This window comes from Rhinolophus sinicus, chromosome 13, assembly GCF_057876585.1.
Source record: "Rhinolophus sinicus isolate RSI-liver-muscle chromosome 13, RSI-T2T, whole genome shotgun sequence".
In the NCBI taxonomy this organism is placed as follows: domain Eukaryota; kingdom Metazoa; phylum Chordata; class Mammalia; order Chiroptera; family Rhinolophidae; genus Rhinolophus; species Rhinolophus sinicus.
This window is the reverse complement of record NC_142513.1, coordinates 26,366,248-26,510,129: the sequence shown is the minus strand read 5'-3', so window position 1 is coordinate 26,510,129 and position 143,882 is coordinate 26,366,248. Positions and strand designations below refer to the sequence as shown.

The 143,882-nt window shown below is 43.8% G+C and overlaps 4 protein-coding genes and 1 pseudogene across 8 annotated transcripts; 2 read left to right on the top strand and 3 right to left on the bottom strand.

Moving 5' to 3' along the window:
• Positions 1-7,394: 7,394 nt before the first annotated feature.
• LOC141568069 (protein S100-A11 pseudogene) lies at positions 7,395-7,953 on the bottom strand (annotated as a pseudogene).
• A 15,838-nt stretch (positions 7,954-23,791) lies between these two features.
• Positions 23,792-59,874, top strand: RASSF2 (Ras association domain family member 2). 2 transcript variants are annotated; one of them, XM_019733778.3, is made up of 11 exons: positions 23,792-23,990; positions 42,729-42,819; positions 44,582-44,657; positions 46,681-46,832; positions 49,145-49,233; positions 50,305-50,465; positions 51,298-51,399; positions 52,592-52,643; positions 53,148-53,269; positions 54,514-54,611; positions 55,849-59,874. In XM_019733778.3, the coding sequence occupies exons 2-11, from the start codon at positions 42,761-42,763 to the stop codon at positions 55,916-55,918; spliced, it is 981 nt and encodes a 326-aa protein (XP_019589337.1). In that variant the 5' UTR covers positions 23,792-23,990; positions 42,729-42,760; the 3' UTR covers positions 55,919-59,874. The 2 variants fall into 2 exon arrangements, with proteins under 2 accessions (XP_019589337.1, XP_019589338.1); XM_019733779.3 differs by lacking the exon at positions 23,792-23,990 and adding an exon at positions 24,617-24,962.
• A 139-nt stretch (positions 59,875-60,013) lies between these two features.
• LOC141568320 (large ribosomal subunit protein eL37-like) lies at positions 60,014-69,881 on the top strand. Its single transcript, XM_088789251.1, has one exon. It carries the CDS (start codon positions 68,425-68,427, stop codon positions 68,713-68,715), a length of 291 nt encoding a protein of 96 aa, XP_088645377.1. The 5' UTR covers positions 60,014-68,424; the 3' UTR covers positions 68,716-69,881.
• A 15,898-nt stretch (positions 69,882-85,779) lies between these two features.
• Positions 85,780-103,432, bottom strand: PRND (prion like protein doppel). Of its 2 annotated transcripts, XM_074317169.2 has the most exons (3): positions 101,231-103,432; positions 98,012-98,175; positions 85,780-89,273 (listed from the first exon to the last, which is right to left on the bottom strand). In XM_074317169.2, exons 2-3 carry the CDS (start codon positions 98,034-98,036, stop codon positions 88,729-88,731), a joined length of 570 nt encoding a protein of 189 aa, XP_074173270.2. In that variant the 5' UTR covers positions 98,037-98,175; positions 101,231-103,432; the 3' UTR covers positions 85,780-88,728. The 2 variants fall into 2 exon arrangements, with proteins under 2 accessions (XP_074173270.2, XP_088645376.1); XM_088789250.1 differs by lacking the exons at positions 98,012-98,175; positions 101,231-103,432 and adding an exon at positions 91,408-91,507.
• A 145-nt stretch (positions 103,433-103,577) lies between these two features.
• Positions 103,578-118,949, bottom strand: PRNP (prion protein (Kanno blood group)). Of its 3 annotated transcripts, none has more exons than XM_019733786.3 (3): positions 118,639-118,899; positions 115,813-115,894; positions 103,578-105,998 (listed from the first exon to the last, which is right to left on the bottom strand). In XM_019733786.3, exon 3 carries the CDS (start codon positions 105,986-105,988, stop codon positions 105,218-105,220), a length of 771 nt encoding a protein of 256 aa, XP_019589345.2. In that variant the 5' UTR covers positions 105,989-105,998; positions 115,813-115,894; positions 118,639-118,899; the 3' UTR covers positions 103,578-105,217. The 3 variants fall into 3 exon arrangements, with proteins under 3 accessions (XP_019589345.2, XP_074173269.1, XP_019589346.2); XM_074317168.2 differs by having other exon boundaries at positions 118,643-118,899; XM_019733787.3 differs by lacking the exon at positions 115,813-115,894 and having other exon boundaries at positions 118,639-118,949.
• Positions 118,950-143,882: the final 24,933 nt, after the last annotated feature.

Genomic DNA, 143,882 nt, shown 5'->3' with positions numbered 1-143,882 from the left:
ACAGCACTGCTTGTGCAGTTACATGTTTAAGAACTGAAGGAAAAGAACTTGGAACTTAGGATTTTACGTCTAACCACTCAAAGGCCCCCATTTACGTATTTTGGATGAAGTACTTAAATATGAGAAAAAATAAAACTTAGGAAGTGCCATAGGAGGTAAACTGAGGGAAAGGTGAGCGAGAAATACCTTGGTAAACCTGGTTTCTTTGTCCGTTCTGTCTGTTATCACAGAAAACCGTAGGCTGGGTGGCTCAGAAACAAATATTTCTCATCATTTTGGAGACTGGAAGCCAAGGCACTGACAGATTCGGTGTCTGGTGAGGACCTGCTTCCTGGTTCATAGATAGGCATTTTCTGCAGGTGTCTTTACCTGGTGGAAGGGGTAAAGGATCCATCCTTTGGGGCCTCTTTTATGAGGACATGCCACTGATGAGGGCTCCAACCTCATGACCAAATCACCTCCCGGAGTCTCCACGTCTAGATACCATCACATTGGGGATTAGATTTCAACATGGGAATTCTGGGGGACACAAACTGTCATTATAAAGCGAGGGCCAAAGGAAAGAAAAAGTACCCATAATCTCAAATTATAATTCAAGACCACATCAACTTGGTGATGGGGGAAGAGGAGACTACGAGGTCCGACAAATTCGCGAATTTGTTGCAACAATGTTGCTAACCTTTTTTGATATCAGAGGGATTATTCATTATGAATTTGTACCAAATGGACAAACAGTTAGCCAAGTTTACTATTTGGAAGTGCTGAAAAGGCCGCGTGAAAAAGTTAGACGACCTGAGCTTTTCGCCAACAATTCATGGCTCTTGCATCACGACAATACACCAGCTCACATGACACTGTCTGTGAGGGAGTTTTTAGCAAGTAAACAAATAACTGTATTGGAACACCCTCCCTACTCACCTGATCTGGACCCCAATGACTTCTTTCTTTACCCAAAGATAAATATTGAAAGGAAGACATTTCAATGACATTCAGGACATCAAGGGTAATACGACACAGCTCTGATGGCCATTCCAGAAAAAGCGTTCTGAAATTGCTTTGCAGGGTGGACTAGGCACTGGCATCGGTGCATAGCTTCCCTAGGGGAGTACTTCGCAGGTGACCGCAGTGATATTCAGCAATGAAGTATGTAGAACATTTTCTAGGATGAGTTTGTGAACTTAATTGTCAGACCTCATACAGAGGTGAGCGAAAACAGACCCAAGTGTACCAATAACCATCAATAGACCAAACGTGCCAATTAAAAGGCAGACTGTTAGACCAGATAGCAGAACAAAATCCTGATATGTGCTGTTTACAACACTGATGTTCAAAAGTGTGGCTATGATTGTTGAAGGCTGCAACAGATATGTTCAGAAGATGATAGTGTCTTAGAAACTTTTTAAAAGTTTATAAAATTTTCTAAGAAATTTGTCATTTTATGTGTGTGAAATCTAATACTAAAATATCTGGCTTGTATTTTAATTTTTGTAAAATAAATTTCCAGAATTTTATTAATTTATTATTTTAAAAAATATTTTACAAAAGTCTTAGAGCCTATAATGGATTGGGAAAAACAAAAAAACAATTGATTCTTCACCACAGATATCTTTAGAAGCACTGGTTTACATAAGGACAGGCAAAATTGGAAGTAAAAAGATGGGGGAAAAATCACACGGGGCAAATATTAACCATCTATATTACATTATTTTCAGACAAAATAAATCCTAAGGCAAAAAGCGTAAGGATTGGGAGGTTTATGATGTAATGATAGAAAGGTTCAATTTACAAAGAGGAATCAAATTTAAATACATGCACCTAATAAGACAGCCTCAAAATTCAAGCTGTATAAATAGATAGAACTATAGGAAGAAATGGATAAATCCACCTGCCAGTGGGAGATTCCAACACTTCCCTTTTGGTAGGTTAGGCGGACAAAAACTAAGCAAAGTAACCAAAGGGCATGTTTAGAACTCAGCATCCAGCAATTAAAAATACACACTCTTCACAAGCACTCGGTAGTTTCTATAGCTGTTCTTGTTCTAGGCATTCAAACTATTTTCAGAAATAGTATCAGACGGAACTTGTTCACTATACAAAATTAAGCCGTAAGTTAATAAAAAATTAAATTTAAAAAATCTGTATATATAAAAAACGTTGCTAAATAACTCATTGGTTAAAGAAGAAACCAGTAATGGAAACTTTTTTTAAATAAAGGTTCTTGCTTGTCCTCTGTTGTTTCTGTTCACACCTCCTTCTGGAATTCTGATTTTACTTTCACACTGCATCTCCTAAGGTCTGGCCTCTCATTTTCATATAGTTTCACTCATACTGTCTTTTTCCACTTCCTCTAAGTTATGGGAGAATTTCCTGAGCAATGATCTAAGTCACTGACGGGGTTTTCTAGAATCTCTTGCTAATGTCTTCAGATAGTGCAATTTTTAAACAATTTGTTTTGGTCATTTTCAAACATACGCAAAAGTAGAACAGTGTAATAACCCCCCACATGCTCATCACCCAACCTAACAGGTATCGACTTCTGGCCAATCTTGTTTCACCTACACCCCTCAACTTTCCCTCCCCCATAGTTTTTGATAAAATCACAGACATTTTACTTCATCTACAAATATTTCAGTAGTTACCACTAAAAGATAGCTTAAAAACCCACAAACAATTATATTGTTAAAGAATTAACAGCATTTATTTAATATGATCAAATATCTAGTCAGTGTTCAAATTTCCAATTGTCTCATAAACATTTGAAATAGGATCCAAATAATTGTCCACTCTTCATTGTTGGTATTAGTTGATAAGTCTCTCTCTCTTCCTTGAAGTTTATTTGTTGAGCAATTCATTTGTTCTGTAATTTGCTACAGGAGATGCTGAGTGCATCCCGGTAAATATGTTCCTTTGCCTGAATCTGGAGTGGGGAAGCTCTACTTTTTAAGTGGCTGTGTGTTCTTCTATCGGGCAGCAAGAGGGCTCTCCTTTCATGACTTCCAGCCATGCATCTCAATTCCCAGCAGTTTATTAGGGGACATTGCATTTTTAAATTGGGCTTTGTAACTGTGTTTCAAATTAAAACATAATCTCCCACAATGAAATCTTTTCATAAATGCAATAACTTCTCAAGTCTCACTAAAAATATATCTTCAGGACTTTGCTTAAAAGTTTTCTCCCATTTCATGTTTGATTCGTTAGGGAATGTTTCTTCCAATTCCTCAGAATAAATCCTTCTGGTGGACTATTGAACTATTGAATCTTTTCACATACATGGTGATTTTTTTTCTCTGACTGCTTATACTGAAGAAGGAAGTCTGTCTTTGTTTAACAATAGGATTTACGGTGGATTTGGTTGAGTACTTTCCCCCAAAAGCTCATGAGTTAAAATTAAAATCCTTTAGGCCTTTTGAGTTGGCCTCTCCTTGGACTTTCTTCAGTTTGGTTCCATCTGCATCCACTTACCAGACTTGTTTATTCAGCAATAACTCATCATAGATATTCTTCTAACGTTTCTATTGTATTACAAATACTTTCATATTTATGTAAATGTGTGCTTAAAATAAAGTAATGAAAATGTTCTCCAAAGTTTTGGTTATTGTCTTTGGGGAGTAGAGTTATTTATTCCTTTTTTTCCTTTTTCTGTATTTTCTAACACTTTAAATAAAAATTACTTATGTAAATGTTTTTTCAAAGAAGATGAAAACTGTACTATAAATATTCAGTAATATTACAGTTTAAGAAATAGGAAAGTCCCTTCTAATAGGAAAGTTCTCTTCTAATACTAACATAAAACATTGCACTTCCTCAAATTATTCTTGACATTAAAATAACAGTTGTAGCCAAATATATCTCCGTAAAAATAGGAAAGCGCTGAAGCTACCATATATGTGTTGGCCACCTTTTGTCCTGTATAGGAAGATTTTGCATACTAAATGACAGCTTGATGGATGAAATCTTCCAGAACATTCTATCATTGGGGGGGTAGAACACAGTGGGGAATGACTCAGATGGTGGGATTTAGGCATTTGCCCCTGAGCTGTGCCCAGAGTCTATAGTGACCACACCCCCCCCCCCCCAGACCCCACCCCACACCACACACACCAAGGCAGCCCTCCAGACACATACCTGGACAAAGGGATAAGGAAATGTCTTTGTTAGAGCCCTAATCTTACAAACACTACAGAGACGCTGAACCTCAAAATCCCAATTTATATCACTTATGAAGCAACTGTCTTTGGAGACTCAAAGATGCCAGAGGGCCGTGTGTGTGTGTGTGTGTGTGTGTGTATACACATATGAACACGTACCATTTATCTTGTTATCTTTTACCTCTTGGGCAGCAAGTGATCTATTTTGGCCTTGGAAAAATTGTGGGAATGAGTTTGAAGCTGGAAGAATAACCCTCAGAGAACTCCTAAGAATGATCTTCTTGCCCAACAGAAGACTGTTAGAAAAATAAAAAATTCACCTCAAGTAGCATCCTAACCATTTTTATTGTGGTTCAGTGGTCAGATAATGAGCTTTGCAGGTAGTCAAATCCACGCACAGACCTCAGAAAGCCCTCTTTCCACTGTAGCAGACACACCAAGTGTCCCCCAGGATATATACTCCCATTCTTCCATGGTCATAGAATTTCAGAAGGGCACAAGACTACATTTCCCAGACTTGCTTGCAGCTGAGTGTGATCATTGACCAGCCTCTGGCCAATGAGCGGTGAACAGGATAAAAGTGTAACTTCTGGGTTGTGTTCTTAAAAGGTAGATGTTTACCCTCATTCTTGCCCTTTCCTCTCTCTCCCTTCCCCATTGCTGTAAAGCGGAGGTCGGGACCAACTGACTTGCTCCATTTAGACTACAGGCAACACTTGGGAGGGCAGGAAAATACGAAAGAAGCAGCCTGAAGTCCTAGTAATGACAGAGAGCAGTTCAAACTTTGATAAGGGAGAGAAATACACTTGTTTAAACCATTATTACTTGGGTCTCTGTTGTAGCAGCCAAAACTATGTCCTAACTATTAGAGATTTTGTAGATCAAAAACAATCTAAAGTTAGACTAGCAATTCATATGCTTCAACCTGACAATTGACCAGCTATATAGGCTTCAGCATGCTAATTAAACTCTGGTGCTCTGTCTTCCTCTTTATAAAATGAAGGTGATACTCATCTAGAGTGTTAGAAAGGATTATAGGGCGTAAGGTAATGAGCCTCAACAAGCTAGGGTCCATTTCTCCTCGGTTCCTCTCCAGGCCTTGTAGGCACACACTGTTATTTTTATAGAGCCACAATCAGTGTATGTGCTTTAACGGGAAGAATTGGCCAGGCCAGAGCTGAGACTTGGGTGTGTCAATCTGTAGAGTTGTGGGCCCCATCGCGGTTTCCTCTGAGTTCTCTGGATTAGCCAAATCCTTAAGTGGCCCAGATTTTCCAAAGAGTCTCACAGACACCCAGACACATCCCCTGATATTTGACCACCACCCAGGACTTTTGTGGAAAGTTAACCTCAACTCTCTCTACAAAGGGGACTCAGGCGTCTACACCGTGTGAGGTAGACCAGGACAGGGTGGCAGGTGGAGTGTGGGGCACTGGGCCACATTCAAAGCCACATATTCAGGGAGGAACTTAGATGGAGAGAGAAAGAAACCCATTATTACTTTAGGGGTTTTTTTTTCTCTGTATTGATGTTTGAAAGTATCAACGTAATATGTGCTTATTGTGACAAGTGAAATAAACGATCAATACAAAGATGTGAAAAGTGAAAACTATCATCCCTAGCCCCGCCCCACCATGCAATAACCATTGTTAATTACCCACCTGGTGTATCCTTTCACAGTGTTCTCCTTGCTCAACAAACTTACACAATTATAAATATACATAGACAAGGGCTGGACTTGTCTCTCAGTTTTTATTGAAATAGAATAGTAGCGTGCTACACTCTGCAACTTGCTTTTTTCACTTAACAAGATAGCATCAGCATTATTACGAAGAGGAAGACACAGACCTATCTTTTCTTTTCCTGACATTTTAAGCATTGAGATACAGACTCAACATAGATAAGATCTTATACACACCGATTTCTTTTTTAGTGCAGCCCTTCTTCCATCTTTTCTGTTTGCTTGCTTCTCACTTCCATTCCTTTCATCCTTTTGCATTGTTCTAATCATGTTAGCTACCTGTTTTGTGTCATTCATACATTTCTCCAAATTCATATAACCATCTGTCATCATCTGTCCACCTGTACACACACATATGCATCAACATCACAAGTATGTATTCATTCATATTTTGTCATTCTTTGCTGTATAAACAAATGGATCAGGTTATACACATTCTTCTGCATTTTGCATTGTTCTCTCAGCAATATCTTGTGGAAATCCCTACAAGTTAGCTGGCATCAGTCTAATTCATTTTTTCATAATGTTTTTTTGCTGAGGATTTGCCATAGCTTATTCAAAGTTGAGGGATACTGGTAATTTTGACTTTTAGCCATCACATAAGCTACAGTAAAACATTTTTGTACATAGGTTTTAACAAATGATAAAATACATTGCTAGGAGTGGGATTGCTGGGCTAAAGAGTATGTGGAGTTTAAATTTTAAGAGATATTACCAGATTGCTTTCCAAAAGCTAAAATAGTTCTATTTTCAACAGCAAAGTATGAACATATCTTAACCCTTGCCTCATCCCTATATTTCTGCCAGCAATGATATTATCTTCCTTTTAATCTTTATCAGTCTGGTAAATATAACATGATATCTCTTGTACTTTAACTTACCTTTTCTCGACCACTAAAGTGTTTGAGCAGCTTTTTTATGTTTCTCAACCATTTTGATTTGCCCTTCTATGAATTGTCTGCTCATATTCTTTGCTCATTTTTTCTTTTAGGTTGTTTATTTTTTTATTTTATTTTTGAGAGTTCTTTGTATATTATAGATATTTAACTCTTCATCTGTATTGCAAATTTCTTTTCCATATTTATTTGTCTTACTATTTCTTGGCAAGAAATACCAGAAAAAAGTGAATAGACAAATAAATTTGAGGAAAAGAATTTGCAATACAGATAGAGAGTTAAATATTTATAGCACATAAAGAGGTCTTAGTAGTGTTTATATAGTTAACTAAGTGTATCTGTGCCTGCAGAGAAGTGTGTTTCCTGTTTTGGTTACGATTATCTCCCCACCCCAAGTCTGTACATGTAGTCCAAGATTTCACACTTGATTTTTATTTAATTTTTCACATCTAAATGTTTAATGCTTCTGGAATTTATTTTTATGATTGGTTGTTCTATACTTATTACAGTGATAAGGCAAATCCATGCCTACTGTTCTTTTTCTTACACTTACTGGGTTTTCTCAGGCTTTTAGTTTTTATTTTTAAAAACTATATTGTTTTATTATTACTACCAGCAGAAGTAGCCTGCATGGGGTGGTGGCTGTGCTGGGCTTGGGGTATATGTGGGCCATGAGGAGATGATGACTGGGGAGCTGGAAAGAAAGAGGGTGGGTTTGGAGGCCAGGCCCAAGGGCTCCTCGCATTTGCTTCTGGGAATGGGTAGCCATGATAAAATAGTCATGGCAAGCCACAGGCATGCTGCCAAGAAGACTAAGAAATTCTTAGAAATCTGGCTGCCAATCACTGTTGAGGTCCTGTTTCTGCATGATGTGGTTCTCTGGCTCGTCGTGAAGACAGCAGTTCTGTATTCATGAAGCTTAGGAATTCGCTCTTGGAGAGTCTGCAGTTATTACCATCTTCCCCCGTGTCCCCTGGAACACAGCAGTCAGGGACTTGATGCATAACTTAGTCTCTGTCGGACTGGAGACTTTTGCCTTGTTGGAGCTGGACCAGAGGCTATGACTGGGGAGCAGCACAGAGAGCTCTGAGTGGGCCTCAGGCATTTATTCTTTGTTACCATTGCTTTAATCATAGTTTAGCCAATCCCTAAGAAGCCCTGTTAAGATTCTAACTAGACTTACATTATGTTTATACAGTAATTTCCAATAAAGTATGTGATATACCTTTTCATTTGTTCAGAATCTTGTTTTCAACACCTCCAAAAATATTTTATAGGTCTTTTATAGGTCTCTAGATCATATAGGTCTTATGCCTCATTATATTTATTCATAAGAATTTAATAGTTTTGTTGCCATTATAATGGAATCTTTATCCATTATCTATTTCTTTCCATATATTGTACAGATCAGATGTTAATTTTTATATATTTACCTTATATCTAGCTAGCTCACTAAATTCTTTTATTAATCCTTTTCGTTTTCTTTTCTTTGTCAATTGGATTTTCAATTCAAACAATCATGTTGGAAAATAAAAGATAGTTTTTGCTTTTCTTGCCCCATGTTCCAATTCTTTTCTTTTTTTTCCTGGTCATATTAGAGCTCCAAGGCAATGCTGAATAATAATGATGATGTTGGGCATCCTTGTGTAGTTGCTGATTTAGGTTGAGTGTCCATTGGGAATATTTGCTATTGGATCTTGGTAAATAGTCTTTTTTATATATTTAAGCAGTTTGCAACTTTATTTAGCGTTTTAATTAAGAGTGGCTGATGAGGGGCCGGCCCGGTGGCTCAGGTGGTTAGAGCTCCGTGCTCCTAACTCCTAAGGCTGCCGATTCAATTCCCACATGGGCCAGTGGGCTCTCAACCACAAGGTTGCCAGTTCAATTCCTCGAGTCCCGCAAGGGATGGTGGGCTCTGCCCCCTGCAACTAAGATTGAACACGGCACCTTGAGCTGAGCTGCCTCCCGGATGGCTCAGTTGTTGGTTGGAGCACGGGCTCTCAACCACAAGGTTGCCGGTTCGACTCCCGCAAGGATGGTGGGCTGTGCCCCCTGCAACTAGCAACGGCAACTGGACCTGGAGCTGAGCTGCGCCCTCCACAACTAAGACTGAAAAAGCAACAACTTGAAGCTGAACAGAACCCTCCACAACTAAGATTGAAAGGACAACAACTTGACTTGGAGAAAAAGTCCTGGAAATGCACACTGTTCCCCAATAAAGTCCTGTTCCCCTTCCCCAATAAAAAAATCTAAAAAAAAAGAGTGGCTGATGACTTTATAAAATAATTTTCAGCATTTAATTATTATATGACTTTATCCTTTAAGCTATTATAATGAATAACATTGCCAGAGTTATTGATGTTGAACCAGATTTGTGTTCCTGGAATACATAACGCGTGGTCACAGTGTCACACTTTTGGTACATGGCTGGGTTCTATTTGCTAATAATAATTATTAAGGTTTTCTACAGCTGTATTCATAAGAGCAATTGATTATAGTTTTCTGGCTTTGTACTGCTATATCAGAATTGAGTGTTCAAGTTATTGTGTCTTCATAAAATAAATTTGGAAGCTTTAAATTGCTTGTCCATGATCTAAAATAATTTAAATAACATTGAAATTATTCGGGCTTTAGAGGTAAATAGAACATGGTTGTGAACCCATCTAATTCTGGAAACTTTTTCTCAGTGGTAGATCTTTAATTAACATTCTCTTTTATTATAATCAATTGGTCTATTCAAATTTCCACTTTTGAAGTCAATTTTGCTAGAAAATTATCTGTTTTCTCTAAGTTTCTATATAGAGAGTTAGGTAAGTATTCTTCGATAATTTTTATTTTACACTTTTCTGTATCTCCTTTCTTCATTTATCAATTTTTAAATTAATTTCCTCTTCCTATTTTCTTTTGCTTTAGTTTTTTGCTCTTTTTCTAATTTCTAAAAATCAATCACTCTATGTCTTTATCTTTCTTATTTAATAATGAAATTTTAAGGCTATACGTTTATATTTTCCTTTGAATACAATTTTTGCTGCTAAAAGGTTTTGATAGGAATTGTTCTTGTCATTGTTTTCTAGATACTTTCTAATTGCTCTTTTGATTTCCTTGGATATCTAGAAATTGGTTCCTTAATTTCTAAGTAGTAAAATTTTGGTAACTTAATTATTTATTGCTAATTTTATTGAATTATAAGTAGAAAATGTAGCTAAGTACATGATTAGTTTTTACAAATGAATCATGGGTATATAAAAATATATATTCTCTACTGAAAGGATTTAAGTATGTTGATTGTATTATACAATTACTCTGTTGCCTTTATTTTATATTTATTAGACATTTCAAAATAAAAGATTTGCATTTAAATCTCTAACAATAATTTTTTAAATGGGTTTCTTCTTACATTTCTAATAATTTCTACTTTGTATATTTAATTGCATGTTGTTTGGTGCTTACATGTTTATACCTTCTGTATAAACTGTGACTTTTACCATGATGGCCTTCCTTATTCTATTTAGTGCTTTTAAGTTTAAATTTTATATTGTTTAATATAAAAATTATCACACTTACTCTATTATTATTTTTTAAAAATAAATTTTATTGGGGAACAGTGTGTTTCTCCAGGGCCCATCAGCTCCAAGTTGTTGTCCTTCAATCTAGTTGTGGAGGGCGCAGCTCAGCTCTAAGTCCAGTCTCCGTTTTTCAATCTTAGTTGCAGGGGACGCAGCCCACCATCCCATGCGGGAATTGAACCAGCAACCTTGTTGTTGAGAGCTCGTGCCTATTGTCTACAGTTTAGTTGTGGAGGGCGCAGCTCACTGGCCCATGTGGGAATCGAACCTGCAACCCTGTTGTTCAGAGCTCGCGCTCTAACCAACTGAATCATCTGGCCGCCCCACACTTACTCTATTATTAGTATTAGTAGTAATAGCAGTAGTAGTAGTAGTAGTAGTAGTAGCAGTAGTAGTAGTAGTAGTATTTGTATGAACTTGGTACCCATCCCTTTATTGTCAGTTATTCTTTAACATTATATTTCAACTCTGTTTCTTGTATACAGTATATAGCTAGATTTTACATTTCAACTCTAACATTTTTGTTTTTTATTGGGATAATTCATTCTGTTTGAACTTATAGTATTAACTGATATTTTTCATTTTATTCCTATTTCATTTTACTTTTTACTTGTTTTACTTTGTTAGGTCTATTTTACCTTTTAAAATTTTTGTTAACTTGATGAAATTGTGTTTCATTTTCTTCATCTTCTTCTCCCTTCTCTGCCAGTTAGGTAGGGGATATCACCAACCTTTTCCCAGATTTCGCAATTAAACAAATAGAATTCTATCATGAAAACAAGACATAAACCATTCCTCTCACTACCCCATTCTCCCCTCAGTAAGTTGAGACAAACATAATACTTTCACTTCCCCATCTTCCCAGGTGAGACATTTAGAAAGCTTTCATCTCTGAACCCCCACCTGTCACCCTATTACTCCTAAGTTTTACAGAGATAGTTTAATGCTCTTCGTTCCAGATGATTATTTGAATTTCTCTTGCAGCATGTCTCTTCTATTTATAAATATTTAATGAGTATTTATACTACACAATTTCACACCGATTTTTTTATTCTGTTAGACTTAGCAGTGTGCATTTGGAAAGGTCCATTGTTCACCACTGTTTCCTCTTTTCTTCACCTTCTCTCAACTTAAAATCTCCACTCTGTCCCAGACTCCCCAGCAGGATTGAGCCCCAGGTGCCCACTGTGGTAACCTGCTCTATGTGCCCTGTGTTGGCGTCCTTAGCTTGCTCACTCCCTACCCCCCAGCTAAGTAACATGCACTGGAATCTGTGTCTGGGGTGCGGGAGGTCTTCATTTGAAGGAACCCAAACTCTGACACCCACGCACACAGTTATCACTGAACTTCACAGGTGCTCCCTTCTAGGGGTGTGAAAATGGGGAAGTTACACAGTAGTCTGAAACTTCTACAAATGAGTTTCCACAAATAAACAAAGAATAGCAAAAATCTCTTTCCCAGCCAAATGCGGAGTTTAACTCTTCCTTTCAGCCTCTCTGAACCTGAGTGAGAATTGTCCTCTCATGTGGCGTGTGGTGCCATCTGAACTTAGTCACATGGGGTCTGATGTTTTTAGGGGCTTGTGTCAGAGTGTGGGGTTGGGGAAAAGAGTACAGATCTCCCATGGCATCACAGGTTATCACCACAAGCAAATACTTCACAAAACCTTTGATAAGCTAATGACTGGCCATTCTAAACCTTGACCCAGACCTTGTCTCCAAGTTCTAGACCCTAGAGCCAACTGCTTACTTGACATCACCACAGAATGCCTCTCAAATGAAGGCATCACCTTCCGTCTCTATGAAATATACCTCTCTTCCAGCCTCAATGCACTCACTCGTGATTCCTCCCACTCTGTCATCTCCCATATCCAGTTTATTAGCCAACCGTGTGTGTCTTGCCTTGCATCCATCTCTCTGCACAGTGGATATCGGCTCTAGGGTCTAGAACTTGGAGACAAGGTCTGGGTCAAGGTTTAGAATGGCCAGTCATCAGCTTATCAAAGGCTTTGTGAACTATTTGCTTGTGGTGATAACCTGTGACACCATGGCAGATCCATCTGCTTTTCCCCAACCCCACTGGTAACACTGAAAAGTGATTGTATCACTTTGCTCAATTCTTTTTTTTTCAAACTTTTATTTATTTAAGAGTGTTTATCCAGGACGCATCAGCTCCAAGTCAAGTAGTTGTTTCAATTTAGTGGTGGAGGGCGCAGCTCACAGTGGCCCACGTGGGGTTGGAACCGGCAACCTTGTTGTTAAGAGCACTGCGCTCTAACCAACTGAGCTAACTGGCTGCCCCATTTTGCTTAATTCTTCACCCGCTCAGAGTCCACACCCTTCGACACAGGACTCTAGCTCTTCTCACTAGAGGTGGGGTGTACTTCCCCACGCCTTGACTTTGGGCTCAGTCATGTGACTTACTTTGGCCAATGGGATGCTTCACAGACTTGAAATGTGCTGGTGCGCTGAGGCTTGCTCTCTTGTGCCTCAACCATCACTATGAGAAGAACATGCCCTGGCTCACCCATTGGTCTCTGGAAGATGAGAGAATGTAGAGCAGAGCTTCTGTCCTGCAGCGTGAAGCAGAGCTGTCCCAACTGTCCCCACAAACGATGTGTTTCAGCCCTGAGTTTGAGGGCTGTTTGTTGCACAGTACTATTGTGGCAATAGCTAACTGATACACCTCTGTAGTCCAAGAGATCACAGTTTTGTTCCTTAACTTCCATAATAACCTCTGAGCTGGTTTACATGTTTTAATCTTAGCCCTTGCTAATCCGTTCTCTAAACAGTATCCACTGTGATATTTTACATTGTAAATCAGTTTAAAAGCCTTCAGTGGCATCCTAATGGCAATTTTTTAAAGAGCAAATAAAGCACTTTTAATGACATCGTCAGTGAAGGGTTTAAGTGTGTAGATCTCCAAATGATAAACAAAAGGCAGACGCACTTATCAAGTCAAGAAGGAATTCAATAAAAAACTGAGACCAAAGAAATCCTAAGCCATTACTGCTACAAACACAGTTTTTCAAAACAGCATTCAGAAACAATGCTAAGTATATATGAGTGCATTTAGAATATTAAACAAAACCGGAATTTAAGAAAGTCTCTGAATTTATACTACACCCAGGTCTCTATTTGGGACTGTAGTACCTTGTACTACGTCAGCCAAGCTAAGCAGGAGTTATATTTCCCAGAATTCCCTTCACTGTACAGGCCCAGATCTGAGTTGCCTGCAAGAGAAACTTGTGCAAGATTTGGAAACAGATGAAGCAGCAGCAGCAGATGTCACTTTTGGAAGCTAAGTGCAGGGCCCAGGTGCCACTGCAGCTGCGCACATCCCATCCCTGATCTGCCAGATGGCTTCATCTGCATGGGGCCCGTCGGGCCACCAGCTTCTCCTCCTCATGCTGGATTGCCTACCCATGCAGCTCTGAGGTTAGTGCGCCAGCTTCTGTGAAATACAGATGCAGCTTCCTGTTTGTCCTCCTGGGTTCTGGTGTATCTTTGTAGGTTTCCCTTCGCCCTTGCTGTCCCCCACTTTGCATCCAGCTTTTCTTGTCAGCCTGACCCAGGTTTACCACTGAACACAGAAGCAGTAGCCTTTTGTAGATTTCTCCATCGTTTCCCCTGCTTTGTGACTTTTGTCTTATTTCCAATCGTCTTCATCCAGATGTTACCTCACTAGCTTCTCCTACAGGAGCGTAAGGTCTAATCGCTATAATAAATCCATGATCTAGGGGCATCCCATTGCAATATGAATGAAACCCCAAATCCTCACCATGGCCTACAAAATGAGGCAGAACCTGGCCTCTCCCACTTCGTTCTGTGCCCATCTCCCACGTCCTCCTCCCTACTTGCCTGGGTGCTATTTTTACCAGAACAAGAGCCAATTAATTGGTTGGATGTTAGAAGTCATGTTTTCTGTCCAGTCACTTAGCTACTTTAAGCCACTCTTCCCCACTTCTTCCTTGCTGGCTTGGGTCTGGGGAGGAAGAGGTTAAGGTTGTTGGAAGGCCTGGGCCGCCCAGGCCTGTTCTCAATCAGGACACAGCGGGAAGGGAAGGCGTGGAGCTGCTTGCTGGGTTGGGGAAGTCTCCATAGCAAAGTGATTAGGTAGAGTGTAGGAGAGAACATGCTGACCTTCCATCTCTGTGCACAGAAGGCTGGGGTGGGCCAGGGCCAGGAAGGAGGGGTGGTCAAGGTCTCAAAGTAGTGACAACGCTGAACATTTGTTGGCTTTACAGCTGCGGAGATTTGGCCTGCTCTGAGCAGAGGGTCAGCGACTCACGTTACCTGGAAGACGCCAATGGACTGGTCCTGCTGGCAGGGCTGTCCTGCCCCCCCCTCCTTGGCTCCTTCCAGAGGCTTCTTGGCCCAGGAAGCATGTCTGTTCTCCAAGAAACTCCCCCCAGCTGGCTCCTCTCAGCTGGGCTGCATCTCCATGAGAGAGGAGGCTCCTTGGCTCTCCCTCCGGCCTGCAGTTTGGAGAATGTCCACATGTAGGGAGGGGCAGGACAGCTGTGTCCCTGAAACACCGCAGGGACCCGGGACCTGGACTCATCTGGAGTTTTGTGTTTTGGCTACAAAAGTGGAACATAAAACACCTCTCACCTCTCACCTTCTGTTCCAGCCACAGTGGACCACACGCTGTTCTCTGGTGGGGCCAGGCTTTTCATGTCTTTGAACTTGCTGTAGCTGTGCCTGGAATGTCCTTCCCATCTAAGAAACTCCTGAGAACACTTTAAGATTTAACCCAGATTTTACCTCCTTCCTCAGGGCTCTTCCCTGATACACCTGGTCCTGTCTTCCATGTTCTTGGCTGAATTTTCACAAACGTTTTGCTGCTTCATTATGGCCTTCATTTCTGTGATGGTTTTATTTTTATCTTTCCCTTCTTTCCAGAGCTTCGGTGGAGTACATAGTTCTTCTTTCCCTTGTCTTGGAATTTTTTTCTTGTGTACTTTTAACTTTTCCTTGAGTTATTGTTTATAGGTTCATTTTTTGAAAATTAAGTTATTAAATTCATAAGAAAATCTTTAGTTCCAATTTTTATTTATCCAAGACAAAGTCTTTCTCAAGTGTTAGCAAGAAGTCTCTCTCTGTCTCATTGGAAGCTGTGAACAAAGCCCAAGTGTGTGTGTGTGTGTGTGTGTGTGTGTGTGTGTGTGTTTGTCTGTGTGTGATCTGTTAATACTTAAGCATATTAACTCACCAATTTAATTCTTTCATTACACCCTAATGACGTGACAGGGCTTTGTCTCGTGAGTGCTAAGCACCCTTCTGGCATGGTTCCTATTCATTAAATGTTTGTTGAATGAATCAGTGAGTGACAGAGTCTTGTCTGTCATAATGAGAGAGAAGATGGAGGTGTGGAGTGGGAGAGGAACACCAGGGAATGAAAGCAGGGCACAGGCCAACTCCTGCTGACCTCCAGCTTTGCCCAGAGCACATGAGCATTGTACTCTCAGCCCAGGGATTCTCACCCAATGCCGCCAGTGCCCAGCCCTGTAAAGATTGCAAAGAAGAAATAACCCTCTCCCTGCCTCCAGCCCAGGACATATGCACCTCAGGTTCCCTGTTTGGTTTCAGGCTTTAATTGAGGCTACCTTTCTGGGTGAGGATCAGTGAGTGTCATCTCCCATCTGGACCGGCGACTGAGGAGACAGAAAACACAAGGGACTTGAGATGGACTTCCTGGTTTCATCTCCCAGCTCTGACTCCTGCTGGCTCTGATCTTGGGCACGCCGCCTGGACACTCTGTGCCACTTTGTTTCCTCATCTGTAAAGTCAAGCTGAAAACTGTAGCTCCTCCTAGGGCATGAGAATTAAATGAGTTAATGCTGGTAACCTGGCAAATCATGTGATAAGATTAATTTTTTCATTTCCTTCATTCGCCAGATATGTGTTGAATATTCACAGTGTGACAGACAGAGAAGGAGATGAATGGATAAATGGGACACCATCCTGGCCCTTGGTTGACCAGAGGATGTGCTCATTGTAGATGTATTTTGAAACAGTGCTGGGAGAGCACTGAGAAGGTGATGCAGTGGGTGGGGAAAGGCTTTTCAGGGAGGGCTCCCCAGGAGAGGTGGCACTTGAGACAAGTTTTGGGGAATGAGCAAGCATCAAGAACAGCTCCAGAATATAGGAAGGGCTTTATTTAGGTACAGTTCTGTTTGAGCCAGGGAACTTAAGCGATGCACCTGATGCTGTATTTCAATGGATTTTTCATTTAGATTGCTTGTTTAAATTGGGAGACTGAAGGGTAGAGGGCACTGATGAAGTTTAGATCAGTGGGTAAAGACCTTCCGTGCCATCCTTGTACTGCCATGGGAAAAATAGTCCAGCAGAGACAGGAGATAAGGGCACCCCAGGAGAGGGGAACTGCCTGGGCATACATAGAGGTGTGACAAAGCATGCACATTTAGGGAACCCATCTGGGATGTCCCCAGAATTCCCAGGGGCCAGGATCCCATGGAGAGGGGCTTTCACACTTGGCCACGAACCTGGGCTGCCAGAGGTTTAAAGGCCAACAGGTAGAGGATGAATAGACCATAAGACTACCCAGTAGAAACTCCAAACACTTTTCCCCAGCCCACACCTCCCCTTTCTGAGATACTGACTCATCTCACATCCTGGCCCCACTTACTGCTGGCCACAGCTGATGGTATCCAGAGGTTGAGTGCGTTGATGGTGGATGCAGGATCTGTAAGTGCATTTAAACTTTGGGATCAAGGCTGCTCTCTGGGCAAAAGTTGGAGTAAAGGAGAGAGAGAAGAGAAGACGAGACGAGAGGAGAGGAGAGGAGAGGAGAGGAGAGGAGAGGAGAGGAGAGGAGAGGAGAGGAGAGAGAATCCTATAGGTCATAGTATAGCCCATCTTGGATCTTGGACCTGGCTTATTTTCTTCCCTTTACTTAGGTTGGCTCAAATGACTTCTCTTTCTTGCAACCAAATGGGGTAGTGAGTTCATTTCTCTAAGTCTCAATTTTTGAGCCCATCAAATGCCACTGTTGGACGACACGCTGCCTAATACTTTTTTTGGCTCCAAGATTTTTATTTTTCTTATCTTTTACCATGCCTATCATGGCACCTTGCATACCATAGATGTCTAGTAAATATCAATATAATTTTGAATGCACACTCAATTGTATTGTGACAGGGTAACATTTTCACACCAAGTAATTAGTATTTCAATACATCCAAAAATGGAAGGGAAGCTTGGATGGAATGTAACGTTGGGTTAAGGAAACTTGAATGGATTCCTAGAAAAACTAAATAAAATCTCTCATCTAATTTGAAACACAGTTTAGTTACCCAAGTCTGTTTATAAACACTTTGTTTAGAGGGATAGCCGCCCAGAAAGTTTAGCCTTAAGGCTCTCTACCAAATACTTTTTGTGAAGAGACATATTTGCTGGAAATGAACGAGTCAAGGCCATGTTACTTTGGATTCTTTGTTCTTTTTCCCCCCTTTTACCGGCCCCTGTCTATGCGTTAACTGAAGGAGGAAAAATCTAGTAAAATAGATCTCTTATCTGGGGCCCGAGGCTCATACACCTGAGCCTACTCATGAGTAGGCACCAACTGTACGAGAGCTTTAATCCACTCTCCCATCTCCAAGGATGAATCCAGACACTGTCCCACATAAATATTTTAGATGCTATGGAAACTCAGCGGTAGAAAGAATGGACTCTTTTAATTAAGATAGTCCTTCCCCATGAAAGATAAACTGGTAGAGTTCAGTGACAAAATGTTTGGCACTCAAATTTTCTTAGGTCTCTCCATTTTATGAGGACAAACGGGGTCACATTAAGAGCCATGGATATAAATGTCACCAGCTCACTGAGACTTCAGCCACCTGAAGACACCTCTGCATTGTTTTGGGAAGTGGGTTTTATGTGTGTGTGTGGGGGGGGCGGGTGGCAAGATTCCTAGAGGCATTTCTCAGAATCTCATGAACAAATCCAGGAGACCGTAGACTTGTGTCAGCCAAGACCCTGGTTGTATCAGCCATGGCCCCTTTATCCTGTTCGGTTTCTTCTCTCCCCTTTGTATTAAAGGCTTTTATTTTTTGTGTTTCTTTTTATTCCAGCTGGATGGAGATATAATTGACATATAACATTATGTAATTTTAAGGTGTACAGTGTGATGATTTGATACACTTATATATTGTGAAACGACGACCCCAGTAAGATTAGTTAACACATCCATCACCTCACATACCGTGTTTCCCCGAAAATAAGACCTAGCTGGATCATCAGCTCTAATGCGTCTTTTGGAGCAAAAATTAATATAAGACTTGGTCTTATTTTGCTATAATATAAGAACCGGTCTAATTAATATAATAACATAATATATAATATAATACAATATAATATAATATACTGGGGCTTATATTAATTTTTGCTCTGAAAGACACATTAGCTTGTACTTTCGTTGGTTGGCTATTTGGGCTACACTCAGCTGGGCTCCCTCATGCATCGGTGATCAGCTCTGGGTTGGGGAGGGGGGCGCTACTGATCTTGGTCGGATCTCTCACATGTCTGGGACCTGGCTCTGGATCTCTCATCCTCCTGGAGGCTGATTCAGGCTTATTCATGTGGCAGAGCCACGTTCCAGTAGGAAGTAGAAGAGTGGAAAGTTTCTTGAGGCCCAGGCTCTGAAAAGGTGTAATATGACTTCTGCCACATTCTACTGACCAAAGCAAGTTATAATGTCAACCCAGATTCAAGGTGGGGAAATAGATGCCATCTCTTTGTGGGAGGAACTGCAAAGTGTATGCAGGTAAGAGACTAACGGTGACCATTTTTGGCGATCCATCTACCAGGTTCTGGGTAATGTTGTCAATATACCAAGCCTTTGAACCAGAGAAGCTGAGTGTTGGCGTGTGGGTCCCTTCAGTGTTACTTAGCAGCAGGTCCCCGAAGCATGGCTGCTTGGGCCCCAGAGTATCCCTGAGGCTTATGAAACAGTCCTTTGAATTGTAACTTAGAACTTCTTCCATCTTCCCAGAAAGCTCCCACCTTCCACAATGTGCCCAGGGGGCAGAGTTGAGTGACAATCTCACCTCCCTTCTGTCAACTAAACTTGGTTTCTTGTTTCCTTAGACTGAAAATTGTCTCCCAGGAGGGCCGTTTCTCACCTCTCAAACAAGTATATTTCTAGCCAGCCCACCACACTAGGTGTCAGACATGTCCAGATGTTTTCGGGTCCCAGTGGCAGAACTTAAGCTTCCTTTTTTCTCCATAACTCACTAGATCTGCCTTGTAGATTCTTACCTCCTGTATAGAAGAGAGAAAAAAAGGAGTGTGATGCAATAATATAATCAGTTCCAGGGATCTCCTTAGGTGACAATTCTCAGAGTTCCTCCTTCCCTCCCCAGCTCGCTCCAAGGTAGATCTTCCGGGTAGGTTCTGTCTTTTGTTCTCTTGTGGTGACATGTGAGGATGGTGTCTCTGAGTCCTCCTGGACCCCTCTGCACAGGGCCTGCTCTGGACCATCCCTTGAAAGCTGAGTGCTGATGGGTGATGGCACCATTCCTGAGGGTCTGCCTGGCATCTACTGCTGATGCCCACAGCTCGTGTACCCTGCGGTCTGGGTGCTCCATGTTCCTTCAGCTCTCTGCAGTGCTCCCTGCCCCCCTTGATCTTAATTCGGCCCACACCAGTGCTCCCTCTGAGTCCCTGTTACGTCTTTCCATCAGTCCCGACTTAGCCTTCAGGGGCAATGTGCCTCTCTCCATGCTAGCTCTTAGAGCCAATGATTTGTGTGTTCTGTGTCACATCCCCTTAGCCCATTTCTCATCTCTGCATAACCATGGTGGGCAGCTCCATGCACAATGACTTGTCCCACCTCAAGTGCCAATGGCAGTGGCTCCTGTTTTTCTGTCTCAGATGTTTCCTTAAGGCCAAAGATGTCCACAGAGTCAGAAAGTAAGAAGAGGTAAGCTCTCCCGGAAGTAATCCTCAACAAGTAGGGGATGAGAGTCAGCAGATAAATGCCCCAGCCCCCTGACCTTCAGAGAGGACAATTCTGAGGTACATTTTACACAGTTCTTCAGAAGGTCCCCAGAGGAATGGAGTCCCAATTTACACATCCTTTGTTAGCATCTCCTCTTTGCCTGTCTCACTCCTCTGCTTTCTGGAATCAACTCTTAAGTAAAGGACCTGCACCCAAGTCCTTGTCTCAGGTTCTGCTTTTGAGGAAACCCAAACTAAGACGGGCCCTACGGAAGGCCTATAGCTCACAATCTAGCTTCCTTCTGAGGCTCCTGGTCCTTGAGAGCAGGTAGGAATTTCTGCATCATGTCTGTGTTATGCAGGAATTTGGGGGTGACCCTAGAAAGCTGTGTAACCATGGTGATCTACTAAGTTGGCTTTGATGCGGCTGCCCTCTCCCCTAGGTCAGTGCCTGAGAACAGAAGAGGACAACCAGTGTGTCAACGTCCTCTCCTCTATCCGGCAGAACTCCCCTTAACCCTTCAACATTCCTCGGCACTCTGGTGGAAATCACAATCAGGGGAGATGCAGCATTTCCGACTGTCTGTGTCCCCTCCTTCTCCCTTCTCCAAGAATCCACTGGAAACAGAAGAGTGGGCTTTGGGCCTCTCACTTCTCTGAATATCCTGCTTCTCCTCAGGCATAAAGTAGAACTCCACTGATAAAACCTACCTCTCGAGATATTAGAGGGGGACATAAAGGAATTCGGAAAATCATTTTCTCTGGACATGCTTGACATTCCTGCCACTGTTCTGCTAAAGAGATAAGGAAAATCAGCTTTGAAACTTGTGCTCCTCAGTGATGTCTTTGCTCCCTAAACTTGTGCTGTCCCAATTTGGCAGCCACTAGCCACGTGTGGCAATTGAGCACTTGACATGTGACTAGTGGAGCTGAATTTTAAGTGTATGAAATCTTAGTTAAAACTTAAATTAAAAAAACTAATACTCATTTCAGTTATTGGGAAACTTTTAAGCAAGTTGTTTGAAACAACTTGGGTAAGTGAATCTACATTCTCAAGTAGAAATTATATAAAATCTAAATACAGATCAAATATTTTTGATGAAAATTTAATGTCTGAATTGCAATGTGCTGAAGTATAAATACATACCTGATTTTAGCCTTAGTAAAAAAAATAGAATGTAAAAAATAATTTCTTTATATTGTTTACCTGTTGAAAAGGTAATATTTTGGATATTTTGGTTTAAATTCAATATATTATTAAAGTTAATTTCACTTGTTTTTTACCATTATTTTTTTAAATTGGGGAATACTGGGGAACAGTGTGTTTCTCCAGGGCCCATCAGCTCCAAGTTGTTATCCTTCAATTTAGTTGTGGAGGGTGCAGTTCACCGGCCCATGTGGAAATTGAACCGGCAACCCTGTTGTTCAGAGCTTGCGCTCTACCCGAGTCATCCGGCCACCCCCCCCCCCCTTTTTTTTTTTTTTTTACCATTTTTAATGTGGCTTGAAAGTTTTAAACTATACCTGTGGTTTGCATTGTATTTCTTTCAGAGCACTGGCTCTGGGTAATGCTCATCCGTGACCTTCCTGGTCCAGCTGGGGGTGGGTGAGCAGGGAAGGGAGTTGCTGGGGCTGCAGAGTAACAGGGTTTAAGGGGAGGAGTTTTAATGTATCAGTTTAATATTTGCACAATATTATCCCTGTTACAGATAGATGTGTTGTCCCTATACTGCATTGAAGGATAAGGGCCTATTCCTTTCTCTTGTGGTTTCTATATGGGGAAATTGATGAGGAGAAAGAGGTTTTCTGGTGTTTTAAACCAATCAATCTATTCACCAAGATGGAGAATATACTCTGAGATGAATAGATTTTGCTTTAAGCAGGGCATAGGGTCAGGGTTCTTGGCAGCCTAATTTGGACAATGTAAGCCCACCCCTGGCCCCAGTTGATTGGTCATAGGATAGTCACCTGACCCAAGCTGGGCCAATGGGCTGCTCTCCTGGGAGATTGCAATAGAGACTCAGGGATTCTAGTTCCACTTGGCTTCTTTCTTAAACAGGGGAGCTCCAAGCTCCAGTGATATAAGTGATGGCCACCTTTTGTCATGTGTCTGGGGTGCAGGGAAGGCCAGTCTATGATGAAATGGAAGAGCTGGCCCCTCACAGAAGTCTTCCTGGGTTACTGGAAGCCCTCCAGGCTCTGGATTTGCTTCTTACTGAGCTTTCCCTGCAGTTCTGACCCTGAGGCTATAGGCCATGTCCTCAGAATACATTCCCCTGAGGGTGTTCGTGTTACCTGCGAAGAAGCTTAACTAATACAGTGTAGTGGCTCCAGGGGGAAATTACTAGAACTTTTTGTTTTATAGCTCAAGGGACAAGGACCAGAAGATTTTTTTTTCCTGTAGAAAAAGCTGGTTAGTGGCCTCCTTGTTCCTGGGTAGCTGACAGTTTTCAGCACCACCCTACAGCTGCGTTTTGGGTTCAAAAGACTTTTGTGGCTGGCCTGGGAAGCAGATCATCATTTATAACATTGTTTCTAAGGGAGACACATTCCAAGATCCAAACAATGAATTTAGTAAAAGAATGTTTGGCTTCCAGGAGGGATGAGCTGATTCTGCTGTATCCTAGGGGTTGGCTACTCTTTAACGGTTAGGTCCCCTTATTTTTTAGCATGATGACTGACTGCAGAGCTGGAGTTTGTATGTGGGGAGAGAATTCTGATAAGAGGGAGGGATCAGATAAGTGCTTCCCCCCCCCCCCCCCCCCCGCAGCTGGGTGCCTTAGGGCTTCTTGTGCTCTGAGAGCCCCTGGAGGTCCATGCTGCATAAGAGGGGGAGGTGAGAGGTGGACAAAGACACTTGGCCTCCTTCACATTACTGTCACGTCTGCCAGCCCGCGAAGTCGAAGGGGCCTGGCTTAGCCTCCCCTGCTCAACTCAAACCCTTTTTGGAATAAGCCTGATGTTAGGGGTAAAAAAAAAAAATCCTACATCCTCTGCCTGGGAAATCCGGAGCGCTCGAGGTGGGCTCCGCGGGGCAGCGTTACTGTTCTAAGGGAGTGGCTGTCACAGCGCGGGGCGAGGCGAGGGGCTTGGGCCAAGATTCCATCCCTCTTGGAGATGGCAGACAGAATGGGGCGAGGGGAGCCAGCTCATCCTCCCCACCCTCGCACTCTTACCCCCTCTGCACCCCTCATCCCCACTCCCAGCCCAGAAGAGGAGCTAGCAGCCCGAGCCCCGTCTCACGGAGGGGAAGGATGGGACGCAAATCCACAGCATTGTCTGGGAGGGAGGGGAGAAGCTCCGCCCCCCCCAGGGGGGAGGGGGAAGGGGGGAGGGAGGGCGGGAGAGGAGGGGAGGAAGAAAGGCGAGGGAAGAGGGGTGTGGGGAGAGACGAAGAGCTCGAGAAAGAGGGGGAGGGAGGACGATCAGACTGGATAAGGGTACATAAAGGCATTGGGGCGGCCAAGAGGGCGAGGGGGGCGGAGGGGGAGGGAGAAGGGCGGGGCGCCCGAACCCCAATCGCAAGGCCGCCGCCTGCCCAGCCCCGCTGGATTTGAGCCCGACCCGCCGACCGCTGACCCACGAGCGTGCTGGAGCAGTCCACCGGTCGTGGCATCTCACTTTCCAATTCCACAGTCTCCACGGCGCGTGCTAGATGCAGCCGGCTTGGCATACAGGCAAGACTCGGGGTGCTGGGCGTGGGGCGCGAGGCTGCAGGCGCTGGGTGCGGGACGCAAGGTGCGGGGTACCGGGCAGTCCTCTCTCCTCTGACCCCCCTCCCGCCTGGCCGAAAGTTTTCCCGCAGAGTCCCCTGCCTGGTGTAGGTCAGGCCCTCAGTTCTCGCTTACCCCTGGTCTCCTTCTAGGTCCCCCAGCCGCGGGGGTTCCCGAGGGTACGGACTCCACAGGGGCCGCGTAGGCACGGAGCCCCAGCCCGCCCCCCTTCCTGCCGGAGAAAGTTGTGGCTCTAAGCTCGTCCTCCCGATCCGACCCCTGGGATCATTTCCTTCACTCCCGCTCCATTCCCGGGGTCCCCGGGACTCCCTGGAGCGGTGGGGCCGGGCGGCAGGTGCAGGGGTGGCAGGCCGCGACAGCCCTGGGGAGTGCCCGACGCCAGTTCGGTCCCCTTCTTCCTTGCCCAAAGGACGGTTCCCCAGAAGCGGGTTCCAGACCCCCTCACGAGCTCCTTCTGCATTCATTCAGAAGGTCGCAGGGTGAGCCGGCCCCCCTGTTCCTCCGGGCACTTCCCGTTTTCAGTCTCTCCGCCCACCTCCGGAGCTGGTGCCTGAGGTCGTTGGGGCCCTCGCCTTTGCGTCCTCTGCGCCCAAGAGAGGCAGGTGCCTGGGTGGACCCCGGCCGCTTCTGTATTGCGAGCGCCTGCTTTGCATTCAGCTGCAAACCCGGGAGAGCCCTGGGGACAGCAGAGAGGCGCGGTGCCCTGACAGTGAGTCTGAGGGTTCCGCGGTTGCGTCTTACCCATGGGCACTCTGTGGGCCCGGGATTGTTCACAGCACCCCTGCGCCTCCGTGACAGGAGGAGCTAAGCACGAGGCTTCTCAACGCTACCATGCACTTTACACCCAGGAATTCGCATCCCTAGAAGGTATTCTGCCAGAGCACAGAGGGGTGTCTAGAGCCGAACAGGTTTATAGTAAGTACCTTACATGTGATGAATGAATGTTTGAACCAATGAGCTGACAAATAATAATTTGTCCTGGAATGGGACTGGGTTCCTGCCACCATTGATCTTGGTACAATGGGAGGAAAGAATTAGAAACAATGATTCTTTTAAACAGCTGCCTGTGAGCTAGAGCCAGAGGCCTTCTTTCCAGAGAATCTGAATGAAGAATCTGAGGCTGGAATTAATTACTTATCCACCACATTTACTTACTGGGAACTTTTTCAGCAGGTGGTCTGAAGAATTAAAGAAACTTCTCATGACTAAGATATATTGGGTTGTTTAAGGAGAGTTCATTATTTTTAGCGTGTGTCCCAGTGCGGTGTCCCAGGGACTAAGTGTGGAGTTGGCTTGGAAGGTGCCCATTTGGGATCAAAGACCCTGGACGAGGGCCATGAATCTGGGCACCAGCTGTGCTTTCTCCTCTGGAAAGGTCTGCTGATGCCTGGGAGCTGCAGCGTCCAGAGGGCCCCTGCGGGATAAGCGAGGGCCTCAAATGCTGGCTGAGCTCAGAGAGGTGGAGTAGTTTTGGAAAGAGGGTAGTTCTTCCCCTGGGAGGAGATGGTGGCATAGTGTGCAGCCTGCCTGTCTGGGCACCTGGGAGTCTGGGCTGGTACAGTTCAGGATTCCCTGTGTTGGGGAGTGAGGTGAGTCCCTCTCCTCCTTCAGGGATGGGGGGCAATGGTGGAGTACTGGGGACACTGGATAACCTTCGGAGTGCAACCTAGACGTATCCCGTACTCCCCTACTCATTTTTATGCTGGTGAGGAGCACCTTTGGGGAGCCTGGCTGAAAGGAGGCCAGGGGCTCTGAGGTCTCTAGTCATGTCCTCTTCCAGGGGAAGGTGGGGGTGTGCCTTTTGCACCTGGCTGAGTAGGCAAGGCCTCTGCTGAACCTCCAGCTGGCAGTGTCCCTACCTTCCCGAGGGTGGTCTCACTCTGCCCCTGGGGCTCCAGAGCCCACCTCTCTGCATTTCTACATGGCATCTGTTTGGGGGTTCAGGCTGTCTCTTCAGTTTGTGTTATTTTAGGAGTCGGTTGGGAGTGGTAGACAACCTTACACTTTATTTTCAATTCCTCAGTCCTCCTCAGTCTTGGATGCGTTTGCCTACCTGGGACCCTTCAGTCATCTGTTGGTTTTGCTTTGATTTCCTGGTGTCCCAGAGCCAAGCTTTGTGTCTGCCTTCTGTGTGCGAACTGCTTAGGAATGGCCAAGAGGCTTGGCTGGAGAGATGCCCAGGACCGCACATCCTGGCATCTCTGCTGGAGTGTCAAGGGCTGGATTGTGGAGCTTTCCAGAAAGGGGTCCTGGCACAAAAGACAAGAAGACATTGGCCTGATTATTGCTTTCAGTCTTCTCTAGGATATTTTGGCAGGAAGTGTGCTCACTGGGAGGTGGGGTGTAGAGGTGGGACCAGATTGCCAGAGAATCCCATGGAGAGGTGGGAATGCCCACTGGGTGGTCCAAGAGCAGTCCTGGGACTTCCTCACGTCTCCTCCTCTCCCTGAGAGTGAGAAACTGGGAAGGTCTCCTCCATGCACTTGGAATAGAACAAGACATCTGGTCTCTGTCTTCAAGTCATAGTTGCTGCGAACTGTTACAGCTGGGTTTATAAAACCAGGGCAGTGGTCCCCTCCCACCACTCTTCACAGTGTGGTCCAGTGATTTATTCCAATGACACACCACCCTATTTAAACACCTCCTTGCCTTTCCAGAAGAATTTTAAATAAATCTTCAAGGTGGGGTAAGCTCCCACAGGCCTGTGATTGTGGTTTCATTTATTTGGCCTACTGGTAGGTTCCCAAGGAGGACGTCAAGGGGGAGGGGACAGGGCAGGAGGCACAGGGAAAGCAGGGCACAGCAAACATGGACAGCTTTCAGGCTCGGCTGGCTGGGTGACCAAGGGGTCATTTTTGGTCTTGCCTGCAATGGCAGACTCTGAAGCCTGTAATCACAGGTTGATGCAGCTGCTTGGAATGAGAGCTTGAGGCTGGAGGACTCCTGCCCAAGGCAGCTGCGGGTGAACCAGAGAGGGCAGCCTCTCACAGGAGTAGGGGGCAGGGAAGATCATTTGGCTAATTCCCATGGGATGAAGAAAGGGCCTTAGAAGGGCTTTTTCTATTACTTGTATTGATAAAAATTGGCAAAATGATACCTTGTGCTTTCTTTGGACATGTCAACCCAAAGTGATTTGGCAAAGTAGATTTATTTCACCACCAGCATGGCACTTTACCCATAGTTGGCACTCAGTTAAGTGTTTGTTTGATGAACTGCTCATTTCTTTAAAAGTCATGAAAACAGTATTGAATTGCATTCTACCATTTTCTAGCTGCGTGGGATCGGGCAATGCCAGCATCCTTCCCATGTTCTTTTGGCTTCAATCAATGCCTGCTGGGAGAAGGTACATAAGCACGCCAGCTCCCTCACCTCTCTTGGGGTAGCTTTGGGGCATGTTCTCTGCTATCTGTGAGTTGCCTAGCAGGAGCGAATCCCAGTTGCTCACAGTAGTAACTGGCTCCCTTCATTGGCTGCCTTCCCTTCCATGTTCACTTTCCCATTCCCTTCCACTGGCACTTGAATTCTTATCTTAGGGTCAACTTCTGGGGGACACCAACCTAAGACAGGCTTTAGTCCGTAGTTTCAAAGTCATTTGAAGTCTCTGAGTCTCAGTTTCCCCAACTGTGAAATGGAAATCATAACTGTCTCACAGGGATATGGTATTATGTGCTCATCCAGGGGCCTGGTAAACAGCCAGCATTCAGGCAAACATGTGCTGGCTCATTGATTACTATAAAAGGGGCTGTGATGGATTTGGGAGTGAGTATTATGATGGACCATGGAGAATTATAACGCTGTCCTTAGATTAGGTGAGGATACTGAGGTCATCTGCTCACAGTTTTCACACCTAGGCTGTGACCAGTGATGTGCTGATAAATGTTTGACAACTGGCTCTGCAGGGAGGGGAAAAAACCCTGTTTTGTGGTGTTTGGTGGTTTTTGCGGTGTAAATATACCCACCATGGCAGATGTAAAGCCACTAACATGGCATCAATCAACACTGAGTTGGGACAGATGTACTTGGTCAGCCCTTGAGAGCCGGTAGGAGCCAGCTTCACACACCTGACCGTGTCTGAGCTGAGATGTGACCTCAACGATTTTGATTTCCAATTTTGTCCTTAGGGAGAGGAGGATAAGAATTGTACTAGGGATCAAAATGGGTGTATATTCAACTCTGAACTGGCTGATTCACTGTGTGTGAGATACTTCTGAGGTTCATTTAAAGATGATTGAAATGTTTATGCTGAGTCTTTTGGGGCCTCAGTTTCCCTATCTCCAGGGCAAGGGGTTAGATGATTCCACAAGTCTCTTCCAGCCTTTGTTCTCTTTAGGAAGAGTCCATTGCATTCTCCTCCTGTCCACACTAGAGCAAAAACTTTTAACAAAAGAAAACCTTCCATGTGTTCACACTTATAAGTACGTTGCTTACCACGGGCACCCAGCACTGGGCCTTCCTAGAGTTTTGCTATTGTCTTTGCTATTCCCACGTGCTATATATGCTGGCACATGGGAATCCAGTAGACATTAACCCAGTAAAATTCTGCCTTCCTTGTGTACCAGTTTCACTTCATGACACAGGCATGGTGTGTTCCCAGAGGAAGCCTAGGAGGGGATGGTTTCTTATGGAACAGTCCCTATGTTCCTGAACCACTATGCAATGCCACAGACACCCAAGTGGAATCAGAGGAAAGTCCACATAGATAAAAAGACTTTTATATGACGAATTCAACATCCCTAATGTGGTTATACTCATAACGCTCTGTTGACAAAACCCCTACGGGAGTCTCTGACTCAGCAACTCTACCCGTAGGAATTCTTATGCGAAGAATACAATTGGGTAAGTGCAGAAAAATGTGTGCATGTGGATGTCCTTTGCAGCATTATTTATAATAATAACCGCCACCACAACAAAAAAATGGAGACTAAATGTCTAACGATAGTAAACCCATTTGGTATATGGTATATTATATACATTGGAATACCACATGGCTACAAAAAAATATAGGACATAGATGTATATCTATTAACATGGAAAAATATATATCTTTCTAAAGAGCAGGTTAGCAAATAATGTGCTATATTTAGAAAATATATCATCCATTTATATTTGCTTATGGAAGGATATATGACAAAATGTTCATAGTGATTATCTCTGAGTGATGGAATTTGGGGAGATTTTGATCTTAATCTTTTTTTCATATTAAATATTTTTTATTTTTAATGATGGTAAAATATACATAACATAAAATTTACTCTTTTAACCATTTTAAAGTATATAATTCAGTGGCTCTCTTAGTCCGTTGAGGGTGCTATAACAAAATACCATAGACTGAGTGACTTATAAACAACAGAAATTAATTTTTCACAATTCTGCAGGCTGGAGGTCTGAGATCAGGGTGTCAGCAGGGTCAAATGAAGGCCATCTTCCAGATCGCCAGAATTTGTATTACATCCTCACCTAGTGGAAGGGGCTAAGGAGCTCTGTGGAGTCTCTTATAAGGGCACTAATCCCATTCATAAGGGCTCCACCCTTATGACTTATCACCTCCCAACATATTTGGCCCCTTGTATCTGTGAGTTCCGCATCTGCTGATTCAATAATTGTGGATGGAAAGTATTGGGGGGCGGAAGTTACATTGTTGCTGACGTGTACTATGTAGTTAGACCTAGGATGGCTGCATCTGTCCTGAACATGCACACTTTTTTTCTTGTCATTACTCCCTAAACAATACAGTCTAAGAACTATTTACATTGCATTTATATTGTATTAGATATTATACGTAATCTAGAGATGACTTAAAGATATGGGAGAATGTGTGTGGGTTATATGCAAATACTACGCCATTTTATGTAGAGGATTGGAGCGTCTGAGGATTTTCATATCCACAAGAGTCTTAGAACCGATCCTCTGCTGACACTGAGGGAGGACCGTACCATCACATTGTGGTTTAGGACTTCAACATATGAGTATTGGGAGCACATTCAAAATTCAGATCATAGTTATGTCGTTAAGAGCATTCACAGTGTTGTATGACCATCACCACTATCCATTTTCCAGAATTTTTCTATCCCAAACAAAAACTCTGTATGCATTAATCACTAACTCTCCATTCCCCTCACTCCAGCCCCTGTTAACCTCTGTTCTGATTCTTTTTGTGAATTTGCCTGTTCTAGGTACCTCATAGAAGTGGAATCATTCAATTATGTTCCTTTTGTGGACCACAATCTTTTTGCTTATCTATATTTTTAAAATTAAAAAAAATGTTTTACTTGTATAATAAAAAGGGAGGGAAAACAAGCCTGGGAGAGAGTGGTGGTGTTTGGTCTCTGCTGGTTTCACTTTAGGCAGGGCCACAAGGTCTTGGCCACACTTCCTGCCCCTGCCCCGTCACCTGGAGTGGGGCTCAAAGGCAGGCAAGCCAAGGGTTGACAAGTGCAGCCCTGCTGGCCTAGAGCTGCCCTCAATTGTGGCTTGTTGGTCGCTGGCAGCTGGGCCTCAAGCCCCAGGCCTACTGCTGCCGAATTATTTCAACCCAGGGTTTTTTGTGTGTGGTGGTGGGATTGAGAGGGTGTGGCTTGGGGTTTACTCTGCCTCGAACTTCACAACTGCCCTGCAATGAGTGAGGTTTAAAGGAGGTGAAGTCGGTGATTGAGATCATCTTCCTTAAAGACTGACAATGACAGCCTCAGCCTTTCTACTTCACGCATCTTTTGTGTGTTCCAAACTGTTAAGTACCCACATGAAGGCTGTGGGTAAGGCTGCTGAATGCTTTGTCCACAGTCAGGGTCAGCCTGACTGAGGTACAGGGAGGACCTCAGCTGGTGGGACCCATGAGGCCCCAAGTACTCCCGGGACATGGGTGGTAGCCTTCTTCCTAAAGCTCCACATAGGATCTTCGAGTTGATCATATGGACATTTGGGACAAGGACTGCTCTCTTGTGTGTACGATGGGTTGTGTCGTGTGATGGGATAACCAGGAACATGGTGCCGTGGGGTGGGGGATGGGGGCAGGGGAGGTGATGGTTATGCCTCAGGTCGAGTCTGAGGTGAAGGGAGGTTGGGAAGCTTGGGGACCCAGAATGGGGAAACCAGATTGTGTGGCCTCATTCAGGGGTCACAGGAGTGGGCCAAGTGGCTTTGCTCTGGGATGCCTAGTTCTGTGGAAAATGCTTAAAGTTCCTCAGTAAGTGAGCTCTCAGAAGGGCCTCCCGGGGCCTCCAGCCAGTGAGTGAGAGGATGTAGGTCTGAGGGACACAGTACTCCCTGGGCTCTCCAGAACTTTCTTTACCTGGCTCTGTCTGTTTTCTGTCTGCCCAGCCGGAGGCTGCTCTTTTACTCCCAGAAAGTTAGGGAAATGTAAAGATTGTATAGAGATGGTCTCTGAAGGGCATTTTGAGGAGAAGTTCTGTTTTTCGTGGTGCTGGTATTGTTAGGTTTAGTCAGCTGGGTGCAGGGCAGACATGGGAGGGTGTGAACATGGTTTTGTGGAAAACTTCCCCTCAGCCTCCTGGAAATACTGTGGAAACCCCCAGATGTGCCATTTCGCCTGTTACTAAGATGGATTTGAGAGCTGCTGTGTGAGGGGGAATTTCCCCATGTAGCTGTAGGGTGTCAATGAGGTTAAAAGGAGGTGGATGTAAGATGCCCCACAATGGCTGCCCCGGAGGAGGGCTCAGCACACGGGGACCTTCCTTCACTCTTCCCTCCTTACTGCTCCTTGAATGCGAGGAAACTTCACTCTGGGGGTGGAGGAAGCCAGCAATCCTGGCTCTTGCATTTCCAATCCTGGCCCCAGGTAGCAAGGAAAGGAAACCCCAAGATCTCTACACACAAAGTCAGTCTCAGCCTACAGCACCAAAAAAGGAAGAACTGCTGGGGTTCCCTGAGGAAGGGGATGTGACCTCAGAGATGAGTCTCAGAGAAACCACTCAGTAAACAGGAAGTGTGGCCAGAAAGAAACCTGTGCTTATAGGAAATGGGGAAGTGGAGGTGGCCCCTCCTCACCTGCCCAGATAAGTCAGCACATCCCTGCAGAGACACCAATCCACAGATGGCAAGTACCCGCGCTCCACCCCCCAGCACATGGGCAGATAGTAATTACTGGGCTGGAGGAAAGCTTAATTTGCCCTTCCCCAGTAAGGGCATAAAACTCCCCTATAAAATAGCCTTCAGTTTTGAGAAATGTAGGTCAAGGAATGCTTAGTTGTATTTGCCTTATTGGGAACAGTGATGCCTCCACCAACTTCACTCTCTTTTCTCAGGCCAACTCAGTCACACAGAATTTCACATTTTGTTGACTTTTAGTTCATGAGGGTTACATCTCGGCAGGGTCCCTCCCTCTGGTTGAATGTGATGTAGGTGCTGCTTTAGGGAGGCAGATATGACCGCACCCTTCCCTGGGGGACTGTAGATATTGGTGGGCTAGCTTTCTAGGTCCTTGGTTTCTCTGAGCCAGAGTCTAAATTGTACACACACACACACACACACACACACACACACACACACACCTCTGTCTGGAGTTTTCACTTCCTTTATGCCTTTTTTTGTCCCACTCCAACACCCTGATTCTCTGATAGAAGGCTAAGAGCCTCTGAGTTTCCTTCTAAAAATGCATTCAGAAGGTCAAAGCCTGTGGACGCTGTTGGGACTTCCCTATAAACAAGCAGTTGCTCATCTGAGCCTATGAGGTGATTGTTTGGGTAGGTCCCAGTGGTGACTTTCCAGGTCACTCACTTAGCCACACCACCTGCTGGTATGGGAATGGGAGGTAGGCCTTTATGGCAGGAATCCCAGGACCATTTCCTCAGATCTTCCCCAGTCCCACTGGGAATTCAGACCTGTGTGCGGAAGCGCTGAGCCCCAGGAAGGGCTGAGGCCCCAGGAAACAGCCAGGGCTTTGCAGACCAAGCTGTTTGGGGGATCCCAGCTTGGCCACCTGTTGAATCTCAGTTCGCATCTGCAAGTGGGCTAGGCGAGGCCTGCGTTTTGCAAGGGACTCGAGGTTGCCTGTCAGCAGGAGCCTTGTACCTGTGTCAGTCAGGCCCCAGGGCTTTTTCCAGGATAGGGGGACAGGTGGTTTGTGGGGCTCATGAGTGTGAGGGGTAGCTTGTTCTTTAGACAGAGGGTAAGATGTGACTGAGGTTCATGGCTCTGTGACATTGCAAGTGCCCTGGTCCCCGAACAGGGTGTCCGTCCCTGGCCTACAGCTTGTCCCTTGGGCCAGTCACTCACTCACCTCCTATCCCCAGGGACCCCCAGGCCTTCTGTGGCTGGCAGCTGAAGCTGGCCTGCGCCTGCCTGCTGTATGGAGCCCGTATATCCAGCGCTTAGCTGAGGCACCATAGAAGGAGCACGGTTCACGTCAGCTCTGTGACCTGGGACAAGTCTCCTGACCCTCTGGGACCTTCTGTTTCCTCATCTGTAAAGTGGTGAAAATAAAGCCTTCCCCGTGTGTTCCTGTAAGGAATAAGATAAAACTTTTGGAGTCCTGTCACCTATAGCACCAGCATCACTTAGGAGCTTGTTAGAAATACACGTTCTCAGACCCCCTCCAGAAGTACACAGAAACTGGGGAAGGAGGTGCAGGAATCTGTATTTTAATGAGCCCTTCCAGGGGATTCTGATACTCACTCAAGTGTGAAACCTCTCCTCTAGAATATGGCCAGATCAGGTGATTTTTAGCTGAAATCTCTTCCCCTTCACCTCAAGAAAAGCTGTTGTAAGTAGGGGTTCTGCTTTGCATCCGACAACCCTGATTTTGAAGCCCAGCTCTGCCCCTGCCTGGCTGTATGGTTTTGGACAAGTCACTTCGATTCTTTTTGCCTTAATCGTATCATCTGCAGAATGGGGACGTTGAGGTTTCTTTCTTCAGGGGGTTGTTGTGGGGATTAAATGAGTCGAAGCAGGTAATAGCCCATAGTAAGTTCGCATTTAGGGTCAGTGTTACTCATATTTGTTGCCTTATCAGCACAATAATAATAATAATACTGTGATTATTCTCCTGATTTATGGGGAAACAGGTGACTGGGGCCTCCTGTGACTAGTCTTCTGCTAGTTCTCTTGAGCTAAGTCCTTTTTTACCTGCTTCCAGGTAAGTGCCATCTCTTTTCAAGCAGGGCAAGCCAAGCTTTTCCCAGCTTCTTCCCTTCCCTCTTCTGCAATGCTTAACATTCTTTTGGGGTGGGGAGGGGCAAAGCCTTTTATTTACAGTCACAGTAAAGCTGAGAAAGTGCAGTGCATACAACTAGCACACTCGACCTTAACTTTCCCTCTGGTGGTGTTTGATGCTTAGATCCTTTCCTGAGCAGAGTGATTAGGAAAGTTGTGTGGATGGGTCACTAGGGGCCTGGACACCCCGAAGGAAACCAGGTAGAAGCACAGTTAGGGAAGGGAGGATTGGTGAGATGAACAGGTCGACCCCACAGTAGAGAGGACACGGGCCTGGCCAGTAAGTGGGCCTTTAATTAAATAAAGCAGGCAGGGCAGAAGACAAAGTGTGTGTGCCCTGTAGCCTTCCGAGGCAGTCCAAATTTTGCCCATGTCCAGGATAGGCTAGATTTGGGACCCATGAGGTGCAATCTCTCATCATCTCGAGACCTTGGCAGGGCCCCAGGCCGCAGCTCAAGTCTCCTTCCTTGTGTGGAGCAATAGGGCTGGGGCTTCCTGTTTGCCATAGCTACTTCTTCCTGCCCCCATGCCAGAGGGCTGAAGTGCAGAGGGGACAGCAATAGCTCCTCTGTCAAAGCTACTTGGTTACACAAAGCAGAGTCCTGCAGGAGACCTGATGGGGCAGTCTTTAACACTATAGTATGAAGCACTGTGTCAGATAACTCTTCAACCCGGGAGCTCTAGATTGTCCCCATGGGGCAAGATGGGGTTGAGAGAAGAGGTGGGGACAGGCCCAAAAAGGGGAAGCTCAGGGCCTCCAGCCAGCATTTCCTTTGCATCTGGGGCCTGGGGCCAACTTCCTGGCTTCCTGGCTTCTGTGGTGTGCTGTTCTGCTTTGCATGATGGGGCCCTTTGGATTGGCTCTGTGCCTGCATACACTGGCCCTCTGGGATGCTCTACGTTGTCCCCTTACCCCTTTAAACTATTAATAAGGGGGATGGGAACACTAAAGACCAAACTCAGTTTGCTTTTAGAAAAATTCTAGTTTCTCCGTTCTTGAAAACTGCTTTGAGAGGAATTTGGTAGTGTCCTCAATCTACACAGCTCTATCCCTATCAGATTTCAGACCGATTCTCAGTCCTGTTTGTACATTAGCATGGCCCAGGGAGGCTTTAAAAATACTCATGCCTGGGCCCTGGCCATTGGGGCTGATGAAATTGGTCCAAGATACAGCATGGATGTCAGGACTTTAAATCAACTTCTCTCACTGCCTTCCCCCCATCCCCTGCCTCGTCCCCAATGTGGGAGAGTCTCCAGAATTAGAACCTCTGAGATATCTTGTCATGCCTCAAGGCCAGCTGTTCCTCCTTCCCCATTTGGTTTCAGCTGAGGCCCTCTCACTGTTTAGGGAGTGGCTCTGTGGAGTGACTTCTGGATATTTTCCATGGATGGCCCTCCGCTCCCCAAGCCCGTCTCTTTTCCTAGCTATACTTTCTTAGACCCTATGACTTTCCGTATCTTATCAATTAGCTGTTGTTTCCCACCTTCCATCTTAGCCCGGGAACTGAGGTGGGGAGTAGGGTGAGGCCTGGCTTTTGCTATACAACCAGGAAGATACTTTAGGAAACCAAAAACAAACCACTGAAGGGGGATTTTTCCCTCTCACCCTGGACTTTCCTGCCAGGAGTTGCCCACCTTTCTGTTCTGCATTTGCCCTCCTCCCTCTGGGGACTTTCCAGTTCTTAAATAAGCGGAGAGACACTTGTTCTCTAGGCTGGAACTGTATAGTGATGAGCCAGCATCCCGGGGGATGCTCCAAGACCCACCCATTAACTGTAGTGTGTTCTCCAGGCTCCTTGAAAGAAAGGGAATGAAGGGACTGGAGCTTGGAGGAACCAAGGCTAGGAACAGAGGAGATTCCGCTCTCTTTGGAGTGAGCTTTGCATGCCTTTTCCCCTCGGCCTGAGCTTCTTGAGGATTTGATGTTTGCCCTCTTCACAGGAAGCTGAGCTGGTGAATTTCATTTACTCTGGGGAGGCCTCATGTGGGAGCCTGGAAACACCTGTGAGTGTGGGGGAGCCGTCTGCGAATAGGAAGAGGAACAGATCCTTTGTGCAACAACTTCTGGCTTTTGACTGGTCCAGAGCTTGGACAAGTCTGTCCCCATTCCTGCAGTTCAGCCTTGCATCGGATGTGGTGATCATGTGTGGCAGCTGTTTCCTCCCAGCTTGAGAGTGAGTGGGAGAAGTGACAGATCCACGAGCTGCTTCAAGCCTAGATACAGGGAAGGCAGAGTGGACGCTGTTGGTACCCACCAGGATCCCCTTTATCTATCGCATGTTATGGGTGTTGACTGCCGGCAGATCTTAGCTGCTCCCTAGTCCTGAGAACGGCTGTAGTAGGGAAATGCCCAGGAGCTCACCCCCTCCTGCCAGGGGTGACCTGTATAGTCAATGACTGACTGGCAGGGGAGTACAAAGGCCTGGCCTGCTTGTCTCAAGGTGGGACAACTCCGTGAAGTTATTCACACCCTGCAGCTCCCATGGGATCACGCTGTGGCTGGACTCTAGCTGAAACCATGTCAGTCCCAGTCCTGCTTCCCTCACAACCTTAATGGCTTTCTCTTGAGAACACTTCCTCAGTAAATCATGTGCCGAAGAAGAATCCTCATTTCGGACTCTGCTTCTAGGAAACCCCTGACCTAAGACCCCAGTTTAATCACTCCCTTCCTTGAAAACATAATGGTAATGGGACTATTTACAGGAAAGAGGTGCAGGCTGGGAGCTGGGGGTCCAGAGAGAGGAAGCTCCAGGTCCAGGTGAGGAAAGAAACGCCGGACAGATGGTTTCTGTGTGGTGGGAAGTGGTGTGAGGAAGGACAGGCTGAGGTGTGAGCCCTTGCCGCCCCCCACCCCCAAAACTGCCCAGGAGCAGCGGGGACAGTATGTAGGGGGAGCTCAGTTTCAGATCAGGGCTTAGGGAACCTGTGAGTTTGTTTGGGTCTGAGGAGAAGCCTAGGCACACTTACAGAGCGTGAAAAGCGGACCCAGAAATTTCTCTGTGGCTGGAATGTCATCATACTCAGTGGTTTAGGAACCTTTTGTTTGTGAAGACGTTCTTTTGGATCTTAGGGAAAGTCGTACCCCAAAGTTGTCTTTGAAGGAGGTAGGAAGTATGGATGGCTTTCCCATGGGACATGTTAGGTTCCACTGACAAGCTGGATGGCATGGCACAGGCATTTCATGGAGCTGAGAAGAACCCGGGACATTCTGCCAGGGCATGAAGTCGGTGCCACAGACTGACTGGTTGGTGACCCCACTGTGTCTCCAACATGACTAGGGCCTGGGAGGCTCATGTCCTAAGTTGGTGACACCGACGACATTCACACATCCAGACATTTTTGCAGACGTGGTTTGTAGTTTGTAGGTGTTCGGTATGCATTTTATCTTTTACAGTTTTTTTTGAAGAGAAGTTGTACTGATTTAGCACTCTTGCAGGGTAAATGACTATATTCACAGAGGGGGTTCAATAGCTTTAAATATGTTTTAGATTTCCAAAGCTTGGCTCCACGTTAAAAATTATTTGTGTCAAATCTGCTTTTTCATTCGTGTCGCCTTTCTTCTTCTCCACTCCTTTCTCAGTGTGGGAAGCTTTGAGCTGTGTCAGTTCTGTGCCTGAGACACTGGCTGATGTGGGAAGCCTCCTCTTTGCTCCCTGTCTTGCTTTCCCTTCTTTGAAGAGATGGTGACAATCACTTCTGTATTCTCAAGGTATTGTGGAAGTGACACTTATGATTCTTACAAGGTGTTTTGGAGTCCAGGAGGAGGCCATACATTTTTGATAATAACAGAGAAGACAGAAGAGCTACAACCAGCCAGCTGAGTGACTCCCTCTCTCCAAGGCTGCAGATATTGGCAGGCACCTTTGGAGGAAGTATCCAATTGAATCCACATTCCAGCCCCATCAGCCATCTTCCTTTGAGCCTTCCCTGTGTGAGGAACTATACTTTGTTTAAGGAGTATCGGACTGAACTCTAAATTTCTGGCCCTTTGTTGGCTCTGCTGCTGTGTTTGCCTTAAAGCATCTGTAAATTTAACTGGCTTTTCCTTTTCTATTTCCCCCGCCCCGCAGCCAGCTGGAGGTCGCCAGGGATTTGTGGTGATGGCTGAAAAGTTTGTGAAGGGAGAGGCAGATGTTGTCCTTGAGGCAGACATAGGAGGGGTCCTAGAATCAGTTACCTACAATTTCAGTTCAACAGTGTGGTAGGCTATGTAAGTATTTTCCCAACATTCCTAACCCAAGAAACACAAAAGTAAGAAAAAAAGTGGGGAGAAGTCAGGCTGGTGACAAAGATTGGGCAACATGAGCCCATAGGTCAGATTTATAGCGATGGCCTTGGTAAGATCACCCAACAGGCTGAGCGTGACCAAAAGTCTTGGAGAATCCTCACATTTGGGCCATCAATCTATTTGATTTATATCTGTAACTGAACAAAGAGTTCGTCCACCTGGCACTGCAGATAACTAATTACACTGTCATTTGGGTGCAGTGAAAGCAAGTGGCATTTATTATATAGTGCTACACAATGGAGAACGGGCAGCTTGTGCTGCAAAAACCTGAGCTTCGCCATGGTTTTCAGACATGGTTTTTTTTTTATAGAGCAAAAATCATGGTTGTGGGCTGTGTTGATTGGTGAGTTCTTATACAAGCTTCAGCAAGCTGATTTATTGAACTCCTGGGGACATCCTGTCTGGGTCTATGTGACTATGACAAGTAACTTTTATAAGTGGTGTAAGATAGGGGTCCAATTACATTCTTTTACATATGAGTATCCAGTTTTCCCAATATTTATTGAAGAGGCTGTTCTTTCCCCAATAACTATTTTTGGCTCCCTTGTGAAATATTAGTTCACTATATATGCATGGGTTTTTTCCTGGGCTTTTGATTCTGTTCCATTGGTCTATGTGCGAATATCATACTGCTTTCTTTAGTGGAGCTTTGTATAATAGCATAGTTTGAAACCAGGAAGTGTGATGCCTCCAGCTTTGTTCTTTTTTTCTGAGGATTTGGCTCTTTGAGGTCTTTTGTGGTTCCATACACAGTTTAGGATTTTTTTTTTTCTGTTTCTGTGAAAAATGCCACTGGAATTTTGATAGGGATTGTATTGGATCTAGATATAGCTTTGGGTAATATTGACATTTTAACAGTATTCTTCGGATCCATGAACATGGGACATCTTTTCATTTATTTTTGTCTTCTTCAATTTCTTTCATCAGTGTCATATAAGTTTAAGCATACAGATTTTTCACCTCCTTTGTAAAATTTATTCCTAAGTATTATATCATTTCTGATGCTATTGTAAATGAAATTGTTTTCTTTATTTCTTTTTCAGATAGTTTGTTGTTAGTGTATAGAAATACAACTGATTTTTGTATGCTGATTTTTTTATGTTGCAACTTTACTGAATTTATTGATTCATTCTAATATTTTTTTTGGTGCAGTCTTTAGGATTTTCTCTATATAAGATCATATCACCTGCAAACAGAGACAATTTTACTTCTTTCTTATTGATTTGGATGCTTTTTATTTATTACTTTTCCCTAAATGCTGTGGCTAGGACTTCCAGTACTATGTTGAATAGGACTGGTAAAAGCGGGTACCCTTATTCTGTTCCTCATCTTAGATGAAAAACTTTCAGTTTTCACCATTGAGTTTGATGTTAGCTGTGGGCTTGTTGTATCTGGCCTTTACTATGTTGAGGTACCTTCTTTCCATACTGAATTTGTTGGCGTTTTTGTCATGTAAGGATGTTGAATTTTGTCAGATGCCTTTTCTGCATCTATTGAGATGATCATATGATTTTTTTATCTTTCATTTGATTAATGTGATGTATCACATTTATTGATTTGCATATGTTGAACCATCCTTGCATCCCAGGGATAAATCCCACTTGATCACGTTTGTAGGATCATTTTAATACACTGTTGAATTCAGTTTGCTAGCATTTTGTTGAGAATTTTTGCATTTACATTCACCAGTTATATTGCCTTTATCTGGCTTTGGTATTAGGGTAATCCGTGCCTTGTAAAATGAGTTTGGGAGTGTTTCCTCCTCTTTAATTTTTTGGAAGCGTTTGAGAAGGATTGGCCTCAATTCTTCTTTAAATATTTGGTACAATTCACCAGTGAAACAATCTGGCCCTGGGCTTTTCTTTGCTGGGAGGTTTTTGATTACTGATTCATTTTTATTCATTATTAGTCTATTCAGATTTTCTGGGTTTTTTTCTGTTGTTATTGTTGTTTTACAATCCAGTCTTGGTAGGTTGTGTGTTTCTAGGAATTTATCCAGTTTTGTAGAGTATCCAATTTGCTGGCATATAATTATTTGTAGCTGTCTCTTAAGATCCTTTGTATTTCTGTGGTATCAATTTTAATGTCTTCTCTTTCATTTATGATTTTGTTTATTTGAACCTTTTCTTCTTAGTCTAGCTAAAGGTTTGTTAATTTTGTTTATCTTTTTTGAAAACTAGCTCTTCATTTCATTGATATTTCCTATTGTTTTTCTGGTCTCCATTTCATTTATTTTTGCTCTGTTCTTTGTTATTTCCTTCTTTCTGCTAATTTTGGGCTTAGTTTGTTCTTCCTTTTCTAGTTTCTTGATGTGTAAAATTAATTGTTTATTTGTGATTTTTGTTTTTAGATGGACAGATGTGTGACAAAGTGAAGATAATAAATGTCAAGGGTAGAATAGTACATTCTTTCCATACTGAATTTGTCACATGGCTATTCATTGTCTTATTTCTTCAACTGTATGTTTGAAAATTCTCATAATAAAATGTTTGATAAATTTATTCTAATGCCATTACCCAGAGAAAGTCAGCTTTTCATTCATTTATATACATCTGCCAAGGGTTCTCAACTGGGGCAGTGTAGGTTCTAGAGGACACCTGGCAATGTCCAGAGAATTTTTGATTATCATCACTGGGGAGGTACATCTAGTGGGTAGAGACCAGGGATGCTGCTAAACATCCTTCAATGCACAGGACAACAAAGAATGATCTACTTCCAAATGCCAATAGTGCTGAGGTTGAGAAACCTTGGCGCGCGCGTGCACGTGCACACACACACACACACACACATATATAACAGGTCCTCAAATAATGTCATTTCATTCAATGTCATTTCATTATAATGTTGATGAAATGCCTTAGGAACTTAACCTTTGATATAAGTTTATATCAATTAGCCTATGGTAAAATTGTTTCATTATATATTGTTTTGCTTAAAGTTACAGAACCTATTGGTAATGTTGGGGACTGACTCTATCTATTTATCTATCTATCTATCTATCAGTCTATACACACACACATACAAACACATACATATAAAACTGAATATCTGAATATATATCCATTCAAATAAATGTGTGTGTGTGTATATATATATATATATATATATATATATATATATATATATATATATAAAATGTATTTTAAACAAATATATTTTAAACAAAAACAGACTCATAGGGCCGGCCCGGAGGCTCAGGCGGTTAGAGCTCCATGCTCCTAACTCCGAAGGCTGACGGTTCAATTCCCACATGGGCCAGCGGGCTCTCAACCACAAGGTTGCCAGTTCGATTCCTCAAGTCCTGCAAGGGATGGTGGGCTCCGCCCCCTGCAACTAAGATTGAAAACGGCACCTTGAGCTGAGCTGCCTCCCAGATGGCTCAGTTGGTTGGAGTATGACCTCTCAACCACAAGGTTGCTGGTTCGACTCCTGCAAGGGTTGGTGGGCTGTGCCCCCTGCAACTAGAAACGGCAGCTGGACCTGGAGCTGAGCTGCGCCCTCCACAACTAAGACTGAAAGGACAACAACTTGAAGCTGAACGGCACCCTCCACAACTAAGATTGAAAGGACAACAACTTGACTTGGAAAAAAGGCCTGAAAATACACACTGTTCCCCAATAAAGTCCTGTTCCCCTTCCCCAATAAAATCATAGAAAAAGAAAATTAGCTGTAGCTGCACTTTAAAAAAAAAATGGACTCATAGTTTTATAAACTGTTTTCATAATATATTATTTTCCGAGGTAATTAAATTGCCTTCACATATTTTAATGATGATTGTAGCTGTATATGCTGTGATTTATTGTGCCCAGCTCTATTTCGGCATTGTTACGTGTTTTACCAATCTTTAGTATACCTCAGTAGAATCTGAGCCTTTCCTGTCAGAGGAATCTCTATTCTGTGTTGTGAAGGTCTCTTCAGGGATGACTCATTGGTTGTTCTTGGAACCAAGTTGGGTGTCAACATTCTCTGTGGCTGGGGCACTTGTTTTGGGGCTGTCGAACGGTTGTCATCTTCCTTTGGGTGTTTATTCTCAGAGGCTGTGGCAAGCAGAGACAGCAGCCAGCAGTGTGACATCACACTAGCCCTGGGTCAGCACTGGGCTGCGCAAGCTATGGATCTGGAATGTGGACAGAGAGCCCTGTGCCCCCAGTCCCTTGGTCCAAGTTCTGCTGATTTCCTAAAGGCACAACCGGACTTTAACCTCTGTCTTCTCCTTTCAAATACAGGCTTCTCCTGCTGATGAAAAGAGAAAGGAAGAATGGACTACAGTCACCAAACTTCCCTAGTCCCATGTGGAAAAGATAAATACATTTCCAAGTAAGACTTTTTGCTTGTAGTATTGTGTCCCCAAGGCCAGTCCCACGGAAGTCACTGGCAGAGGTGCCTCCTCTATACATGAGAGAACTGGGGCTCTTGTATGTGAGAAGGAGCTAAGTAAGCAGCTGAGTGTGGACTAGTGAGAGCGTAAGCAAAATTGCTGCTCTAGATAAAAACATGCCTCCAGAGCCTGGCCACAGAGAGTGAAGTAAAGCGTACCTTCAAGACGTGGCACCTTTGAGGGCTCAAAAGAGATGGTGTCCTGGAGGGCTTCCAGGAGGAGGAGTTAGCGGTGGCTGCTCACGGTCCTATCTGTGGCATCTCCCAAGGGAGTCACAGCTGAGCTGTGTCCCTGTGCTGCTGGGGTTCTGACTAGAATGGGCACAGGTTCCCCCTGAACAGAAAGAGACAGTGTCATTGCTTTATAGACACTAACATCTCTTGAACTCAGCCTTTGGCTAATGTGACAGGGGCTGAGCCAAAATGGACTTTTTTGAATTATAAGTTTCAGGATATACTTTTATATTCTTTATATTCAGCACAAGGATTTGCATATGCTGGATGCTCTCTATCTTAACTAAATATTTAATTTATCTGAGACCAAATTATTTTAATTCTTTTAGACACCCTTGGCCATCTACAGACATAGTTGTGTGAACTATAGATCATTGTCATTTCACAGATGGATTTCCCCAGGGACTTCTGACCAGTAATTTTACATCCTAGTTTCAGATCTGTGTGTTCAAAAGTAGCAAACAGCTTTTGTTGTAGGTTGTTTAGAGTCACATTTTCCACTAGTTCATTTTGGCTTGCATAGAATTACTCCAATTTATCTGGGTCTAGCTTGTCAGGAGCTTCTTGGAATTTCCAGCCAATTTTGACCTCCGTCATGGCCCCAAGTCTCTCCATTGAATGCCTGGATTTAGAGGGACCAAACTCCATTGTCCTTGCCTGAGAATAGGCAAAATCACACAGCAGCCTCCCCAAGTTCCTCTCTCCTCCCAGCCTTCACGCACTACCATGCACTTTTAGACAAAACTTAATCTGACTATTCTCAGATTTGACGAGGGCTCACCCTGATCACAAAGGGCAGGAAGCCCTCTCTCTTCCATGTTCAGTAGAGCTGTGTCCCAGGGGACACCTGGAAACTAGTAATTAGCAGCTAAGAAGGCCTGATACCAGGCTTCAGAGGGGACTTGTATGTAAGTTAAAACATTTTTTAAATAAACTAAAAGCACCTAGGGTAAACAAAAAGACAAAAGCACCTAGAATAGAATATTGCCAGGGCCCAGCCGCCCCCTCATGCCCACTGCTAGTCCCTACTTTCTAAGGTGAACCACTATCCTGAATGGTGTCCGAAACCCTGTCTATGGGCTTTGAAGTGTGTTTGCCTCTGTGAGTCTCAGCTTGGGTTTGGGAAGTGTTGTCAGAGCTGCCAGTCTTTGTCAGTAGACGAGGCCTGCCTCAGTTTTCTAGAGTTGCTCCTGACATTTAGTCTCTTCTAGGTGGTGTTTACTCTTGACCTTGACCCTGGGGGAAAATGATGGGAGTGGTGGTAGAACTGTGTGTGTGTGTGTGTGTGTGTGTGTGTGTGTGTGTGTGTGTGTGTGTGTATGTGTGTGTGTGTGTATACACACACATGTGGACAAACCCTCAGAACGGGGTGACTAAAGGCCAGGTTAGAAATGAGAAAAAGAGGAAACAACTGCATCATAAGTGGCTTCAGCTGAGAATATTACACCTCGTGTACTTTCTTCCTAAGGAATGAACTTCTCCTGCATCTGAAGACCTACAACTTGTACTATGAAGGCCAGAATTTGCAGCTCCGACACCGTGAGGTGAGCAGTCCCCAGGGAAGATCTGCGAGGCTCCTTCTCTGATGGGCCAGCCCAGTCTTTGTCTTCATGTGTCTTGGGTGTGAGGGACCTTGTGTCCTGGGTCCCTGTCCCTTCTGCCACAGTGAGTGGCTTCTCATTTAGGATGTTAGCGGGAATTGCTGGAGTTCTTTGGAAGGAGACCCCAAGTCCAAAGTTGTTCCAAAAAGGGGGAACTTTTCTTTTCCAAAGACATCCCTGTGGATGTGTGGCTGGGTTAGCACCAACCTCAGAGTGGGATGCTCTAAAGGAAGTCTTTCATGAAATGACCCTTTCAGATGGCTCTTGAGCCAGCTTCTCTCTTCCTGGGAAATTCAGGAACCTTGCCCAGTCTTTTATATTTACACATTTGGGCCCAGGTTCTATTGCTGCAGCAACATGGGCAAGTCACCTAAGCTCCGGGTGGCATAACTCTTAGCCTTTCTCCACAACTGCAGCAGCCTTCCTAGGGTGCCTTCTTGGAATGCCCTTTGTTATCCATCTGTCTTTCCCCAACCCCCGTCATGAATCTCAGTTTACTCATCCTGTATCCATTTCTGTAAAGCCTGTTATCAGATAGATGGTGAGTTATATAGGAGCCTGGTAGAGTAATTTATACTCTAGTGTTCTTGACTGATAAGAAGGTATGTCTATACTCTTCCGAACACATTTTCAGATTATCAAGCCATGGTGATTTAATCCACAGAAAAAGATATCAGATGGTAGAATTTCAGCTAGTAAACCAGGCTGGTTGGGATAGTATTTGGGATGTAGTGACCTTTTTGGGTCTCTCAAACCAGGCAAAGCCCTGCTTTGGGTTAAATTCTGTCCTGTAATCATCTAATATAAAGTAATGATGCCAGACTTGACCATCTAGAAGACCATATATGTAGCCTGTGCTTAAATAAAACCTTTCTCCCCAAGACTCGCAAATGCCCTACAGTAACTCCATTCCTCACCTGCCTCTTTTATTCTCCCTCCCTCTCTAAAGATGATCCCAGGGCTCAGGTTAGTTGCTTACTAAACAGGTGTCATCTTTATCCATGGAGCTTGTCCTGAAGATGTGGCCATGGCCCAGGCCTGACGTCTGTGGACCCTGCCCATAAAACATGGGTTCAGAAAGATTTTTCTGAGACTTGGGAAAGAAGGCCTGACCCTTCTGGCCATTGCCCTCAAAGCCTCTACTCATTAGAGACTGGGCCATTAACACAATGTTAGTCCTTACACAGCTTTTTCGGGGTGTGTCCTATAGTATAAACTGTCAAAATCCTTGGGGATTAGAGTTTCATGATCATAAATGAGATCCATTTCTTTGGGATAAAACATGCACATGCCCTTAGAAGAGTTGCTAACTTATTTAAGTTTCATTTAACTTATCAGTCAACAACACTTGAGTATAAATTGGGATTTCTTGCAGGATTTATTCACCTTTTGGAGAGTCATAATGTAGCACATTAGCTTTTTGTAAGTTCTAGGAAGTTGTACTGTTAAGAAACATGATTCACACAGCAGCTCCCAACTCAGGATCACTTGACACCCTTTTAAGTTAACACCTGATCTGCCAGAGGAGCTGGTGCGCTGTAGAATAAACTTGGGGCAGTGTTACTTGAAGCCTCCTTTAACCAGTGGGTCGATTGCTAAACATTTGTTGTAGCGAATGATGCATCATTATCCACAGTAGAGGAAGGGAAAGTAACTAAACTGCAAGAATTCAGCTCTTGCTTCTATTTGCAAGGCTAGTCTTACAGTAAGAGCTGTATTCTTCTTTCTTTAAAGTCATTAGTGTAAAAGCAAACAAACGAAAAACCCATTTTGATCATTTGCACATGTATATTTAAATTCTCAAAACAACTGTTGTGCTGACCCGTGAGGTCACCTTCATAGCCTCAGGGGTAGTTGACAGTGGAGCTTCTCGGAGCCGGGGTGTGACTATAAGTCAGGTGAGTCCAGCTAGGACATGGTGCTGGCTTTTCTTCTCAACTCATCATACCAACTGCTTTGTGGGCAGGAAGAAGACGAGTTCATCGTGGAGGGGCTGCTGAACATCTCCTGGGGGCTGCGCCGGCCCATCCGTCTGCAGATGCAGGATGACAACGAGCGCATTCGCCCCCCTCCCTCCTCTTCCTCCTGGCACTCGGGCTGTAATCTGGGAGCTCAGGGGTGAGTGAGGAGAGAGAGGACTGGGAGTGTCTCGGGGTTTCTGGGGGTTCTGTGTGTTCTCAAGCAGGTAAATGCCCCCTTCTTCTGGCCAGCCTTGACCGCAGCTCCCGTTCCTAACTCCTGCACTGCCCACTTGCTCTGCTCTGGGATGAGGACAAAGGGGCAGATATTGGTGTGATCCGGCCTCCACGCCTGTCACCACAATCACTGAGTGACAGTCAGAGTGAGGAAGGGAGATGTCGAGTGAGAGAGAGGTGCCAATATGCCTGAGTGAGCAGCGTGTCCACTTTCATGGAGAACTTCCGAGTCTCTGAGGGGTGTTAGTGGAGGCCAACCAAGCCTGGCCTGCAGATTTCTGACAGGACATTCGATGCCCCAGTGTCCTCCCCACTGGGACTAGTCCTCATAGAGAGACCCCAGTTTGGAGACTTTTAGGGCTCAGACCTTCTGACCAAAGCTCTCCGTGTCTTGGGGGAACCTGGAAGAAGAAAAGGAATGTCAGACCCTGTCCGAGTCAGCCAAGCGAGGTCAGCCAGCCTTCTGTTCCCTTCAGGCCACACCTGGAGCTGGTTGGAGGTGTGGTGCTCAGCAGTCTGTGAGGTCCCGTCTTCCGAGTGCCCACCGGAAGGTCTGTGAAGAGCCTGTACCTCCCCTTCCTCATTGTCACATGGGTAGCTGAGTGTGTCTTGTAAGGCACACCCTCTGTACTGTCCTTGTGGGACTTCAGTTTTTAGGATCAAGTGACCAGCCTTGTTCCACCCTGAAACTTGCTGACCCAACTGCCTTTTGGCCAGAGCAGGGGTAGAGCGAGCGTGCCAACCTCCCAGCCAAAACCACAGTGGTGTTTTTTTCTGTTTTAAATATCTCTGTCAGCCACAACAAACATTTTGTTAAACTCCACACCCAAATCTATCTTTCTCTAAAGTTGAGAGGAACCTACAATGTGGCCAAGCCCTGGAGCTGGGCCTAAATTTCCAAGGGAATTTAAGGAGGAAAGTCTTTGCCTTTCCCATCAGACGCTGGGATGTCTGGTCACGGTTCTTTGGTTTCATCTAATGTTGCTGGTTTCACACTCTGCTTTGCTTTCAGCACTTTCACCGTATTTCATTTCCAATGGACCAGATCCTTCCCACAGCCCCACCCCGACTCTCAGACTATGTTACATTCCATTCCCTAAGTGAGATGATTTTTGAAATTCCATTAGACCATGTCATCTTTGGCTGGCCTGCTAAGGGGGTCTTTCACTTTGCACACTTGTTTCTTTTCCTCTCCCTGTGGCATTAAGTTAGTTCTTGAAACCTGCAAATACTTTGAGAGAGACATTTGAGGAATGTAAATAATGTTATCCCAGATGCCTGCTCTAATAAACTGACCGCCTGGACGACTGTGTTAAGAAGGATGGTGAGACCAGTTTCTGCTTCAGCAAGAAAGGGGGCTTTGGATGAAGGAGTGGGTGCCAAGGGGTCGCCATTCCCGAAAGGCTGTGACCATTTCCATTCTGGGGTCAGAAGTCCACAAGTTATACTACAATAGGAAGTGTCTTCGCTCGTCTCACTATGGGATGGTCCTAATTGTTAAATATGATTATCCATCCTGGTCAAATCCTCTGTTGATTTCAGATGTGTCTCTTTGAGCTGCTCCCATTGTCCTTTTTGGCTTTTGGGAGTTATTTGCCACTTATCACAGCAACACCAGATCTCAGCTCAGCATGCCTGCTTGTGGCCCTTTCTCCAGAGTAGCTGAGAACTCAGTTTCTGCAATCCAGAGAATGCTGTCATCAGCACCCCTTTCAAAGCCACCCTGACCCTTGCGGCAGCCAACCTATTACTTTCCATTCCTTTTCAAAGCCAGAAGCTATTTCTGAGTTATTCCTCCAACAGAAGTGGATCTGAACTGGAAATCTTGTCCAAAGAAATAAATGGCTGTTATTGAACATTTCCAAATAAGCTATAGAACCTGCACATAGAACCCATGTTTAGAAACTCAGCAGGCAACACACAGATTTTGTTCTTTGCTGTTCTCCATCCTGGGCTTGATGAATTGGGTGCTTGTGTTGCTGCAGCTGCTGAGAACAAGCTCTTCTCCCTCCAGAACTCTCCCTCCCCACCCAGCGCTCAGCCTGGAGCAAGGCCAGCCTCATGGGACACTCAGCACAGCCCACCAGCGTCTTTCACTGCGTGATGTGCGCTGGTCTCCAGCCTGGCACAAGCGAAGTGCGCCCCTTGCAGGAGTGGGGTGGGGTGGAGCGGGAGTAGGGACATCTCCCTGCAGGGGTTGAACCAACTTCCCTTTTGTTTGTTTTCTGTCCCCAGCACCATCCTGAAACCCCTCACCATGCCCAACATTCAGATCACAGAGGTAGACGTCCCAGATGAGAATGACCAGATGTCAAGCCCCACAGGTACACGCATGGTGGGAGGAGCTTCACAGGTACACGTGTGGTGGGAGGAGCTTCACAGGTACACGTGTGGTGGGAGGAGCATTTGGTTTGGGGCCAACTGTGAAGACTGATGTGATAGATATTGTAAATGGTTACTTATTTTTTTGAATAAATAAAACCCACATGGTTCATGATTCAAAAGTATTCAAAAGAATTAAAAGATTTCCATTTCATCTACCTATTATTGCAGTTCCCTCCCTAGAAGCAACCTGAAGGCATTCCTCCTAAGATATTCTGTGGAAATACAAGAAAATACACACCCACAAACCTTTATGGTTGGATGTCATTTCCTTTATTTCCCTTTTTATATAACTCGCAGCATTTTGCACACTGTTTCTATTTATCAGTTTGTCTTGAAGATTGTTCCATACAAATCCATAAAGAACTTTCCGGCTCTGCTATATTCCATTGTATGGAAAAATGATCATTTATTTAATCACTCCCTAGTGATAGACATTTAGGTCATTTCCAGTCTTTTGCTATGACAAACAAGATTGTAGTCAGTGGCCTTCTAGGCGTGTCATTTCACACATTTGTCAGTGTCTGTAGGATTCTTTCTAGTGGAATTGCTGGGTCTGAGGCTATGTGCATTTGTAATTTTTATGGATATAGTCAGTTTGCAATATTTTGCAAGTCCTTATATATTGCTTATCCTGTGCCAGGCACTGTTCTAAGTGCTTTATGTGAATTAACTCATTTAAGCCCTCACAACAATCTTGGGAGGTGAGTGCTATTTTTATCCCATTTTATAGATGAGGAAACTGAAGCAAGAGACATTAGCAATATATGGCGATGGTAGAGCTAGGATTTGAACCTGGGAGTCCGGCTCTAAAGTCTGCTCTGAACCTCATCACTGTATTGCTTCTCAGTAAATTATGCGTATGTTTCTTTCCCCCAACAGGAAATACTGATTTTATAAAATGTAATTTTGGGAAGCCAGTGGGCACTATAGCACTGGCTGCCAAGCACTGTGGGCAAACTGCCACATGCTGGGTCCAGGCAGACAGAGCTCTTTTCCCCGCTCCCTCTCAGACTCCAGGGGTCTGAAGCCGGTGCAGGAAGACACCCCACAGCTGATGCGCACACGCAGTGATGTTGGCGTGCGTCGTCGCGGCAATGTGAGGACACCTAGCGACCAGCGGCGAATCCGACGCCACCGCTTCTCCATCAATGGCCATTTCTACAACCACAAGGTTGAGGGGCTAAGGTGGCAGGGGATTTGGGTGGAGGGGCAGCCCCAATGGTGGCAAGGTCCCTTCCTGGGCGGCCACCACCTCAGGGCTACAGACACCTGAGAAGCCAAGTGTTTGCCCTTTAGTCTTTGGGTTGTGGGTGGGCTGCAGGCTCTGCTGGCTCTGTGAGGAACAAGGGATCCAAGATCAGGAGATCACCTAGATGGTAGATGTAATGACCTCACAGACACCGCTCCCCAGATCCCCCCAGCAAATCTCCATGTTACCCTCTTCCTGCACTATGCGTCTCTCAGCTTCTGTGTGGTGTGACTTTTCCACGAGTTGGTCTGAATTTTCCACAAGTTAAGGGCTGCCCCCGAAGCAGAGCTGTGGTACTCAGATCAGGGAGCATCAGTGCCCCACCCACTCCACCCCAATTAACTGACCCTCCTTTCCTCCTGCTGCCTGATTCAAATCCAGCTTCAGAAGCATGTGTGTGGTGGGGGAGTGGTCAGATACTTCCTCGTGTTAAAGTCACGGTAGAAGGAACTTTGTGCTTGTTTTATTTGGACAGAGGGCCTCCTTTATCTGGGTTATTCCCTCTCCCCAACCTTGTCACTTGGCAATCTCAGACCCCTCGAGCTCCTGAGTTAGGCAAAGCTGAGGGCTCTCTGTGGACATCAAAGCCTGATGCTTGCCAGGTTGTTGGGGGGCTGCCAGGGAGCACAGGTTGAGTATCACTGTCCCGTGCCCTTTACCCCAGGTAACAGCGTAGCACTCCTGACTTTTAGACCCCATCCTTGAGACCCCAGGGTCTCCACTCCCACCCTGACCTGGACCCCTCTATTGACAGACATCAGTCTTCACACCAGCCTACGGCTCCGTCACCAACGTTCGCATCAACAGCACCATGACCACCCCGCAGGTCCTGAAGCTGCTGCTCAACAAATTTAAGGCAAGTTCCCCCTGCTAGCTGGCCTCAGACGGGCGGCGTGTGTGCCTTAGGGACCCCAGAGATGCAGAGGAGTGGGCTGTGGAGCGTGTGTGGTGAGGGGGGTGCTGGGCAGAGCTTTGGGCTCTTTAGACCTCAGGCATCAGCATCCCCTGGGAACTCATTAGAAAAGAAGCTTCCCAGGCCCCACCCTGGAATCAGACCACCTGAACCTGAAGCTCAGAGGTGAGGCCAGAGAGCCTGTTCAACAAGATTTGCAGGGGATTCTAGTGCCACAGAAGTCTGAGAAGTGCCAGCCACTGGAAGGACCCGGGGCCCGACAACTAGTTTGGGGCCCCATGCACAGATTGACTTCTGGAACACAACTGAGGAACCTACTTTGAAAATGAACCTTCTATAGATGGGCAAAGTGTAGTGCATGAGTGTTTTTGTTTTTTTAATAAAGATTTTTTTTAATGGGGGAATATTGGGGAACAGTGTGGTTTTCCAGGGCCCATCAGCTCCAAGTCATTGTCCTTCAATCTCGTTGTGGAGGGCGCAGCTTGGCTCTAAGTCCAGTCGCCATTTTCAATCTTAGTTTCAGTGGGTGGAGCCCACCCTCGCATGCGGGAATTGAACCAGCAACCTTATCGTTAAGAGCTCGCGCTCTAACCAACTGGGCCATCCGGCAGCCCCATAGTGCATGAGTGTTTTTAAAGTCCTGCCATTCTGTATGTTTCACACAATCCCTTTATTATAAATAAAGAGACCAGGTATTCTTATTTTAATGGAAGCCAGTGTCACCTAGTGGCCTAGGGGAACGGGTTCTGGGTTTGAATCCCCGTTTATCACCTGCTGGTTGGATGAATTGGGCAAGTTACTTAACCTCCCTTTTTTTCTGCTTCCTTATCTGTGAAGTGAGGATAATAGGACCCTGTTATGGGGTTGTTGTGAGTATTAGATGAGTTAAGACATAAAGTATTGGAGAAACACCTGGCCTGGTCCGATACATATTAGTTCTTATTATCTATTATTATTGATAACATTACCTGCTTGCTGCCCCATTTTCTCATCACTTCTGAGAGCTACAAAGAGAAATAGTCCTCCCCTCAAAAGAGCCTAAAATCCATTCAGCTTTGCAGTGATAAAGAAAGAATGGCTGAGTTAGGATGTGTAATATGTGCTTTCAGCAAGCATTTTTTTGCTCCTGATTCAGATTGAGAATTCGGCAGAGGAGTTTGCTTTGTACGTGGTCCATACCAGTGGTGGTAAGTCTGAAGAACACAGTGTGCTTTAAAACTTTCAATTAACTCAAAATAGCAAGTTAACAAAAATACACCCTTTGCCTCTTTTGCTTGTTTGGGTTTGGAAACTTTCAGATGCTGTTTGCCTCCGAGGCTGGTGGGCTCACTGGATGAGTCCACTGGGGAATGCCATATGAGTATGTGGTCAGTAAACAAACCCTGGAACCTAACTGCCTATTAAAATAGGAACTGGATTGTCTCAAGAGACAGATAAAACCAATTCCCCCATTGCAGCATCTTCCAAAGGGTTTGAGGCATGGTAGTATTGTTGGGGAGAGGGGAGAGGGGAGAGGAAACGGTTGTTTTGAACAACACCTGTTGAATTGTTCATTTACAAGTCAGTCTTCCGATTTGTATGGCCACATCTCCTAAGGTTCCTGGTCCATTTGGTCCCCTGAATTGATCACTACTTATGGTGACAAAGGCTTTAGGCCAAACTCAGGTCTGCTCCTGGCTGTGTGGTTCCAGAGAAACAGAAGCTGAAGAACACCGATTACCCGCTGATTGCCCGAATACTCCAGGGCCCATGTGAGCAGGTCTCTAAAGTGTTCCTTATGGAGAAGGACCAAGTGGAGGAAGTCACCTATGACGTGAGTCCCCTTTTGGTCCAATGGTCTGTCCTCCGCAGGGTGGGGGTTTGCCTGGATTAGTCGCAACTGGAGAAGCTTGACTTTTTGGTCAAGGATAATGCCCCATTTTGCTGCCATTCTTCAATATCAGGTTTTGATGAACCTAAAATTCCAGTCATGGGGCCAGGAGAATGAACACAGAGGCTAGATTAAGGATATGCCCTCTCAGGATCAAGTTGTTGGAGGAGTGTTCAGGCACAAAGTAATTTCCATAGAAGGAATAAATATCTTGAGCCTTTTTCAGGTACTACAAGAAGGCTGAGAAGTTTCTGCAAACCTTCTCTTAGCAACTTTAAGAAATTAGCAGTGATTTTACCTGATCTTGTGTATGTCAGCTTCTGCTAGAATAAGACACATCCCCAAATCTTAACTGCTTACAACAGCAAACATGTACTTTTTCATTCAGGATTCTGTAGGCTGGTAGAGCAGTTTTGCTCTAGGCTGTGGGTTGAGGGTCTGCATTGCATGTCTCATCAGAGACCCAGGCTCAAGGGGCAGTGGCTACCTGGGGCATGCTTCTCATGGTGGATGGCTGGAGTGCAGGAAACCAGGCCAACTATATAAGTTCATTTGAAGCCTCTACTCAGATTTGCTGTATGTCATGTCTTCCATATACATTTCATTGGCCAAAGCAAGTCACATAGCCAAGCCCAACATGAGTAGGGTGGAGAAATATACTTCTCCTATGGGAAAGAGTGGATAGAGTAGGGTAAGGATTCTGGTGGGGGAGGAGGGGCTGCTTGTTAACTTCAGCTCACCTGGGAGCCACCCCACCCTCACAGCCTCTCAGGATCAAGTTCACATTTGGATGCCTGTTTGAGACCTGAGACACATTCTGAACCATGGTTCCTTAAATTCTGTTAGGGGAGAACAGAGAGGTGTGTTAAATATTGTGGGTTCAGGGCTTTGTCTGCATCACAGAATCAGGAGAAAGTGCTGTTCCATGTTTGCCACCAGCTTGTCATAGAGTGGATACATGAGATAAAAGAGACGTTATGAGATATGTCAGGTGAATGAAGCGATCTTCATTGTAGACTCTTGTTCAGCCTTGAGAAGAATGAGGCTTGGCTCTGCCTTTAGGGAAATCCTGGGTTTGTGCAGAAATGGATTTCCCAAGGCTTTGTCCCTTACATGAGAGTCGCCAAAAGGTATTGGATTAATGCTGGGAGGGGGCATACACCCCAGACTTACTTCTTCCTCCCCAGGTGGCCCAGTATATAAAGTTCGAGATGCCTGTCCTTAAAAGCTTCATTCAGAAACTCCAAGAGGAAGAAGATCGGGAAGTAAAGAAGCTGATGCGCAAGTAAGTGAGGCCCCAGGTGGCTGGTTGGGTTTCTCCTGGGGCCTCAGTGAGAGGGCTCCCTGTTCAGCTGACTTGCAGGGACTGTGCTGAGCTGCTGCATGGGCCTGGATCTTAGCGATCTTCTTCAGGGGGCTTCCCATGGATGAATCCAGATCTCCGGTGGGGACATGAAACTTCAGTGTCTTGGTCTCTCTGCTTCTCATGGCAGTTTCTTATTTTGATGTGGGACGTTAAAATGTTCCGGGGATTTGAGGAACGTTGTCTTAGCAGTGGCAAGTAGTCTGAGCAACCTACCTCTAAAGTCCTTTCCTTGCACCCTTCCTCCTCTCTTAACATTTCTCTTGTGGAAATTGTACGGGGTTGAAAAGCCCAGTAAAACTTCTCTCTAAAGAGGATTTTATGATTTTTTTTCTGACCTTGTTTAGTCATAAAATAGGCTGTGTTTTATGGCTATGGTAGAACAATTGATTGATTTTTGCCCCTAGAGAAAAAAGCCAATGCTATATTTGCTGTATCAGTGATAATAACTAGTATGATAGCAGTTAACATGTATTGAATACTTACTATTGGCCGAACTTTAAAAATAGCTTTTGCTGTGCAGTGCAAAGCCCCAAACATAAGGAATGTCCCGTTTAGCCCTGTACACAAGGGTGCCCACTCCAGATTCTACCTTGCCATAGTTCAGGGAAGGGATAGGGATACTGCACTCACCAACAAGCCATGGACCTCCATGCCTGGTAGTTGCTGTGGCAACTGAAAAATGCAGGTACTGATATGAGGTTGAACCACATGAAGCTGCCATTTTGTAGGTACCCCCTCCAACACACACACACACACACACACACACACACACACACACACACACAAAATGGTGAAATAATGGCAATTTCATATGGTCCAGCCTAGATGAGGATTATATGTTACCGTGCACATAAAGTACTATGCACAGTGCCCGGGGCATAGTAAGCACTCAGTTAATGGAACCCTTATTATTGTTCCTGTTGTATTTCACCCTCTCATCCTTCTTTGCCAGATTTTGTGACTATAGTAAAATAATCTAGTTTGGAGTTAGCCTCTTCAGTCCCTGTCATCCTGCAGCAAAGTAGTGAAGAAGTGGGCCAAAGGCAGAAGCCAAAGCACAGGACAGTTAGTCCACACTGCGACCCGAGTTGGGAAGTAGGATCAAGAAGAGGTGTGTGTTGCTTTCCGCTCCCACTGCAGCTGTTTCTGTCCCCAGGTACACCGTGCTCCGGCTAATGATCCGGCAGAGACTGGAGGAGATAGCCGAAACCCCAGAAACAATCTGAGCCACGAGAAAGAGGGGATCCAGACACCACAATAACTGCTATTGACATGAGAAGACCCACAGGAAACTGGATGCCTTCCTTCCACAGAAATGTTGAGATGCAAACGTCTCCAGCGCTCAGAAAGCCAGCATTTGCTGCCTGGAGCAGGATGGAGAAGCCAGCAGACAGCTCTTCATCCTTGGACATCGGAGCTTTTCCTTTCTTTCATCCACAAAGACTTTGGATTTTTGTTATAAAGAGGACCCAAAATGTATGTGTGTGCGTGCACGCAAGTCTGCAGATGTGTGCACACATAGTATATGTCCACGTGCCTACCTGATACATTCACATGCAATTAAATTCCAGACAACCAGCACAAGTGCCACAAGGCTGGCGGATATGCTGCTCGTGGGCAGCAAAATCAGAGGAGTCACCTATCTGAGGAGTTTTAGGCTGAAAAAAAATTTCCCCCCTCAAGTGCCAGGGAGCAGCCACACATATCTGCCCATGCTTAAAAGGGGGAAGGGGCTCAGCAAGCTCACCTCAGCAAGCTTGAGGTATGTATACATTAGTAGAAATTCTCTCTCTATGCCTAGAAGATCTGCAAATGTGAGATCCTTGGAAATTAACAAAATAATAGCCCCACGCACTTGGGGCACGTCTGATGGAAAGAGAAAGATAAATCATCAGTGGGGTAGATGCAATAAGCCCACAAGTTTTTACACTGGAAACTTCCATTTTAAATAACAAAGATGTATATGATGATCTATGTAGATGCCTGTGGAGAGTGGATTCTGCCTGTGTCCTTGTCTCCATGGCCACCTCCAGGAGACAGGAGGGGAGCCTGATGTTTCTCAGCACGCAAGCTGCTGACCCCAACTCTTTGGTGCCTCCTTGAGTTGAAGGGAGGATCTCATGAGACAGACCTCTCTGGTTTGCACATGGCGCTAACTGGTTATTGTAACCTAGGCCTGGGCTTGTCCTGCGGTGGTGGCCAGGCAGTGTCCCTCCTTAGGGAAATGTAGTGGCTCCTTGCAGACATGACAGGTGCCTGTGAGCCCAGCCCATTTTCCCATCATCAAGGGGTCTCGCTGCACTTGAAGCTGCACTTCTGTGTGTTGGAAGTCAAGGCTTTCTTCTTTCCAAAGTTGGATTCTTGCAAGTTTCCCTCTCCTTGTGTGTGGACATGGACTCCAAGAATGAGGACTCATCCTGCTAATGACCGAGCATGGGTTCAGGGAAGCCCTTTGGGCTGCTCTCTGAAGGTGCAGAGGGAGGATAGAGCTTCTCTTTCAGCTTCTCTAAGCAGCCACCTGAGTGATCTTTAGAGCAGACCCCAATGGGAGGAAAAGGTCAGGGCTAATTTGTCCCCTGTAGCCGCCATCGGGAAGAATGCCGGCGGGCAGCTGGATGCCAGTGCAACTGAGACTGTTTGAAGAGGGACAGACACAAGCTTGGAGCAGGATGCCTGGCTATGGAGATCAACCAAGCAAGACCAGGAACTCCTGACAGCTGGCGTCTCTGAGCCTTATTGGGGTACGGATGCTCCCCATCTCTTCTCTACTTCTTCTCCAAGAATAGTTTGGAGAGCTGGCCAGTTGAGGAAAGGAGAACCAATGGTCGATGTCTGTAAGGAAGGTGGATCTTTGCAGCAGAGCCGTTCCTGACTCAGGCACCCTCCTGCTCCTTTCTTGCCCCTGTGGCCTCCACAGACTCTTTAAATGGCTCACAGCTGTGGTCTTATTGTTGACTTTCAAGAAGATGGCATGCTGCAACCTGGCATTCTCCCAGGGGTCTATTAGCAAGGCTACCTCTTCTGTGGGGCAGCACCACCAGCCCAGTGGGGTGTGGACTGAAAATCTGGAGGCCTTAGTCTCAATCATATACCTCGGTGGGCTTTGCAAAATGCACAGAATTGGGGAAAAAAGGGTGGAGGGGAGACTTCCTTTGTTATCCATGGGAAAGAACAGTTTTGTGAATGCAGACATACTTCCTGAGTTTTGCATTTGAGAAAATGGCTTGGAAAACTTTTCTTCCCGTTATTTTTATTTTGAATGTTCAAAGCCTTTGTTGGCCACAACAATTCTCCTTGGAGGGCCAGGGAGAAGAATTTCCACCAAGCAAATACTAACCACTGACTTTTATGGGACAGCTATTTCTGATTTATGAAAGTTCCCTGTAATTTGCACTAGCTCTACGATGGTGTTGAATATGGGCATGTTGTCAAATGTCAGGTTTTCCGGATCATTTTCTGAGAAAGTGATAAGGTAGACTTGGCTCTTTAAAGATGGGGGTCGGGGTGGAAGTGAGGGGAAATCGTCTTACACAATACATTCCATTTAATGCAGGCCACACTTTTCTATTTTGGTCCACCCTGTTTAGAGATCATTTCTCACACCCTAATAACCTGACCGGGAATTTTGGAAAGGTTCTTTGAAACAGCAGCAGCTGAAACAGAGATACCTCTGCCATGTGGAGCCAGATTTTCTCACTGGTATCACATAGCCCTGCAGCTTTGAACTCCTGGACCAATTTGTGTGGGTTTATGTAATTGTGTGCAATGAACCTGAAATTATGTGAAGAACAAAAGGCCAATTTATAGGATTTCCCCCTCCATTTGTGAAAAGCAGTATAGCCACATCTGCTTTCTTTTGTCAGGGGCTTATGTTGCAAGGTGATCAAATGAAGAAAAACCTCAGTCCATCTGGCTGGGAAGGGGGTCTGTTCCCCTAGGTGATGGTGGAATTAAGCACAAGGTCCCATTCTCTGTGATCACATTAGTGGGAAGGTGATGAGTTAAATGGGGTGGTGGGATTATCTTGGGGAGGGACTGAAAAGCACAAAGAATGGTCTTGGCTGTGATGATGGTGAGAAGTGTGCACGTGGGTGTCCAGGCCGGAAGGACTTTAACCTAGATTTGAGGTTGAAGTGAGAGGATCTCAGGTTAGCCACCCACCCATGTGAAAAATGCTAAAACTTGAGGTCAGATTTTGGTTTGAGCCTTCAAAGAGAAATATTTTCACCCTTCCCTCCTACCTACTGGAAAGAAAACCATACTCTCTTCTAGAGATCTCCTGATAAAGACATTTCATCATCAGTGTAAGTAAGATTTTGGCAATAATGACCAACAACAACAACAAAAAGAATCCTGTGCTCCGATGCAAACATCTTGACAAGAATTCGGTGGAGCTGGGTGGTTATTTCGGGGTCAGGAGGATGGACTGAGCCACAAAAGGGCAAGAAGCTCTCTTAAGAAAAGAGAAACTCTCTTTAAAACGACAAAAAAAAAAAAAAAAAAAAAGTTATTTCAAAGCTCTGTAGCACGAAACACATGGTGTGATAAATGCATCTCCAAGAGAGAAATTTCTGTATGAGCAAGGGAATTTCAGAGTCTCAGTCACCAAACCACAATGTGGGGGCTGAGATAGGATACACAGGAGATCTCCTCAAGCACCCCTGAGCAGCATTTTCGAACCCCAAATTGTTTTACAGTCTTGCTTGAATTAGATGAGATGGAAAATGATCTCCTAGTGAGGTAGAAATAAAAATGAATCTGGCACCCCTTCGTGCGTGATTGCGTGTTCACCATGTCACCGGGAGGTTACAGCGCCCCCCTGTGGTTTAACCGAGCACAAGACATGGACGAGCTGGTAAGGGAAAGCATCCGATCTCTGATGGCAGACAGACCTGTTTCCCAGACTGTTGCTTTCTGGTGTGTTTTTGCTAGTGTTTTTTAAGGGTTTCCCCACTTGTTTTAGCTTTGTGAAGTGTTCTTTTCTTAATCATAACTTGCCTTTTAGCAATGGTACATGACCAACGGTTCAGTGTTTGGTTCTGAGATTATAAACTGATGTGTTTAGGTATTTTAACATAATTTGACAAGGCCTCTGTAGGGAGCCATGACTTTTTGTAACATTTTGATATGTTTTAATGCACCTCACTTAGATGTTGTTGAATAAAGCACTTTTCAAAGGGAAGTTCCCTGTGGTTTGGACTGTGTGTGTCTGCTGGGCGGGGAGCCTCTGAATTATGGGAGGGCTATGGATAGGAATGCGAAGGTACACCCGGGAGAAAAGTTTATTTCTTTTTCCCAGAGTTTATGGTTTGCATGGGCTCAGACTTGGCTGTAATATTTCAGGTAAGTGAAATGAGAATATCCCTGTGTGAGTCTTGAGTTCAGGCCCTGGTGGAGATAGGAGTTACAGTAGAAAGAACTAGGAACTACTGTTCAGTGAGGCTGGATTTTTGTCCTGACTTTACCTCTGGGTTTTTGGGACCCACTCACTGAAGCTTTTTCTAGGACTTGGTTTTCTCATCTATAAAATAGCTAAATTACTCTGTGGGGGTGTGGGGACCTGGGCTTGCCTCTATTGGAGGCAGTCCCCCAGGAGTCACCAAGTATAAGACCTCAGACGAGGGTCCAATTTCCACCCTATGGTTAATTTCATGTATCAACTTGGCGAGGCTACGGTACCCAGATATGTGGTCAAACACTAATCTAGGTGCTGTGAAAGTATTTTTAAAGAGCAGATTAACATTTAAATCAGACTTTGAGTGAAGTGTATTTCCCTCCACAATGTGGTTGGACCTCATCCAATCAGTTGAAGGACTTAAGAGCAAAAGACTGATTCCCCTGAGGGAGAGGGAATTCTACCTCCAGCCGGCCTTTGGACTTGAGCTTCAACATCAGCTTTTCCCTGGGGCTCCAGCCTTGTATGGCTACCTTGCAGATTTCTGGCTTGCCAGCCTCCATAATTGTATGAGCCAATTCCTTAAAGTAAATCTCCCTCTATGTATACACATCTATTGGTTCTGTTTTTCTGGGAAACAGGGTAACGGGTTATATGGTTGGTTCTCAACGTTTGAATAGGTGATTGACACTTGTCTTCCTAGGAAACTGGCCATGGAGCATAAATAATGACCAATATAATTTGATCTCTAGAAAAAGGTAACCACCAAGATAAGGTTTTTAACAATGCCCACAAACAATGCATACACACACACACACACACACACACACATTTTTTTTAAAGAGAAAAGTTTGGTTAAATCACTATTTCTTTTAAATGTTGTTTTCATTTCCTATAGTTAGAGTTTTCACTCCAAGTAACAGCTTTTTGGTTGCTGAATTAACGAAACGGGGAAATAGATGGGCAGACGGTTAACACTTCCAGGGTAGTAAGGTTTTTGTACTGCACAGCATGTGGATGTAGGCAGCACAGACAAAAGATAAATGGTTTGTTTGGGGCCCCACTGAGACCCCAAATCAGGCAGTGAGCCATATAGAAGCTAGAGTGCCTAAGATCATCCAAGAAATGCTAATAGCCTTCTGCCAAAGGAGCCCGCAGTTCTTGGCTTGCTTTATGGAAACAGATTTCATGAAATAATTTGGTGTTGTCTATTTTAGGTAATGAAGTTATTATTGAATGGAGTTTGCTGTGAGCACAAGACTTTACTGTGAAGTTTTGAATACATTTGAATAGGTTTGGCTGAGAGGCTTAGATGCAAGCAAACCTACTGAAAATTGAACTTGCGTAAAATTGATGTTCCTCTTTTCATTTTAAAACCATGCAAAACAAAATTATTACTTATGATTTAATTTAAGTATATAAGTTATATAAGTATGGAACTTAACTTTATATAAGTATATATTTTATAAGTATGTAAGTTAACTTTAAATGTTTTAAAAGTATGAGCCCATTGGTAGGGACTATAAATCCTAGTTTGCCCAGGACAGTACCAGTTATGTCTATTGTTCTAGTGTAATTATTAGCACCCTCTATTTCTCTCAAAATGTCCCAGGATGAGTGATAAATATGGTTGTTCTACACATGGGCCAAAAAGCAGATACATAATTTTAAGGTTCTTAAGATGAAGTCATAAATTGGAAAAATTTAAAGTTTTATAAAGTATAAAATTTTAAACTTTATAAGTTTTAAGTTATTTTTAAATTTTAGGATGGGACTGAAATCTAAACACAAGTTTTGGTGGAAGGCAAGATATAATAGGGGTATCAATATAAAAATATATAAATGTTTTGATAATGCTTATTTAAATGTTCTTACATTAAAAATCCATTTCTGTTCATGGAGTTCTAAAATTGGATACATTAGCATTAACTTGTGACTTTGAATGTCACCCTGTGCTCACCTGCAGAACTATCTAAGGGTCAGAAGCACCCAAATTGGGGTTTTTTACACTGAGAGAAACCTGGGCCCCTGGGAGGGAAGCAGGAACCAAATTTGGGGTACAAGGAACAGGATAGCGTGGGTATGTCTTGCGAATGGAAAGTAATTATGTCTCAGAGATGTCTAGGGTATAATTTCGGGAACAAACTGCTGATGAGAACTCCCACGTATAGTGAATATTGAATGTCTAGGGCTATAAAAAGCCTGGGATCCAAAATGATCCCAAGGAAAGATTCTAAAGGTAAAGGACATATTTGCAGAAATGTAATGCATTGCTCACTTAAATTGTTAAAGTTCCTTAACCAAATTTTGGCAATAACACAAGTTGTCACCAAAAAATAAAAATTAAGTAGTTTGGTCAAAAGCTCCTGAGTTAACTAAGTAAAAAGAGCAAATTATAATATCCATGACCCATTAAAAGAAACCAACAAGTAAAAGTTGAATTTAAAATGATCATAATAATCTAGAGAGAAATTATTAGGAATACCAAATGCATTTTGCAAGGTTATAAAACAATATGAATATACATAAATTTATTTCTATATATCACCAATAAAATTAGATTAAAAGATAAAATATTTAAATGGAAAGGCATACCTTATTTATGGATGAGAAAGATAGTAGCTATCCCCAAATTTATGTAAGTAATCCCAATAAAAAACCAAGTAGGTATGCCTCAATTAAAAAAAAACCAAAAAGCCAAGCATGATTTTTTCTTCCTTTCTCCCTTCTTTTTGTGCTAATGCTACAGGTAAAGTAAAAACCATAAACATCAATATTATTCAGCCATTAAAAGTATAATATAAAGTTTATGTAGAAACTTGGAGAATATTATTACATAAAGTGAGTAAAATAGTGTGTTCAATATGATTACAGGACTATATATAAAAACCTTTGAAAAAAGTTACCTCGAGGTGGTGGGATTACATTTTCTTTATGTTTCTACTTGGCTTGCTTTATATTTTATTTTTGTTTCTACATTGGTTTTTGGATTAAAATTTCCTGCTTAGTACACCCAAAAATATTGAGGTTCTGAAAGCACATATACACGCAAATCCACAAAAAAAACAACAAAAACAATGGCCAGAAGATTAAAGCCAGCTAGGCCCTCATCTCCTCGCAGGTGTCAGTTTTCTCTAAGCACTAGACTTGGACATCACTGTTGTAATAGGAGGCCCATTATGCAATTAAAATGCAGTCCCTATATGCCAAAACAGTGTGTGTGAGTGAATGTAACATATATACGAGATGTCACACACACACACACACACACACACACACACACACACACACACACACTCACAGACCCCAGAATGGGAGGATCACGTCCATAGTGCCAGGACCTTTGAGAAAACCAGCCGCCCTGCTGTCTTGAGTGTGTAGAACCCTGAGGGATAGAGTCTCCATGTGAGAAATAGGGGAATTCCTTGTGTTTAGGCTCAGTCACCCTGGACACCAAACCTACTTTCTAATTGAACTCTCAATGATCCTTTCAGGCATTGGACAAACAAAAGCTTTCAAAAGGAGAAAAAGAAACTTATCGTAAATTCTGGAAATCTGAGGTTAGCCAAAATGTGCTGTCAGACTGTCCTACTTTCAGTTTCTTACATTCTGAGGTTATCTTGATTAAGAATTCAGTAGCAGATACAGTGTCTACCAAGCTAACCGAGGCCTTGTATGGAAGATTTTGGAAAATGTGCTTCACCCCACGCTGGCACACATATCCTTTTTTTTTTTTTGTAAAGAACCCCTAACTGTATTTATTTCATATATTTATCAAAAGGGCTCAACCAGAGACCTAATTTAAAAACAAACAAAACAAAAATGACACCATAATAACTTAAGATACAGAACACTACACAGAAATCAAGGGAAAAACTGACCATCTAAGGAAAAAAATAAGACAATGCAAGGAGAGAGACTGGATAGCCCAGGTCAGGGCTCTTGGCTGGAGACCTGTTCTGAGTAGTTTTCTTGCAGGTACTTCTTAAGTCTGTGGGGTTTTTCCAGAGCTTGGCAGCGTGTGTGTTCAAAGGGCTATCAATGTTGGGTTCTCCTAGAAGGGTCTGCATGGAGACTAGGATGGTCCTGATGTCATACAGCGCCGACTGGAACAGGGCTCGTTTGGCACCCCCACAGTAGAGGCCTCTCCATGTCCCTGGCCTCACCTTTCCTTGACTACCCATAGCTTAACAATAGATTCCCCCCCCCCCCCCCCCGTGGCTAGAGCTCCGAATGTCCCCTGTCCCACCCAGTTCCCTGTTTTAGAATATTACCCTGATACTTACTATTAATACCCTTAGGCGTATTGATCACCATCTCATCCATCATTGTTCCTGGGTTGCTGACTCCACCAGAGAATCACGTGGCCAGAAGGAAGGCTCCAGCCTCCGGAGGAATGCCCAGATTTTCCCTTAAAAACCCCAAGCAGGTCTGAGAAGGTTAAGGGCAGTTTTTGGAGGGGTTAATCTGATGCCTTCTCAGACCACTGGTGCTCTGATAATAAACACTTATTCTATGATCCAACTCCTGTGTTAGTCTATTGGCTGAGCTATGCAGGCAGCACGAGCCCTCGGATTTGTTTGGCCTCTGGTTTCACGACCACTTGTCCTTCAGGATGTATAGGCAATGTTATCCTGGGTTTCCACTTGTCTACCCTAAGTGATCCTAAAATGGCCTTAAAATCTCCACACCGTAGAAACCTTCAAAGATCCTAAAGCTCCTTGTAAACACCATGCTAGTGGATTTGAACTTCAGGGGTCATCAGAATCACCTGGGGGACTTGTTAAAACAGATTGCTGAGCTCCACGCCCAAAGTTTCTGATTCAGCAGATGAAGGTGGGGCCGAAAATCTGCATCTCTGACAATTTCTCCAGCGATGCTGATGCTGCTGATTCAAGTAGGTGGCCTTGTTCCAAACAAGTATAAAGCGATGCTTTGCAACGTGGCTGTATATGGCAGTCACCTGAGGAGTTTTAGAAACACCGATGCCCACATTCCATACCAAGAGATTCTGACTGAATGCTTCTAAGATGTGGCTCTGGCAGCAGGCTGTCCCTCCCCCTCCCACCCACTCCCTCCCAGTCCTGTGGGCACCAAATTTGAGAACCACCTCCCCGGAAAAACCTAAACAATTCTAAGTGAGTCCAAACACCCTAAGCAATGACACATGACCCCATGTAAAACATTTAAACGTGGTAAACAATTAAAATGATCCTAAATAACTCTAAGATTCCTAAATGTTATTAGTCAACCCCAAATGATCCTAAAGGGAGCTGAAAGATCCTAAGTGACTCTTAGTGATCGTAAGCTCTAAAAAAGCCCCTAAATGACTATTACAATTGAAAAAGAGCCTCAATGAAGTCAAGATATAATTAAAAAGCTCTAAATGACATCAAATGCTAAATAACCTTGCACAGTCCTAACCAACTGTAAAACCTGAAAAGTTTAAAACTTAACAACAATAATTATGCTAAATGTTCCTGAATGAATTTTTAAAATCCTATGCAACGATAAAATATCCTAAATGGTCATAAACGATTCTAAATTATCCTTGATTGTTCCTAACAATCCCTGAGGGCCCTAAACCTTGAATGAAAGTACTATAAACCGAAAGAACCCACATGGTACTCAGTGACCCAACTGACCTTGAACCTTTAAAAGAGTGCTAAGTGCTTATCCAGGCTACTTAGACCGAAATGGTCCCACCCCACCTACTCCTGGGACCCATGGCCTCCATTCTCCTTAATAGTCACTGTGATTCACACTCTGTCCTACTGCCCTTCAAACATGCCAAACTTGGCATTCACCTTTTCCGCTTTCTGGAACATTTTTCCCTCAGCGCATCACATACTTGGCTCCTTTTTGATTCAAGTCTCAGCACAGCTCTTGCTTCCTAGTGAGGTTTTCCCTGAGCTTCCTACCTCAATCAGATGTCCTCTACTTCCATTTTCTTCAAAGCACTTTTCACTGTCTGAATATATCTGTTGGTTTATTTATCTCCTCCACTAGAACCCGAACTCTGAGAAGTTAACCCCAATACCTCAAATAGGACTTGACCTTTGGCAGGCACCTTGATAATATCTGTGGAACGAACAAATGACTACCCAGATGTATCCTAAACACAAAAATAGCAAAATGCAAAGAATGCCAAAGCTGACAACCCCCCCCTTCCGTCTTGACCAAAGTTCCTTAACAGACTTAATTCCTGTAATCGCCTATAAAATGACCTTAGTTCATCCTAAACTATCGAATGATCCATAAATCACTCCAAATGCTTCTAAACCCTTTGTGATTCTAAACTACCCGAAATGGCCCTTATTAAGACTTCAGGACCTTAAAGATCCCGAAGAGGCATAAATTACTCAAAATGACTTTAAGCCCTAAGCGATTTTCAATGGCACTAAATGATGCCAAATAATATTAACCATCCTTAAAAAGCTCAAAGGTACCCCAAAAGAACCCAAACCTTAGAAGTCTCTAAAAGACTTTGTTTTTGAACCCTAAACAATTTTTACTCTAAATGCATAAAATATTCTAATGAAAAAAATGACCCTAATTCTAAAGACGCTAAAGAACCCAGTCATTTCGATGATCCAGTGGCTAATGTGTCTGACAGCCCTTAAGCCCTAATGACTGGAAATGATCCCAAATGACCCTAAATCCTCCTAGAACAGAGGGATTCTTAGACGGTCTTGTTAAAATGTTGATTCAGATCAGCAGATCTGTGGAGGGGCTTAAAACTCTGCCTTGGCTAGGCGCTGCCTAAGCCCAAATGACCCAAAAGAATGCCAAGAGAGCTAAAACCACCCTCCATTCTAAGATGTCCTCAAAGATCCTAGGCAAAACTAAACCCTAAATCCTAAACAGCTCTAAACATCAAGTTTCTTAAATGATGCTTGAACCCCTAAGCCCAAAATTATCCCACATGACCCTGAACTAACTCAAATAAATCTAAATGACCATAAGAATCAAAATAGATTAAAAGATTTTAAATCTTACACCTCCCCAAAATGCCTTAAGAATTCAAATTTACTTTAAATGCTTCTAAACCCCAAGAGTCCAAAAGACCCTAAAGGACCCAAGAGATCCTAAATACACCTAAAACCCCAGACTCCCTAAACAATTCAATTAGATCCAAAATTATCCTAAACCCAAATTGACCTTAAATATTTCAATGGAGCCTAGATCTGATGAGCCTGACTTTCCCAGTCTCAATGACATTAATGCTAACAACTCCAGTGAACTTGACCTTGATGACCCAGCAATCCTGAACTGTAAGAAGCAATGGAGTAGACTGTTGGTGGTCTATCCTGACCCTGATTACCCCACACCCCAAGGACTTAACATCTATGCTCCAAAGAGCAGGGCTCTGTTTATATACATTGACTTTAATCTTGACCCAGGGAAGCTATTCATGCTGAACTGGAAGACCCTGAGTTCCAAACAACAACGGGCCGGGCCGCTGTATGAGTGATTCTGACTCCCCTGACACCAATAACCCTAAAGTCTAATTACCATAAATTAATGACCCTGAATTCTAAATTCTGGAAAGGAGATTGGAGCAGACCCACATACACCCTGATCAGAACCCTAACCCTACACCTCTCCCCTTGATGATGGGATGTCTTCACCCTAACAATCCTAATGACATGAGAACAGTGACAGAGATTACACTGAGGCTTACTTGGACCTAAATTGGACTTTGATCCTCAGAGCCCTAAACCCTAATAATCCTGACTTTAAACCTTAAACCCTTGAACTACAATAAAGCGGTATTAAGGTAGCCCAAGCGTGGCACTCACTCTGATTCCTCTGATATGGAACACAATAAAACCTCACCACAACATTCCTAAGCCCCAAGTGCACGCCCATCACCGGAGGACCTAGTTGCAAAATAAGATGAAGTAATAGGCTTTAGAAGTTCATTCTACTTTTGACCTGGGGCCCAAAAATCCACCTAAGGACCGTGCATCATGTTTTTCACAGTGTAATCACTGAAATTCACCCTGAATTAAGATGAAAATAATGCAGATTTTAGGCTTTATAAAACTAAATGTAACCTGCCCTTAAAATCATGACATTACTTTTTAGGTCAGTGTGACATTCAGAACATTAAGGGGGAGGGGGCAATCCCAGGAGCTGCCACTTAAAGGAAAAGCCAGCCACCAGAATCCATGCAGGATGCTGTAAATGAATCCTGCTGAGTGATCCTTAAAGTGCTTTATTCCCCCAAGGAAGATGCTTCAAAAATGCATCTCCAGGAAAATTCAAGATCCACAAGACTTTCTTGGACATATTAAAAGATAATATCTCTTTGATCTCGGCCACAGAAGCCCGATGACGAAGGGAACATCATTTGGAAAGTGTCACAATAAGACACACACATTATTCCGCCGCTGCAGCTCTAAGGTTAGCCACGTTGAGAACTCTACCTGTGGCAAATGCGGCTACTCTGCAAAGCGGAAGAGAAAGTATAACTGGAATGCAAAAGTTAAAAGACAAAATACTACCGGGACTGGTCCAGTGAGGTACCTAAAAGTTGTATACTGCAGATTCTGGCATGGAGTCCGTGAAGGAACAGAATCTAAACCCAAAAGGGCAACTGTTGCAACATTCAGTTCATCTTAAGGATTTCAACTATTAGTCGCACAATGAGTGTTCTGGTTTAAAAAAAAAAAGAGAGAGAGAGAGAGATAATAAGTTGGTTTCAATGAACTACATAAAGGAGCTGAAAGTCCTGGTAATAAAGATTTGTCTTATGGTGTACAATAATTTCTTTTCTTTTCTTTTCTTTTCTTTTCTTTTTTTAAAGATTTTATTGGCAAAGGGGAACAAGACTTTATTGGTGAACAGTGTGTACTTTCAGGACTTTTTTTTCCAAGTCAAGTTGTTGTCCTTTCAGTCTTAGTTGTGGAGGGCACAGCTCAGCTCCAGGTCCAGTTGCCGTTGCTAGCTGCAGGCGGCACAGTCCACCATTCCTTGTGGGAGTCGAACTAGCAACCTTGTGGTGGAGAGGACGCATTCCAACAAACTGAGCTATCCATGAGCTCAGCGGCAGCTCAGCTCAAGGTGCCGTGTTCAATCTTAGTTGCAGGGGCCGCTGCCCACCATCCCTTGTGGGACTCGAGGAATTGAACTGGCAACCTTGTGGTTGAGAGCCCACTGGCCCATGTGGGAATCGAACCGGCAGCCTTCGGAGTTAGCAGCATGGAGCTCTAACTGCCTGAGCCACTGAGCTGGCCCGCAATAGTTTCTTTATTCAGAATTTGTAGAGAAAGTGTATTAAAGTCTATATTCTCATCAGAAAATCAATTTCATAACTGAAAGTAGGTGCCAAGATGTAACGTTGAGTGAAAACAGCTAGTTGGTAAAAGACACAGACAGGATGGTACTACTTATGTATCACATACACACACAAAAATACTCCACATGTAAAGGTAGAGAAAAAGATTAGAAGGATGTATCATTGTTAAAGGTTACATTTTACCTAGGATGGGGAGTGGCAATGGTACCTTTACCTGTGATGGATTAACTTTTCCCAAAACATATCTTCTCTTTCCTTCAGCAATGAGCATGCACATAGGAGTGGTTAAAAGAGTCAAACAAAAACCCCTCTCCTGCTCCTCCTGGGCCTCACGCCCATTTTCCTCCATGTCCATTCTTTGGTGTTTACCCCTTTATCTGTAAGTAACACACTGATGTCATTCTTTCTGATTTGCTAATCTGGGGTCTTATCTTTTTCCATCGCCTTCCCCACCTTCTTGTGCCAATTATAATTTTTGGTGAGATCCATGTCCAGCCTTTATATTATATGACTATATGTAATAAAAATGACTTCTAAAGCTAAGCTGTGTGCTGTACTGTAGTTATTTGTTCTTTTTTAGCCAAGGCAGGGCTGATCCTGGACCCCTGCTCCTAGCACCCCTACTTCTCAGTGATCATTCTCTTCTTCTTAGCCATCTCTACGTTCATCATATATTTAGTTCATTCTGGGTGCAATTGGAAGCCAGTGGGGGACCAGATAGAGGAAGGCTAGAGCTTCTCAACCTGAGGGGCCCCAGGGCCGTCTCCAGGCAAAGTCTAAGGAAGAGGGAGAAGGCAGAAGCCAAGCTGAGCAGCTACCTGAGGACTGGTGGTAGGAGGGGCCTGGGCAGCAGGTAGGCAACTGTCATATATTTATGAGTAATTCCTAAAGCAATTAGTGAATTGTGAAAGTTCCGGTGTTTTCCCCCTGTCATTCATTTAACACTGGAAACAATTAAGATCTCAGACACAGAGAGACAAGAAAGTGGGCGTTTTCAGTTCTGGAGAGACAGTGTGTCCCAGGGGAGAGCCAGTTGGTAATTCAGAAGGCCGAGCCCTCCTCTGTGTAAGCCTTAGAGGTATGCTAAAATTGCTCTATTTTCTTTCTCCCACCCGTGCAATTTGCTCTAACTTGTCTCCCTTTGGATGAGTCTGTTCTTGATGACAGCAGATAGCCCCACCTCAGATGTACCACTTGGCTTTTCCTTCTCTAAGGAGTCCAGGCCACTAAGTATTTGGGGGGCACCTTTCAGTTGGCTTCCTTCATTATTCTCAGTGCACACAACTATTGACCCAAAGGCCAGGCAGAAATAATGAGTGAAAGCATTTTGGGGACACACTACTGAGTTTTCAGCCATTTGCCCACATTACAGAAAACTTTTGCCCCGTAGACCCATGGCTTAATTTACGCACCGTTTGGACCAACCAGGCATCTGTTCTCTGGATCACCGGGCTTCCTTAGGCTGTGGTCCACGGGATGGCCTGTGGACTCCTGGGAGGAGGTATTTATGGAACTCAGGGCAGTCACTGAGTAGTACTCTTCCAGCACAAAGCATTCGGCCTTTCCCTTTTCTTCTCACTCACCTTTTGGCTTTGTTCCTGGAGCTCATTTTGGGGGCATACATTGGTGCCTACTTGCTGATCACCCCAGGCCTTGGGACCCTCCAGGTGAACCTGGCTCTTCCTGATTCTTCTAGGCCTTGCTATGTTTTCCACCTGTGACCACAATGCCCTCCCTAAACAGTTGCCTACCTGCTGCCCAGGCCACTCCTACAACAAGTCCTCAGGTAGCTGCTCAGCTTGGCTTCTTCCTTCTCCCTCTTCCTTAGACTTTGCCTGGAGATGGCCCTGGGGCCCCTCAGGTTGAGGGGCTCTATCGTTCCTCCATCTGGTCCCCCATTGGCTTCCAACTGCACCTAGAATGAACTCCTACACAGTCTTCAAGGCCCTTTTCACCAGCCCTGGCCTCATCTCACACACCTATTTTCCTGCTCCCCTTGCTTACACCTGCCTCCCCACACCCTCAACACATCTCAACTTGGATTCTCTGAATACATAGGTGTCTCTTTCTGCAGTATCTTGGCAGGACGGGACACCAGGTTTTGCCATGGCTCCCTCATTCTCGTGTTGCAAGTCTCAGCTCAAATGTCCCTTTTGCAAAGAGGCCATCCTGATCACCCTAGTAATGTCCTCCTTCCCCAGTCACTCTTTTCATTACTTTAAAAAGTGTTTTATTAGGATAAAATCTACATACAATGAAATACACCTGTCTTAAGTGTACAGCTTGGAGAGTTTTGACAAATGCATACATCTGTGTAGCAATACCCTGATCAAGAATCAACCATTCTTCAGCGCTTTATCACATTGCTTTGTTTCATCGACTTCACTCAGTTCTGTCCAACACTGTCTTGTTTATCTGTTTGTTTGTTGTCTGTCTCCCCTTCTACAATGGAAGCTCCCAGAAAACAGAGGTCTCGTCTGTCTTGTTCACTACTGTATCCCTCATGTTCGAGACATCCTTCTTGGTTGCCCTGAATGAATGGTCTTTCTATTTGTATGAGCACATAGCCTCTGAATTCTAATGCTGCAAACTCATCCTAGGTACTCTGTGGGGTTAGGCATTGCCCTCTCCTGGGTGAAACAGAATTTAAGATGCAGGTACCCCTGGGGTGAATAACACTCTTAGACCTTTGGTCTCTGCGGGAATGAACTTGTCAGAGCGTTCCTTTACGGGACGCTCTACCTCACCAATTCTCGCATCTACTGTTCTGGGAGTGCCATCTGGGAGAGTCACGGTCAGGGTAATCAAACGCAGTCCAACAGCCAAAAGTCATTCATGTTAACCTTGGAACATTCGGATGACGCATGAGTGTGTGAGTTAGAGTTTGTGTGCGCAAGGGCACCTTTCAAAACCGATTTCTATTTAGGCAGAATGTCTTGACAGACGCTTCCCCCGGAAACCTTGAAGAAGGTTTTTAAAAACACCGATCTCCAGGAGGTGAAGTGTGGAGGCAGAGGATGAAGGTGACGCCCCCTGGTGGTACCTTCTGGCTCTGCGACTCCGTGAAGATTTCATGGTCGGGGCTCCAGCTGGGTATTAGCTGAGCGTCACAGCCCTGCAACCGTCCCAGGCCCAGCCCTGAGAAGGATTTGGGGCCAAGAAAGACAGGTCCATTTTTCCAAATTATGGTTAATGAGAATGCGAAAAGCTAACTCTGCAGAAGACCTTGTTTCAGGCGTTCAGGTTCGTCCTGAATGCTGGCAGGTTTGTCCCTCATCCATCAAAGTCAGTGGTTCTAGGGCGCCCCCTGATGGTCTAGATGCTGTGCTACTCCTATACACCCTCTTCTGAGGGGTGGCCTTCAAAGTGGGGTGGGAAAAAAGACTACAACTTTTATTTTAATTGAAATACTTTGATTTTTTTAAATAATAAAAATAGTGACATTTTGACCTTGGCGGTTTGTGTGTCAGCCCCGTATTACGCTGCATAAAGGTAAAGGAGAAGTGGTACCCTGGGGACGCATGAGAGGCTGCTGGCGATGCCTTACCTAGGCGCAGTGGTTTGAGACATAACTCTTCTGACACAGCCTTCGTGTGTTTTGGTGATATCTAAGCCAGACTGCTCAGGTTAGAATCCCTGTTCCCCTTCGCGAGCCCTGGATTTCTCTGTACCCACCTACATTTCTTCATCTGTTTAATGGGGAAAATATTAGGTCCTGTCTCATGGGGCTGCTGCAGGGATTAAATGCTTTTAAAACATTTAGAAAAGTGCCTTGGTGGGGAATATATAAGTGTCAGCAACTATTATTTTGTAGGTTTACTTAGACTAAAACCCCCACATCAATCCTAAGAAGCTTAAAAATTACTACAAAAAATATAGATCAAAAGTAATATGAATAATGCAAGTGCAAGAGGAGGCAGAGAAGATAGACCACTAAAACTAATGATATTTAAAAGTACATGTATATAATTTATAAATAAATATCAGTACAGATTAAAAATGCTCACTGAGTGGGTGTCCAATTTGGAAAGTGTGGGGATCACTGATTCTGAGCCTGGATGGGGACGAGTGATACTCAATAGAGGTGTGGGCTTCACCTTGTACATCTTCCTTGATTTTCTCGGCTGCCCTTTGAGTTGGCAAGGGCCTCAGTGTCACGTTTCATGTGGGGACACTGAAGCACAGAGAGGTCAACACCCTTGTCCAAAGTTATAGGGTCAGTCACTGGCTAGGCTGGGCCTCTTCACTGCAAAGGCTGCTGGTTTTCCCATGTTCCTAGATGTCAAAAGGAAAAGAAAGGAGAAAGAGAGAGAGAGAGATTTTATATTTTTAATAGACCATCCTGTTCCCATGTGAACAGAAGCAGGAATACCAATTAGGAGCCTGTCAAACATCCTGATGAGATGATGGCAGCCTGGATCAGGTGGTGACAGTGGCCGTGTTGAGAAGTGAGTGGATTAATAATGCATTTTAGAGTAGACATCATAGGACCAAAACTTCTGTTTTGGGGTATGATGGAAAACTGCCATCAGCTACCAATTCCCCTCCCCCCAAAACCATTCCTGGGAATCCAGAGGAGGGAAAAGAAGGTAGATGATGGATACGTACGCGGCATCTGAATGAGAGAGCAGAAGTAATAGCAGCAGTTTAGTCACTAATATTTATTGAGCACTTCTTATGCTCTAGGAACTGCCCGAAGAACTGGACATTCTCATCTAACTCCATGAGGTAGGTCATTATCCCCACTTTACAGGTGAGAAAATGGAGACACCATGAGGATCAGTGACTTGCTCAAGGGAACGCACAGCTGGTAAGAGGAGTAGAGTGATCTAGGATTGGGCACAATCTGTGTTGGCCATGCCCCAGGGGAGGACCCCAGGAAATTGGTGTTGGAGTTTGCCTTTGCAAGGCTTTCAGAGGTCCCTCATTCTGATCTGAGGATTGCCCCCCTCTACACTATGGCACTATGGATGGGATACCTAGATGCTTAAGGCCCCTGAGCACCTCACATAGCATCTTGTGGCATAAGCCTTTCAGGATCCTTGTCTACCTACCCTGGAATCCAACTTGCAAACTGATCTTTGCTCCCGTCTCTGGATGGTGGCTAATTTACCTGAGAAACCTCTTTCTTGGCCAATAATGTTAACACATGTGGATTTTTTTTTCCTTTTTAATGTGAGTTTTGTTTTAAATACATATGGAAAAAGTCCAGTTTTATATACTCCATTTTAAGTCCTCTTTAAGATCCAGAAAGTCAAATTCTGGGGCTAGAGCCTGGTTTGATGGTAACTGTATGGGGTTTTTGGAATTTTAGGCATATCCCAGGCAGTGGCTTATTCTCACCCATGTCACCCCTGCCCCAATACAATGATCTCAGGGCCAGCTATAACTTCTCCCCAGGGAACCCCTGATTTTCCTCTGGTTCTTTGTTCAGTCAGTTTTCCTTCCTGCCGGCTCTCATTCTCCCCACCAGCAGGAAGAGATGACAAAACCCGGAGCCAAAGCTTCCTTCAGCTGGTCCACACTGTTCCCTGGACATCTCTGAGGCTCTCAGAGAACAATGGAGCTGTCCTGGCACTCAGGAGAGCCTGGGGATCTGCTTCCTCTTGACCATCTCCATCCTCACCTGCCGTTTTTTGCTGAAGCTGTTCCGCTTCATCCTCATGGAACATTGCCTGTCAGAAATGCCTTGGTAGTAGTGGGGTGAGATTCTGATGCAGCAGAGTACCATAAGGACAGGGATGGTGTGCTTCAAAAAGGGAGGGAAGTCCATGAATTTGACTTTCTCTGTCTCTATGGGTCCCTAGTTCCTCATTCCCCAAAAACGAGAGGACAGAGCTTAAAGCAAGCCAAGTCTTGCTTTTCTCTCACATTTGTCAATGGACCTTTCTAAGGTCCCTGGCCAAATGCCCTCAGTCCAGCCTGGAGGCCACCACAGAGCCTTCTTCCTTTCTCTGCCCTAGTCATTTCCAGTTTGCTGCTATTACAAACAGAAGTGTTGTGAACGTTTTTGTGTCTTTTGGTGGACCTGATGCTCATTTCTCATGGGTCTATCCCTAGGACTGGGACTGAAGTCTGCAGGGCTTTCAGGCTCAGTTAGGCTTTCTGTAGTGGGCAGAGGGGTGCATATCTGGATGAGCTGCTCCTCCTGGCCTCCCGGCACCCCCAGCCCCACCTGTTCATTCAGTGTCTGAGGAAGATGCCCCCAAAAGGCAGGAGCCTTCTTCAGAGATGTAGCAAGCCCTTTTCAGCAAGACAGCCCATTCCACCCCTCAACCAGGCTGGGCTGAGGTCTCAGGTGAACCAGAAATGACTAAATGAGTGTCGTGCGGGACGGCCTGCGGGGTCTCTGCTCCTGCTCCCCATACAAGAACGCAGGCTATGGTGAGGCCAAAAAGGAACACCCACGGAGCCATAGGTAGGGGAGTCATACCACTATATTCTCTCTGGCGGCACTATACTCTCAATGGAGGCTGGATTCACACTGTCCGCAAACCGCCATCCACACTTGCCAGCCCAGCCACCATCTTCTTGCTAGCCCCCATTCTTTCTTCTCTGCTAGCATAGCCACAGCAGTTATATTAGTGGCCAATGGCTCACTGGTTACAGCTGACGGCCAACTAGCCACAGCTGATGGCCATGCAATCACAGTTGATGGCCATTTACTACCTGAGCCAGGCACCTGTCTATGTGAGGCCGAGAGCCTGGAAACTGCTTTTTGGGGTTCTGTCCCCACACTGAGCGAAGGACATGCCCTGGGGTTTTTCTTCTCTGAGAGGGTATGGTAAGTAGAAACAGACAGAAAAACCAGGGGACCAAGCAGGGAGTGGGACTGGTTATATGACCCATAAGCAGAAAACATGATTGCAGACCTCAGCCTTTCCAAACCTCTGGCAGGGCACCTGGGACCAGGAATGCCCTCTGCATGTGGCCTTGCTTTTCATGGGGAGTATTACGATGCAGAGTCGGGTGGACCCACCCCCTCCTCCCTGCTTCTACATGAGGGCCACAACCTTCAGTTGAAGGCTCTAGCAGCAAGAAATGATCTTCCAACCTTGTTGATGAAAATGATAAAAATGCTAACATTTGTTAAAAGGAGGCAATAAGATGTGGAGGTTAAAATGTGGCCTTTGAAGCCAGAATGACTGCCTGGGTCCCCTGCTTACTAGCAAATCATGCTTGGTCCCTAAGCCTCAGCTTCCCCTTATGTAAAACGGGGATAATTATAGTGCCCACCTGATAGTGTTGTGAAGGTTAAAGAAGTTACAGGTGACGTCTTGGAACAAGGCCTGTGTCGTGTGGGAGACCCTGCTCGCTGCGCCATGTGTCGTGCGGGGTGGCCTGCGGGATCTCAACTCTCGCTCCCCACATAAGAACGCAGGATGTGGCTGGGCCCAAAAGGAACACCCACGGAGCCATAGGTAGGGGAGTCATACCACTATAGTCTCACTGGAAGCTGGATTCACACAACGTGCGACCTGCTGTCCACTTTTCTGCCAACCGACTGACTCCCCTCGACTCACCAACCAGCGTAGCCGCGGCAGTTATATCGTGGCTAACCAGCTACAGCTGACAGACAATTAGCCACAGCTGATGGCCATCTACTACCAGAGCCTGCCCCTTTCCACGTGAGGCTGAGAGCCTGGAAACTGCTCTCTGGGGCTCTGTCCCCACAGCCTGGCACATACTAAGCACTCAAAACAGAGCTCACATATGTTTTTGAAATGGAGGAGGAGATAGAAACATTTCTTCGTGGTACTGAGCATGCAATAAAGAACATGTATGTGCTTCAGAGTCGCTTGATCACATGATGTCAGCAACACGTTCGATAGCCAGAACAGCTCGAAGATATGACAGATCAAAGTTAGGGCCAAAAGAACATGATTTTAAATCCTATGGATTCAATGATAGGATTTCTTAAGAAACCTGCATGGTGCAGATGGTTAAATGTGGAGGATTTGACCCTTTCCCAACCTTAGATAATTCTTTTTATTCATCAGAAAATGACATCTATGGTGCATTTAAAATCATACTTAAAAGATAAATCCAAACACTCCAATAGTACATGAAAAAGTATTTTCCAGAACTCAAGGCATCAGAGAATTAGAAACCCACTTTTTTCTGTGGCTGGGGGTGGGGTGAGGTTGAGGAAGTAGGGAAAGGTAGGTAAATTGGCAAAAGCTGTTAGCTCTAAGATGAATAAGGTCTGAGGAGCTCTGTAAAACATGGCGACTGTAGTTGATAACATTGTATCGTACAATTGAAATTTTCTAAGTCAGTATATAGAACTTAAATGTTCTCACTAAAAAAGATAAATATGAGATGATGGATGTGTTAATTAACTAGATGGGGGAATCCTTTCACAACGAACATGTATATTAAATATCTTACAATTTTATGTCAATTATGCCTCAATAAAGATGAAAAAAAGTAACCTGCATATCTTCATCGGCTTAAATCAGCTTAAATCACCAGCATTCCTACTGTTGTGTGTGACAGGCAAAAAAAAAAAAAAAAAAAAAAAAAAAATCTTGCTGACTCAGATCTGATAACAGTGAAACCTCCACAATATCTGGCCCACATTTGATTCAAATATCCAGAACTGACTGGCAGAGCTTGCTACCTTTCCAAACAATACAGAAAGTGAATTAGAGTTTGCTAACTTAGTAGAAATAAAGGATAAAAGAAGAATTCAGCTGGACAGGGGACCTGCAGAATGGCTCAAGCTATCTTGGTAAGTCAGGGAAGATGACCCTTGGAGGAAAGAGCCTAGTTTGTGTTTCTGCACTTCCCCCTGCTGGCTGATGCTGGAACATTGATTTCTCCTGTGGCTCTAGGAAGACCTAACAGGATGCGCTATGGTTTATGGCTGTTGGGAGGCAGGGGGCTCCTCAAAGCAAGTGTTGAACCAGAGGCAGTCGAATTTGGCTGAGACTCTCCTACCATCAAAGGCCAACCCTGGGAAGTGGGTTTGAACAGGAGCGGAAAAGTAACTTCCCTGTGGCATGTAAGAGCAAATTCTGGTGCTTCCAAGACAAAGGAATAGGATCTTAGTGGAAGGAAAAAGATTCACAAGCAGTGGAATTTGGGAGTCAGGCAGGTAGATAAGCATTGAAGACCCCATCCCGAGGGCTCTAGTCCCTGCAGATAATCTGGAAAGATTGGAGCAGCTGCTCTGTAGAGGAAACAGAAGATGACCAAAACACATTGTTGGGTTTGGAGGTACTAGCAGTCCATTATGGGAGATATACATGTAAATGAATAATTATGTCACAAAGTGACAAGGAACCTAGTTATGGCACCCAGAATCTTAAGACAGGTCTCCAGGGGGACATGTCTGAGCTGTTCCTGAGGTGTGAGTAGGAATTCTGGAAAGAGAGGGGAAAGGCTTGAGAGGGTTTGGCAATATGGTGGGATTGCAAAGCATGTGTTGTGGATCATGGAAGGTGAGTGTGGAGGATGAGGCAGGTCTGGCTATGAAGGACCACGTGCACTTTGCTGAGGGCCCATGACTTTCTATGCATGGTGGAATGCTCTTAAAATGTTTTGAATCAATTTTGGAGGACCTTCAGAAACAAAGAACGGGAGATGCAAAACAAACCTCAAGGATCACTTTATTCTGCTTTCCTTGAAGAATCAGAAGTGTTACAACTCAGATCGTTTCTGATATATCGGAAGGATGTTTACATAAACCTGCCACATCCCTTTTCAACAACTTTGTACTTTGATTTTTTAATGGTGCAGTTAAACTCGAGTACTTGGGCTTTTGTGTGAGTGGGAGGGCAAAGACAATCGTCCCAGATTACTTTGAGTCACTTATATAATGTTGCTATGACACTGACGGAGAGACGAGATGTGATCAAAAACTACAGTGAAGGTTTAAATTTAAAAAAAGTATTACAGTGAAAGACACATTGCCATTAATCCCCCTCAAAAGACTCTCCCTCGCTTTGAACGCACTTATCTCATCGTTCTTGCCACTTCCTGAAGCAGTTCTGGAAGTCCGCTTTCATGAGTGTCTTTAGTAGTACTGTTGTGGTTGCCTCGATGTCCTGAATCGATTCAAAACGTTTACCTTTCATGGTCATTTTGACTTTGGGGAAGAGCAAGAGATCACACGGTGCCAGATCCGGTGCATAAGGTGGATGAGGACACACTGTAATGTTTTTATTTGACAGAAATTGCCATGGACCAGAAGCGATGTATGACACTGAGCATCGTCATGATGGAGGAAGATTTACGGCACACTTTAAAACATACCTTCTCTCACCTGTAGCTCACACCCAACTGAGGGCACCAAAGAAGTTGAAACTTGTCACACACTGTTACTAAGGTTCGACACATTGCTTCCCATATTGAAGATCCCTGCCTTTCCGTTGGATGGCACTCAGCAGCATTTACCGTATGTTTCGATCACACCTCATCTAAGGAGTTCTTTAAAGAGACGCAGCAATCCCACCCTTCAGTGCTCCCCTCTTACCTACACTCATGCTCCTCAAAGTGTGGTCCATGGAGCAGCATGTTGGCCTCACCCTATTAGCACTTCAGAATCTCAGGCCGCCTCACACCTGCTGAAGCAGAATCTGCATTTTACCAAGATCCCCAGGGACTTTGTGTGCCATTAAGGCTTGAGAAGTGCCGCTCTACAGGACACAAGACCAGCCATGGTCCCGAGGGTTCTGGGGAGCATTGCTAGTTTTGCCCCTTTAGTTCTCTAGCCTCATGGTAACACTCTCCTCCACCCCACCCCCACCCCACTGCCTGTGTTCCCGCTGGACTGAACCACTTACAGCTCCTTGAATGTACCTGGCTTTTTTTTTTTTTTTTCCATGCTACTGCCGTTTTCCAATCTTCTCCACCTGGATACCCCCGTTCATCCTTGCAGACTTGCCTTCTCTGGAAAACTTTCCTTGCTAGTGCCGATGGCTAGCACAGCATTCCCCCACACCTGGTGGTTATCTGTGTATTTCCCATCATGCTTTGAGCACGTCGACGGCAGTGGTGGTGACTCATCATCCACTGTGGTACCTCCAGAGCTCCATGGGCCATCAGGCATGTAATAGAAAGTCAATAAAGATTTACTGCTAACCAATCTTAAACGCCAGCAGCAGCCCTGGGTGCCATCTCTCGTCTGCTCTGTCCTTGGCGTTTCCAGGGGTCACGTACTGCTGGGTGTCCACCCAGGTCTTTGAAGGTGGTGTAAGAGATCTGGAGGGCCATCTTCAATCTATCTACAGCCCCTCCACTGCCCCCCACCCCTAATTTGACATGACTTCAGCTTTTATTGGAGGGGGCTATAAAAATTGACTATAGAGTAAATGAATATGTGTAAAGTGTACAAAGTAAACAGTAAATCGGTTGTGCTGGAGCCATCACACAGGCTCCAAAGAGAGGATTGTGCATATAGCTTCCAGCGCCACAGTCAGCCATGTCACACTGGTAACTTGAAATTGGCCAAGTGTATTAATCACGTTTTTAATTTTCTGTATGTTGTCATGTTTCAATCTCTTAAAAACCCTTCCTGGCTGGGGAGAGACTGTCTGTCCCAGGGCCAACCAATATTTAGAGAGCGAAGTCTCAGATGGGAGCATGCCTTTGATACGCAAACTAACCAATCTAGAGCCCATCTTGCACGCCTGAGCACTGCAGGAGGCAATATTTCTTTACTTTAAAGGGCCAGGTACCAAAAAATTAGAAACTGCCACTATAGCCCAAAGCTTACTGAAATTACTGTAACTAGCCAATCCTGAAATATTTTCACTGCCTTGCCTTCCCCATGGAAACCCCAATAAAGGCTTCTGGCCTAGGCTCTCCCCGCGTTCCTGCTTCTGCCTCCTGACCAAAGCCTAGGGTTCTTCCTGTGGTGCTCCATAACCTGCTGGGCCTCTCATTTCTAGGGGAACTGTGAATAGCATTAAACTTTTCTTTCAATGGCATTGACCTCTTTGTGTCATCATTCAGTCACTGTTATTAATTAAGTCTTGGGCCCAGAATACCACGTCACTATGTACATCACAAAAATTGGCAAATGATGCAAAGCACCCCATACTCACTCCCCCCACCCAGGGAGCGTGGATGCCCATGTCGCCAGAATGTAAACACCCTAGCAGCAGGCAGATCCCTTTTCTTGTCCACCATTATATTAATAGCTCCAGCACAGACTAGACTGACACATAGTAGGAATTCAATAGATGTTTGTTGAATGAAGGCATGATAAACCCATAAAATGCCCAAGATGAGGCAAAAAAGCATATTAGCTAAGATGTTGAACGTAAGTGAGGAGCTGCAATAGTGCCCAGAGAGAAAAATGATTTGTAATTCTAAGTAAAGCCCTCTGCTAAGGCAGAGGGCCAATGGTCTTGAAATACAGATGTGGAGGTCCCACAGACAGGCTCGGGTCATGCCATGAGTGCGAGTGTGACAGCTGGACTTCTGGAAGCATCTGTCTGCACAGGTCAGCATCCCCCAGTTGAGAGGGAACAGGTTTACAGACCACACTAAGTTTGAAATTATAGCAGGAATTTTTCAGAATATGCTCTTTTGACCAAAAAAAACCCCAGAAAAACACTTTAACTGTGTGTGTGTGTGTGTGTGTGCGTGTGTGTGTGTAACCCTTGACCCCCTTCGGCTTTGCCAAGTGGGCTAAAAGTTGAGGAAAACCCACTAAATTTTTGCCTCCTGCTCCCTTGTACTTTTTTGTGGTGATTGGTTTTGGCTTAGGCACAGGGAGGAATAAATGACATTTAAGGCATGCTAAAAGTTTTCTGGACCCAATTCCAGTGTGTGTGTGGAGTTTTCCTCATACGTCCAGGCAATTTTCTGAACCAGCTGGGTGCCTTATAATTTAATTCAATTCTTACACTATCTACCTGGAGATAGTATCAAAACCCCTAGGTTAAGGGCTCCGTCTTACAAGACTCCCTGCCCCATCCCACCTCAGCCGCCAATCCCAAGTCTAAGGCAGGCTGAGGTTCTAATGACCCCCCTCCTTGGGCTCCATTACTCTCCTAGAGTGGCTCACACAATTCAGAGAAACATTTTACTTACTAGGTCACTGGTTTGTTATAAAAGAATATAACTCAGAAATAGTCAGATGGGAGAGATGCATATAACAAGGTGTGGGAATGGGTGCAGAGCTCCCAGGTCCTCTCTGAGTGACCACTCTCCCCAAATATTCACCTATTCACCAACCAGAAGATCTCCAAACTCCATTCTTTTGGGTTTTTTTATGGAAGGCTTCATGGTATAGGCATGATTGATTAAATAATTGGCCATTGATGATTGATTTAATCTCTAGCCCCTCACCTTTCCTTGAAAATCCGGGGTGGAACTGAATGTTCCAACTCTCTATTCATAGTTGGTTCCCCTGGCAACCAGCTTCCTTCCTAGGGGCTTTCCAAAAGTCACCTCATTAACACAAACCCTGTAATAGGGAAAAGGGGATTGTTATGAATAACAAGGCACTCATTTCACCTTTATGGCTCTGAAGGGATTTCAGGAACTAAGGACAAGGGACCGAATATTGTAACAAAAGATGCTCCCGTTGCTTTTATTGCTCAGGAATTCCAAAGGTTCTGGGAGCAGGAACTGTGGATAAAGACCAAATGTATATGATAAATATATTTTTGTCATCTGAATGACCAAATGTCTATTTCTTATAAATCACAGTATCACAGATGCCACAAGCGCCTTTATTTTGTTCTTGATTGCTAAGTAGCCCTCAGTCAAAACAGCCTGTTAAAAAAAAAAAGTGAAACCTTAATTATAGATTTGAAAATTCAAGTATAATACAACTGATATGGGTCTTGCCTAGCCAGGACCCTCCCCTGAACCCTCCCCTCTGCTTAGTCCTTGAAAATCCCTGAACTTCTTGGTGTTGTTTCTAGATCCTGGAGCCCTGGGGGCATAACACCCCATCCTGTCAGACGCTGAGGTCACCTCTGATGAGCCTGAGTGCGTAATTCTCTCCATAGATGGTTTTCTACTGCATGCCCCTCTCCCATAACTTCCCACCCTTGCCTATCTCCCTCCATCCAGGGAGACCAGCTGTGTTTGGTCCTCTGGCCCTGACCTGTCTGTTTCCAGCTTCCTTGAGTTCCTTTCTGGCTCACTTCCAATTTCCTTACACAATTTATGGCCAAGCGTGTTGGAGTTAAAACAATCTGTATTGTTTAAGAATGCAATGCTTTCCCACAATCTGATTAGCATTCAAATAAGATCTGGAAATTCCAAGGAGAGGCTGGGTAGGTGGGTAGATGGAGATAAGAAATTCAGACCTGTGTAGAGGGAAGAGTCCTGGGAATACAGTGACACATGCATTGGAGGATAAGTTCTTTTTGGGATCAGCTCTGGGCTGGGTGCAGCCACCAGGAAGGACCACTTAGAAGGGATGTGATCAGTGCATGAAACTATTTCAGTCTCAGGCCTCCCATGGGCCAGATGAAGGCTCTGAAGGGGATCAGAATAGACCTCCCCAAGATGTGCCACTTTGGCATATGGATTATTTTCAGCTGAAGGCAATCGAGCCCCTGCAGGCTTATGAGAATCTTTTACCTCTCCCTTAAAGAATTTGAATTAGGGACCTTGCCCATAATAAGAATTATCACCAGAAATACCTTTTTATGACTTATCTATAGGGCAAGGCAAACTTTCAACTACTGAATATCTGCCCTTCTTATCATCCTTGAAATGACCATCCTCTCTGAAGCCCCAAGGCACCTTACCTCATCCTTAGCTCAGAATGCCACATCTACCTCATTTCCCCTTTCTGTCTCTGAACCTCTCATGTATGTGGGGGTCTCTGACTCTCTTATATATGTGGGGTTCCCACATGTATGTATGTAATTACATTTAGTTATTTTCTCTTGTTAAGTGGTCTCATGAAGATTTAATTATTACACCAGCCAGAGGAAGGGTAGAGGAAAATTTCTTTCTGCCTCACAGCTCTCATTTGCCAATAGAAACAGCTGAGACTATTCTTCTGGAGCAGGCTTTCAGAGATATCGTACCTCATTCCCATTTTACAAGAAATGTCTGACTTATTCCCATTTTGCAGGTGAACATCATTCTTAGTGTCATGGGAGTTTGGCTCCTTTCTCTTCCAGCAGGGAATATGGTTGCCCAACAGAGACCAGGTCTTCTGCCAGCAGTGAGGATAGGAGAAGAATGAGCTGTGTCTGATGGCATGGCCTTGGGGCAGAGAGAGGAAACACACAGCTGATGGCATGAGCCGGGCTCACCAGAGGGAGATCTGCTCTTCAACAGAGCAGTGTCTGAGCTTTCAGCTGGGGGAACTGAAACTTGTCATGATGCCACATCTGTGTGTCTTCTCAATCACTTGCTTTGTGTGTGTGGTTTGCCAGAATGTTATCATTGCCTGCATGTGGACACATGGCCCTGCTATCAGCATTTCAGTTAAGACCCTGGCAGACTCCAGAATGTGTCACAGAGCAGCACATGGGCATTTGGGATGTCCCTGTCTAGCCATAGACAGCACATGGAGGAGTGTGGGGTAGAGATGCAAGATGTGATCAAATGGTAGGTATGGAGTAGGGCTAGGGGTCCCTGACCTAATGGGCCACCACCCCAAGCCAGTCACTTGTTTTCAGAAAGCTTGAGGTGGAGAGTGTGGGCAACTCAAGACAAACTCATGGCTACTACCCAGATCACGCCTCATTAGGACCAGCAGGTGGGGTTTCTAACTGTTGCCAGGCACATCCTAAAGCAAGGTGGGTGCAAGAGGCTCCAAGGAGATGCCTGAGCTTGGAGGAAAGGAATAGCGTGGGCTACTTTAACTGTGTGCTTAAATGCCTAATCCTTATGATCTTTACAACCTAGAGGACACTGTCGCTAGAATGCAGAACTTGCAGTGAATAATTTTACTAAAAATTAATAACAGAAACAAACCTCACCCCATGTTTCCCCTGACCATTGGAGAGTGTGGAGTTGTGCAAACACACCACCTTCTGGGTAGGAAGCCTGCACACACACTGCCTGCTTTCCAGGCTTCTCATGCAGATGTTTTGGGCCACAGACCATGTTTAGAATGGGAATTGCTCAGTTTTAGGATTTTAAAATGATCCCTATGGTCAGGAATTACTTTGGAAATTTTAGTTGTATCACGTGCAGAGGGGAGAAAGATGCTCAAGCAGCATTTGTAGAAAAGGCAGCTTTTCAACTTAACTGACATAGAAACTCTTAAAGTTAATGCTATATACTGCAGGTGGCAATGGGAATTGCTTCACCGATGTGAACGTAATCTAGTCATGTCGAGAAAAATTTAAATTACACACAGTTTTGTTCCAGAAATTCCGCCTGTGTAAATCTATTCCACAGAAATAAAAGTAACAGATTGCAAGGTTGTACATACAAGGATGTTTATTGTTTGCAGTGGTGAAAAACTGGAAACAACCTGAAGGTCCATCAACAAGGAAATGACTAAGTCAATCAGGGCCCCGCTGCACTATGGAATATTAGGCAGCGACGTAAAAGGACAAGTTAGCTAACCAGCTAGATGTTGAACTGCAGAGAGGTTCATGGTGCAGTGTTAAGTTAGGCAAATTGCAGAGGAATACATATCATGTGTGTGGTTATGGTATTTTAAAAATCAGAGTAATCAGACAAAATCTCTCCCTTATGTATCTGAGCACAATGAGTGTGCAGAGGCTACATCTCAGGCAGAAGGAGGCGGGTAGGTTGGGGAAGGTAGAGGAGGAGGCAAGAACAAAACATCATAGGAAAAAAATAAAGAAAACATTCAATAAAGTTAAGGGAAACTTTAGAATATAAATGCTCACCTGTATTATTATGGAAGTACGTACATTTGTATATGCAAATGGATAAGAGGTAGGAGGTTATAGGGAAAAATTAAAACACTGACTTAATCAGATGCTGGGATTGTGGACAATGTTTTGTTTGGATTTCTGTTGTAATTTTAATGTTGCTTTTTACAATAAACTTACTTAAAAAGTCAACACTCATAAGGAAGAAGAAAGTGATGGCTAGTGAAATTATTCACATTTAAAATGACTCTATCAAGGATAATTCAGAAGCTCCTCTCAATGTCTCGTACTAAGCAGGCACTCAGCAACCCTTCGCCAAAGTGAAAAAGCCAGACTCACGAAGCCTTGACTTGACCTCCCAATTTGCAAACATGAGCAAGGACGTTCAAGCACATGCAGTTTCAGTTAAAAGCTCCATAAATAAAGTTTGCATTTGAATCACCAGTTCACTTCGCACCCACTTTAATCTGGTCTCTGGAACTGTTAGCAAAATGAGAAATGACAGCAATTGTAGAAAATGTGCCACATCATGGCCTAAGTATTTTCACATCAGAAATGAAGTCATGTTGCTGACGTGGCTGTGCATGCTCTTGCAATGAAACTCAGGAGAGCCAGGACCTGAAATGTCAACATCAGTCTGTAAGTACTTCTTTCTGTCTTTGTTGCTATCGTTTTTTATTTAGAAAATAACAATGAAATATTGACGTGTAAGAAACAACCTCCATGTGTTCTGTACTTTAATTTTGCTTTCTGATCTAGAATTCAACAAGACTCTGGAAGTGGAAGTTGGGCACGATGCTGTCAAGTGTGCGAACCAAGGCCATCTGGGGATTCTCCGTGTGCTGTTTCAGGGCAGAGTGGGTGTCTCCCAGGGACCCAGGGGCAGGTTGCTCCCCTGAGCTGCCCCGCGGCCAAGTCCTCCACCCCTTTTCTATGTTAAAAACCTTCCAAATGTATCCTTGAGAAGAACACAGATAACATTGAAGGCTCAGAACAGGAGGTACCATTATCAGCATTCATGTTTTAAAATACTTAGGATAAATTGTCTGACAGCGCACTTTTTTTTCTTACAGACTCTTTTTAAAAAAGAATTGATAATATTCAGCAGCTGTTGTTTCCAAATATGTTTAACAACTCCTGGGGGGTCTCTTAGAGCATTAGATTCATTATTTTTATTTAAACTGTATTCATATTTTGTAATATGTATTTAACTAACAATGAGTAGGTAAGAAGTGGTGTATCTACAATTGCTTATGGCGTGGATGAATTCTTTATTACCATGTTTCCCCGAAAATAAGACCTAGCTCTACCATCAGCTAGACCCGGTCTTATTTTACTGTAATATAAGACTGAGTCTTTAATATGATATAATATAATATAATACTGAGTCTTATATTAAAAGACATATTAGAGCTCATGGTATGGCTAGGTCTTATTTTCGGGAAAACAGAGTAGGCCTACCTTAAAGGCACAGTTTCTTTTTAACTTTTTAGCTAGGAGTAATTATATTTTTGTAGGGATAAATGGTTCACAGAAATGATGGCTTATCGCCAAAGTGATGGTAAAAATACTGGTAGGGATTGTGTTGGGAGTCCCTGTGTAAAGGGAGTATTTTTAAAGATGCTCATATGCGTGTACCTAAAAATATGTACATAGGGTTAGGGCAACGTTAGAAAGCAAACATGTGATTTAAAAATATTTTTCTTAAATACATGGACTGTTTCAGAGATGGGAATAGCAAACGCTTGTGCTTCTTTTGAAAAAAAAAAAAATCTTTATGTGATAAGCACATCCTACGTGGATCTAATCTGTTCTGGGAATCAGCTTGGTGATATTTCCTTACAAGATAATTTCTGGGCCGTTGTCTACCTTTGTTTCTATTTTAGTTTAATCCCTTTGTTATATTTTAGTTTAATTAGAGGAATTAAATAAAACCTCCATGTATCAAACCTCCAATATATCAAAATACATGGCTCAGGTCTTTTCATGTTTCCAAATATGAAGTTTCCACAGTTTCATCAGAGATATGTGTTTAATTTGGCCTTGAGAGCCATCAGGGACCACAAGATAGCTCTGGAAGTGCACAGAGCAGTCAATCTGGATTAGACAAGCCAGGATTGAATTCTGGCTCTGCCACTTTCTAGCTACTTCACTTGTCAGAACCTCAGTTTCCTCATCTATACAATGGGAATCACACCTACCTCTAAGAGTTGTTGGGAAGCATTGTGAAGTGCTTGGCACAGTCCCTGGCACCTCCTTTTATCTGTTCACCAATCATCTATTGCATAATACAGTCTGCCAGGCACTCCACTGGGGGATGTGTGATGAACAGGCACCCTACAGTAAAACCTTCAGGGGATTGATAACACGAACATTTGTCAAATACAAGCAAATCCCCGAGTGGAGACGTGGCAGTGCTATTTGAAGCGCTGAAGAATCACTGCTCTTTGGTACCTTCAGAACATGTGTGGGTTTGGGCTTGGGGAGAGAACTGGGATAACTCGCTGGTGGTTTGCTTGCCTGCTCATCTCAGTGGCTGCCCGCCTGCTTGCAAGCTTATTTCACGACCAACCAAATGAAAACCAGCAGGCAGAGCATCAGGGGCTGGTCCATGGTGACCCGAAGTCCTGCTCCCCTTTCCAACCAAAAATCGCAGTGCTTGATGGAACAGAGCTCACTGATCAGCCGCCACAGGATCTGCTGGTAAAGCTTGTCTGCTTTCTCTCGGGACAGCTCCTCCTCGTTCACAGCCTGGGTGACATTGATGCAGCTGGTGACAAACTTCTCCTTGGTCACGTTGACCTCGGAGCAGCTGTTGTAGTAGATGCCGTCCGGGAACTGCCAATAGTTGGCTTCATAGTACCTGTTGCCCTCGGCTCCGAAATCGATATCCAGCTTCTGGCCCTGCTTGATGAAGGTCCCTGGGCGCATCTCTGCCCTTCGGGCCTCCGTGACCTGGGAGGTACTGGGTAAGGCCTTCCGGTTCCACTTGATTCTGTGCTTTATCCCTCTTGCCCTGACTGCGGAGAGCTGGCTGAAAAGCAGGATACAGACAATGGCCAACCAGCATCCACTCAATTGCTTCCTCATTGTGTCAGAATCTGCAACAGCAAAGGAAGGGGCAGTTAAGTTCTCCAGGGGGGTTCCCTGTCTCCCCCCGCTCCCCTCTGGTGGGCAGATTTTAAACAAGGAATGGCATTCTTGTCCTATTTACATTTTTCCAGAAGCATCGTTGTTTTCCCATATTTGGGCAGCACAGGGTTAAGTCAATACCAAGTATCTTGCTTTTGCCTGGGATTATATCCATTCAGGGCAGTGATCCTGGTTTCCTCAGACAGATAAGAAGCTGCAACTGGCAATTATAAAGCCCTTGAATGTGCATGGGAAAATAAATGAGTAATGACTTAATACATAGATGTTTTCTTTGGTACTCCCAAGTCTTTCAATCAAGGGGTCCCTGGGAGGAAAATAGAAGAGTTGGAATCAGAGGCTTCTGGGCATAGGCTGCATTTTTAATCTTCCCTCTTCCTTCTCCATTGCTCTAAGCTGGCACTGTTGTGGGCACATTCTGCCATCCATTCTAAGAAAGTCACTGGCTGCTGGTCCTGAAGGCCTTTAAGGTAATGAGAGAGAGAGAGAGAGAGAGAGAGAGAGAGAGAGAGAGAGAGAGAGAGAGAGAGATATGGGGGAAGAGAGGGGGAAGAGAGAGGGAAGCGTAGTTAGGGGACCCCAGCCTCCCCAGGAGTAATCCTTTCATGTCTCACCGCTGGGGACAGTGTGACCCCATCCGCTTCCCGCAGCTAGCTTCTTATTACACACTTACTATGTGTGTGTCAGCCACTGACATTGCCGAACTCACTTCTCACGTGGGGCTGGTACATTATTATCCCCATTTTATAAAAGTTGTACTGAGATTCAGACAGGTTAACTGGTTTGCCAAGCCACACAATAGCAGGTGGCAGATCTGAAGGCAGCTCTGTCTGACGCTGTTCCCCTGTGCCCCCTCACCATGCCCACTGCCCTTCTGGGCTGCAGGATGGGGAGGTGCTCACATTTTATGCTTTGACTCACTGGGCATGAGGGCAGCCCTGACGGACCCTAAGCTGAGCAAAGAGGAGGGCTGGTGAGGCATTTCATAGCATGAGATGATGAGGGGGGCAGGGGGGCCTGGGGAGTATTGGGGGTCCTGGGTCAGGTGCCCTAGGACATGTGAAGGGCTGCTGATGACATCAGGCACTATCCCTCCCCTGCAGACCCCCAATCCAGTATTCAGTCACATGTGGCTCTTAAAACTACAATTGTTATTGTGGAAATCCACCTCCCAGGTCAACTGTTCGGGGCATTCCAGCACCTGGACTTTTGTCTGTGCGGATCAGGGATACAGGAAGAATTACCAGGGATACAGGAAGAATTACCATAGTGGAGCGTGCTTAAAGGGCTGTCGCCTAGATAAGATTTCCTGTAAGTCTGTACGTTCCAGAGCTGGTAGAGGTTGAAAAGGTAACTTGCTTAGCTCCTAACACACCCTCCACCAGACCCTTGCAGTCTTCCTAACAGTGATTAGTACCCCTCTGTTAAAACATTCAACTCTAGTGAGACATTGGTTCTTATGTAGAAAAATGCAAACTAAGTGTATTTCTAGTCTCCTCTGGACCCCTGCAAAGAGGCTTCTGCTAACCTTTCTTTCCATGCAGGCATCACCTGGTCTTTGCCCCCGGGGTGGGCATGAGTGTGCCCTGCAGCAGGCTGAACACCTAGGCTTTCAGCACCCCACCCTCACTGCCCCCTAATCACAGTGCGCTCAGAGCATCTTTCTCCAAAGAGACCCTAGTGTGAAGCAAACATATATTAACCTCCTAAACGGGCCAGACCCCATGTCATCAGCCCATACTCCTTGGTAGGAGAAATCTTAAGAATAATAACATCAATTACAGGCACTCCAAATTAAATAAAAGCATAGAGGTCTGAAGAAAGAAATTGGTCTTCCTAGGCAAGGGCTTTTAAAAAAAGAGAAAATCCCAACCAGCCAAACCTTAAATAGCATTTTATTGTAGCACCAAAACATAGACGTGCAACAGCAGGATGCCTGAACATTCTCACAAGTGTTCCCTGACTGGGGTCCCATCCCAGGAGATGGGAGTCAAGTAGTCACTGCATGGTTTGCAGTCTGCTTAGAAACGAGCAACCCCAACCACAGACCTGGAATCCACACATAAACTCTGGCTCCCCACCTACCTTGGGTTCTCTCTGGGAGCGCACCTCTGGAGCCACGGGCTGCCCTGTCCTCCAGCTCAGCCTCCTGGCAGCCAGGCCTGCCGGGCTATGTAGGAGCTGCAGAGGGAGTGGCAGTCCTGCTTCTCTCCAAATACGGCAGGCTTTCCCTTCCTGACAGGACCAATCAGGGGTTCCCGGGCACTCCTTTGTCTTGAGAAGGATGGACCTTCTCATGGCTTTTACCTACTAAACATCACGTGAAGACCTTGAATGTTCAGCAAGCCTTGAGAGTTGCCTTTTATTTTATGTATTGTTTACTTATGATTACTGGTTTATTATAAAGGCTACAAATGAAGACCCAAATGAAGAGGTACATAGGGCAAGATCTGGAAGGGTTCCAAGCGCAGAAGTCCCCGTGGAGTTTGGGGTACAACACCCTCCCCGCATGTGGATGAGTTTACCATCCTGGTAGCTCTCTGAACCCCTCTGTGCCAGGAACTGGGGACAAAAACCAATTATTAAAGCAAAAGATGCTCCTATCACCCCTATCACTAAGGAAGTTACAAGGTTTTAGAAGCTCTGTACCAAGAACTTGGAGACGACGAAAATCAAATATATATTTCTTGTTATATCACAATATCACAGCTGGACAGAGGGATGAATGCATCTGTTCGAAGAGTCTGGTGAAGGCTATTTTTAAGACTGCTGTTCCAGAGGTGCCCTTTAGAATTGAAATGAGAAGTGTTAGAAGGAAAATGCCTTCTCATCAATAGCTACATCAGAGGGTGATTTAAACAGGTCTTGCTGGATGTGCATACTGCCTGCCCCTTAAGACCAGCCTCAGATTGCAAAGGGGCCTTTGCTGGGCATCCTTTGTGGGAAGAGGCAAGTCAGGAAGAGGACGAGTGTTCAGCTAGACGACGTGCCCCACAGTCGACTCACAGGGAGTGAGGGGCTGTGCTTCCATTGGGTAGGGGGAAGACCAGGGCTCATGGTGGGTGGAAGGCCAAATCAGAGGACTTGCCAGCACTTTGGGCTGCTGTGGTTATGTGGGAAAGCTCGAACCGCTGAATTAATCCAAAGATCGACGAGTTGAAGATCTGTGGAAACCCAGGGGACAGAGACAGGTGGAGACAAAAACCAACACCGTTCCAGGATGGTGGAGGCTGAGAGTGGATTTCTTCAGAGTGCCTCTGTTTTTACATGATGCCTAGTGTCGCGGGGAGGGGAACTAGAGAATCAGTCACCCCTGGTATAAGGGCCTGGGCATATTTATTGGGTGACCATTCCTTATACAGAAGGGACTTGCTCAGTTGTTCCTGTTACGATCATTACTGCAACGCGAAATCAAAAGAGAATTGTGGAGATGTGTATGGAGTGAGAATTGCCTGTAAATAAAATGCGATCTTCATCCTGAATGTGACTCAATCATTGTTCACCAGACTCGCTTCAAAGCCCTGTCGCGAACCAAATGAAGTGGTTACTTCTGAGCGACCAGCAGGTGGCGCTAGAAGAGCTTATAAAGACTCGTCCTGGAGATGGGAAACCCCTCAGCTGACGCTGTCCCTGCAGTTTCTATGCTCTAATTGGATTCGGGTCCTCCAGTTGCGCCTTTCTTTCTCCTCTGCCTTTACCTTTAAATTTTATTTCATTTTCCTCTTAAAAAAACACACACACTTTACCATTTTTATGAAGAATGATAGACTTTTTGCTCTTGTGAACACACACAAACACATTAGTCGGGCAAACAGTATAAACTAGTTGCAAAATGCAGAAGAGAAGAAAAAGAAAAGAGATCTCTTAATGTTTCACTATCCAGAGACAAGTGTCAATACAATTTTTTTCATTATATAGATGCTTAGGGTTATAATTAGGGTTTGAGATGTTTAGAGCTGGGAAGGACTCAGAATCCTCTAGCCCAGCTCCTTCACACTGTGAGGTCATGGGACCCAGATAGGCCCAAGGTCACCCAGCCAGGCGGGCAGTGCTGCCCCTGTGGGCCCATTGCTCTGTTCTGAACTTTGTGTACCGTTCACCCTGCCTCTCCCCATCTAGTGCCATCTCCTCCAGGCTCCCTCCATCCCTTTCTTTCTACCCCTTTCTGAGCAGGACTTTGCCCAGAGGGCGGTGGGAGGTTGGTTTAGAGCTGATGAGGCTGCAGATTCCTCTTGTCAGTGAACAAAAGGTTGTTCTCAGAGACACAGAGGAGTGCAAGGACTGAAAATGTTCAGAAGACGGGAGGAGCTCTGGAAGCTGCAAACAAGGCAAGAAAACTGTCAGACAGATGCAGGGAGTTCAGAACTGTTCCAATCCCCGCCTGTAAACACGAACAAACAACCAAGGAATTGTGCGAGAACATTAGTCTCTTTAAATGAGCTGGGAGGCCAGGGCCCAGTGACTTGTGTCATCTGGCGTCCATGATTATATTAGGAATATAACGTAACGTTGAGCATGTTTGTGAAAACAGGGAAAATGAGATTGATTCCATGGGGCTGGGTGCTTCATGAGGCAAAGGACTATGATATATTTCTCTCAAATGTATGAACAAGAGGAAATTATGTGGATTAACCAAAAAAGCAACAGGGAAAGGCTGAGTTCTAGAATGCACAAGTGGGTCATGATTATGCCAATTCCTAGTTTGATCAGAGCTTGGACCTTTGGAGAGCATTTAAGATAAATACAGTGATTGTTAAGATACAACGCCAAACTGTACCCCAGAAGTGTTAGTGTGTGGGAAGATCACCCTAATGGGAGAGAAATAATTGAAATGTGTTTTGGAAAATAATACTTATTAGAAAGCTGTATAGCTATCCAGACAGCTATACGATACTCAATTTTTAAATTTTTATTGAAGTCCACTGTACTCACATAAAGCTAGGTATATCGGAAGTAAATAGCATTACGTATCTTTACAAACTAAACACACACCTGTAACTTGCACCCAGCTTAAGAAACCGAATGTGACAACACCCCCAAAGCTTCCTTGTGTCCCCATCGTAATTCCACGGCCGATGTCTCTGTTCCCGTTGGTGGGCATTTGGGTGACTTCTGGCACGAATAGTGCTGCTGCGAACATTCTTACATGTGCCTTTCAGTGGACATATGATCACTTTTCTGTTGGATGTGTTCCCTGACAGGTAGCCTTGCTGGGTGATAGACTATGTCTGCATTCAGCCTTTGTAGTCTGAGAAATCTGATTAATACTTTGTGCAGAATTCTGATTACTAGCATGCCCACTCTTCCCAGGCATAGTCAGGGGTCTCTATGTGGGGTCTCACAGCACTTGGCATATAGCCCATTAGTCATCTGGGGCACCACATTGTTGTTCATACGTCCAGTTGAGCTTGCAGAAGTTGAAGGACTGTGTTTCATTTGCATGTGTTTGCTCCCTACCTAGCCCCGTGCCTAGAATCTAGATGCATCTAGATTCCCTTTATCCTTTCTTTTCAGTGACCTGGTTGGGGACAGTTGTCAGGGATACAGATGGATCAAAGCTGCCAAGGTGGGCTGTGCGCCAGAGGGCAGGCTCAACACTGCAAGTTGCAGCAGGTCCAGGTATATAAAGGCAGCAGAGGAAACTTAACAGGGATAAATGCAACAGGCTTACAATTAATTTAAAAAAATAAATCAAATGCTGCATGGTGGGTGAAGACCTGTCATGGCAGTGGTTGCAAATATGTGGCCTACAGCTGTCTAGAAATGTAAGATGAGCCCACAGGGCAATCATTGCTTGGAGAAGCAAATGCTGCACTCATCGCAGGGTCATTTCCTCTGCAGTTCTCTGCCCTTCCCTGCTCAGACCCAGCTGGTGTTGGGAGTTGGGCTGTGGTGGGCGAGGGTGGGGGCATTGTGTGTTGATTCAGGGGAAGGAGGTGAGTAAAAGTTGGGATGTGAGATATCTCCTGTGGCTTATCAGGGACCATGAAAACAGTGACTCATCTTGAGTGTCACTGAATGTTCATGGAACAGGTTGTTTGTTAAGTGAGAAGACAGAGAACCATTGAAAATTTAGAGCAGGGGTAATAGGCTGAAGGTTGTATTTTAAGATGATCCAGAAAGGAATGGACCGGGAAAGGGAAGGCCTGAAGACCTTAAGAAGGGCAGAGATGGCAGACTTGGCTATCATGTTCAAGTTCCTTACTCAGTCTCTCACCACTTTTCATAGTCCCCGATGTTTTTCTTAAAAGCATTATTAACTTGATCATTGGATCTGAGGGTCTCTTCCCTCCCTAATATGCAGGAAGATATCCTAAAGGAGAAAGGCCTTCCCTAGCGTGAGGTTACCTGGAATAGGTGAGAGGGGTCAGCTACTGTGTCACAGTAGTGACACCTTTGTTAACCATGGTGGCTTTAATTCCAGGTGAGGCCCCGGGGGTGCTGCAAGGACAGCAAGTACCAACCAGAGACCAGGGTCTAATCCACACCCTGCCATTCTCTGCCTGGGTGACTTTAGTTATCAACTGTTAGAGGAGAGCTTAGCCTCCTCTGTTACGTAGTTGCCCTCCATCGCAGACAATGAATGGTCTATTTAATGGGCATCATTGGGGGAGGTGGTTCACACTGAGAGTCAGTTTTCACATCTGGGCAGGAGGTGTCATGCCCCCCATCATTCATTGGGCTTATCAAACATTGCTTGGTACTGTTGGAACCACAGATTTCCTTCCCCCAAAATACTATAAAGGGAAGTAAGCTAAGGTCTAAAAGCTGCTTTGAGTACATGGGCATGTGTTAACATGTTAATTATTGGCTGGCCAGAATCACCAATGAAGAATTTCCCGTTGTGACGGCAAATAGCAAAGGCTGAAGGGGTTTGTGCCAGAGGCTGGGTCTGTAATGGCTTCAGCCAGGAGAAAGATTGGAGTACTGTCAAGATAGGTCTCAGTTAGTGGGGAAGGTAGTGGTCAAGTCCCAGAGCCAACCAAACTGGAAAATGCAGGGTGAGGTCACTTCTTGGTACTTTTGGCTCTAGGGACGAGATCCGGCAGTGGGTGGAAAAGGAAGACCCAACATTTTAAAGAAATGCATTTATTAGAGTATAATATACATACAGAGAAATGCATAATTCAATACATTTTCACCAACTGAACAGACTCATGTAACCAGCAGAACATTCCAAAGCCTCATGGGCACCCCTCCCCCACCAAAAGGGTAACCAGTGTCCTGACTTCTAATGCCCAGGCTACTTTCACCTGTTTTTGAATTTTATACAAATGGAATCACGCAATACACGCTTTTTTGGGGGCTGGCTTCTTTTGTTCACCATTATATATGTGAAAGTCATCAGTATTGTTGCCTAGAGACGTTATTTTTCAGATGTTATTTCCTCATTCCTATACAAATAGATCACAATTAATAGATCCAGTTGCCCTTGCTAGTTGCAGGGGGCGGAGCCCACCATCCCTTGCGGGACTCGAGGAATTGAACTGGCAACCTTGTGGTTGAGAGCCCACTGGCCCATGTGGGAATCGAACCAGCAGCCTTTGGAGTTAGGAGCACGGAGCTCTAACCGCCTGAGCCACCGGCCCTGCCCTACCTATTCATCTCTTGATGAACATTTGCATTATTTCCCATTTGGGGTGATTATGGATGTAGCTGCTGTGAAAATTCTTCTGTGTAACTCTTGGTGAACGTAAGCTCTCATTTCTGTTGGGCAAATCCTTACAAGTGAAAATGCTGGACCATTGGATGGGCATCTGTTCTGCTAAACAGCTTCCCAAAACTGTCCAACCAACTTAGATTCAGCTGTGGGAGGGGGTTCCAGTGTTCACCCCATGTACCAGCTGCATGCTGGCCCCTCTGTACTGGAGACTTCTTTTAACTTTTAAATAAACAATGACAATAGTTTGTTAAGTCATAGTAGAGCTAAGAACAAATTATAAAGATTAAGAGCGATTAGGCCTAACTTTGTCCCACTAGTTGCAGGGGCTCTTAACCTGGAAGGGTGCTAACTACAGATGGAATTTGGGAGATACATGAACTTGGTTAGAAAAAGACAATAACATCTTTTTTTTTAGTTTCAGGTGTACAAAATAATGTAATAGTTAGACATTTATACCCCTCACAAAGTGATAACCTCCCTCCCCCAATCTTCTACCCCTCTGACATCGCATACAGCCATTACATTTCCACTGTCTCTATTCCTTATGCTGTACTCCACTTCTTGTGAAATACACACACACACACACACACACACACACACACACACTCACACACACACACACACATATATATATTATAGTTGACATTCATTATTATTCAACTTCGGCTTCAGCTTCAGGTATACAGTGCAGTGATCAGGCACCTATACTGTCCCTGATCTGAAGTGGTCTCCCTAATAAGACAAGTGTCCATTGGATACCCTACAAAATCTTTACAACCTTATTGATTATATTCCCCAATCTGTCTTTCATATCCCTGTGGCCATCTTGTGGTTACCCATTGTGCTGTCTAATCCCCTCACCCTCTCCCTCATCCCCAACCCCCTCCCATCTAGCACCCCTCAGTGTTTTCTCTATGTCTCTGAGACTGTTTCTGATTAGCTGTTCGTTTATTCTATTCTTTGGATTCCACATATAAGTGAGATTATATGGTATTTGCCTTTCTCTGTCTGACTTATTTCACTTACCATAATGTTCTCTAGGTCCATCCATATCGTTGCAAATGGTAAGATTTCATTCTTCTTTAAGGCCGAATAATTCTCCATCATATAAATGTACCACAGTTGCTTGATCCAGTCATCTACTGATGGGCATTTTGGTTGTTTCCATGTCTTGGCTATTGTGAATAATGCTGCAATAAACATAGGGGAGCATAAATTTTTTCGAATTAGTGTTTTGGATTTCTTTAGATAGATACCTAGGAGTGGAATTGCTGGGTCATAATATAATTCCATTTCCACTTTTTGGAGATACTTCCATACTGATTTCCATAGTGGCTGCACCAATCTGCAATCCTACCAACAGTGCACAAGGGATCCCTTTTCTCCACATCCTCGCCAGCACTTGTTGAGAAAACAATAACATCTTGATTTCCACTAAACTCTACCTGAAATATAGTCTTTCTTCCATGAAGAATGCAGGCAGGGGGTGGCCGGTTGGCTCAGTTTGCTAGAGCACAGTGCTCATAACATCAAGGTCGCCAGTTTGATTCCCACATGGGCCAATGAGCTGCACTCTCCACAACTAGATTGAAAACAATGACTTGACTTGGAGCTGATGGGTCCTGGAAAAACACACTGTTCCCCAATAAATTTTTTTTTTTTTAAAAAAAGAATGCAGGCAGCATGCTCAGTAGCGTTAGCTGTACCTGTGACCTTAACCTGCTAGAATCAGATGTTTTCATGTCACATTACAAGGCAGGGTGACCAACTGGGACAGTTTGCCAAGGGTTGAGGGGGCTCCCAGGATTCAGCACTAAAATGGGAAAGGACAGGGCAAACCAAGACAAGTTGGTCATCTCAATTCTAGGTGAGGCATAACTCAAAATATCCCTTACACTTATCATTGTGATCAGTTATAGTTAGTAGGTCCACCAATGGATCTTGCTTAGTGAATTCTTCAATCTTCAATCAATCGGAAAATGTTTTGAAAACTATATTTTAGCATAATAGATTTCCGGTGTAACCTCTGTATTTTACTTTATGCATTTAAAAACATATTCTGAGCAGGGTCTGTAGACTTCATGAGACTCACAAAGCGGTCCATGGCAGGAGTAGGCATTTCCAGTGGGTCTTGACGTATAAATTTAGGAGTTTTCCACATGGAGAAGGTGATAGAGAAGACATTCCAGGTGGAGGGGAGAGCATGAGAAAAGGAATGGAGGCATCTTAGGGGTGCATCTCAGGACAATCGGGTAAAGATTCATGATGTGTTTAAAGATACCTTTCAAAATTAGGCATGGGGAAATGATGGTGGTAAGATGTAATGGCTGATGTTTGTGATCATACAATACCCCCTAGGCTCAGTGTGTATGTACCAGGCAAGGATTGCCAGAGTGTAGAGGAGGTGGCAATCACTGTGGTGGCAGTCTGCAGAGATGGCTGCCTGGAAGGAGGATGACAGGGCAGTTGTTGGAGTGAAGTGAGGGTGGGCAGGGGATGTGCCAATGAAGACCTGGATTACCACTGAGAGGGCTGCGGGGAGGGAAGGAGAGCGGGGGACAGTTGACATCTTTGGTGCTCTGTTGTATTTCTTTCACAACTGTCTCTGTGCTGCAAGTTTTTCCATCTGGCTCAGCTTTGTGGTCTGGAGGAAGGGCTAACCCTTACTGAACTATGCAGTCTTCTTTCTAGCCCTGCGTAATGATCACCACCAGGGTGGGAGGGACAATCCATTCAGCACAGATGTGTGTCCACTAGCAATTCATAGACCACATCCATTTCCACTTCAGATGTCCCTGATTGCAGGGTTGACTGGGTCCTCTCACCCCTTCACTTTAGCTGCCATATGGAAATATTTTGGATTTTCCAACTAGGCATGAATCCTCTTCCATCTTCTCTGATCTCCTGATGCCAAGTGGAAGTGACACGTAAGTATGAAATGACACACAGGGAAGTGGGATCAGCTGTATATGCAGGAGGAAAAACCAAGTGGAAGGAGAGCCAACGGGGGGAAAGCCAAAACATCACATGTGTGATTCAAATGGGGCATCCAGTTCTTAAAGGATGCAGCAAGGCCCCTGACTAGGGCAAGCAGTTCAAGGGAGTCAGACAGGGATGTTATGTGGGCAGTTCAGAAGCTAAGGCTCAAATGAAGGCCTAGTTCTCAAGGCCTGGTATGCACACTGCCCAAGCTTGTCAAAGACTCAGCTCATAGCAGGCAAGGGTGTGTTCTTACTTGTCTGCGTAACTTCCCTGTGAGGTGGAGAAGGAACAGCTGGGGTTACCTCCTCTGGGCAGATTGAGAAATCAGGAGAAATGCCTTCTTTGGAGAAAGGGGTAAAGTTTCCACCAAGTGGATAAAAGTTGTTGAAATTGTATGACGAGTAAGTTGTAATCTTATAGAAAAGGTAATCACTAGACTTGTCACAAAAATGGGTGCATGAAGCTATTTCCCAAGTCCCTCATTCATTCATTCACTCATTCATCAAAGATCCATGGCTATTTTGAGGAACTTTTGGTATTTAGTGCTGAGAAAAAAGGGTCGGGGTTTCTGCTACATACGGGTAACAGGTCTATTCACCTGGTAATGATTCTGTCAGCTCTTGATACCCGCAGTTCTTCTAGTATAATATATCACAGGACCAGCAAGCAGGTTTTAAAATCAACAAGTCTGTAGTTAAATATTGCTGTGTTCTCCTTTTTAAAGGCCAAGAACGTCATATTACATTTTTAAGCTTTTGTTGATTTAGGCTTTGAATCAGTAAAGGCTGGGGACCAAGTGTTTATAAACATGGTGGACACAAGGCTATTAGTGCTTCTGTAAAGAGTGTTTCCTAGAACACCTGTGAGAAAAACAAGTGGGCGGGAATGTTCTTACAACAGATTAAATTTCAAACAAATGCCTAACCACGCCCCCTAAGACTCATCACTTCTATTCTTAGGTAGTAATTCTATGCTGTTTTTTTTCTTTAAGCTTCATTGCGATATAATTCACAGACCATGAGATTCACCATTTCAAAGTGTACAGTTCAGTGATATTTAGTACATTCACAAAGTTGTTCATTGATTACCACTCTCTAATTCCAGAACATTTTTGTCACACCAGAAAGAAACCCCATACCCTTTAGTTGTCACTTCTCATTCCCCCACCTCTCTCCAACCCCTGGCAACCAGAAATCTACTTTCTGTCTGTGTGGATCTGCCTAATCTGGATATTTCATTTAAAGTGAATCACATAATAGTTACCTTTTTGTGTCTGGCTTCTGTCACGTAGCATCATGTTTTCAAAGTTCATTCATGTTGTAGCATGTATCAGAATAATATTGCCTGGTGAATATCCTTTCACCCTGGAGGACACACATGCTCTTCCACTTGGTATCGTGGTTTTACTCTCATATTAGGAGATACCGAATAAAACAATGTTTCTGTTGTCCAATTACTCTTTAGGTGATTATATCAAAAGCAAGATGGTGGTTTTCAGGGGGCCTTTTCCATAACTTGGTGGACAGAGCCAAACAGCATGTCCCGGTTTATTCATTGATTCATCTCCTGGCAGGTTTGGGGGAATGTGGCAGCCAAAGTTGGTGGAAATTAGACATGCAGCTGAGCCACAATAGGCCTCTTTCATGGGTGGAAGAATTTTATTTCTAAAATTCTCAAAGCTGAAAATGGTCTCTGATAGACTTGATGGGGTGGGGTGAGGATCTGGGCTTGACCGAGTATGTAATCATTCATTCATTCTTTTCTTCATTCATCAAAGGTCCAGAGACGTTTCTTGAAGAAACATTAGGCCTGCACGATGGCCCTAATTGGAGACATGAAACCCTCCTTCTGGGCCAGTGTGGTCCACAACAATAGCCCCAAGGTCTGCATGATGCTGTGGAAATTACAAACCCACCACATGTCAGTTGCCTTCTGGAAGGCAGTGTAGAGAAGAGGGTTGGAGAGAAAAGGCTTCCTTGGAGGGCTGGAATAAAAAGAGATTCCGAGACATGCAGGTGATGGGGGAAATATGGCATTGGCTGGAAAAATAGTATCCTTCCTTGTTGGGTTCTCTGGTCTGTGAGTCTCAGTGATGAGCAAGGCTACCTGGCATACGGATGGAAGGTCCTGGAATTTGTGAGCTGGGGCTTTGGGAAGGTGAGCCGGGGCCATAGAGAAACCTGAACGGACACATTCCATGTGTGGGCAGCCACAGTGAGTAGGGTGATGGGCAAGCCTAGCACTCAGAATTTGGCAGTGTGAGGGGATAGGATCTTGCCAGCTTTGTAGAGCACCAACTGAATTATCGCTAACACTCCATTTTATGTTAATTAACTCATAATCAACATAACTCTAAGCCAGGTGTGTTTGCAGTGTATTTGTGTGTGGGAAGAACATTATCCGGCTTAGTTTTAGATCTTCCTAAGTATGAGCCAAACTAATTTGGTTGTTCATGCAATTTTTCACTTTGTGCCAGCCATGGGGCGTGGTGGCTGGATCTCAGGGTCTGGCTCTAGAATGCAAGCATTTGTTTGCTCTGCAGTGGACACTCACTCTGAGGTAGGCATCCTTGGCAATCCTACATGGAGTGGTTGGCAGTGGTCCAGTCTGTTGAGGACACCCTGTGTTTCCCCGAAAATAAGACCGGGTCTTATATTAAGGGTTGCTCCAAAAGACGCATTAGGGCTCATATTCAGGGGATGTCATCCTGAAAAATCATGCTAGGGCTTATTTTTCGGGCAGGTCTGATTTTTGGGGAAACACGGTAGTAATCCAGATAACGGTATTTTTATTATGAGAAGCCTGGGGGAGTGTGTGAATGTGGAGCCCTCACAGTTCTGGGAATGCCACTGAACTAAGTTGAGAGCGACACTGACACACAGCCATGACATTTCTAGAAAGATGGTATTATGGCCTGGCTGAATTGTGTCCTACAAAATTCATATGTTGAAGTCCTAATCCCCAACACCTCAAAATGACTGTATTTGGAAATAGGGGCTTTAAAGAGTTAAAGTTAAAATCCAGTATGATGAGTGGTGTCCTTATAAAAAAGATTAGGGCAGAAACACGCAGAGGGAAGACCATGTGAAGACACAGGGGAGAAGGCAGCCATCTACAAGCCAAGGAGAGAGGCCTTAAAACAAAACAAAACAAAATAAAACAAAAAACAAAACAAAACAGAACTAAACAAAAAAACCCCAACCTTGCTGACACCTTGATCTTGGACTTCTAGCCTTCAGAACTGTGAGAAAATAAATTTCTGTGGTTTAAGCCACCCAATCTGTGGTACTTTGTTATGGCAGCCCAAACAAATGAATAGAGATGATATAATCAGCAAGGAAAGCAAGGAAAATGGAGTCCAGTTTTGTGGAGGTCATGGGGTTGAGTAAGGGTGCCAAGGGTTGGAGTTACTGAAAATTGATATCTTTGCCCAATACAAAATTTAAGATGATTTCATGTTTGTTTATTGTTTTTTTTTAGTGAGGGAGGGAGGAAAGGGGCAGATTTGCCAAGACAGTTAGGGAGGGAAGCGTCCAGCCCCAAGCACCCGGGGGGCCTCCAGCAGGAGGTGATGTGCTCTAGTGACTACAACTGCAAAATCCACAGAAGATGCATTTCAACTCCTGTTTAATTGTAGTCAGATAGTAAACACTTATAAATTTTTTATACAACTAAACAAGTACATGCAAAGTTACAAATATAGAAAATATAAAGTACATGCATATTTCAAAGACAACTTTGGATCCTTATACAAAACTATTCAAGTGCACGTTGCAAGCCGAAGGACCACGCAAAAGGGTTTCCCACATATTAAGTATTTAGTAGCTTACAAAACAGGTTAATGCATTAGATACTTTAGATGTTAACTGCTCTAACCAAAATTTCTAAGTTTGTTATAGGTAGTATATATATATTTTTTACACTGAATACCCCCACAATGCAAGCCAATAACATTGCAGAATAGTAATATAGATCTACTAGATGACAATATTGAACAATCCAGGGAATAATTTTACCTCACTTAAATAACAGTAACAGAATTTCTTGTTCCACTCTGAGGTGTTCCAACCTAAGGTTTTTTTTTTGGTGTTTTTTTTTTTGTTTTTGATTGACTCCCTGTTCTTTGATTCAAAGGCCAATTACAGAAACGAAGGACTCAACCTAATTCTGGTTTTTGACAATTGTGAGACAGCAATGAAGAAATGCAAGCATTTTTCTTTGTACACGGATCATTTTCTTCGTTACACAATATTCTGAGAATGGAGTTTTTACAGCTGCGCTTCCTGTATGTTAAAATCTCCTGGCTTTACCCAATATCAAAGTCATTCCCATTTCCAGTAAACGAACAAAGTTGTTGGTGTCCAGACGGTAACTTAATTTTTAACTGCCTTAATTATCTATAGTGTATGTTACTAAAGAAAGGAATGCCACATGTAGGTGCTTTCAACATGTACTCTCCAAGGGCTCCACTCCCAAATGTTGGATAGTTTTAGTTCCAGAAGCCTTTCCTATTATGTTATGTTCATTCCCTATTAAAATGTTGCACGAATATTTACTGAATATTTATTCTTGCATGAATATTCATGTCGCATGAATATTTACTCTTGATATAGTAGCTGCTGTGTAACCTGTATTGCAAAACGCAAAACACTGTCACAGTTCTCTGCAGACACAGCGCACATGCTCTCCAGTGGGCCCAGCCTGGGCCCAAGAGCTAAGGATTTCTAGGTTTGTTATTTGAATGAACATAATGTGGCCTCCTTCCAAATTTGATAGAAATGCTGTTTAAACAGGGAAATGCAGTCAGGCTCTCTTAAAATGAATGAGAAAGTGTGTCCAAATTGCTACAAAAATCACTGCTAACTAGGATGGAGCATTAGTGCACTGAGCTCTGGCTGGGGAAGGAGTTGGAGGTGTGTAGGCAAAGGTATGTTGTGAGAATTGTTTCAGCCTCAATCCATTGCCACTAGACAAAAAAGAGGCCTAGATCAACCAATGATTATTTGCTGTTATACTCTTACCAGTCTGGCACTCACACTGGCCCATGAAAGACTCAATCAAACGGGGCTTGAATACATAGCGTACCAGGCCTGTGCTGTATTTCCCTGTGCTCTCAGTGCCAAGGGTATTAGCCTATGGGTGACAAAGGGAGAAGCAAGAATGAGACACCACCACTAAAGGGCTGCAGGTAGATCCCCCTCCCCCAACCTGGCAAACGATGAAGAAGATGGTGAAAAGAGAAGGCTGGCCTCATCCCACTATTAGGAAAATGAGGAAAGAGATGAGCAGGATGACTGGAGGGGAGGAGAAGAGGACGGTGCTCGCATCCCTGTGGGGAGAGGCATAGTACTCTTTCTGGTACTGGGTGATACACATCTGTTCCACCACGCGCTCCATTATCTTGACGTCGGTCTCGGTGAAGTTCTCCCCCTTGGAGGTGGTGGTGACAGTGTGCTGCTTGATGGTGATGTTGACGCAGTCATGTACAAAGTTGTTCTGGTTGCTGTACTGCTCCACGGGCTTGTAGTACACTTGGTTGGGGTAACGGTACATGTTTTCACGATAGTAACGGTCCTCATAGTCATTGCCGAAATGCATGGGGGGCCTGCTCATGGCGCTCCCCAGCATGTAGCCGCCAAGGCCCCCCGCCACTGCCCCAGCCGCGGCCGCTCCTGCCATGTGCTTCATGCTGGTTTTCGGCTTACTGGGCTTGTTCCACTGATTGTGGGTGCCACCACCTTGACCCCAGCCTCCGCCATGGGACTGTCCCCAGCCGCCACCATGGGACTGTCCCCAGCCGCCACCGTGGGACTGACCCCAGCCGCCACCGGGGGACTGACCCCAGCCGCCACCACCCTGGGGTGGGTAGCGGTTGCCTCCAGGACTGCCCTGTCCCGGGTATCGGCTCCCGCCACGATTCCATCCTCCTCCAGGCTTTGGTTGCTTCTTGCAGAGGCCCACGTCACTCCAAGTGGCCACAAAGAGAACCAGGATCCAGCCGCCTATGTGGCTTTTCACCATGATGACTTATCTGCAAAATGAAGAGGGTGTCAGAGTACTATGTTTATGCTGAAACCACTTAACATTTGCAGCATAATGAATGAACGTACAGCGGTCATACTCCGTCATAAACACACTTCACTCTGTACTTCTCCTTTGCAGCACTTATGACAAAAGTAACTATACATAAAGGGTTAACACATGCTTTCTCCTTCTCTAAGGACAAATTTGACTGTAAGATAATTTCCGGCTATTTCCTGGACACCTGAGTGCCAGCGACATTGCTTATGGTAAAAATAACCTCTCATTGATAAAATGGCAATTGGACTAGGAAAACTTACAAATACCTGGTGGGTTTGCCATAGGTTTGGGCTTCTTTAGAACAGTGGTTCTCGCAACTGGCACATTCTTGTGGGGACCCTGCAAGCTGTGCCCATCGGGCTATTATAAGGGACACTGGATTCTGTGGGACCTGGGGCTTCTACGCCAAGGAGAACCTTTTACCCACCAATACAAAGCTCATGCCCTTAAACCTGAGCAGTCACTGTGGGGGCTGAGGGTAGTGACAAGTCCTGAGCTGCTGGGTGGACCAACTCAAGGACCCTAGTGTGGCCCCTATGGAAGTCTTGTGAGTCTAATGTCTAGTTAGGAAGACCCCCAGGTGGGTGCAGCAGTAATGAAATAACTTTGTAAATAGCTGGTTCCTGTCTTCTATTCTCTGTGGGAATGTATGCAGGAAATGAATCTCTTGTTTGCTGCTGTCTCCTTAGGCGCTAGGGCAGTGCCTGGCACAGAGCAGGCACACAGGACATTATTTGTTAAGTGAGGGAATTAATATCCCCTGGACATATAAATGCCAACAAGAATTTCCTCAAAGAAATATAAAAAAAATTTTTTTTTTGAAACAAGAAACTTGCAGGATTTTGCAAGGCCACTTGTGAATTCCTCTTTCTCTCTATAGATGAATAGACAGATGGAGCAACTCAAAGTGGGATACGAATGGTTGTGTTCAAAATGATCTGCTGTCATTCCTTCATTGAATGAGTTTTAGTTCAGCATGTAATGGTTTAGGAGTGACCTTTTTTTCTAATTTTTGGTACAAAAGAAACACGTTTTATATAAAAGGCTAGTACAGTTTAAGAAAAAACAAACAAACCAAATATCCTGGATGATAATTTATGACCCTTTGTAGAATGTATACTCATCCAATTAAAAATCTCCTTTCAGACTGAAGATCTCATTTACCCTGGGTGCTTGGGTCTGAGGGCAGAGCTCAAACACACACAATAGAATGATTATTAAACAGTTTCTACTGTATACAACATCAAACCATATGCTCCAAAATGTCATGTGCCATAAAACCAAAAATAGTATATGCAGTAATGCTGATGCTAGTCTTATCGCCAGCACTAAGTTATCTTCAAATAAAAGTGGCATCATGTACTAGAAAAATTATTTTTCATAACCTTCAGAGCTAAAGACTAAATTGGATAATATCCAGAAGAATAACGATGAAACAGAAATGAATTAACATTCTGTTTATGTTTTTATTACCACTATTTAAATATCTTGGTGGTGATAAGCAAATAAAAGTATATTTGAAAGTTGTAAGCCAAGTTAAACTGCTCAGATCATGCGATTTAGGATTTCTGGAGGCTCTTTTGGGTGGGGGTTGAAGGGGCAGGGTCCTAGAACATGCTGACTGGCCTTGATCTTGCACCCCCATCTCCTGGCACTCCAGTCTTCTGTGGGCCTGCTTTCCTGACCTACTCTCCATTTGTTCATGGTACCTGGCTCCTGGCCTCCATGCTGCTCACACACCTCATGGAACGGAAAGAGGCTAGGCTTACTCAGTCAGTAACTCATGACTGAAAGGGGTTTTATGTCAACAACTATTTCATTCACCCCAGTGAGCGCCAAACCCAGCCAACATCCTGAAGTTATTCCTGAATTTTCTCTTTCTCACAGCACACATCGAATCTATCAGCAAATCTTACCAGTTCTACGTTGAAAATAAATCCTAAATCCGAAACCTCTCACATGTTTTCCAACACTACCACCATTCTAGTTGAAGCCTCTGTCTCTCCTGGCTGGAGATTTTCAACAGCCTCCAGTCAGCCTCCCTGCTTCTGCCCAGGCTCCCACTGTGTGTCCTGTGCTCAGCAGCCTGAGAGAGCCTTTTCACATACAGGTCACACCTGGCCACCCCTTCATGCTCAGGATAAAGCCCAAAGTCCTGACCATGCCCGCTGGGCCCCACGGGACCGCCACTGGCTCCTCTACCCAACAAGCACTTTCCCATCTTGGGGCATTTGCACCTGCTGCTCCTGGGGCCTGGAAGGCTCTTCCTCCAGTTCCTCACAGGGCTCTATTCTGCTCTGACGTCACATCAGTGGGGTGTCCACACCACTCTATCTAAATCAGCACCGTACTGTATCCCCTTACTCTGCCTTTCATTTTTCTCCTGAGCGGCAATGCTACTTGGCATCTAGTGTTTACTGTCTGCTTATTGTTCTACTCCAGGGGAGTGTAAGCTCCTCTAGGGCAGGAGTTTTCTACTGTGCAGAGCAGTGTCCCCAGTGCCTGCATGTAGTGCCTGACTCCTAGACATGCAAAGGAAATGCTGATGAATGGATGTGCATGAAAACGTCTATAACGCATTAGAAATAACCAAGCTAACCATTAAATAGCTACAAGGGATATCTCCAGTGATCTATGCGTATATTTATGATTTTACAAAACATTCTTTCTGCAATGGCCAACTGTCTAACATCTTCAATTCAGTTAAATAAATACTTATTTCATGTGCCATGGTAGACTCTGGCTGGATGGAGATGTTACCTGAAGTGGTTGAGGCAGGAGGAAGAGGAGGCTGCAAGAGGAGCAACACTGAGTCCGGCTTTGAACATGCTTCGTTCAAGGTTATAAGAGTTACAGCTCTATCAGCTCAACAAGACACACGAGCAGGCGATGACATGACATAGTAAAAGAGGTACAGAGAAGAACTCGGTCCTCAGGGAGCCAGACACAGGAGGTGGGTGGGGCCACAGAGCATTCAGAGTGGAGACACGTAGTGAGAGAGGCAAGTCTGGGGATCCCAGAGGGTTTCATGAAAGTGGAGCTTCAATGTGCTGTGGAGAGGCAGGTGGAGTCAGGTAACAGAGGGCCTCATAAACAAGGTGAGCGCATCCTGTCTTGCCTGGGAGAGTTTACACCTGCTGTTCCTGTGTTAATATTAATAGTGCCCCCTTCATTCTCAAGAGTGTCCCCGTTTGGATGCTAGGTTATATGGTCACCCTAACTATAAGGCATGTTAAGTAGTCTGGACTTGATCCTGAAGGCACTGGGAAACCACTGAAGAGTTTTGGGTTCTATTTTAAAAAGAACCTTGTGGAGAACGGATTGGGGATTCTGTGTTTGTGTGACCGGAAGTACAGACACTAGTTAGAAAGGTACTGTAGTGATCAAGATAGAAGAAATGATGGCCTTGGCCAGGGGATGGAGAGTAATAGATGGTTTGATATAGAAGGTAGCTTCTGGAAAGCTTGGTATTTGATGTGGAAGGTGAAAGATGAAGAATCGAGGTGGCACTCAGATCTGGACTGGGCAGCTGCGTGGGCAAAATGCAGAAGGTGGAGATATGCAGGGAGGAAATGAGGGCTTTGGCTTTGGCAATGCTGTTGTCAAGCTACATGTGGAATAAGAGATACCAGTATGCAGGTAGCGTGGTGAGTCTGGAGTTGAAGAATGGTGATGGACTGGCGCTACAGGTAGGTAGTAGGGTGTCAGAGCCATGGGCAGGCATTGCGGATCAGTACTTTAAAACTGAATACTGGATGCGGTTGGATAGAATAGTCTCTATATTATTAATATATGCATAGAATATATTAAGACTAGATCATTTTATAATCAGTTGAGAAGAACAAAAGCACCACTTCATTATGAAAAGCATTAACAATAACAACTACATTTGAAGTAGAGAAGCATTGCTAAGGATAAGAGGGACTCAAAACTTACATGAGACCTTACAGAAGGACTTCTTTCTGTTTGTGATAAAATAAGGAAGATCTTATAGTATTTAATCCAAACCTCTCACTCAACGAATTAGGCCACCAAGATTCAGAAAAGTCAAATGACGTATCTGTGATTACAGTGTTAGTTACTAAAATTGCTGGGAATGGAGACTAGGTTTCTGAATCCCTGGCTGCACTATCACACTATGCATATAAGATACCCTCTGTGAAGGGTCAGGTTGGGACCCAGGTTGTGGTACATTTCAAGACATTAAGTATTTGATAAAGGTCAATACCTATTTATCACTATGAAAAATACTCTTAGAAGACTCGGAATGAGAAGAAACTCCCCGAACTTGATAAAGGTTATATAACAAAACAGCAAATATACTTAATGGATAACGTTGGAACGTATTCCCTTTAAGATCAGAAATAAGACAAGGATGTCCATTGTCTCAGGACTGGAGGTTCTGTCTAACGCCAGAAGTAACCAGCGTAAGAACCGCAAGGAAAGAGCTCCAGCTGTCATTAATGGCAATTAATGTGATCAGATACATAGAAAATCCATCAGACTCAACAGAGGTAATATGAGACCCACTGCTAGAGTTCAGCAAGCTTGTAGGATACAAGATTGGCCTACAAAAATCAACAGCATTTCTCTACACCAGCAATAATTGACTAGAGAAAAATTTAAGAAATAAAATACTCACAGTAGCAACCCAAACTGTAAAGTATGTAGATATTGACTTAACGAAGAGAAAAGAAGACTGGGGCGGGGAAAAAGCTTTGGACTCTAATAAAGAACATCGAAGATGATCTGTAAAAATGGAAAAGTTTTTCATGGTCTTGATCAGGACAGCTTAGTATTACAGTGTTTCCCTGAAAATAAGACCTAACCAAAAAATAAGCCCTAACAGATTTTTCAGGATGACATCCCCTGAACATAAGCCCTAATGCATCTTTTGGAGCACAACTTAATATAAGACCCGGTCTTATTTTCAGGGAAACATAGTATAAAGATGTCAATTAGCCTCAGATGAACCTATAATTTCAATAGAATGCCAATCAAAATTCCAACTGGATTTTTTGAGGAGTCCAATAAACTCACAAGGGGAAAGAAACGTCCATGAATAGCAAACTCAACTTTAAAAGGAAAGAGAAAAGAGGAGGGAATCTGCTGTATCAGACATTAAATCCTACTACACAGCTATAGTAATAAAGACCAGATGGTAGAAGTCTAGGAACAGACCAACAGACCAAAGACAGCAGACCATCAAGTTCAGAGATAAACCCATGTACATATACATTAATGGGGACCTGATATATGATAAAGTGGGCACCACAAATCAATGGAGAAAGGAAGGTTTGTTTAGTAGATGCTTCTGGGAAACCAGAGAAAAATTAAACTGGATCCCTAACGCCACATGCAAAGGTGGATTATAGACGAATTACAGGCCTAATACAACACTGGAAGAATAAAATATAAGTGACCTGGAGGAGGAGTGGGGGAAGGACTTTTTAATCAAAAGTACAAACCCTGAGGCAAATAATTGAAGAATTTTATTACATAAAAATTAAGGATTCTTGTTCAATGCTACAAAGAACACTGTGGACAAAATAATAGAAAGAATACACAATGGTAAAAAAACATTTGTAGTATTTAAGATCAACAGAGGATTCATTTTTAGAATCTACAAGGAATTCTTGAAAAGCAATAAGAGATAGTAACTCCAATAGAAAAACAGCCAAAATATATAAACTGATAATTTACATAAGAGGGAAACCCAAAAGGGTATGAAAATATATTTTAAAAAACATTAAGACTCAGATAAAATGAGACAAAAGAAACAAAAGATAAACCACTTCGATTTATCAGGCTAGCCAAAAAAAAAGAGGGCAGGGATATGAGAATACAGGAACCCACGTGACTATCAAAGGAGTATGGGTGGTGTAATTGAATAGAAAGAATGAAAATAAATAAAATGATTATTGAACTCAAAAAAGAAAACAGAAAGACAAAATTTCAAAAATAAAGCATCATAGTTATAAAAAAGAAATAGAGATGAAAGTAGAATTTAAGAAATAAAACCTAGAAAAATATGGAATTTCTAAATAAAATCAAGTTATTTAAAAATGTAATACACATACAAACACATACCACTAGAGAACGCAACAGCTCCATATTGATTCCTTAGGAAGAATAGGCTTTAAATGGGTACCAACTTACTATATACAACTGTTATATGAATTAATCTGCGTGATGGATTGCCTTTCTATTAAAATATAAATTACAAATATCCACTTTAGAATTCATTCAACAAATATTTATGGAATAAGTAGTATGTGCCAGGTTTTAAAGAAATAGAAACTTGAATTGATCAATAACCATAGAAGAAATGGAGGAAAAAAGTTGTCAAAAATTACACATGATAATGTAATGTTTACAGTATAACTTACTGATTCATTAAATAAATATGTATTAAGTGTTTTCTAAGGTTCTAGTATTGTGCTAGGAGCTGAGGATAGAATGATGCATAAGATATTTAGCTTGGTGGGTTCAAGCATCAAAAAAGGAAATGTATCTCTAGCCTGATGAGAGAGAAGGCAGGTGGCCTGATGAGACTGGAGTGGGTGAGCGCCAAATCACCATGGCCTCCTGCACCGTAGAGAAAGTTTCCATATTACTCTGAGTGCAGTGGGGAGCCATTAAAGGGACTTAGGAGAGTAACACGATAGGATTGTTTTTTTAAAAAGCTCACCCTGACTGTTGTGTAAAGAAAATTTAGTGGGGCAAGAAAGGAAATGTTGAGACTAGTTAAGAAACAATTGCAGGAAGATGGGGGTGTGGCCTGGGATGGTGACGATGTTGCTAAGACAGTGAATAAATTAGATGTTGCAGAAAGAACCAATTAAGACTTGTTGATAAAGTGGATGTAGGAGTGAGAGTTAACCAGGTTTGTGGCTTTCATGACCAGGTAGATGGTGGCAATGCCACCTACCAAATTAGGGGAATCTAGTAGAGGGCCATGCTTGGGAGAGCAAACCAAGAGTTTTAGTTTGGACACATTAATTTTGTAACATCTATGAGACACCAAGTGAGAGCATCAATTTAGGCAATCGTTTTTAAGGATCTAGAACTTAGTAGAAATAAACATCTGGGTATCTTCACCTGAGAAGTAGTGTTAATAGCCAAGAGGATAAAAGGTCAAGATTCAAATCCCAGTATTTCAAGCGCAGAACTCTCACTCTTAGCCACCAAGTCTCCAGCAATACAGGTGCCAAAATCCAAAAGAAAAGTACCACCAAACAAATTTTAACAGTTTAGTAAAAGAAGAATACACTGCAACAAATAAGAATTATTTCAGGAGTATAAAGATGGCTCAAAATCATGAAAGCTTTGAATAGGTTAGGGGGGAAAAAGATTCTCTGCAGATGTTGAAAAGTTTTCAATTAAAATCAACATCCATTCCAGATTTTTTAAGTTTAAGCTGTTAAGATAGTGTCTATAGAACTAGAAGGTGGTCCCTTTCCATCATGAAGCATCACCACCACATACAGATAGCCCACACCCCGTTTTAATTGAAAAAGGAAAGGCATTCCCATTCAATTAGTGAACAGCACAAGAATGCTGCAGTATTACATATTATGGATTGTTATGGAAGTTCTAACTAACTATGATTTTTTATCTTGAAAATCAACATAAAACATCTTAGAATAAATAAGAGAGCTCATTAGGCTGGCATATAACAAAACAGTGAGTCTCCAAATTAATTGAAATTAGAAGATTTAGCATGGATAAAACATTCCACTCATAATGGCAATAAAAAATTCAAAACATCTAGAGTTTAACCTAAAAATAAATAGTACTAAAATGAGGAAAGTCATAAAGTCTTAGTGAGAAACATAAAGGAAGACTAGAAAAAAGAGAAAGACATACATTTTTAGTTGGGAAAACCAATACTGAAAGATACCAACTCATTTCCAAGTAATCCATAAAGTCAACACAATTTTAGTCAGAATTCAAAGGGGATTTCAAAGAACACGACGAAATGATACTCAAAATTAGCAAGACTGAAGAAACTATTGAACAGGAAGAAAATCTAGGGCACACTGGCCTGCCAGATATTTAGAAAGCTTTGTAAAGCTACAATAAACAAGACCATGTGACACTGACTCATGAGCAGAATGACACAGCAATGGAACTAGAGAGAAGGTACAAAAAGATTCACAGATTACCCCAATCATCCTATTTCCACGTATACACAGGGACTGACTCAGAGCTGGTAGGAACTTGCCCAATGGTTGTGTGCCAGGGGCCAAACTTCTTATTCTCTGAACATGTTATAACTTGAAACTTAATTGGTTAAATTGTGAAGTGGCACCAAACAGCCTCTGCCACTTCTTCCACTGCCTTAAGGAAATTTCGTCTTTCCTGAGCTAAGCAGAACTTATTTGTCTTACAGTAGGTCCCCCCCCTTACCTGTGGGGGATACATTCCAAGACCCCCAGGGGAAGCCTGAAACCGCAGAATAGTTCTGAACTCTATATATGCTGCTTTTCCCTATATATACACACTTATGATAAAGTTTAATTTATAAATTAGGCACAGTAACAGATTAACAACAACAATAAAATAGAACAATTATAACAATATACTGTCATAAAAGTTACACAAATGTGCTCTTTCTCTCTCTCTTAAAATAGCTTATTGTACTGTACTCACCTTTCATGATGTGAGATTATATAATGCCTATATGATGAGATGAAGTGAGGTACTCAGAAGTGTACCCAATTCAAAACTTATGAATTATTTCTGGAATTTTCCATTTAACATTTTCAGACCATGGTTGACTTTCCACTGAAATCATGGAAAGCAAAACTTCAGATAAGGCGGGACTACTGTATTTTAATCTTTTTGAGGCCATTGCCCCTTAAAGAATCTGATGCAAGAAATACAAAATTTTGCAAAACATTTTGGGATGGGGTTTTTTCACTGCTACTCTAAGACCCAGTCCTGGATTGAACAGGGCAAAGGGCCCCCAACCTGGTCCATCCTCAGAATCACCGGAGAGCTTTTACAAAGCAATATTGCTGGAGCCTATCTCCAAAACAACAGCCTGAGAGCATCTAGCGATGGGATTTGGGAATCTATCATAAAGCCAGGGAAGTACACTTCTGGCCACGCTTTAGAGCTCAGAAGCCCTATACTTAACAGCATTTATAATGCTTTTCATAAAAAGGTGCACCTCCCATGACGTGATCACACAACCAACAGAAAAAAGATGAACAAGTCGAGAAAAATTTTCCCAACTGTAAGAACTGTTGTACACACTATTCACTCAAAGATGACTATATAATGCCATCACCAAGTTAGATACAGGCACATTCTGAATGTTTCATATGAGGCAGTTCACAGCTGATATAGTTGCCTTGAAGAGGCAACGAGATCCGAAAAGGGAGAATGAACTAGGTACATTAAAACTACAGCTTGGAAAACTTTCCCCCTCGTACAATCTTTTGTCAGTTCGTTGACAGTCATCTTCGGTGTTAATTTGGTGCAGAAATGTTTATGCTATTATTTTATTATTTTTACAATGACTGCTTCCGTATGTAATTCAGCATGATTCTAGAGAAAAAATGTGGCCCTTTCTCTGCAAAATCGAGCTGATTTTACAAGAAAGGATGATATAACAGGTGTGAGTTACATATATAGACCCAGTGGCCTCCAGAGCAGAGGCTTGTGATCACAGCCTCTCCATATCTTCATTTTTTGGTGATAATTGGGGACTTTCAACCATCATAAGATCAAAGAGATGCCACAAGGCTACGTACATCTAAGCTGGATTTGTGCCTCCGGGAAGATAATCTGTTGGCTTGGCTGAAATTGTTCAGTTTTCAAATATATTCAGGAGTCCTTAAAAGCAAAAAGAAAAAACCTAGAATTAATAAATAAATCTAAGATCTGATTCCTTAAAAGAAAAGCTTAATATATGTAAACCACTTAATATATAAACCACTAATAAATCTATTTAAGAAAAAAAGGGAAAATATTTGGGAAAAAAAATGAGGTCGACTAAAAAAGAAGCAAACATGACACTGAGCTCTCCTTTCACACACAGAAAGGAGAGCTCGGTGTCATGTTTCATTTAAACAACTGAGATCTGTGAACTATTAAAAAAATTATATTATTTAGTAAAGCAATATATGAACAAAAAGAAAATGAAAATCACCTATAATTTCTACTAAAACTTTTGTTTTGCTTTTTCCTTTCAGATTTTCCACATGCATTCACATATGTTAGTAGATACAGTTTAGTAACCTGCACTTTGACACGTCAGTTTTTCCCCATATATCACAGTTTCCATGGCTTTTGATGATTACATAATGTTCTTTTCAGTTAATGTGCCATGATTTCTTAGCTACTGCTCTGCTGTTACATATTTAGGTTGTTTCCCAGTTGGTTCTAATTTTAGGTCATTCTGCCCCAAATATGTGTCTGCATAGGGCTTTTTATTTTTTAATTGTTTCTTGTTTATTTCTTCCATTACAAGTAAAGTCCCAGGAGTGGAGTTTCTGGATCACAACTTTTAACTTCTTAATGTGTAATCACCTGATTGCTTTACAAAAAGTTTGTACCTCTTCACAATGTCCCCAGTGTGGTGTGACTAGGAAAAGAATAAAGGTATATACATATCAATGGTCAGTTGTACATAGATGGTTAATCTCTAACAAACTCTGGAAGTAGGTATCAGTTCCTCTATTTTATGAATGGACAAAAGAAGGACTAGGACATTAGGTAACCTGTCTAAAGTGACCAACCTAGTTGCAGAGCTATCTTTCTAACCCGAAAGGATTGCCACCTCCCCCGACAATTGAATATGCAAGTTTCAGGGCAAATTTCCAGCAGAGGTTGCTGTTACTATTACTGTTGTTAATACATATAAATTGATAATCCAGACTTGCTTTATTTTGTATTTTATTCTGTAAATGATTCATTTCGCCATTTATCTATTACAATCTTGATATTTTCCTTTCACAAGTATGAAAAACTTGCATCATATACAAATAATAAACAAATCACGTCTCAGCTCTGCTTTCTTTCCTTTCTTGTTATTTTTAATTGTAAGAGCGCCCCAGTGTTCGTGTAGGTAAAAGTGTTCCTTTTCTCTGGTGATTTTTTTCTTCAAATCTGAGATATTTGTTATTTTTTTCAGAAGTCTGACATTTTAATTCAATTTTCTGTCCTATTTTTTCTGATACTTCGAATAGTAAAAATCTTTAATCCTATGCTACCTACAGTTTTTCGCAAGGAAAAGGGAAACATCTCAAGTCATGTGGTGAAGTGGGTATTAAACCTTGATGCTCTAAGTACAAAGAAATACCGCGGCCAGGATAATTACCACCAGGGCAGTGAAACTGCATTGTGTTGTGTCTGAATCTGGAGATGAAATAAAAAACAGAAAGCAGTAGCTTGGAGATGGTGAGGATGGATGAGATAGTGTTGGGCTAAGGATTTAAAAAAATCCGTTTGCTGTAGCTACTATAAAGAACAAACTTTTTAAAAAGGACAGTAAAAATAGATTTCTCCCCACGGTATAATAAACGAACATGAAGGCCTCCCCCGCACAGGTGGAGGAGGATGGTTCTTTGAGGGACGCCGCCCGGCCCGAATCCCTTCCCTTGGAACAGCCCAGATGGCGGAGTTCTCTCCTTCCAGAGGGTCAGTAAAGAAAGTAAAAAGCGAAGCCAGCGGGTCAGCCACACTTGGGACGCACAGGAGACCCTCTGTCCCCGGGGGCCTAGACATCCCCGGACCACGAATGGAGGGAAGGGCCGCCCCGAGACCCTTCCCAGTGCAGTCCCGAGGCCCGTGCGGGTTTTCCGGCGGTTGCCAGAGCCCCGCGGGAGGATGCCTCTTCAGGGACCGCCCTGGCAGAGTGGATGGCGGGCGAGGCCACCTTTCCGAAGAGCACCGAGGCGGCGAGGCGCCCCGAGACTCCTCTCCAGCCGAGGCCCTGGTCTCCGGCGGGCGCCCCTCCCCCACCCCTGCGCCGAGCACTCCCTGGGTATCGAGAGGGGCAGAGAGAGCCTGGCCAAGGGGCATCGCTGTCCCCGCCCCGGCCTCTGCCCGCCGGTTCCAAGGGACGGCTAGCTGGCGCGGAGCCAGGAGACCCGCGGCCTCCGGCGCCTCACCCAGCGCCCCAGCGGAGCTCGCAGTGGCCCTCCCCGTGTTCCCTGGCCGCGTTAGCGCGAGGTGATCACCCCCATTTCTTTAGACCCGCAGCCCCTTTGGCTCTGAGACTCGCCCATCCCACTCCCACCGTGGACACGCGTGGGGGGGCGATTAGACACTTCGGTGCCACATACATCCCTCCCGAAGGGGCTTGGCCAGCGCGCCCCCACCCCCATTCCGAATAAAAGCTTTCCTAACCAGAAAGGCAAAACCTAGCGGCGTCATCCGAAAACCAACGAGCACACGAGAAGGCCCGAAGCGCCACGCGCCCACCAGAAAGCCCCCTGCCCCTCCCCACGGTCAAGGTCGGCCTTCGGGCGCCAGGGTCTCACTCTCGGCCTCCCCGGCGCCCCGGTGCCCGCCAGTTCTCAGGCCTCCCGCCCCCGGCCCCCGCTGGGAGTTGGAAGGGCGACGAGGCTGTTTACCTGCCTTTCGGAGTAGAAGCTCGCAGCGCCACGGCTGTCAGCGACTGACGCGGAGGACTAGCGAGGCTCAGGGCCAAGGAGGAGGTGTCGGGGCGGAGAAGGGAGACGGTGGCGCTCGTGGGTGGAGGTCGGCGCGCGGACCAATAACCAGGCGGCTCCTGCACTCCCTGTCGCAGCCGCGGGCGGTTCACCGGGTTTACTTGAAGAGGTGCTGGTCCTCCAAGCAGGGCCGGGTTGTCTGAGTCACTGGAAAAAACAAGTTGAGATTCGCTTAAACATTTCTGTCAGTAGATACCGCTTGCTGATGTCATCACTCCCTGACGTTGCTGATTGACTGTAAAAATCATCTTTAAAGGGAGATTCGGCCCAAAGCCCCAATTCCGTCGGTTACATAATGAAAAACTCGAGAAAATGAAAGGTTAGGGAATTTCTGGAACTTTGGTCATCAGAAATTTCTAAAGAGGCAAAAATTTTGCTACCTTTGATTGAGCTCAATATTTATAGATTTTCATATAAATCACTAATATTTGAGGCCTAGAAAGGACTCTGGCCATCACCTGTTCCTTCATTTACTCAGTTTCTGCTCATTAATGGGCAAAAGAGATGAATTAGATTATGATTAAAAAATGCACTTCATTTAACAAGTCCACTCTGCACATTATCTGGAATATCTTATATGAAACAGAATGGTGAGTTCTTGCTCATTATTCCTGCTAAGAAGTTAGAGGTCTGTCTCATGCAAAGGATGGCCATACATGAAATGATAGAAGAACAGGTGGTAGGGTTAGGAGGACCATAAAATTATTATCCATATTGAGGTGCTTTTGAGAGTGAAGGGGGCACCAAAATTAATTAAGCCAGGTCAGTTGGCATAAACCAGGGCTGTCCTGGGCAAAATGGGACATCCAGTCCCCTGGTTATGGACAAAAGTCTCCACCAAGCTTGTAAGAAAAGAGGTTTAAGAATACTGAGACACCCATTGGAAATAGGATTTAGATTAAATACTTGTATCCCGGGGCATCACTCAAGTGGGAGGGGACACGTGGTGAGGGTAAGGAGAAGCCAGAAGAATTGTATATAGCAGAGTGATGTGAAACAGTGAAGAGGATGTTTATATGAAAGTGGGTGGGGGCTTGAAAGGTCTGATGGGGGGCGGGGGGAAATGAGAGGTCTGGAAAGCACAGCCACAGGATGGAGATGATTCAGTAACAGAAGTGGATTTCGGCCTGTTAGAAATGAGCCCTGGGCAGCAATGCCTGCCTGTTTTCTATCCATCAGTCTTACATAATGATTATGTTGACAGTACTTTTAGAGCCTTACCTTCTTTCCTCAGAGATGACTTATTGCAAGGTGAAATGGGGGTAGTGCAGCATCTCTGAGTCCTGAGCTGGGGTGTTGCTGGGAGTGGGTAAGGGGCTGGCTTCCTCCTGGCAGGAGGGCCTCTGTAAAACTTGATTGGAAGATGCTAAACTCAGCTTTTTTCCAAAAGAATCCCGTGTCTACTGGCTGAATGCACTACCCCTTTTCCCTCATCAGGAAAAGGCTCAAATGGCAGAGGATTTCTTAGGGGGGAAATGAAGGAACCAAAAGGAATTGCCCTATGTCCTATTCTGGCTATTACTGCTATGGAGCAACCACCCTAAAACTTAGTGGTTAAAACAACCATTTTATTATGCCTGTGGATTGTGTGGGCCAGAGAGTCAGACATAGTGGGGTCTTGACTCTGCCCTGTGATGTCTGAAGACTTAAAGTCTGAGGGGGACTTGATAGCTGAAGGTTGGAATCACTTAAAGGCTCTTTTCACTTGCATTACTAGTACCTGGGCTGGGAGGACTTGAGGAACAGCTGTGCTGATCAGAGTACCTCCTCGTGGCTTCTCCATGTGGCCTTGCTTCCTCCCTGCATGGCTGTCTCGGATTTGATGGACTTACATGGCTTCTTAGGACCCCAAGCGTCAGCAGACAAGATGGAAGCTACATTGCCACTTCACACCAAGTCTGAGAAATCACATAATATCACTTCCTCAGTATGCTATTGACAAAAGTAGTCACATGCTCACCCAGATTCAAGGGCAGGGGACATAGACCCCCATCTCTCAGTGGGAAGAGTACCAAAGAATTTGTGGCCATTTAGAAAAACTGCCATCACGGGGTTGGTAGTCTGGCTTGTAGATTCTTAGGGGCTTTCATTGACATCACAAGGGTGGGCAGTCCTTAGGAGGACGCTTTTGTAAATGGCCCTACATCATTCCTCATCCCAACCTCTTTTACAATTGCTTCTCCTGTTACCATAAGCACCATAGGCCAGTATAAACAAGGAAGGCCATTTTCTTGGCTGGTGGGGAGTGGGGTTGAGATTTGTTATCCGGGTCTCATGGTTGCCTCACGGGCCCCTGCTGTGCTGAGGTTCACAGCAGTATCAAATCATTTTTTGAAAATCTCTGTTCGTATCTCCTGTGAAAATATTCGTGTCCCCCCAAAATTCATACGTTCAAGCCCTAGTCCCCAATATGATGGTATTTGGAAGTGGGGCCTTTGGGAAGTGATTAGGTTACCAGGATGCAACCCTCATGAATGAGATTAGTGACCACATAAGAAGAGATGTGGGACTGAAGATCACTCCCCAGGCAAGGTAGGACACAGCAAGAAGGAAAACCAGGAACTGAATTGGCAAGCACCTTGATTTTGGACTTCCCAGTCTCCAGGATGGTGACAAATACATTTCTGTTGTTTAAGCCACTGAGTATGTGGTATTTTGTTATATCAGGCCAAACTGACTAAGAGATTATGTAAAATATATTGCTCCCAAATCCAGGAAAATATGAAAATCGGTTTACTCAGGTGGTTTTGTGTACCATCCAATAGAGCCATGGCAGATGCTGTTGATGCTTCGTCCTACATCCCCTTGGCCCACCTGAGTTCACCTGTAACATTTTCAGAATACTCACAACTTCCCACCTCAATGCCTGCATCTCTCTTCTCTGCCTAAGGTCTTTCTCTGGCACCACGACATCTTGCCTTGCTTTTAACAGGAGCACCCCCAAAGTGTTAGGGAGTCAGGGTTCCTGAAGCAATCCCCACCAATGGGAGATGCAAGTTGGTGAACCGATGTCCCAGCTTCCCCATCTTGTGACTGGATGACCTGAGGTGTGTTCCCATCATCTCCTAGAAGGTCCCCCATGGGATGTAGCTCCACTTGCCCACAGTGGTAATTGCCTCACTTTTCCTGGCTTTTCTCCCTTCCATCTCATGTTTCTCACTTCCTTCTGGATCATTTCCTAAACAAACCACCTGAGTCTCAGTGTTGACTCTCGGTGGATTCTAAGCTAAGACACAAGTTTTGTAGTTTTCTTTACCAAGGGCGTGCACATCTCTTATTAAGAGTTGCTATTTTGAATGCCTGTGTTGCTTCAATAGTATATATACAATAGGAAATTTGGCTCCTGCAGCCGCAAACTAGGCGAGACTCTGTTGTATTTCTGGAAAAGATACAGTTACAATTTGCAGATATAATTTACCTGGAAAAATAACACATTGCAAAAAATCCCCAAACATTGCACAAATAGAATTAGAAGCATGATAAAATATTGAACTGCTTTTTTGTTTTATCTTTATTTCTGCCTCACAACTGTTCAATACTTGTAGAGGGAAGGAAGAAAGGCTAGAACTCTGAATAGGAATCCAAAAACAAGCACTGTTAAGGGAGAAAGTTATTTGAGCATTCTCCAGGAAATGCTCAAATAGTAATTAAAGGAGAAAGGTCATGGTAGCATGTAGTTATGGAAACAAATGCTGTTGTGGCTATCTGTGATACAGTACGCATGCGGAAGAGAGACACATGGGGTCTGGTAAATAGCAGCAGAGTGTGGCCCCCAGATTATGACCTGGATGCTGGAGGGAAAGACTTATTTCTAAGACTATAAGTGTTTGTGAAAGGCTTGTTGATGCTGTATTTGTATGGTCCTCAGTGTGGTTTTTGCTGTTGCAAGATATCCCTTGTTAAATGTTTTTAAGGAAGAGAGGAGAGTAATTCTCAGATCAATGTCATGCTCACTGGCCAGCCCTGGGTAAGGGTCTCCAGTGTGGTAAGGTGGGTGGCAAGGGCCTGGCCCCTAAAGAGGCCCTTTGGGTTTCATGAGCGCTCCTGGCACTGGCTGCTCAAAGTCACTCTGGTGGAAAGTACCTGAAAATCAGAATGTGGTTGGTAAGCCCATTACAAGGGTGAAAAGATTTGAATATCTTTCTGCTTTTCTGAGGCTGTTCTGGGAAAATGGTGCAGAGCAGGGAGTCTGGCATTATCTGTTTCAATCTGCTTCTCTTTGCCCCAAATGCCCTCATTTTGTTTTGAAAACGTATTCCATGCTGATGTCACTATTCTCCTCTGAGAGCAACACTTTCTCCTCATGTGCAGCCCACAAAGCTATCCCTCTCTCCCCATGCTTGCTCCTTTTGGTGGGGTTCTCAAGGCTGTGAGTTTAATTTCTGTGTTCTGTCATGCTAGAGGAGGGGCATGTGTGGGAGGGAAAGGCTGGCTGGGGGCGGGGGGGGGGGCGGGGGTCTCAGCTTTAGCCTGAGCTGTGTCCTGCTCTAAATCACAGTTGAGTCGGGGACTGACACCATGGTGGGCCATGCCTGTCAGGAGCCCCCGGGAGGTTTGTCTGAGGGGTGAGTGAGAAACATCAACCAAAAAAGCTTGGTCTAGTAGGAAAGATGATTTGTCTCTTGTGTTTGTCTGTCTTGGACCAGCCCCTGTGGACAAAGTTCTGAGTCCTGTGTTGAGGGTGCTGTCGACGGTAAATGGAAAGAATTTTTACCACATGAACTTTAGAAGTGTCTGGGGTTCTAGTTACACAGAAGAGGAGGAAGAAGTGGTGTTCTTACTTCTGCTTGGGGCTCCGTGGGGCTATGGGGTTGGGAGGCCCCTGGGGATCCTGAGGCTTCCAGAACCTCAGCAGTGGTGACTGCAGTGTCCCATGGAAGAGGGCCTGGCTCCTGCAGGCCCTGAGCCTGAATTCCTGAAGTTTCTTGGGTAGGCAGACGGTGCTTTCACAGGGGACTGGGTCCTACCTTAGTAGACAAGGAACGCAGATGTTTCTTAAATCTATCTTTAGTGCTCTAACGTTTAACTCACATTCAAGACCTTTAGCTCTTTACTTGTCTAAGTGAGGACAATAAAAATAAAAAGCATTTATAAAGGAAGCATATTTCCTCTTTGGTTTTCTTCCCCGTCTCTGCTAATAAAAACACGATTCACTTATGTTGTCATCACGCTGAGGTTATTTTCAACTCCATTATGAATGGCCTTAGCTTTTGGTGGCTTCTTGTAAGTTTGCACTGCAATTCAACATTTGTTTGAAATAAAAGTTGTGAAAAGATATCAAAATGGTATTAACTTTTCAAATACGATGACAGCTCTGATGGCCATTCCAGAAAAAGAGTACCAGAATTGCTTTGAAGGGTAGACTAGGTGCTGGTGTCGGTGCATAGTTCCTCAAGGGGAGTACTTCGAAGGTGGCCGCAGTGATATTCAGCAGTGAGGTATGTAGCACTTCTTCTAGGATGAGTTCGCGAACTTAATTGTCAGACTTCATAATCACTTGGTAAGGCAAATCACTTTCTAATATATTTTGTAGGGTCATCTTCTCAGATGCTGGGTTTGCCAGGCACATCTTCAAGCACTGTTCACGTCACCCCTAGACCACTGCCTACACCCAGTGCTTCACCAGGACGCTCGCAGCCGTCTCTGCACCTTCCCCCTCAGCTGGAACTTTCTCGTTTTTCTTTGAATATTGCCCGCCAGGGTCAGCTTCCAGGCCTGCTGCTCCGAGCACAATGTTCAGGGCCTGTGGTGTGACTTATTGTTGGTGTCTCACACATTAAAAATCTAACTCTGCACCAGTGGACCCTCTCCCAACTTCTATCTCTACCTTGTTTTCAGAAATTTTGTGTACTTGTCCTGTGGTATTTTCTTGAGATGCACATAAAGATTTTAATTGTTTTAATCTTTTGATGGACTGTTATTTCTTTGATTATGATTTTATGCCAAGATTAAACTGAGAACAGGACTGGCTTTATGTCAGCTGTAATTGCTTGTCTGGGGCAACAATAGAAAATGCCAGAACATTTTTAAATGAGTGACATATGGAAAAAAAATAAAACAGTTAGTGCCATAGAGTGGAAGCAAAATTGAGCAGTAAAATTAACAATTTGAATGTAACAGGGGTGGGAGCTCAGTAGTGTTCATGCTTTTTTTCTATTGAATAAAGTAAATGAGACAATCCAGGAGTGGAAATGCTACACTTAAAGCAATCTGAAAAATTATTCTGGAAACTCTGATTTATACTTGTTCATAGTTTGCTTCTGATTTTTCTGCCAGCAAGAAGCATTTTGAGACTGAAGACGGGGGAGTAAGCATTGGGGTAAGAGGGACCCGGAGGCTGAAGCTTTAGGAGGAAGTCAGAAACCCTCGTTTGCGTTAAATGCAGCTGGGTGTCCAGACCAATTTAAGTCATATCGTGGGGGAAGTAAAGACTTGTGGCATGACAGTGGAGTCTCATCCCTGTGGCTCAAACCCAAACCCAAACCCAACTTCTGCTTTCCTGGCAATAGTCGTTCTGAAATAACAAGGAAGCCCTCTTTAACCCTATGGCATCAAAGCTGTAAGATGGCCTTGACCATTCCAGATATTGAGAATTTGAGTCTGAAAGCCTTTGGTGGTGGAGGTGAAGGAATACTACAGATCAACATGTGGGTTTATTAAACACAGGGTGTAAAATCAATAATAGGAGTAGCCAGGTTCCTTGTACAGGTAAGAAAGAGAAAAGAAACCAATAGGCAATGACTTAAAAGAGGGTTAGGAAATGCTTCCTCCTCACTTTGTCTCTTGAGGTTCATCATAAAAGACAGAATTTCAACATTTTTATGTTATAGCAATCAACAAGCTTTAATCATTAATTAAAATAATTAAATACAATTTAACTGATCAAATGGGCAATGATTAGCAAAAAAATGTAATTCTGTGCTGGGAGAATAAGAACACACTGGGAATATAAATTGGTACAGCCACTCTGTACCAATTGCATGATGTATCTCTAGATGATGCAAAGTTGGGGTAGAGTATTAGAAAGCAAGAAGAAGAAACCCACCCAGCCCAGCTCCTGTAAAAAGTAGCTTGTTATGATGAAACAACAGATGACAGCACCCGCACAGGAGGCAGCTAGGCCCCATGCAGCAGCATTTATTTATTTTGATTTTTGATTTTTTCCTTTTATTTACCAGTGATCAAATAATGAATTGATTCCTTATCATCATTTAAATGTGCTGCTTAAGATTTTAAAAAATTTATTTTAAGATTTTCATTAAAAGATAGCTAACACATGATATTATATTAGTTTCAGGTATACACCAAAGTTATTCAACATTTATAGACCTGAAGAAGTGATCACCATGATAAGTCCAGCAACCATCTAACACCATACCATGCTATGGCAATATTATTGACTATATTCCCCATACTGTACATTACATCCCCATGACTTATTTGTTTTATACCTGGAAATTTGGACCTCTTATTCCCCTTTACTTCTTTCCTCCTTTTTAAAATTTTCAGTTACAGTTGACACTTAATATTATTTATTATTAATTGCAGGTTCATGGCTCAGTGATTAGATATTTATACAATTTAAGAAATGATCCCCCTGACTAATCTAGTACTCACTTGGCACTATACATAGTTATTACCATATTAGTGACTATATTCCCTGTGCTTTACTTTACATCCCCCTGACTATTTTGTAACTACCAATTTGTACTTCTTAATCCCTTCACCTTTTTCACCCTGCCCCTCAACCCCTTCCCATCTGGCAACCATCAACATGTTTTCTGTATCTATGAGTTTGTTTCTGTTTGTTATTTTGTTCTTTAGATTCCACATATAAGTGAAATCACATTGTGTCTGTCTTTCTGTGTCTGACATATTCCACTCAGCACAATTCCCTCCAGGTCCATCCCTGCCACTAAAGATGGCGAGAACCCATTCTCTTCTGCGGCTAAGCAATATTCCATTGTATGTATGTACCACCCACCTACTCTTTATCCATTCATCTATCGTCAGACACGCAGGCTGCCTCCATATCTTGACCATTGTAAACAATGCTGCAATGAAAATATGAATGCACACATGCCTCAAAGTAGTGTTTTGGGTTTCTTCAGATAAATACCCAGAAGTGGGATTACTGGGTCCTTCTTTGTCTTTTGTTATAGCCTTTGTTTTAAAGTCTGTTTTGACTGGTATAAGTATTGTTACCCCAGCTTTTTTTTATTTATTTTATTTTTTTATTTTTTTTTTATTAATTAGTTTCAGGTGCACAAGACAAAGCAAAACTTAGACATTTATCATTTATATCCCTCACACTATGTGAACCCCCCCAGCTTTTTTTTTCTTTTCATTTCCATGAAATATCTTTTCCATCCCTTTATTTTCTGTCTGTGTGTGTCTTTCAATCTGAAGTGCTTCTCTTGTAGGCAGCATATGTAAGCGTTTTGTTTTCTTATCCATTCAGCCACCCTATGTTTTTTAGTGGAATATTTAATCCATTTACATTGAAAGTAATTGTTGATAGACATTAAGCTATTGCCATTTTATTATTCATAATTTTGATCTTTTTTTTCCCCCATCTTAAAGAAGTCCCTCTAACATTCCTTGTAATACTGGTTTGGTGGTGAACTCCTTTAGCTTTTTCTTGTCTGGGAAGTTCTTTACCTGTCCTTCGATTCTAAATGATAGTTTTTCTGGGTAGAGTAATCTTGATTATATTTCCTTGCTTTTCATCACATTGAATATTTTGTGCCAATGCCTTCCGATCTGCAAAGTTTCTGTTAAGAAATCATCTGATAATCTTACGGAGCTCCCTTATAAGTAACTTGTTGCCTTTCTCTTGCTGCTTTTAGGATTCTCTCTTTGTCTTTAACTTTTGCCATTCTAATTATAATGTGTCTTGGTGTGGACCTATTTGATTTCATATTGTTTGAGACTCTCTGCACTTCCTGGACTTGTATGTCTATTTCCTTCCCCAGGTAAGGAAAGTTTTCAGTTATTATTTCTTCAAATAGGTTCTCAATCCCTTGCTTTTTCTCTTCTGCTTCTGGTAGCCCTATGATGTGAATGTTATTACACTTAATGTTGTCCCAGAGGTCTCTTAAACTATCCTCATTTTTAAAAATTATTTTTGTTGTTTTGATTGGGTGTTTTCGCCTACCTTGTCTTCCAAATCGCTAATTTGATCCTGTGCTTCATCTAGTCTGCTGGTAATTTCTTCTAGTACATTCTTTACTTCAGTTCTTATATTCTTCACTTCTGACTGGTTCTTTTTTATGGTTTCTATGTCCTTTTTCATGCTTGCTATCTCTTTGTTGAAGTTTTCACTAAGCTCCTTGAGCATCCTTATATAACCGTTGCTTTGAACTCTGTACCTGGTAAGTTGCTTGCCTTCATTTTGTTTAGTTTTGTTTCTGCAGTTCTTTCCTGTTCTTTCATTTGGGATGTATGTCTTCATTTCCTCATTCTGGCTGCCTCTCTGTTTGTTTCTATGTATGAGGTAGATCTTCTATGTCTCCCAGTCTTGGCCAGGTGGCCTTATGTAATAGGTGCTCTGTGGGGCCCTGGCACAGTTTCCCTAGTCACTTGTTCTGGGTGCTCCAGGAGTGTACTTTGTGTGGGTCGTATGTGTCCCCTTGTTATAGGAGGAGTCTTGATTGCTATTGGCATGTCAGTGAGTGGGATTGATCCTCAGGCTGATCAGCGTGGGGTTTGGCCATGTTCACAGCTTACAAGCTGCTGTGCAGGGGGTTTACCCCACCAAGTGGGATTTGCCATAGTGGATTCTGGTGCCTGTTGAGACCATCCTTGGAGTGTTCCACTTGTGGGGCTAATTGGGGGGTGCTCTCCTGTGTTCTGAAGCCAACCTCAAAGTATGTTCATTTTGGGGCCTCTTGTGAGGGGCTCTGATGCAGGCACAGGTCAGCCACTGCCTCTGACCAGTTGGGGACTAACTGGTAGGAGCTACAAAGCAACCCATGATTGTTCACTGCCTTTGCTAACCCTGGAGGTGCATGGAAAGAGGCCATGCTGCGAACATAGGATGACTGCCACCAGTACCAGGCCTGGGGTAACTTCACAAAAAGCCAGGACACCCCAAGTCCTGCTGCCATCTGCTGACTCCCTTAAGGTTTAGCTCCTGATAAAGCCTTGTGTGGTACACAAGTTGGATGAGGCAGGGTCTCAGGTAATCACTAAAGTGGGAAAAATTGTGGTCATCAGGTTAATGTAGATTCTGGTTTGGTGCCAGTGCTGAGCCCAGGGCTACTTAGCAAAAGTCTCAGAGCACATTGTGGCCAGCTGCCTCCTGCCTGGGTCCTGCAGACTCCGATAGTTTTTTAAGAAAGAGTGCAATGTGGGTGGTCTTGGAGAAAGTGCCTCTGGTGTTGGGTGAGTTGGGTGGGGTGGAGTCTCAGGGATTCAGCAGGGTACAGCTGCAGAGCTCACCAGGTCAATCAGATTCAGATTTTGCCTGTGGGGGAGGGTTCAACACAGGAAAGATGGCTCCTGCTTGCTGGCTGCATGGGAGAAGGACCCCACACAGGGGAAATGGTGACTGTCCTCCAGCCCTTGCCTCGAAGCTACACACCTCAGTCTGCCCATTGTATGCTTCCAATGCCCCTCAAATCACTGTCCCTCTGCCGAAGCCCAAGGGGAATGCCTGCATGTGAGAGAGTCTGTGTGCAGGCCATGCAAGAGGACATTTGGGTTTTCCACAGCCTTCCATCCCACCCATATGGTTGGAATCTTCACTGTTTTTCACAGCCTCATGTTGTGGGGTCTCCTCTTCCTGGCACCAGTACTCTGGGCTGGGGAGGCCAGTGTGGGGTTGGGGTCTCTGGCTCCTCTGGGAGGAACTTCCATGGTCCAAATATCCCTCCCAGTTCTCAATCAACACACATAGGTTTGGGGCCAGCCTGTTTCTCGTCTCCACTTCTCCTATCAGTTTTGACATGGCTTCTTCTTTATATCCTCAGCTATAAAACTTCTGTTCAGCCAGATTGCAGATGGTTCTCCAGGTTGACTGTGCTATAATTTAGTTGTAATTTTAATGAGTTCACAGAAGGAAGCAGGTACAGTATTTATCTACTCTGCCATCTTAGATCTCTCCGCCACACAGCAGCATTTAAACAATTAGTCCTTCCCTCCTTCTTTTTTAAGATCATAAATTTTTAAATAGTTTTTAATAATTAAACATGTTTTCTTGCAGAAGCAATTATTTTCTATATATTATATACATAGAAAATATAATTTTCTGTACAAAATATAGATAAGCATAAAGAAAATAAACCTATTAATAATTCTATGCCTTTTTGATTATGTTTATGTGTACATATCACTTTTACTTACCCAAATACAATCATAATTTTTGAACTAGTAACCTCACCCCTGCCCCATATAACAATATATTATGTAACACCATTTGGGCATAGTATTCCATTATGTGCCAAGAAGAATATCCTTGCAGTTAAATCAATTTCCAGAGGTAGAATGTGCACAAAAGATGGGCATTTTTTTTAAACCTTCTTGAATCATGCAGCCAGAGTGGTTGTACCAATTTATATTCCCAGTGTGTTCTGAGTTTCCCAGCACAAAATTATATTTTTTGTTAATCATTACCAATTTGATTAGTGAAATAGTATTTAATTATTTTAATTAATGATTAAAGCTTGTTGATTGCTGTAGAATCAAAATGTGGAATACTGGCTTTTATAAAGAATCTCAAGAGACAAAGTGTGGAGGAAGCATTTCCTAACACTCTTTTAAGTTATTGTCTATTGGTTTCTTGGTCTCTTTTCTATTTCTTTCCTGTATAAGGAAAATGATTGATTTTATACCCTGTGTTTCTGGCAATCTTTGTGAATGCTGCTGTATTCCTCTGGAATATTCTAAAGATATTTTCCTTTGTAAATGAGCTAGAGAAATATGTGGAATTATGATAGAAAAAATGGCAAGTGTAGAAATTTGAGAATGTTTTTCTGATCATACTTTTGTGAGAAATTGTTTTCATTCTCTTTGAAATTCCTTTCTCTTATTGAGTAACACACTTTGCTGATTTACTCTTTCAACATTTTTTTCTTTCAAAGCATTCCTTATTTACAAGAAACTCTGCATCAGTTGCAGCAGTTCTGTTGCACAATTTTCTTGATTCCTGCTTTTTTTTTTTCCTTTAAAAATATAGAGACTGCGATAACTTTCCACTAAGGCGGAAATTGGTACTAGCCATTCAACATAAAACTGTTATAAAATAAACATATAAAGCATAAAGCATGTGCTTTCCTACCACACACATTAGCTTAAATAGGGCAGAAGTAGCATTAACAACAACAACAACAAAAATAGAGACTAAGAAATGAGAAAGAAAAAGAAGTTTATAGTGCTTATTGTTATTTTTCAACTTCCTAGATTTGAGGGCTTAAACAAGTGCTTGTTTAGAAGCATTCTTATGTACACCACATTTGTTTATTGGCCCTAATTGTTATATTTCTTCCCTGTAGAGAGATACATGATTAATACTTGAGGAATTTGTGAAGATAAATTTTATGTAACAATACTACAAGATTGTTCAGATAAGAAAAAACATTCCCGTGTGACCATCTGATATTGACCATCATAAGAGGGATCCACTTTGAGTTACTTTTGTACAGATGTTGATAGATTTATTTTAATTTGTTCACATTCTCCTCTCCTAGCTTTTCTTGCCCAGAGACGCACATAGGCAAGGAAGTTGGGGGTGGTCAGAGCAGGAATTGAGTTAATTTGGCCCATATAACCTTCACGGACATTTCTAAGCTTCACAAAGAACAAGTATGTCATTGAAATAAATTCTAAAATTCATAATAGAACAAATATATAAATGTTAAAAAGCTACAGTTTCAGAGTTGATTTAATAAAAGGAATCCTCAAACCAAAATATCAGTTTTCATGTTGTGGGGACAGAGCCAGGAGTGCAGTTTCCAGGCTCTTGGCCTCACATGGAAAGGTGCTGGCTCAGGTAGTAAATGGCCATCAACTGTGATTGGATGGCCATCAGCTGTGGCTAGTTGGCCAGCAGCTGTAACCAGTGAGCCATTGGCCACTGATATAACTGCTATGGCTATGCTAGCAGAAAAGGGGGGCTAGTAAGAAGATGGTGGCTGAGCTAGCAAGCACGGATTGCAGCTAGCAAGCGCGGAGTGTGGATTGCGGATTCTGTGGCTCCTGCATCCTGTGTCTCCAACCCAGCTGCCAACGAGACTGTAGTGAGCTGACTCCCCTATCTATGGCTCCGTGGGTGTTCCTTTTTGGCCTCACCATATCCTGCGTTCTTATGTGGGGAGCAGGACCAGAGACCCCGCAGGCCGCCCCACGTGACACATGTAGTGTTTGCAGCTACATATGGCTATTTCCATTTAAATTAATAAGAGCTAAATAAAATGAAAACTCAGTTCCTCAATCACACCTGCCTCATTTCAGCTGCTCAATAGCCACATGTGGCTCATTCTGATTGCATAACTTTTTACTCTGGTTTCTGAAGGAAACACAAATAGAAAGTCTCCAGAAGTTACATGTATTTGTGCTTGTTGCCCAAACACACTTGTGAGAGTTTAGATTATTGTTCAGGAGCAGTGTTCAGCGAAACTCCAATGAGGGAAGTCTGTACTGCCCCAACGTTGGGCTTGTCCACGTAAATTACTTTGGCCAATGGCATGTTAGTGGACACAACAGGTCCAGAGACTTGAAATGTGCTTACCTTCTTGCTCTTCCATCTTCAGCACAAGAAGAGCCTGTCTCAGCTAACTCTTGGTCCAAAGAACATAGAACACACCTGCACCCAACTTGCAGTTAAGATCCAAACCTATTAACCCAGTCGGTCAGTCCAATCCCAGCTGACTTCTAGTGTGAGAGTGAACATCGTTTAGTGATGAGTGCCACTGAGGTTTCAGTGGTTTGCTGCACAGTATTATTGTTGATAAGCTAACTGATACTGTACTACTTTCTCGTCTTTTTTGTGTTAATTGTCTTCCCTGCTTTGAATATTCTCCCCATCTTTGTCCACCTGGGGGAATCCTTGGTACACTTACAGTTCCACATTCAAATATCACATCTGCTGTGAAATCTTTCTGGATTTGTTTTCCTCCATGTCATGCGGGGGACCCTGCTCGCTGCGCCATTTGTCGTGTACGGTGGCCTGTGGGGATTCTGGTCCCGCTCCCCGCATAAGAACACAGGATATGGCTAGGCCAAAAAGGAACACCCACGGAGCCATAAGTAGGGGAGTCATACCACTATAGTCTCACTGGAGGCACTATAATCTCACTGGAGGCTGGATCCACATGACCCGCAACCTGCTGTCCGCTTTTCTGCCTGCCAACCAACCGACTGGACTCGACCCCCCAATCAGCACAGCCGCGGCAGTTATATCAGTGGCTAATTGGCTAACTGGTTACAGCTGACAGCCAACTAGTCACAGCTGATGGCCACCTACTACCCAAGTCAGCACCTTTCCATGTGAGGTCGAGAGCCTGGAAACTGCTCTCTAGGATTCTGTCCCCACACTCCACCATATACATATAGTACAATGTTCTGTTTTCTGGTTTTAGTGCAAGAAGCTCACATATATACCTTCTTATGTTCACCTGTCACTAACACACTTCTGTCTGCTAGGCGCTATACAATGTACTGGAGACATAAACAAAATATAGTCTGTGACTTCAAGTACATAGTAAACTTTTAATACCTCCAGTGCAGCATTTGTATCATACCGTATTATAACTGGTTTCTTTTACATTCCAAACTCCACGGAGATAAGGATCATATTATTCCTCTTTCTGTCCTCAGAAATGTATTAGCTCATTTAATAAACTTTAAAAAGTTATTGTGTTTATAATTTATCTTCCTATTTCTACCAGTTATACATAGTAGTTTACAGAGTCAAATAGTTTCACAGAAATTATGAGGAAATTAGCAGGCATCTTCCTCTGCCAACCTCTCTTTCCTAGAAGCCAATACTTTTTTAGCTAATTATTTTTGATATTTATCCCTATGTGCTTAATAATACACTTCTATTGCTATTTCTTGATTTTTTTTAGTTATGAACATTACCTCCTGACGTCCCATTATAGAAGATGAAAATTTATCTCTTTGTCCTTCCTGCTTGTCCGCTCCCCCATTCACTCTTGCTCTTCCTGACCCTCCCATCATCCCATTGAGGATGTAATTTTATGTAGTTCAATATTTAGAGTTTAAATTGCCATGATCTGAAAATACTATTTGCAGCCGAGCCATGTGATATACTATGATTTTTTTCCTTTTCTGTTCAACTTTTTGTTTTCCTAGAGTTAATAATGGCTTAGCTATCATTTGCTTATAATTCTCGTATACCATGAATCCAACCACAAACTCTTCTTCAGTTGCCTGCTAAATCTTTCAGTGCATTCAGGTGCATCTGGAACTCATAATTTCCTTCTTCCTGAAAAAGATTCCCCTGCAGTTTTCTGACTGCTCCTGTTCGCACAGCCATCATCCTGAATTCTCCCTCTTCCATCATCCTGAGGCTGCCCTTTGCCTCTTTCGTGCTGGGTCTCCTTTTTTTTGGTGCCTCTTGTTTTCCTCTTCCTTGGTTTACGCTCTCATTTTGGTGGAGTACATTGTGAGGACAAATAAAGAGTAAAAATAAAAGGCTAATTATTTCTATTGAAAATAAGAGACTTCCTCCTTTCCCTTTTATTAAAGCATTTACTTTAGAAAATTTGTAATTATGTTTCCTCTATTATGGATGAAAGAAAGGCCACATACTAAACCTGACCAGCTCAGGGGAGTCCTGCATGGTGGGCCTTACAAACTCAGAGACTGAAATTAGCCACATAGGATGGTCTGAACATAAAAATGTCTACGTAAAAGCAGGTCCTGGTGGAGAGTCATATCCTTGGCCTGTAGTTTCCTTGACAAAGGTCATGTCGATCTTATCTTCTCCTTCCATAGTTTTAGTTTCTTCTGATTATTTTGTGTCTGTTTTGGATTTATCTTTCATGGTAGATGCTGTCCTCAGATGCCTGGCTGCCTGCTCACATTTAAGAGTGAACAATTAACAGCTGACTGGAAGTTCTGAATGCACAAGAGGGGCTGGTCGGTTTCAGCTGTCTGAGTCTTTTTACTGGAATACTTTCTCGGTTTGCTGTTTGGATGGTAGCCAGCATTCTGGAAACTGAAGGTTGGGTGAGGGCTGTCTCAGCATTCAGAAGGCTCACATTCATGTAATTCTTTTGTTTTCAGTGTGGCAACCCTGCTTTTCACTAAGTTTGGTTTCTCCTAACCAGACCCTTTAATCACCGTCTTTGGGAAATAAATGTCTGCCTTCTGCAGGGGAGATCTGGGGATCTGATCCCCTCTGAAATAATATTGCCACCTCTTTACTTTTGGCTTTTTCTTCATCTCCATGTCCAGAGGGACCAGGCGTCACCGATTTCTCAGTCTTTGGGGATTTAACAATGTAAATAGGGTAGGATTTGCCCTTTCCCTACTGTGAGTTTCGGATTCAACTTAGGATCGAAGACATCATTTATGTCTCCTCCATCTGCTTTCTAATCCCGAAAATGTCATTCTGTGGTCTCCTTTCCCCGTGGCCCTGTGTTTGCCCATTTGTGCTTTCAAGCAGCTGTTTGTACCTGAATGTGCTGGTCACTCCGTCCTTCTCTAGCCATGCTCTTTCCTTGGCTCCTGGAGCACCACGTTTCTGGTTCCCTCAGCTCTCATTGGCACCCCCTCCCTATCTTGTTGCTTCCTCCTAAGCGTTGTTAGGATGGGTGTGTGTCCTAGGACTAAGGCCAAAGCTTCTATGTACTCTCTCCAAGTTATCTCATGTAGACTCATGGTTTTAAACAATATCTGTTTGCTGGTGACACCCAGCCATGACTGTTCATTTCTAGATGTTGTGGGGCTGTGTTTGCAGTCTTGCTGCAGAGGGGAGCCTGCATTTGTGAACATTTTCAAGGCAGGCGCAGACAAGGTACAGGAGGTGGCCTGAAAATGACATCTTTTCCCTGATGTGTGAGTTCTCATCAAATTATTGGGCAAGAGAAAATTTGGAAAAGCTTCATTGCCTGGGGCCTCTTCCTCCACCCCCCTCCCCACACACATGCAGTTATGACTCAGTCTCTGGTTAAGACTTATCAGAGTGCTGAAGAGATGGGTGGGGAGGGCACACCCTGGGTGATATTCTAACATTTGGGGACAGTCTCTGGCCCCTGGTTTTCTATCACATCAGATAATTCCCCCGTTGAGGAAACAAACTGCCCAAAGCATCTCTGTGGCCCCTGGATACTTCTGAATCCAGGATGGTCTCTCCCATCCTCCCTTCTGCTGATGAGTCCCAAGCAGATGTAGAGTTTGCCTGTTCATTGGGGCCCTCTTCTACCTCCTCCCCAGCCCTTTCACACAACTTCACTCCTGCCTTGTACTCTTTGTCCCTGAGTAGTCTTGAAGCAAAACCACCTGCCACAAAGAAAATAATTAAGAATCTGAGTTTGTATGTTTGAAACTCAAACCCAAGAGAGCTACCTAGTTTTGACTTAGAATTATTTTCATTTATGCTAAAGGAACCCTTTAGTGCACCTTTTTGGGAATGACAAAGGAGTTATGGTGAGGTCAAAGGGACGAGGGAGTGAGAAAATGGGAAAGGAAATGCCTGGGAATCAAGGAATAATTTTACATAGCATAAATAAGGTCAGGGATATTATTATAGATCTCTAGATGAAAAAAAAAATGTTTGTCAAACCTGAATTTCAACCGAAGACCCTCTCTGCCACCAAAGCACCAAGTTCCTCCAGTTTGAGCTGATAGGTTGGAGGGAAGTTGCAGCAGCAGCAGCCACCCCCTATAGTAGCCTGCAAAACAGGAGACCAGGTGGTGAAAATAGTGAAATCAGGTGCAACAATAGAAGAAGTCAATGCTAAGGGTGTGACAAGGCTGTGGGGCCCATCTATAGGAAATGAGAGTCAAGGGAGTGACGCTTACAGGTTCAATAGAGAGGCTATGCCTGCAAATAATCAGACCGCAGGGAGAAAGCAGAGTGTGATGGCTTTGTTTCTCAATCATGGTCCATGCACCAGTAGCATCAGCGTCACCTGGAAACTGGTTAGAAATGCAGAATCTCAGGCCCATCCCCACCCACATCAGCATTTGCATTTTGTCAAGATCTTCAGATGATTCGTGGGCACATTGAAGTTAGAGAAATGCTGTCCAAAAGGTTCCAAATGGTGGTGTTGGGCGCTCAGAGGTGAATGGATGTCCAATATTTGTAAGTCCCTGAAGATGTTCTACTCACGCTTTAACAAGGTCTATGTGTTACTAGATTATATACTAGCTGATCCTGGGGATAAGGGACACTCAAGCAGAGTGACAGAGACGTGCTGCCAGGGATCTCTGTGCTAGGGTGGACCTCAAAGTTTGGACAGATGCCCCTCAGTTTCCTCTTCAACACCAAGGTTTTACGCTTCTATATAATAACTTAAAATTTTAGTAGACATTGCCAAATTTTCCAAAGAAAAAGCACACCCATTTGTATTCCTGCTGAGAGTGTTCTCTAATCTCTTGCCAACATTACTTATTATCAATCTTTTAAATTTTGGCATTTAGACACACACAAAAATTATATCTAGTAATTTAAATGTACATAATTGGGAGATTATGAACTGTGTCCATTTGTATTTTTTCTGTAAACTGTTCATGTACTTTTCTAATTTTTCAATGAAGTGTTCTCCCCATTATTGATTTGCATCAATTCTTCGTATACTAGGAAGTTAATTTTGGTCTCTTCTATGTGTTATAGATATTTAATTTAGATTTCATTTAAAACATACCAACCTTTACTATATAGACATTTAAAATTATTACATAGTCATATTTATTTATCTTGTCTTTGTGGCTTCTAGGTTTCATGTTCAGATTTAGGAAAGCTTTCTCTGTTCTTAGCTTATAAAAAAATGTGCATCCATGAAAACAGTGCTTTTTGTTTGCATTTTAAACATCTAAATCTTCGCTTCATGTAAAAGACATTTTGATTAAAAGAAAAAGAGTTAAGAATTCACTCCAAATGGTTAACAGATTATCCCTACAGATTTTCTCATATAACAGATTTTCCCCATTGCTTTGAAATGCCATTTTTAAATAATGTACTGAATTCTCATATGTAATTGAGTTTAGTTCTGTACTCTATTCCATTTATTTGTCTGCCAATTTGAAGTTGTTTTAAACAATTGTTATTGTAGCTTAACAGTATATTTTAATATCTGATAGAACTAGCCCACTTATATTGCCCTTTTTCCCCTCATTCTGCCCCAGAATTTCTCTGATCTTCTCATATGTTTATTCTTATAGGCAATAATAATAATACAGCTAGCATTTACACACCTACTCTATGCCAGGTGTTGTTATAAACATTACATGTGTTAACTAATTTAATCTTTTATTATAAGGGTCAGCCTCTTAAGTTTATTGCCTGGTTAATTTATTTTTATTCTTCCCATTAGAAATGAAAGCTTTAGATATAGTCTATAGATTTTTTTTTTTTTAAACAGGACTTTATTGGGGAACAGTGTGTATTTCCAGGACTTTTTCCAAGTCAAATTGTTGATCTTTCAATCTTAGTTGTGGAGGGCGCAGCTCAGCTCCAGGTCCAGTTGCCATTGTTAGTTGCAGGGGCAAAGCCCACCATCCCTTGGGGGAGTCAAACCGGCAACCTTGTGGTTGAGAGGATGCGCTCCGACCAACTGAACCATCCAGGAGCTCAGCGGCAACTCAGCTTAAGGTGCCATGTTCAATCTTAGTTGCAGGGGGCGCAGCCCTCCATCCCTTGTGGGAGTTGAGGAATCGAACTGGCAACCTTGTGGTTGAGATCCCACTGGCCAATGTGGGAATTGAACCTGCAGCCTTCCGCATTAGGAGCATGGAGCTCCAACTGCCTGAGCCACTGGGCCAGCCCGATAGATTTTTGTATGTAACATTTTTGTTTTCTAAGTAATTTGAGAACGAATCTATTCCTGAGAAGGAAACTATTGAGGAATTTTGAGCAGAGGAGCAACATGATATGACTTATGTTTAAAAAAAGCAGAATGACTGCTGTGTGGTGAATAGTGGGGCGGGGGAGGGGGAAGGCAAGGGAAGTGAGAAATGAGGGTGACGAACTAGGGTGAAGTGGTACAGGTGGAGAGAAGTTATAAGATTCTGGGTATAACTTTAAAAAAGAACCAACAGGAAATGGCGGAGGTATTAGACTTAGCGTTAAAGAAAACAAAATAAGTCAAGGATGATCACGAGTGTTTTGGTCTGGAGACTTGTGGAAGAATGCTGCTGCCATTTTCCATCTCAGAGACACTGAGGGAGGAGCAGGTTTTGGGGTGGTGGGGGGTGATGATTCAAGAGTTCAGGTTTGGATCTGTTACATTTAAAATGCCCCTTAGACATCCAGGTAGAGGTGTCCAGTAGGCAGGTGGAGGTAAGTTTCTGGAGTTCAGAAGAGAGGTCTAGTCTGGGGATCTAAACGTGGGCATTGTCAGTATGTAGATAGATGGCATTCATAGTCCTGAGACTGGATGATGCCACCAAGGGAGTAAGTGTGTGGGAATTGAGTCTTGGGGAAGATCTGGGGGTCAGGGAAATGAGTAGCAGCCTGAAAAGGAGTGGCCAATGAACAGGAGGAGAACTGAGAGGCAGATCCCAAAGCCAAGGGAAGAATGTGTTTCAGGAAGCTGGGAGAGATCAGCTGTGCCTAATGCCACTGAGAAGTAGAGTGAATGAGGATGGAGAAACGGTTACTGGCCTTGACAACATGGCCTCGACTACTGTAGACGTGGGTAAGAGCTGTTTGGAAGGAGTGGTGAGACCCAACCTTGCTGCAGTGGGTTCATGAGAGGTCAGGAGATGAGCTGGAGACCTATCATGGATGTCTCCTGAAGGGTTTCCTTCTAAGGAGAGCAGTGGAATGGGGCAGTGGCTGGGGTAAGGGACCAATATGGGGTCTAGGAAGGGTTTCTCTTAACAGCATGTGAAGTATAATGATGGGAATAATGGTAATGCATGAGAGAGAGGGCTATCCTTGAGTAACTGAGAGGGAAAAGGAATAGAGCGGACAGATCGGGAGGCTGGTCTTTGCTAGGAATGTGGACAGTTGATTTCAACTAATAGGAGAGGAGACAAAGCAGAGGTCTGTGTGAAAGCTGGCAGATGGGGGATGGGAGCATATGGAATGACTTCCATTGGCTTCTATTTTTCTCCCTGAAATGGACAAAAGGTCCTCAGCTGTTGAGTACAGAGGGAAAACTTGACTCTAGTGAATTGGTTTCTGGTGAATTGACCCAGAGCTCAGAAACCAGCTCTTGGGTAGATTTTTTCAGTTCACAGATTTTTTATTTTTATCAATCATGAGTTGCTATTTTATCTTTATTAATTTCTCCCTTCAATCTCCTTTATGTTATTGTGCTGAGTGCATGGATTACTTTTCCATTCCTTCTCATTTAACAATAGGAGCATTTAGGTCTATAACTTTTCTTTTGAGCACAGCTCCAATCTACCTCTCTCCCCCGATAAGAATGTTGTAGTACAACAGAACTTATTCAGCCTGGACCCCAAAGCCTGAATTCTTATCGGATGATGTGAGGTCTGCTGCAGTAATAAGGCCTGTCCCTCCAGTTTCCTTTTCTACTTATGTGGCTTTCCCAGAACCAGAAAATGTGGTTGTCATAGAAGTTCTGCTACTCCACGGAATTCAAAACAGTAGTGGGTGCGATTGCATTCCAGGGTGGTTTATAGTGGCCTATCCAAACCCCAGGAACTAATAGAAGAGTTACTACATTTTTCTTATGGGCTTTTGCAGTTTAAAGCTCATCCAGAATGATCTGAGTATTTGGGTTTTATTGATTAGGAAAGACTACTGAATCACGTTGTGGCAAATCTTTTATCCCATCTGTAATCTTCTCTAGTATTTATCATGTAGAATCTCTGAAATGCATGTTTAAGAATTAGATTAGATTATACAGTGTAATTACAACTATGTAAAAAAAGCACAGATAGAAAGACTATGAAGACATATGTCCCAATATTAATTGTGGTTAATTCTGGGTAACTTTTTCCTTCTTCATAATTTCCCTCCAATTTTCAACTTTCCTGCCTATAATATGTATTAATTTATTAATTTTAAAAAGGATGGAAAATATAAATTTGTATATGCAATATAAATCCAATTATGTAAACAATAATATGCACATTAACAGAAGTATAAAGAAATGTACCAAAATATTAACAGTTTTTCTCTGGATAGTGGTACAATAGCTGATTTTTATTCTCTTCCTTTTGCTAACCTGTATTTTCCAGGAATATGTTTGCATAATGGAAAAGTTCGTTTTCTTTTTAGTAAAGTAACTAAAATTATGCCATAATATCCTAGGTATGAAGCTCCTTTGTCATGGATGTTTCCTGTGATGTAGAGTTCTTTTAATCTGAATATTCAGATTTATTTTTTTCTGTTTTCGGGCAATTTCCCTCCATTATGCCTTTGTTCATTAGTTCTAGTTTAACTGTTCTTTCTTTTTCTTTTTTTAATGATTTTTATTGGGGAAGGGGAACAGGACTTTATTGGGGAACAGTGTGTACTTCCAGGACTTTTTCCAAGTCCAGTTGTTGTCTTTTCAATCTTAGTTGTGGAGGGTGCCGTTCAGCTTCAAGTTGTTGTCCTTTCAGTCTTAGTTGTGGAGGGTGCAGCTCAGTTCCAGGTCCAGTTGCTGTTGCTAGTTGCAGGGGGCGCAGCCCACCATCCCTTGAGGGAGTCGAATCAGCAACCTTGTGGTTGAGAGCCAGCGCTCCAACCTACTGAGCCATCCAGGAGGCAGCTCAGCTCAAGGTGCTGTGTTCAATCTTAGTTGCAGGGGGCAGAGCCCACCATCCCTTGCGGGACTTGAGGAGTTGAACCGGCCGCCTTGTGGTTGAGAGCCCACTGGCCCATGTGGGAATCGAACCAGCAGCCTTCGGAGTTAGGAGCATGGAGCTCCAACCGCCTGAGCCACCGGGCCGGACCCCCAATTATTCTTTTTTTAAAGATTTTTTTTGGGGGGCGGAAGGGGAACGAATTTTATTGGGGAACAGTGTGTACTTCCAGGACTTTTTCCAAGTCAAGTTGTCCTTTCAATCTTAGTTGTGGAGGGCACAGCTCAGCTCCAGGTCCAGTTGCCGTTGTTAGTTGCAGGGGGTGCAGCCCACCATCCCTTGTCCGAGTCAAACCGGCAACCTTGTGGTTGAGAGCCTGTGCTCCAACCAACTGAGCCATCTGGCCACCCAGGAGCTGAGCGGCCATTGACTTTATTCTAGTTACGAAGGGAGCAGTTCACTGTTCCATGTGGGAATCGAACCAGCAGCTCCGTTGTCCAGAGCTAGCACTAACCAACTGAGCCACCCATCCGCTCTAGCCTAATTGTTTTTGCTTCTCACTTGGGAGCGCCCTCTATTCTTGGGTTTTGATCTCTGGTCTCTGTACTTTCATACCTGTCATCTTTCTCATCTCTTGTTTTTGTTTTGGAAGAGCTTTGTAAGTTTACCTTCCATGTCAGTACACAAAAGAGACAAACTCTCATCCTGGAAATGGGATGATGAGAAACACACCTTTGTAGAGGGGGGATTGAGAAAGACTTTGAATTCTTCCCTATTTGTAGGATGTAAATAAGTGAGGGGTTTAATGATATTTAAGAATTCTGGTAGTGTGTTATGTTTAGGTGTCGAGGACTGCTGCTGGACTCAAAACAGGCGTCTGACCTGTCAGTGTAGCATGGTGGGACAGGTCAACACAAGTGTCCATATGCAAAGAGCCAGGAACATTTTGTAGAAGCTTATCTGCTTCCTAGGGAGGCCGGAAGGAAAAGTGACTCAGAGGACAGAGATGCTGGGACCCGCTATGTTACAGAGATGCTAATACAAGTTGAAAGAGTCATTTCCCCAGAGCATAAGCCCCTCTACATCTCCCTTCAATGTCCTGCATAGTACAGGTATTGCATAACATAGTATTCCCAATTCCTCTTTCCCATTCCTTGTGACATTGATGTCATCATTTCACTTAGCCATATGTTAACTGCACACAATACATTGGTACTATTATTATTTTAAATAGTTTTCTTTTAGAACATTTAAGAATAAAAGTAAAAATCTTATCTTACCTTCACTTATTTCTTCTCCACTTCTCTTCCTTTCTTTGTGTAGATTCAAGTTTCTGACCTAAATCATTTTCTACTTGAAGAACTTTTAAAAACATTTCTTGTTGCAGTGAATCCCCCATTTTCGTTTGAGGAAATATTTATTCCTTCTTTACTTTTTAAAACAATTTTTTTTATTTTTCAATTACAGTTGACATACAATATTATATTAGTTTCAAGTGTACAACATAGTGATTAGACATTTATATAACTTACAAAGTGATCACCCTGATAAATCTAGTACCCATCCTACACCATACATAGTTATTACAATATTATTGACTATATTCCTTATGCTATACTTTACACCCCCAGGACTATTTTGTAACTACCATTTTGTACTTCTTAATACCTTCACTTTTTTCACTCATCCCCCAACCTTCCTCCTATTTGGCAACAATCAAAATGTTCTCTGTATCTATGAATTTGTTTCTATTTTGTTTGTTCATTTATTTTGTTCTTTAGATTCCCCATATAAGTGAAATCATATAGCATTTGTCTTTCTCTTTCTGACTTACTATACTCAGCACAATACCTTCCAGGTCCATCAATATTGTTGCAGATGGCAAGATTTCATTCTCTTTTATGGCTGAGTAATATTCCATTGTATATATGTACCACCTCTTCTTTATTCATCCATCCATTTATAGACCTCCAGGTTGCTTCCATATCTTGGCTATTATAATAATGCTGCAATGAACATGTGGATGCACATGTCCCTTTGAAGTAAAGTTTTAGATTTCTTTGGATAAACACCCAGAAGTGGACTTACTGGGTCCTTCTTTGTCTTTCGTCATAAACTTTGTTTTAAAGTTTATTTTGTCTGGTATAAATATTGCTACTCCAGATTTTTTTTTCCATTTCCATTTTCATGAAATACCTTTTTCCATCCCTTCACTTTCAGTCCCTGTGTGCCTTTTGATCTGAAGTGAGTCT

Bases quoted from the DNA above. Each gene is read 5' to 3' on its own strand.
- RASSF2 (XM_019733778.3), top strand. From the start codon at position 42,761: ATGGACTACAGTCACCAAACTTCCCTAGTCCCATGTGGAAAAGATAAA. The intron at 44,658-46,680 runs GTGAGCAGTCCC...CTTTGTGGGCAG, and splicing joins TGCAGCTCCGACACCGTGAG to GAAGAAGACGAGTTCATCGT. The intron at 51,400-52,591 runs GCAAGTTCCCCC...CTCCTGATTCAG, and splicing joins TGCTGCTCAACAAATTTAAG to ATTGAGAATTCGGCAGAGGA.
- LOC141568320 (XM_088789251.1), top strand. From the start codon at position 68,425: ATGACGAAGGGAACATCATTTGGAAAGTGTCACAATAAGACACACACA.
- PRND (XM_074317169.2), bottom strand. From the start codon at position 98,036: ATGGATGGACCTAGAGAACATTATG. The intron at 89,274-98,011 runs GTAAGTGAAATA...TTGCTGTTGCAG, and splicing joins TGGACCTAGAGAACATTATG to ATTCTGACACAATGAGGAAG.
- PRNP (XM_019733787.3), bottom strand. From the start codon at position 105,988: ATGGTGAAAAGCCACATAGGCGGCTGGATCCTGGTTCTCTTTGTGGCC.